Here is a 144,179-nt window from a genome sequence, read left to right as displayed (position 1 = left end):
GACATTATATGAAATTAGAAATTTACTTAACTCTGTATGAAATTTAGTTTGAATGGAAAGATATTAATTGACTGCTTAGAACTGGAAAAAAAAGTTTTTGATATGACAATAGGGTGTCATCATTTCACAATCCTAGTGATTTCACCCAGCTGTTTTAATCTTCTCTTAGAGAATGCTGTTATGTAGTGATTGAGTAAGATTTTGGTTGATTGAATAACTTTTCATTATGTAACAATAAGATTTTTTGCAATAATAGTAGCTTTCATTTTTATGCTGGTGCTGTGTACCACTTAAAATAATTGATGTTTGAAGAATAGATGTACTGTTGAAGCCAATAGCAGCTTTAATTCCTGCAACAGTGCAAACATTGGTACCATAGACTAGACTTTGTTATCGTAGGAAAAATGTCATTTCTGGTAAACATTTTAGACTTCCCTGCTTAAACTTAAATTACCACTAGTTAGATTGGAGTAGGTATTGATCCTGCAGAAACAAACAACTAAAAGTATCAAAAACAAATGTCTTTTTTTCTAGAGCCCAACCATCTAAAACCAGAAATGTTTGCCTTCATTGTTCCGTTCTCCATGACACAAAACCAGAAATGTTTGCCTTCATTGTTACGTTCTCCATGACACAAATTTAGAAAAAAACTCAGTGCTGTCATCAGTACAGAATGATTTGAGTTTTGATGTACTATCTGATCTAATCTTGGAGGATGTTTATATTTGTTGGTGAAGGATGTTAACTTCAGCATCTTGTCTGTGGTTGATTGCACGTAGTTAGAGGATTCTCTTATTTGTACTGGAGCCCATTGTCTTCAAATTGAGTTTTCTTACTTGAATTCAGTCTTATAACATTTGGCAAGCCTAGCACTTAAAATTTGAAAATTTAACTATCGCAAGTATAGATATGATGCCATACTACATTTTTTCTGCGATTGCAACACAATTGTGGTAGGCTATGTCTGTCTATGTGCAATTTCTTGTTTACCCCTGTAAGTTCATATAAGCTATCAAATGGATTGAGCAATAAGCTTGTTGGGAACCCAGTAGCCATTATGCTTCTGAAAAGCTACCTTGCAATCCAAACTATTATAAGAATATTACAAAATTAACAAAACACAAAATTTCACTTTAGTGAAAATATGAGGCATATTCTCTTGTGGTGAAATATTCTGAAGATGATAATATTGTATTCAATAGTTCACATTGACTGCTAATAAAAGCAATATAAAGGCACTATAAAGACTTGTACACTTCAAAGACAGAAGTCCACATTGTACTGCTAATAAAAAAAAAATATAAAGGCGTTATTAAGACTTGTACACTTCAAAGACAGAAGTCCACATTGTACTGCTAATAAAAAAAAAATATAAAGGCATTATTAAGACTTGTAAACTTCAAAGACAGAAGTCTACATTGTACTGCTAATAAAAAAAAAATATAAAGGCGTTATTAAGACTTGTACACTTCAAAGACAGAAGTCCACATTGTACTGCTAATAAAAAAAAAATATAAAGGCGTTATTAAGACTTGTAAACTTCAAAGACAGAAGTCCACATTGTACTGCTAATAAAAAAAAAATATAAAGGCGTTATTAAGACTTGTACACTTCAAAAACAGAAGTCCACATTTTGCAAAAAACTAGTGAGGTCTAAACTGTGGATACATAGTTACAAACTTTTACTTGTGCTTTCTCATTTAATTACAGTTTCCATTTGTTTTCATCCACTTGCTGTGTTAAAATTTGTTTTTTATCTCTTGTCTCGTTTTGGTACCTCAGATGTAGTTTCCCTTTACCTTAACTTGCTTTTTTATATTCCATTCATTACATGGTGAAGTATGACAAATGATCATCATTTAGAAGATTGAAGATCTGTGGTATCTGTAGATTGTGTCATCGCTACTAGACGATTCTGGTTTCCCTGGGATGTTTAGAAAGTTGATTTTATCATGGGGATGTTGATTGAGAATTCACTGGTTGGAACATGTTGTCTGTCAAATTGTAGGCCATCAAGATCTTCCTGTGTCAAGTTCATTTGATTGAAAATTTGCTTAATGGAGTGAATGGTCTATGTCAAATTGTACACTATGTCATTGCTTCTTCCTATGTCAATTTATAGTGAGCGCCGCGAAGCGGTGTGAGCTCTACGGTTATTATGTGTACTTTCTAAATTTCCCTTAAGGTTCCCCAATATACTAATGAAAAAAAGTCATGTCCCAGAAGTAGCAAAAAGTGACTGTCCTTATGGAGAAAATTCATCATTTCCTTCAATCAAACAAATAAAAAAAAAAAGTATATGTTAAGATTACGTTTCAGTAAAAATAGATTCATCTTTTCTGATAGTTTTCAAGTCTTTTTCTATTTGTTTTACTTATTTCAAGAAGTGAATGCTTTGTTTTTAAAAACTTCGGGAAACACGTGGATGTATATAGGTGTATCTCCGCTGTTACACTGTTGCTTTTGTAAAGAACTTAACCCGCCTTGGAAAAAAATATAACTCCGATTATATTATATTGTCACATGATATATATAAAATATTCCTACCATCCGTAGAGAACTGTAATATTTCCGGTATCGGTACATGTACAGATTGATCTGACATGCCATAACTGAAATGGATGTTGCTAGAGATGCCCTTAAGGAATAAAAAATGTAAAATATTGGGAGGTGTAATAAAGTTATTGACCATTTTGAGAGCGAGGGGAAAGGAGGGTATGGGGTTGGAATTTTGGGGGTGGGGGAAATTGTTCAAGTAATTCATTTGTTGAAAAAAAAAAACTCCCCCATTAATTAAAATGACAGACTTTCAAATAGGAATACTGATTTTGCTTGCTGCTTAAATATAAATAAAAATATTGCACTTGCGAAGCAAACATTTTCAACCGGGTCGCCCCCTCTTTGTAATGTCCTTTATTATTTTTTACGAGTCTCGCACAGACGGTACATGTATGGTAAAGCTCACAGTGCTCGCTGATTTAGGCAATACCTATCCCATGTTAAGTTAAGACAATTGACTGAATATATATTTTGTCTGCATTTGTCAATTTAAAGGTTGTGAAAACTTTCCCGGGTCTTGTTTATTGAATGTAACATGTTGCCTGTGTCAAAATGTACGTTACCAAGGCTATACATGTCTTCCTGTGTTGTTGTCATTGAAATATACAAGATGTTGATTTCAGGTGGTAGGCTGAAACTGAGTCGTTATGACTGATGATGATACTAATGCTCAATATATATATTTCACATGTGTTTCTGAAAGTTTTATCACTAGATCTGGTAGCAATTTTTATTGGACCTAGATTTCTGTGCAAAGAGTAACTTCATATAAATAAGTACACTATGTACTTTAAACACAGTGCTATTGTTTTTTTTTTAGAAAAAATGATTTACAGCTATAGTAAACAATATACTTGAAATTACTTTTAAAAATCAGTTAAATTATCCAAATTTTTATGTATCGTTGATGCTGTAAATATCTAGATTGACTGCTATTCACAGCCTTCTGTTTTCTTTTTTTACATTTTACTGTTTGGTTAAACAAACAAAACTTGTAACAATTAATATTAGAATTATTTTCAGTTTTAGGCATGGAATACAACACTTTTGAACTTCTTTGTGTTTATCCATTGATTCGTAGATGGATAAACATTCCTGGCTAATTGTAGCTTGTTTGTAGACTTCCTTTTAGGTCGTAAATTCATGTAATTGATCCGTTAAGATACGAAAATTGCTAAAATACAAAATATTATTGGCAGTTAAAATTTAGATTTGGATTGTGAAGTTGTGTGCATTCTTTAATTTAATTACTGTCATTATATGTGTTAGGTTTCACAAACAAGACAAAAAATTATCGGGTTTGAAATTATAGCTCAGTTTGTGAATGAAAAACTATGTTTATGATATGATAAGTCTTCACCTATTAGAAGTATGGCTCAGTTTTGGGTTACAATAATTATTTTTTAGCTTAAAAGTGTTAAGCTGTATTTTTCTGCAAAGCTTTTTGACTTTTGCTATTATTTTTTCACAAAGCTTACAGACTTTTTTCCATTGTATAGTTCATGTAAAAAGGACAGAAGTATTGATTATATGTTATTCAGTTTGATGCATTTAAGGAGTAGATTAGAGTTAGAGTTCAAAGAGAAAAAGGTTATGATCGTATTGATGATGACCAGTGATTTTTACAGATGCAGTGGTTTGGAAAGGAGAATTTAATGATTGATAGATGATTGGTAGTAGTGAATGATAGGATACTAATCTCCAAAATGTCAAAATATTTTGCCCACTCCTATTCTTAGGCAAAAATAGTTCACATGAAATTCACATGAATCATGAAGTTTCACATGAAATTGTGTGATTTTTGTGCCAAGTGTTCATCACATGATTTTCTTGTTTAAAAAATCATTTGAAATTAGTGTGAACATTTGAATCACACAAATTGAACATGTCAATTCCGTCACAAAATTTATTTTTTCGATTCAGGAAAAATTCATGTGAAAATGGATAGTCTGTTTATTTTGGTAATTTGTATTTTGCTATTTATGTACTGAAGTTCCACTTAATAGTGAATGATTTACTTTCCCAACATAATGAAATTCGAGCCATAAAATATTTAAACAGACAAATCCCTCTTCAAATAGGATTTTTGTCATTGGTAAATACTTTATTTTCTATACCCCTAGATTAGAATGATTTCTGTTAAGTGTCATCTGTTGACACTGATGCCAAGGAAATATGTTATCCAGGACTATTAGATAACAGTAATACATTCTATGCAAATTTGATAATTATGGTAATACTATTTATGCAAATGAGGTGTATAGACTGAATAATTTTGCTTGCATCTCATGCACAAATTCCTTGACAAGTTGTAATTAACAAATCATAAAGATTGATTGGAAAGGAAAGACTTCTAACAAATGTAAGTACAATGTACAATTTTGGAGTGGCTTATTCTGGTCTGACTGTTTGAATACATTTATGAACATCTTTGAAAAATTTAAGGTATTTCACAATTATAATAAATTTTTGATAAAAATGAGTTAGAGTCGCATTAAAATTCATATTTGTGACTACAAACAGATTTTTGAGGAGATTTAATTCTGTAAATTGAGAACTGTAAGGAGTCATCTAAAGTAGGTGGCCAAAAAATTTTTTTTTAATTATTTGAACAATAATTTGAGCTCCAGTGAAATATTATAACGAACATTAAGCAAACAGATCAGGAAGCACTACCTTTTGTACGGAGCAGTGCTTTCTCCATGGTTTTCTTGATCGTGACAAAGTGATGCAAAAATCGTAAACTTCTCAGGTAAAGTTGTTGTTATACTTGACAAGGTTTTAGATACATCCCACGGTTAAAAGGATTTAAAGCAAACACCAGTGATTCAATACGTTATTATAGGGACTGTATACCGGTGTATTGAATATTGGTGTTGGACAAACATCGTCGGTGAAATATTACGGGGTGAAAATGCATTAACATATAGTTAAAAATTGAGCTCACTTTCGTTAATGATTTACTTATTTCGATTTCCATTTTGTGGTTAATGGATTACTCTGAGGAAATTTATTTTGTTGGAGTAATGTTTAACTTTGGAAAAGGGTAAGTTTTCTGTATTTGATAGAAAACTTTTAATAAATGTGCATTGGTACAAAGCTTATGTAAAGTTATAAATTATTAACAGTCATATTTACAAGTTTAATGTTGAATGTAAGTGAAGAAAAGTATAGATTCACTGCCTGAAGAAAACAGCACTTCATAAATTTTAGATAAGCATTTAACAAGGTTGTTTTTGTCAGTTTATCAAAGTTTATGACTATTAATTTAAAAGTATATTGTACAGATATTTTTGTTTTAATATATATAAGGCACTTTTGATAAAGAAAAAAGAATGTTTTGCAGGAAATTTTAACTTTCCTGTGAACTTACTACTCTGTTAATTATTTACAGAAAATTCACTTAGCTCCTTTAAATAATTTATAACTCTGATTTTTGACTTCAAAGAAATTAAAGATATTTACATCTGATATAATGTTTTTCAATACTCTGGGTAATTTATTTTATTCTATTTAACAGTGAAGTTCTACAACTGCTGAATCATTTTCATCTGATTTTGTCAACAGATTTGTGAGATTTAATGGTCTGTGAATTGGTTTTTTTTTATTTACTTAAACATTGAAGTAATGGTTTAGGGATTTTCATAATTACAGGTGACATATTTACTTTTTTTTTTGCTTGTGTGAAATTTGCTGATAAAAGTGTAAACAGTTGTATAAACCTTGTAGAGTTTTTCAAATGGGATTTTGACACCTATTTTGCTGAGCCTGTCACTTAATTTTATCTCTCTAATTCTCATAGAAATAAACTAAAGGATTTAATCCATAAGCACCTGAACTGATAATTTTATCACCTTTGCCTATCAAGAAATTTTTGGCAGGGCCTTGTGGCTATAATTAGAATCCTCTGAGCTTCAGATTTTGGCATTATGCAGACAGTTGTGTTGCATTGTGATGTAATATAGGAGATGCAAACAATGTTTACAGGATAGAGATTATTGTCTCCTGTCTTGACAGAAATTGACATCATTATTTTTAGAACTCATGTGCACATGCACATGCAGGAATGTGAAGGTGAGGCTGGTGTGTTGTGTATTGATGTTGGGAGAGTAACAGGAAGTGATCAATTAATATACCTCTCATTCAAGCGAATGGTTGCTCACTTGTTGAAGTGCTTTAGATGAGAAGAAATTTTCACAGCTTTTGAGAACTTGGAGAAGTTGATGTTGACTCATAGAGGTTGATTCTATTGTAAAACATCTTTTTATTTCTTTACAGAGTTGAAATGTTGAAAGTTTGAAATCACTTGGATACAGAAGGAAAAAGACTTTAAACAGTTGGATTTAAGTGAGAAAGAAGCTTTAAAACCCTGGGGAATTTTATGAACTAGTGCATTAAGAAGTTGGATTGGAACATCTTTAAACCTCTTAAGTGATGTAAATTTTGAACACACAATACATTTAGGGATTACAGTGCTGTGAAAATTATAGTGAAACAGGATTACATGGGATTTCTACAATAAACAAAAAATGGATTACACTGTCTATTATCTTTTGACCTGTCTATTAACTACAGGTAAGTTTTAATTATAGGTGATTTCTCACTGTTAATCAAGTAATTACCTGTTGTGTAGAACTTGTTATTTTAATCTGCTCATCCAGGTGTGAGATTGATGGTGATATGTAAATATTTATTTAACATGCTCTGCAGTTATACTGGGGTTAAAAAAATCATCTATCGCTGCAAACATTGAATAGATTGTATATTTTATCTATTGATTTCAGCAAGTAGACAGGATCCCACCCAAATAAAAAATCTGAATGGAAGATAGAAATTGAAATTCAAGATTGTATTGAATTCAGATATTTTATTTTTGTCCTGTTTGAACAGATTTTTGAATGCATCAAGTGGGCCGTGTTTGCTCAGCTTAAATGTTTTAAATGGATGTGTTAAATCACATTATAGATTAACCATGGTTACTCAATTTTACAAGTGAATCAAGGTTTTTACACCTTTTAAAAAAAAAACGTTTTAACTTTTTAGAAATGATTTGTGTAATGAAGGTCATGCTGAAGTACTCGGTATATAAAATTACATCAGACCATATTGTAAATCACAATTTTCCTTGTGTTTTTGGTTTTTTTTTCCATGAACTTAGAAAATATTAGGATAAGATCTGTATCATTCTTTCATTCATGAACACAATTAGTCCAATGAATTCGCTCCATGTCATAGCAGTTGTAAGATATTCAATATGTTATTTAGAAAAAATTGAGGTTATAGCTTGACAGTTCAGAAATTCTGCATTTTTTTTATCTCTTTGTCAGTTTGCATACTCGAACTGTTTTCCTAAACAGCAACTATCGTAGTGTATATATAAAATTACTCATTATTCTAAAAAAAAAAAAAAAAAAAAAAGACCAGTAACAAAATAATTCGTTACATGTGGGCTTACATACAAATTGTCTTCCCGCAAGTTGCATATTTTACTCCTCAGACAATAGACATGCAACATTGTGAAACACAATACTTATCAGTTTAGTCAGTGGAACAGATGTCTGGTGAAGCCATGTCTTTACATCATCATTTCTACATATCACTTGTCATTTAAATATGAGGCACCAGCATCTTCAGGCATTTCTATGTTCTGTGAAATGTCAGATCAATTTGGGCTCTTATTTCTCAACTTGGCACTGAGTGTCAGTATTCTAGGTTTTACTCATTCCTCGTAGGGCCAAGGTGGCAGTTTGGGATATCTACCAAATGAAATGATAAAATTGTTTGAATAGAGGGAAAAACATGGTTCAACATGAGGTTATATTGCTAGTATTATTACTATGAAAATGATTAAAGAACAAATTCTAGAAAAATTATGGTTTGTGGAAAAGAGAAGGACAGGATGTTCCCAGCAGCAAAGTCTCAATCAGAAAGTACCATAGGACACCATGTGAAAAAAACAACCTAGGTTTTTCTAGACAACTTGACTTCTTCACAAAAGACTTTTTCACTTTCTTTTGAAACCCCTAAACTTTCTGAATTGCAGCAACGGTGACTATATATTTCTACAATTTTCTAACCATGCCATATTCATTGTAAAAACTTAGTACATGGACTTCCTGTTCCAATGAAGAATTCATGTAGTTCGTTGACGTACTGTATAGGTCTAAGAATGAACTATTACATTATACATAATGTAAATATAGTGTGCTGATATTTTGAATGAACTTCAAAAGTTGTTTGAGATGAATGCACTACAGACCAGACCATAAAGGTTACAAATTTAAAGTAGATGTGTCTATTAATCTATCTGTTAATACCCTGACCTATAAATGCCAAGTTATTACAAGTTTTACTGATTATGAAACCTTTGAAAAATCAGATTAATGCCTGTGATCAAAATCACCCTTTTTGTTGCTCTTCACATCTTCAATATAAATATCAGCCTCTACATTCAGATTCTCTGATCAGTAGATGTTCTCAAACATGGAACCATTCATTCAGATGAATGAAGAATAATATACACTTGAGAGATTGACAGATGCACATTGTGCACATCTTCAAACAGCACTGCAGTACTGCACACAGCTGTTGCATCATAGCTGATTTTAGAGTTTATTTAACAGAAGCAGTAAGATAAGCATTTTAACAATTAACACATGTTGTATAAAAACATATCCCTGGAACCCTGCTGGGGGAGGAATGTGAGCTTACATGTGTTGTAAAGGTAATAATCTTATTAGAATATAAAGTGGAGTGTCAATCAATATTTCCATTGATAAAAAGGAGAGAAAAATCTTACATGAACTTGTTTGACTTTTGAGTTTGTGTGACTGTGGATATCTCTGTGTTTGGCAGGTACCAATTGTATTGTCTTGTCTGGTAGATCCTCTTGTGGTTTTATATCTTTTGAAATTTAAGTGATGATTTCTAATATATTCAGTAAGCTTCCTAGCAAGTGGTAGAGGCTTTCAAGTGCCTGTCTGTCACCGTCTAGCTTATTTCTTTACTTTCATATTTTGACAGAAGCATTCTGCTGTTTTTTTTTCTGAGATGACTTTTGATTCTAGGATCTCATCACTTCATTGTACTTTAACATCACCTTTATAAAAAAAATGGCTTACCTATATCAGCCTCTAGAAAATGCTATAGCTAATTATTCCAGGTTCTTGTTGAGATGAGCATTTCATTAACTGTCCATTTTGTGACCCCTGATCTAATGGCGTATGTTTCAGGAACCAGTCACTGAGTGCAGTAACCCAGTACAGAAGTACCCAATTTATGATTGTGATTTAATGAGTTGCTTTATGGTTGCTTCTCTGTTGTCCCTTGTCAATTTTACATAGATTTCTACCCATAATTAACATCACCTTTCTTACTCCTTTGTATCATTTACAATCACATTAGTAAAATATCTATTGTAGGGCCAATACCACAACCATCTGCAAACATTGGGCAACATTCACATTAATGAAAAAATCTATTGTAACCCCATCTTACAGGATACTTTGCCAGTTGGATTCCTTCCATAATATAACTTGTCAATAATCATCATAGCAGAAAAGTTACGAGCATTTTTTTTCTTTGCCAAGTTTTATATTTTTTCCGTCATTTGTTGTGCAGCTTAATGTTGCTGCTAATGTTTATTGAATTAATTTCAGGTTTAGTTAATTTGTCTATTGCTTTTTTAGACATTTGCTTGGAAAAACTAGTTAATGGAATGGTTTAATTTAGATGTAGATGTCTTGAACTTTGATCTGGCCAAATAGAACTGCTACAATTTTGAGGTGTCTGTAGTTTTGCTTGAAAGACTTGCCAGCTCTTCTCCATTACAGCTACAGTACAGAAAGAGACATACCATGACTGATCACTGACATGGTGGTGTACCACTTTAGGTCTTTTAGAGTGGCAATAGATATTTTTTTATTTTTTGAAGAAGTTTTTCTTTCTGCCTTTTAAGTGGTAGAGCTTACCACTCACATTACAAAGGAATTTTAAAAAAATCTCATGTAGATTAAAAATTTAGAACTACTCTAAACATGGTACACCACTATATTGGTGTTCAGTCACAGTATGTCTTTTTCTGTACTGTAGATGATATTTGGAACAGAGCTTCAGAAAAGTGTACATAACAGGGATTTGACTTTTCCATGAATTTCGATTTTTAGTGTTGAATTCTATATTTTACTTTATACATGTAATGACTTAATTTTGTCTATTTTATACCGGTTGTATTTCATCCCAGATTTAAGACAAATTCCGCACTTATCTTCAAGAACTTGATAATTTCGTATTTAGTTCAATTTCATGTTACTTATAAGAAAGAAAGGAAGTTGTTCTTAGCAGTTAAATCATAATTTGTTTTATCCATCAATCTTAATAATATTTGGAAGCATTGCCATAAATTTTAGACCTACAAATTAATGGTTTGTCTTGGAGGTCATATCGATTCATGAATAGGACAAAATGCATTCAGTACCGCTCTGTAACAATAACAACAACAAAAAAATCACTGAAATTGTTCACCTGTCTGTGCGGGTCAAAGTTCAAGGGGTACAGCACTGACCACAGACCTAATTTGCATAAACATACAGTCAGAATTATGTAGGTGAGACATTATACAGGATTAGGAGACAGTTTTAGTGGAATTTTATTGGTTTGCCCTCACTTCAAGTGTTACTATGAATAAATTAGGAGGTAGGATTTTGACCAGTAATCCTTATTGATGGTTTTATTTTATTAGGTGTGAATGTTTGTGGGCTGCAGTTTTCATTTTCAGTGTGTTAGTGGAGTTTCAAGATTTTCTTCTTTATACCCTACCTACGACTGAGATCAAGAGGTACTTTAGTGCCACAAATTTTTACACTTTTAACCTTTAACCTTCTTTCTGTCCCATACCCTTTGGTACAAAATTGTGACTTTGTATATTCCCCCTTCTTAGAGCGGCTGAAACAAATAAGTGGTGCTCGGCTCTTATTGAAGAGCTAAAAATTCAGATTTCTTTCTTAGTTCTACAAGCTTCTTCAGAACATATACTCATTTTACAGGTTAACATTCTTTATACTCGTATCTCTTTAAAAAGCCTGTTTCTGGATATTACAAACACCTACATGTACATGTATGTACAAGTTAGGGGAAAAAGGAAGAAAAAGGAGCCGTTTTCGTCAATAGCATTTCTTTGACCTGCTATGTAAACTGTCCACTTAAACCTTAGTCCACACATCAAATAGCTAACTAGTATGTAAAAAAACAGGTATTAAAAAAAGATTTTAAAATTGTAAACATGGCCTTTATTCAGATGGTAGTCGAACAGTAGACTGTCATTGTTCCTCAGTCGTCCACTTGTTCCGGTGTTCAATTATACAATGCTAAATATTTACTTTCCCACTTGAATCTCGATGACCAACTTGAACAAAATATTCAAAAACTTGTTCAGATTTCTTACAAAGAACACAATAATTGTCCAAATATTTTAATTCACAAATTGACCAAATATTTTAGGTTCTTTATACAGTTAATATTTACCCAAGTGAAGTAAAATTTTCATTGTTGGCTAATAAAAACTTGTGACTTATTTAAAGGATACATATTAAGACCATTGTAAAGATTTTCAATATCACTCAAGAAGATAATTTGATTCGAAAACAAGCACTAGAGATTTGTCAATATTTTTGCAAGTATAAAAACGAGATTAACACTAAGACAGCCTGTGTTAGAAGTGACTGTTTCTTACATACTAAAGATAACTGTTTATGTTTGCATTGAACAGTTATTGGGGAAATAAACCGATCGGAAAACTCAATACTTGGGCCTAAAGTAGCTTTGATCCCGATCTGTCGCTACTTTCTAAAGGATTTTTATAGGTGCCGAATTTTGGTCCCAAAGTATGATTGATTATGTAAACTACAATTATTTATATCTAGTTTGAATTGTTTACTTAATCGGGATATTAAGTAGCGCTCCAGCTAAGGATCATGCAAAATGTGATTCATGTGTAAAAATCCTACATATTTTTATTTTTGATATTTTATTTGAAACGTTATAGTAAACAGAAATTATCATGTGGTTTTTCATATAACCCATGCTCTTAGGAGATAAAAATTGTATAGAATGCACTGTAGATTTCAAATTGAAGGGAGATAACTCTGTAAATGACGCTCAAATACAATAGAATCTACTTGATTTTCAATGTTGATTATCTTCTAAGAGCAGACAGATTGGAATGAATAATTAAAAAAAATAAAAATATGTAGCCTTTTTTGGGGTGTATCACATTTTTCAGATTTTGCATGATTCTTACAAAGACAGCTACTTAAACAAATAATCTTCTTGAATACAGGCTGTTAGCATATACATGTACATACATTTGAGTGTGATGCAAAAGCAGTTCTCACTTTTTTTCAATATTTCACTGATATTCTTGTTTAGTTAATGTTTTTGCTAGTAAGATGAATTATTATACTGAAATACAATAAAGTTTATTCAATGTGAAACAGAAAAAAAATATTACTTTATAGTACATGTATTATTGAATGCAGGCATAGGATACAATGTATGACTTAGAGAATTAATCTTGATAATGTGATAATCAGTCATGTAGTGAGAGCCTTCTGAACTACAATTTTTGCTATACCCCAAAAAAGCTGAAGTCCACAAATCCTTAACTAAAATTAAAAATGAAGCACCACATTGTATACTTTATGCATTTATTCATATATTTTATTTTATTTTTCAGTATATTGTGTTCAAGAGTTTATTGTTACCCCACAAAACAAAAGTGTTGTACAGGGAACCAGCATTGTTCTGAACTGTAAGGTAGCCAACAAAGTGGGTTTTATCCAGTGGGTGTTCAATGGAGATTTGTTAGGTAAGTACAATAACTTTGATAATCTAGGCAGTGCTTGAATCTATAATCTAGGCAATGTTTGAATCTATAATCTAGGCAATGCTTGAATCTATAATCTAAGCAATGCTTGAATCTAAAGGTTCTCTTTAAAAATTTTGGCATGCCTTTGATACTAATAAACTGGGATAAAAGCCCATTATATACCCCAACACTAAATTTTGTTACCAAAAAGACATAAACAGAGGGATGTCATCCCACCTCCTCATCTCAAACAATTTCTGATTGCCTAAGAGACACATAAACAGAGGATGTCATCCAACCTCCTCGTCTCAAACAATTTCTGGTTGCCTAAGAGACACATAAACAGAGGATGTCATCTCACCTCCTCATCTTTATTGTAGACCCCATATAAAATCTGGTTACCTAGGAGACATATAAACAAAGGTACATGTATGTCATCCCGCCTCCTCATCTTCAAGACTCTTCCCATATTATCAATAACACAAACATTTTAATTGTAGAACTGCAGGGAAAAGTATAAAAAAATAATTAATAGAAATATATGTGGATGATTGGACCGCTCCTTATTAGTCTTCAATAAAAATTGTAGGTTTTATAAGTAAAATTACATTTTATATCAATTTAAATTTTATTTCAGATGAATCATGGCAGTATAGTTTAAAACATCTTAAACACCTACAGTTTACTCACTGGTGTGAAAAAAGTAGTAAATAACATTTTAATTTGAGAGGAGTTCATTACCCGGGACTTGTAAAAGTTACGGATAACATGTTGAAATTGATAGGCTGATATCATAAGATAATGAATTGTGTAACTGTAGGGATTTCACAACCTTTTATTTATGAGTACAGTTTATAAGCATTTTGAATTGAAACTTATCTCGGTAATTAAAGTAATATACGGTACTTTCAAGGTTTTGTTCTCATTGTATTTTTTTTCTTGACGGGAACCAATCTTGATGATACGAGAAAATTATTATGCAATATTTTCGTAACTTGATACAATATCCTGTTATCAAACTCTACAAGGACTGTAATGAAAGGAAATTTTGTCCTTGTTTCATTTTCTTTACAAGAAACGAAAATTATGAAAGTGTTTTGATGTATATGAAAATCTCTTTTAAGTTCATATATTTTAATGTGTTGTACGTGTCAACTTCCGTGGGGTCAATGAAAAGTTTCATAGGGTTCTAACCATCAAAGCTGGCTCAGAATTTTATTCAGTGCTATGTTTCCTGGAGTTCTGAGTTGGTTTTTCCAGTGCTTCTCAATCTCTTTATTTCAACTATAGTCTTAACTTTATAGATATGAGACATCTAACAGGTACTTCCTCAAGTTTCATCTTATGTAACATATACAATAGAACAGATGTTGTAAGGGAGACGTTTACTCAAAATTTGAAAAGAAAAAGAATAAACTTGAATTACAAAACTTAAGTGTAAACATTATAAATCGTTCATAGCATTGTTACGCAGTATTCGCCATTCAGATGAATTTTAAATGCATGGTCTGTAATTTTCATTTTTTAAATCGAAGTAGGGGATCTCAGAAAATCAACAATTATCTCTTAAGTCCACAAAAACATTTTTAACAATCTGAATACAAGTCAGAATCATCTTTGAAAGTGTTCAAAGGTCTTATCAAAATTATTATTCAAAGCTAGTATTTTATCCATTTGTCAAAATGTTTAGCAAATATGACAAAGAATTCTCTATTGACCACAAAAACAGAGAGTATGGCATTGTTAGGCTCACAAAACCTTCTCGACATAATGATTATGTGATGGAAGACAACTTAGGATTTAATTGCCCTTTTATGGGTGGAAAATAGATTATAAAGTGACATTATGACTAAAAAAATTGTGTAATTAGCATAAATATCCATACAATCAGTACAATATGTGTTTTTATTATAATGTTTTATCGTAGAATTATCATATTTTTAATGTACAATAAGGATAAGAAGGATTCTCCATCATTGTCACGACAGGTCGTATATCCTCAATAAGTACTTGTCAGGACTCTCACCCAAATTTGCGATGATATCTTTTAAAAAAATATATTCTTTTTTTGGATAGGTTTATTAAGGTGGCCCTCCTTTGAACCATCAAAGGGTGTATTTCTTTTACAGATTTTTATCTGTCTGTCTGTTCTAAACTTCTAACAAAAAAGAATCACTGTCACAGTCATGTGATGTTTGAGGGCCATGTTTCACATGGTTATTTTATACTGCATTCTTGAAATAAATAGAGGTAAATAGAATATCATGAATAAAGGACAGAATGGGTTGTACGATTCCCTTGGATCAAAGGTAGTTGAGGCCTATGAAAAATTGCATTGACCATTGGTATTGCTGCATTTGGAAGAAATAAAGTACCATTAATGTAAAGCCCATAGGGACAAGTAAAGGGATTGTAATCCTATTTTACCATGACCTCTGTCAAAGTGACTTTGCATACATATATATTAACACCATGTGTCTGTTAATGATATTGAAGGAACCAACACAGTGTTCTAGGATTCCTATTTCCTGATACCGGAGTAAGGTGAAATTTGGGTCAGGGAAAGTTAGGTACTTGGTTACACTTTCCCGTGGCAAGTTGAAAACTTCATATGTTGTAAGGATTTGTTTTATTAGGAAAGCAGTCATTGACTGTGGGAAAGTTGATTTTACATGGATTTTTCCTGAGGAAACCTCAATTTTTGTAAAATCCTAGAACACTGATGATGTTGAAGGAACCAACAAATCTGATGTTTTTAATCAGAAATCAAAGTAACCTGTGGACGGACTTTTGATAGAATCCAACATATCCTGAAATGGAAGAAAAATGTATTGTTTACAATGTACTCGTAAAGTAATGTCAATGATGGCTGAAATTGACATAAGACAAAGTACAGGGAATTGTTAAGAAATTCTAATTAGATTGATTGGAAAAGTAAAAGTCTGTTTTCTTGAAGATTTGCTAATGGATTAACAGAAACAAAGTCATTCCAACTTTTCCCACTGGACACATTCCAATGAAATATTATATCTACAGGAAGAGAGATCATCAGGAATGGCAAACTTGACCCCTATCAATATTCTTAGCAATGGTTCTATTCATCATAAATTGAGAAAATTGCACAGAAATTAATAACAAAATGAATGCACTGACAAAAATCTCATTTGGGTAAATCTTTAAGGCAAATATTTGTTTTTGACCTCATCATTCACCTCATTCTTCAGCTCTGACTTCTTTTTTTTTTTTTTTTTTTTTCCGACATATATCTTATTTTCTGTGCTGTGGGTTGTTTAGAAGATATTTTTCGTATTGCAGAGTTAAGTTTGGTGAATCATTTTTGGTTTTCATTGTTTGTCCACTTATTGACTTTATAAAAATAGTTACAATTCAAATAAGTCTTAATTTGGCCATTATCGGAGAGAGAAGATAGCTATTCATGATTTCTCGATATGACCTGAATTACAATAGGAAGACTTGATAAGTGTAGAAGAGAGGGAGGTGAATTCATTAATTTTCCTTTGATTAATTTTCCATAATAATCACATGTTTAAACTGGATTGTAAAACTTGATGATTATGGGTTGGGAGAAAATAGACTCAATTACTTTTCAATCCAACGGAGTTGTGGTTCATTAGTAATGAAGAAATGTTTTGTGAGTTTCTAACAGGCTCGATGAACATATTGATGCTCTGCCAATATTAATGTCATAATCCTGGATTTAGATCCATTTTCATTGCCAAGCACATTAATAACAATACAATGTAGGAATGTGCTAAGATAATATACATAGTGTACAATTTTCGTGTAAAAATATAAACAAATTGCATCTTTGGGCTTTGTCTTTTAGAGCTAATTGTATTCAAGAAGGCTGAAAACAAATATTTGTAATTTTAAGTTGTGGAAGATTTTACCCTTCCATGTTTTTCTTCGTCTTTTGCATAAAATTGTTTCCACATTTTTTGACCAAATTCTATGAAGTTGAAGAAGAATTTTGAAGCTGATTACTGGACTTTTGGAAGGACTTTTTAAGATTAATCAGGTTTTTCAATGTTCTTTAGTAACATGCATGTCTTTGTAGGAAGGAGGCAAAATCTGAAAAATGTGATTCACCCCAAAAAAGGCTACATATTTTCATTTTTGTAATTAAGTTGTTTTATGGGTCTATGTTATGAAATGTGTAATTATTGATTCAAATCTGCCTGCTCTTAGGAGATAATCAACGTTGAAAATCCAGTAGATTCTATTGTATTTGAGTGTCATTTACAGAGTCATCTCCCTTACTTTTGAATTATACAGTGTATTCTATACAATTTTTATCTCCTAAGAGCACGGGTTATATGAAAAATCACATGTTAATTTCTGTTTACTAAAGCATTTTAAACGAGATATCAAAAATAAAAATATGTAGGCTTTCCAACCATGTATCACATTTTGCATGATTCTTAGCTGGAGTGCTACTGAACTCTAAATCCATCAAGTTCTGAGCTTCTTGTGACTGCTTGAGATGGGTTGTTACTGATTTCATTGAAGTGACAAAAAATGAAGAAAGTAAAAGTATAACAGAATACATAGACTTCATTATGCCATTGAAAGACATTTATTAAAACAATTTGCACAAAATGTCATTTCTGTTACTTAATTAGCCACAACAAATATCTCTATAACCACCTCGTTATATTCATAAATGTCTATTGCCTGTAGATATCTTTAAAACTTTTTTCAGAATATCTATACCTACATTACAGGAGGGTCAGCCGAGGGCAATATCACTCATTAAGGCTATAGGATATATTCTGTGCATGGTCACTCTTTATCACTGAATAGATTCATTATCAGGAATAACCAAATTAATCACGTCTAAACCATAGCTTTATGTCATGTCTGGGAAACATGAATTGGACTTTGAAAAGCTGTTTTGTAGATAGAAACTAGTAGCCAGGGATTTTTTGCTAGAATCAATTTAATACTGTTTATCCTCAGGGAATTATGAGGAATGCAATTAGTAGTAATGAAATGGATGCTGTGTTGTGGTCAGGGAGGCAGAACTAATTAGACTGACCAGGCTTAGGCTTTGATCTGTCACCTTAGGTTGAACTGAAAGAAAAAAAACCTGTCATTGTTCTCACTAAACTGAAAATCATATGGTCATATATACACATGGCCATGCAGGACTTGCTGTTGTTTTCAACTTTAAAGCATTTTAAAGTTATGTAATGAAAGGGGTCTTCTTAAAGTTAGACATTATTTGATTTCTTTCATATTTTATGAAATAGCTAAGGCTCGGTTTACTTCACTTTGAACAAGTCTTTCAATAATGACCTTTTATATTAAAGTATTGTATTCTATAATCATAGAGGATGAACCAATCAGACTGTTTCAACAATCTCTTTGTTACCTCACCCTCACTCTTTTCAAAGTGTGACTGTTGGATCCTCTTTTTTTCTTGTAAAGCAAATGAAGAAATTCAAAGAGTCTGAGCATTCAGGCTGAACTTTAAAGACTGACCTTTCCTCTTCTATTGCCTCCAACATGCAAATCATGTACAAATTTAAACTTTTCTCTTTGATATTGGTATCCAACTTGATCTTATTTGACTTTAGTCCTTTCACATATGCAAATTATTTACATGTTTAGGCTATTAGTTTTCTCTGATAGTCTTTCACATCAGTAAGTTTTCCCTCCTCTTTAGGCTAATTAAATTAGATATTAATTGAATACATGCTCCATGAGGCAGAACTTGTTAGACTGACCATACATCTTTTGTTCTATTATGCATGGTAATCCTGCATATGTTTAACCTTTAATTTTTGTTGGCCTTATTCCAAGAAAAGAATGGTTAGGTTACATTGGATTTGGAAAAAAAGGGTAGACACTGGTAAAATCATTTTATTCTTTAATTCTTTATTATTTCATATAGACACTTCTTGGAGAATTCCTTGATTTTATTAGTGCTGAACTAAAAATGATAGTTTAGCGACACTTCATTAAAAATAACCAATTTAATGTGCTAGGGTAGACAGAAAAGATAGTGTAGGTATGGTAACCTTAAACAAACATTTTCTTTTCTTGGCCTAACTAGTATAGTAATTGATGTTTTTTATAATCACAGGGGCAGTACTAATTGTAATGACCAAGATCCATTTGTTCTTCAACACATACAAAGTTTGCACATGTTTTTTCCTTAGGTCTTACTGGTTTACAAATTAATGCATTCTTAAAGCAGAGAGGCTGAACTAATTGGACTGACCAGGAATGCCATTGTGTTCTCCCCAGAACCCTCTGTAAGGTGTAAATTTTGCTATTCTCTGTGTTAAATCATCGGTTCTAATCATATTGGCTTGATACAGTTATTATAAGATTATAATAAATCGTACTCAGAAATTATATCTTGACCTGTAGGTGATGGAATCTGTATTGTTAAGACAACATTGCTCAGATTAATCTGTTAGAAGCTGATGCAGGGATGTGTGATTTATGTGGAGGCACTCAGCCATGAGATTAAGCCCATTGCTGTGTTTATCAAGATTGGGATGAAAATTAGATTTGTAAGGAAAAATGGAGAAAGGGCTTTAAAGGCTTGAAACTTGAAAAAGTACAGTTGATGATCAGAAGGTTTCAGAATATAGGAACAAAAAGGGTTCATTTTCTGTGTTGAACATTTATTCATAACCCAAATTAAGAGTTTTTTCAAACTTGAATGGTGTATTCAAACTTGTCAAACTGTGCAAGGTTCATATCAAGCTGCACCCTGCAAATTAAAGCATTTTATTTATTGTTGGACTAATTTTTGGTGGAGATATTTTTCATATTGCAGTTGCACTGCTTGCAAGTTCTCTTTGTGAAAGGTGGATTTTAGTAGAAAGTTAGTGTAGGTTTGCTTTTGTTGATACCTTTATAACAACTTTTAAGATTTGCTTGGGAAAGATTTAAGTACCAGCCTTTCTAAAAATCAGACAGAAGGTGATTCATGCATGTGCAAAACCCACCAAATTCAGTCTTATTTCTTGTTCAGAAACACTTACCAATCACATAGACAGTCTTAATTTTTCATAAGGATGTTGCGCTTTTGAGATAAAAATCATATAGATTGTACATGAGATTTGCACTTTGGAAGAGTTATCGTTCTTGATTTGGCTTCATTTGGTTGATTTCAGTGGGAGATGAATTTATGATTTTCTTAAAAGTGCAGATCTGAATGCAGAAAATATTGTTGTTTTGTGAAAGTATAGCATATGTAGACTGAAAAAGCACCATTTGTTTGGTGGGTTTTTCTTCACCATGAATCACTTTACCATTGGTAGTGTCTGAATTTTATATGGACTTGTACTTAAATATTAAATTGAATTTATCATTTTGAAATGGTTATGACACTTTCCACCACAATGGATGGTAAGCTGTATGGAATTTAGATTTTTAATTTAGTATTTCATCCAGCTGTTAAGAATACTTCAAGTATGCATCTTTTCTCCCAATGAGTTTTTGATTACCTTCCCTACTATACAGTATAGGTGAAATATAAGTAAATTTTAATAAGCATCTTTGTCGTGTGCCTATCACACAAACTTGGCCCTCACCTGGAGATTATTACCTGTCCCAGGTAAGCCCTTTGAGGCTTGCAATGATTCTGCAATTTAAGAATTGTGAGAAAATTCAAAGTTCAATGAAACACGTCTTTTCACTATTTTTATTTAAATCAATGCACATTTTAAAAAAGTCATTTAAATAGTTTTAAACTTGAGTACATATTGGGAAATTGGAATGATAAAAATCGGCAAGTTGCTTAAGCTGAAAATTCATTAAAGTATTCTCCTAAAGAAATTAAAATGGAGTGATTCATTTGTTACTTTATTCCGTTAAGTTACCCCCAAGTTCAAATTAATCAGTTCTACGTCAGATTTTTATCTATCAACAAAAACAAGGGTTGGCAAACAAACATTGGCAGGTACTAAGATTTCTTTCTAGTTAACATTTGAGTAATTAAAACATGTACCAGGTGATGTTGGTGGTAAATTTAAAGCCCTAATGTGTTTCACCCGCCTGAACGTGGGTCGTGCCTCATTTGACTTTTTTTTTCGTCACCGTGTTTGGTATTTTGATGTTGTAGATAAGCAGGGATAAGTCACCTAATGGGTTGTGTCTAGCGGTAGTTAGAGGAGTAAAGAATATTACTCATCACAGTACATATAAATGAGCCCCTGATTAACCTCACTCAGAAATGAAATTTAATTAAGAATCTTGTAAAGACTTTAATTGGTTGGAAAAGGCTAAAATATGTTTCTTAAGAAAAGGCTTTTTGCTGGATATTTTGATTTTCATGTTAAAGTTCCAGATGTAGTGTTTTCATAAGTCGTTCTTTACATATATATGATAAATTTCTTTACAATCCCTGAACTTTTTTCTGTTTGTTGTACATCTTGAACATTTTGAAAGTAACTTTTGTCAGATTACTTGGAAGTATTTTCATAGTAGTGGAAATTTAAAATATATATGTGGTTACTGGAAAGGTTATCAAAAGGAAAATAAAGCATTTTATTAAAAAATTTTAAGTTGTCCCTACATGATGGAAATGTTTACCTCAACAATTGTATGATTTATTGGTATAAGGGGAGTTAACTCTAGCAAAGAAATCAATCAGAGATCATCACTTAGGAATTAATGGCCTGACAACTGCTGTATAATTGATAATTTACACTGATGACACCATAAAAACTATGGTTTTACAGTTCTGTCTTGGTTTGAGACAATAAATCCAGAGTTTTCATGTCTTGTGTCTTGTTTATTGTTGTCTAATCTGATTTCATGGTCTTGTTTTCTTGTTATGAGGAACATCTCATGATTTATTGAAGACAAAATGACTTCCTAATGGAATAAGATGACTTAAGCATTATTTGGTGTGATTTTGAAATTGGAAAGTTTCTGAATAATGCCAACCTTCTTATTTGAAGTTGAGCTTTTATCACAGTCCTAATGGTTTATTTTCCATAGTTCTTTTCTAGAATATATATAAATCCATTTGATTTAAGCATAATTATTTTGTGATGATCAAGTCCATTTAAGATAATTTTAGGAGGCTTAACCTTTCATTAATTTTACACTCTTTTTACTATGGTCTGTCCATTTGATGGCAAGCCCTGTGAAGACAAATGTGACTTGTTCTTATGGTCCAGTAATTTGTCTTTAATTTTATTCTAGCCTGTCCATTAGAGTTGGTGATGGGCTTCTCTTTGTTTGTTTTATTTTCATGGGTTCATCTTGTCCAAAGTTATTTTACTTTAATAGGGGTCCAATTTTACTTTTAAGAGTAAAAAGTCTGGGACTTTTTTTTCATCCAAAATCAAAGGTCCATCAGAAGAAAGAAAATTGTCCTCATTAAGAGTAAATGTAAAACATGGTGGGTCCAGGACCTTGGTAAGTGAAATTCCATTGGTCCTGCGTCAGAAATTGAGGGTCCTAGACCTCGGACCAGAGCTATTTTGAACCCTTATTACAGTATATAAATGAAATACGGTCGACATATTGCCCTGCACATCATATTAATGCTGTTTAGCAGTAGATCTTTTGAATTTTTCCATTTAATTGTCAAAACCATTTTGAAACTCATGCTCTGTATGAATTTGAATTGAAGAAAAAGTACAAGTAAAGGGGTGGTTCTTTGACATATAGGTATGTAATAAATATTTTGTGTTAATGACTTTTTGTTTAACAAAACAAGCTTTTAAGGTAATTATTATCTCACAATACAGACACATGTGTTCAAGAGGAAAGACGATTCTTCTCTAATGATATGCAAATGATAGAGGAAATATTTAACAGCTTTGAATGTAATCCAGTCTGCAGTTTAAGACTCTTGTTTATTTATTAAAGTTGTTAATGCAATAAACACTAATTACTTTCGGTTTAAACATTACATAATTACCTGCCCCTGCCTGAAGTGTATCCCTGATAACAAGCAGAGTAAAAACAGTAACATTAGAAGAAGAGCAGATTGTAAAAACATTGCCTTGATAAAAATTCTTGGTACAGGTGCTTCCTATTTTAATGAGCTAGGTATGTTCAGGTGGGGGAGTGTAGATAAGGAAATCACCTATAGATATAGAGTTATCTCCCCTGCATTCTTTGGTCATATGAAGTTCTGAACTAGGATGTTGGGAAGATACTTATTTTTTTCTGCTTTTAAATCATGAATTGGTAGATTGTCTGCATGTTTTAGATGAAGCTGATGATTTATAAATAGAATGTGTAAATAGCATTGTACGCATGACACTAGAACAGAAAAGACAAATTCTTTCTTATAACGGGAATATTATTTACAAACAGGGTATTTATATTGCATGTTTGGGAGACAACTTTTAGTATGAAAACTGTAATCTTCATGTTAAGCTGAAAACTTGCATGCATGTTGCTGATGTCCAAACGTAGAGTTTCTTAGGGATACATGTATTATGAAATGATAATGTTGCATGGTAGTAATACTGATACTGTCACCTGGGGGATTGTAAATGTGATATGGAGAATCCCAGGTGTCATAAAACTCAAGTTGGACAGTGGGGGTGTCAGGTAATCCAGGTTTTAGGTATTATTTACCAATCTCTGCTTGGTTACCTGGCTATTTATATTTGAAGTCTCAGCAGATTGTTTGATGTTGCCACAGATTGTCATGTATTATCAGAGAATTTGACAATTGCCAGTTTTCTTATTTACATATAGGTATTACCTACCTATATCAAATTTTTGGGGATTAAAAAGTTATAAATCTAGTCACACGACTTGTATTTGAAAAGGGGTTTTTCAATTTAGATATGCTGGTATTTTAGATTTATGTCTTTTCTAAAAGTTAATCTAACATTGATATAATTTGTTTAATCATGTAGAAGAAATTGAACAGAGGAATTTGAATTTTCTCCAAGATTGTAATTAGGTATTTTTCTTTATAAAAGATATTTCGCGTAAAGAAATGACATTTTGGTTTTTGATTTGTTGGTTTTTGCCTCTATCATTAAAATCCACAGAAAAACCTTTTAGAATAGTAATAGAACTAATATCTATCATTTGAATGTTGGCGTGTGACTTGGCAGTCAGGGAAAATAACACTTTTTTGTATGGGGAATAATAGTTACAATTGTAATGTACTGAGAGATCCCACTGAACACTTGAATTTGAATGAACTACAGTTTTGACATCGTCAGTTGCAATTAATCATACAGTTAACATATTAACAAATAATCCTCAGGTGTAAAGATAGCCATTATGGAATTCATTGAAATTTTTATTCATTCAAGGAGTAATTCTCCCAACATAAAGTGGTGATTATAGAATTAGCACCTCAGGTGTGGCTGCATTGTCCAGGATTTTTCAAGTATTGTCCTTGTTTTGTGGTAAAATTGGTAAGTAGGTATGGATCAAATGTAACATATTCTTGATGGTCTTGTGCCTGCTGAGTTAGTTTTGTTTAACAATTGTAATGCCTGGGAAAATAGGATTAATTTTCATCTTCTGTGTGATTCAGATCTTTAGTGTTAAGGATAAGCGGATGAGCCATAGTATAATACATGTCACTGAGGTGTCCTTGGTTTATAATCAGGAGATTATATGATGAAATCTATTATGATTGCTCCCTCTATAAATGAATTTTGTTTATAAGGTCTGTTTGTTCCTTCCTCAATTTAGTAATATACATCCTGATTGTTTTCTTTGTCCCTAAGGGGAACTTAATGTTACTAAATTTATGGTTTGTTAAGGATGAATGTTTTGACTATTTTTTTCCCAATCATTGAAAGAGGCCTCAGTGGTTTAGTAGCATGATTGCAGAAGGTCTTTTTGGTAGTAACTGCTTTTCAGTCAAGCATGTGGCATATAGGAGAAGGGGTGATGACTGGTTGGCTTCTAGAGTCAGAATGCCTCCCTGCAGGCTGTTGCCTCTGCAAGTTAGGTCAATAAAGTCTTGGTGAGTATGTTGGACTCTTCAGAACAGGATCTGGTTATATAGAATGTAAAAATCAATGAAGAATAATCAAGGGAACCAAGACCCCCAGCGGAAACTTAAAGAAATCTACCCAGGGACAAAGACCGGACATGGAAAACAGACAAACACAACAAAAAACAAAAAGTAACTAAAACAATACATACAAAGTAACAAAAGTAAATGAGCAACTCAGACTCCATTAAAAACTGTGATCATGGACCAAGTGCACGGGTAGGGTTAGCATTCTCTGTTTTTCTAGAAACACCCACCAAGTTGTTCATAAAAAGTCAAGTCCAGGGTCGATGAGAGAGGAAAGGAAAACGATGACACGTCGAATGAGTCAGTTTTCAAAGTGATCAAAACAACGACAAAAAATAACTGAAAGATTAAAGTAATTAAAGAGAATTATCCTACTGCCACTAATGATTGACTTCATTTGTATTTCTGAGTCTGTCTGTCTGTTTTTGTTATGAAAATTCAATGAAGGGTGTTTCTGTCTTTCCCAGTATTAATGCCAATTGTGATTTTTTTCATCACTTTAGTTTGAGAGGCTAATACTTGATAGATATATTTTTGTATTTGTTTTGTCAATAAATACGGCATGGAACAAATTTTAATACTTACCATATTGTTAGGCTGGCATTTATTCAAAATTTAATAGGAAAACATCCTCCAAGCTAAACATTCATGAATATGACATCTTTAATTAAATCTGTTAAAAAAAATCATTGAGCCATTAGCCATCAGGCATAAAACTACGAAATGTCAGATTTTTTTGTGAAAAAAAAAAAGAAATTGATAGAATTGATAAATTGATTATGTCTTGAGAGTAATGAGCCATATGGGTAAAAGATGTCTTTAACATGTTTGATAGTTGTATTAAAATGTTTATATTAGATTGATAAAAACATTTTTTGATGTTCCTTCCTTTTCATTTATTGTTAATAAGCTCTCCTATTGTTATCTAAGAATCATATGCTTTTGTTATGAAGCATCTGTCTTTATATTTGGTGATCTTAGTTTCTTTTGTGCTGAAGAACAAGCCAGTAGATTTGAAATTCAGATAATAGGTTGAAATAATACACATAAAGGGTTCAAAAGAAAGGTTATTACTATAAATATTATATTTGTCCACTTCAACATGGGAACTTTTGCACATTTTTGTGGCCAATGTCTTGATGCTTTTATAATTTAAACAGGGCGTATTTTAATTTTTTAAACCTGGTAAAGTCTAAGTAACATCTTCTACCTAAGGAATTTTATAGTACATGGTAACAAATCAAAATTTTTAGAAATTTTTATCACTGTTTTTATGACTACAATTAGATATTATGAGAAAATTCATAAAATTACAGACCTAAGATAGCTTCCAGTGCCATGAAAATTGACAAGATCATTAAAAAATCATTTAAGCAATCTTTTAACAAAATTGAAAAACTCTTTAAATAGAAAACCAAAGTGCTGTAAATCCCCATGTTTATTGATAGCCATGCTACTTCAATTTTAAAGAGTTATCTCCTTTAAGATATCACAGAAATAAAGTCTAATGTTTATCCCTATGTCACTGGTAAAATTTATCGGAAAATACATCTCCGAAATTTTTGGCATTTTACCCAATTTTGCTTTATTCTGGCACTTGACAAAATCTATGATTGTTTCACGGTCATAAAATAAATCCTTCTGCTTAGTTTCTATCATTGGATCTTGTGATGATCAAAGGAAGAATTGGGGAAGATAAAGTCAGAAGAGATTGTAGCTAACACGGTTTTAACTAGATTCTAGACACCTTGGTCTTCATTTATTTCATATTCGATTGCATTGAATACATTGGAATTCCCCCAACACTAAGATTTCTAAGGCAAAGTGTGAAGTGTGCATTACATCCAAGAACAAGATTTTTAGTTATATGAAATGTGTGTTGGACTTTACAACTTTTTGTTTTAATCAGACTTACTATAACCCCTCTGCCAATATCATAAAAATAAATTTGAAAAAAGTTATTGTGATACATAATTGGATTTTAACTATTCTTTTTTTTTTTGCAAAACATTCTCTTTAAAATCTTTATATCATTAACACAGCAAGATTTGTAGCAAGCCAGGATTTAAAGGCACTTCATGCACTTGCTTAGTTCATTTCAATTTTGTGCCTATCAAAAGCATTGATTTTACAAGGTATTAAGTTTTTCTGTTTGTTTTTCAGGACGTGACCCAGCCTTACCTGGTTTACCTCGACACTCAATAACAGCTAGTGGAGAATCTTATAACCTAAACATCGTGAACACCCAGCTAGGGGATGATGGCTACTATGAATGTCAAGTATCCGCTACGGCAACAAATCCCTCAATCAGAGCAGGGGCATATCTCACAGTTTTGGGTATGTTTTTAGAAAGCGTGTCATGTAGCTAAGCAGCATTGTTCAAGCAGTTTAAAGTGTTTATGATCCTTTTGACCAACATTTCAAGCTTTTCAAAGTAATTTACTGAAAATGTGCCTCTATATAGTATAAACTAATTTCCAATGCATTTTTCTCCCACATCACATGAAGATTCATCATTGTTTCTTTTCTTAGAAGTTAAAACATTAGAAGAAAATTATATATTTAACTGGTAAATAGCATAAATGCTACTATAGGGAGATATATACCTTGGAATAAGGTCATGTATATTCCTTCTTAAAGAAATAAGGTAATAATGCAGTTACTGTCATTCTTAAGAAGTGCTTCATCATTAAGCCTACATTTTACCTTCTAGATTAATCCCCCAATGACCCTCAAATGTATATTACATAAATACACATAAATTGTCTATTTTTTGTTCTTTACATATTTAGTACCACCAGAAATGCCTGAGATTGAAGGATATACTAATGGGTCAAAGGTCGATGTAAATGAATCCACACCCCTACTTCAGTTAACATGCCACGCCAATGGGGCTCGACCTGCCGCTGCGATAGAATGGTACAAAAATGGCAACCTTGTGACAGAGAATGTTGTGATGTCAACTGAACCTGTTCCTGGTAGCAAGAAAGAGAACACTAGAAATGTCCTGTCCATCAGAGGAGATTTGAGAAATGAACAGCAAGCAGCAAATTATGTCTGCCGAGCAAAGCACAAGGCTCTGAGCTCTGTCCTTGAAACCATGGTGACACTTAATGTTCTGTGTAAGTTATGTTTTCTTTGTGTACAGGTGGTTGTATTGATAAACAAGTACTATCTTTAAAAAAAAAAGATGACCGACGCAGTAAAATTTGTTCTTTTCACTTATAATTTTCATCAGAAAATAACAATGGCAATTTCCTTTTTCGAACCCCACTAAGTTAACAGTATTTTGCCAATCTTGAAACAGAATTCTGATCAGTTGACTTGAGTTTCCATGGAAGAGCGTCTTTAAGGTCAAAGGGTGAAAAGCGAAACTATACCGACCGTGTCGGAAAAATATGCTTTAAAACTAGATGTCCTTTAAACTACTCCTGATAAAAAGATGCAAGATTTTGTCAAAGCGGAGATCTGCATATTTTACAAATGGAGGAAATTAATTTAAATTGTAGGAGGGGGAAAAAAATGTCTAAAGTCCTAATAAGTTTAAATGGTATATTAAATGTATGAACTGAAAACAAATTGGTAGAGAAGAACTGTTGTTTAGACAGCTTTGTGTTTGATACATTTGATTTTTTTATTTTTTAATAAAAGAAAGAAAGAAAAGTAAGTTGTAAGACAACAATCCATTTACAAATTTACTTGTTTTGAAAGTTAAAAAAAAATGTTTGCAAATTTGATCCATGTCAAATGAGTTTAGCCCATTACTCTCACAGTTGATTTGTCACAAAGAGCATTTTAAAGGGTCAAACTACAATGCACCATGTAATACCACAATATATCATGTACTTACTGTAACTGGTTTAAGTAACCAGAATTAATTGATCTTTGTGCCCTGATGTAAAATCATTTTGTAAAAATGTGGACATTGTCAGGCCACAGACAATTAACCTTTCATTTTAATACAGTGTAATATTACATACCTACCTCATAGAATTCAATTCATATTTTGATGATATATGACTTTATTGTATGCTCATTCTCTTGACATTATTTGTCTGTCTGTCTGTTTGTATTTAGTGAGGCTGATATTGTTATTTTCATGAAGTATGGTATTATTGCATGATAAACAAATGTATTAACTTGAGGGCACACGTAAAATGTATAATCTTGGCACTCGCTATTTAATGAATATTGTTCACACATGCAATATTACTATACTCCAATTTGTACCTTATAATACAAGTATGACCTCTTTCTGTGTTTTTAGAAACTGTTTTGATTATATAATTTTAAAAGCATAACATAATTGAAAAATAATCTTTTGTTTATTTTTTTTATCCTTTTCCTTTATCTTAGAATATCCTGCTTTTCACTTTAGCCATTTTGTTACGTGAAACTTTATTTCTATCTTGTTAATAGCTATCTTTTTTGTTGTTGTTAGATATCTTATATCTTATTTATGTATTTGTTAATAGTTATATTGTTCAACAATTTAAACATGTTTACCTTTCAGAAAATGCATTGTATTTATCATACCCAAATTTCTTTTCCAGACCCACCAAACATTCCAGTTATTACAGGCTACCAATCCGGTCAGCCAGTCCAAGCCAGACATACTGTCCGTATGATATGCGAGTCCATGGGAGGTAACCCTGCACCACAAGTGGTCTGGTTCAAGAACAATATGAAATTGGACTACTCTTTCAGTATAGGACACGGTAAATCTACAAACGAACTGTCTTTCCCAGCTCAGCCATTGGACAATGGAGCCGTGTACCGATGTGAAGCATCAAATCAGGCCACACAACTACCACTCACAACACAAGTTAAACTGGCTGTTCATTGTAAGTGTCTTGTCCAAGTACAATTTATGGCATTTTGTTATTAAAAATTTTAAAACGAGTAATGGAAATATTTATAACTTAATAGAAGGTTTTATATTTGTTGTACAATTTATTTATTCCCTACTTGCGGAGCTCAGGATACAGTTATATTTTATCCTGTTTTTGCAGAGTTACCTCCCGTAAGAGCATGTATAATTTCGAAGTCTCTCTAATCGATGTTCTGATTCAGGTGCAAAAAAAAGAGGTAACTCGAATGAAAATGGAATCCCCAGCAGACAAACACAACAGTGTTTCTAAAATTTACAGGGTGTTTTATTTTGTTGGTAGGTTACATAAGGATGATTTTCATTTGCATCCTGGGTAAAGAAAATTTATGGCAGGGTCAGTAGAACGAGAAATTCTCTTTTGACTTTCGAGATTTTCTGAAGTATTGTTGATATCGGATGGAAAACCTTATGTGTTCCAAATAGATACCTGCTACAAAGGGAGATAAATGTTGACAAAATGTTGGTCCGCAAGTCGGGAATAGTAAACACAACAGGTCGCTGAAAACTTGTATTAAATGGAAGTTCGAAAATAACATAAATTACTTTAGTTTATCGCAGGATCGTAGAAAAAAGTGTCAGTAATTGTATCTCAATCTGTTACACAATGTTATTCTTCTATCCTTCAGTTCCCCCTCAGTCAGTCGAAATCACTGGGGAGAAGCTTGGCAAGGCCGGGGACCAGATTACACTCAAATGTACCTCCACACATGCCAACCCTCCAGCCCATCTAATCTGGTTGTCAAAAGGTCTAACTGTAGCTGGAGCACACGAGGAAGTAACATCGTCACAACTTGGAGGGTTCGTCACAATGTCAACTCTCACAGTCACACTGACCAATCAGGAGTCGACTGTCTTATTTATGTGCCAGTCGTCCAATCACAGTAAAGTTGTCAGTACAATAGAGCTCAGTGTATTGTGTAAGTTTTATTATGATTTGTTTTTGTGCACTTATTCAGAATTGAAATAGCATTGGAACATTGGAACATTTCACTTAAGTACAAGAAAAAAATTGATAAACAAGGTTTGAATACTCAAGTGTTGCATTAATCAGGTCCTACAGCCACGAAACTTCCACGGCAACTCCTATCAAAGTCTGAGAAGATTCTTAACTTCCGCTGTAACTCCTATCAAAGTCTGTGAATACTTAACTTCCACGGTAACTCCTATCAGTCTTTTGAATTTGATGACAGTACAAACAGGAATTTTCTCTGACTTGAGTATTTTTTAAAAGTTTTGTAGCTTTGGGACCAAGGCGATGACTTTCTTACTTAACAAACCAATGAGACTTGCCAGCATGTAAGTCGTATGCAGGCTTTATAAAATGATACCCATGTGACATGTTCTTCTTAAAGTTTAAACTATCTAAGTTAATGTCAATGCTTCAGTCTGATGTTGTACTGTGAATAAAGAATTTTTGTGAAGTCTATCATTTGCAAATTTGGTGATCAATCTACTTTAGCTCAGGTTTAAATTAGTGGTTTTCCCATTGTGTTTTACTGTTCTAGAAGAAAATATTCACAACAATTCAGTTTTTGTGTTTTTAGGTCTTGTCACTAAAATAGAAAATATTACAACTGCTGGGGAAGTTCAAAGTTTACAGTATTTAGTTGATTAAATTTTTAGTCAAATATATATCAATCAGGTTTATAATGAATCTTATTCTTCAGTTAAAACAGTGTTCTAGCATTCCTATTTCCCGTTACCCGGGCAAGTGAAATTTGGGTTAGGGAAAGTTAGGTGCTTAGTTTCACTTTCCCGTGGAAAGTTGAAAACTTGATATGCTGTAAGGATTTGTTTTGTTAGGAAAGCAGTCATTGACTGTGGGAAAGTTGATTTTATATGGATTTTTCCTTTCCTCATTTGTCTGCCCCGGACTTGACTTTTTATGAGCAACTCGGCAGGTGTTTCTAGAAAAGCAGAGGACACTTACCCTACTGGTGCACCTGGTCCATGCTCCCAGTTTTTAGTGGAGTCCGAGTTGCTCATTTACTTTTGTTACTTTGTATGTATGATTTTAGTTCCTTTATGTTCTTTGTTGTGTATGTCTGTTTTCCATGTCTGGTCTTTGTCCCTGGATTGCATTCTTATGATTACCGCTATAACCTTGGTTCCCTTGATCACTCTTTCCCGAGGAAACCTCAATTTCTGAAAAATCCTGATACACTGTAAAAAAAAAAAACTTTGGGGAATTTATGAAAATTAAGAAGCTTTTAGAAAAGCTAAACTGCCTAATAGTGATAACTATTTTATTGACTGTTTTTTAGTATACTCTGAAGAAAGCTTTTATTACCCTGCAAATTTTCTATTTGTTTGAAATGCTCCAGTTTTAAGTGAGCATCTTGTGTATAAAATGTTGTAAAACACTTCTCAATATTATCTAATACCACTTTGATATGAACATAAATGTGTCTCCAAGCAGTATTTATGAGAGGTGAAGTTTATTAATAAACGTAGAACAGAGTTCTTGCATTGAGTGGTCTACTCTGCTATGTAGGTGGTGTAATCAATAAGTTTAGGATCTTAATGAAGTTTAAAGAGTTAGACAAGAGCACATTGTGTAATTGTTGGGTGTTTTTATTTTTTTGTGTGTACTTTGTACAGATTGAGTTTCATGGTTTAAATGCTATCTGTCTACCAATAATTAAATATCTTTCTTAAAATTTTAGCACATTCTCACTATTTTAACACTTTGAAAAGGATATCAATAATATTTTTTTCTGAAAATAATAAGATTTTTGAGTTGTACTACAAGATTTTAATGTGTAGGCCTGGCAGATTAAAACTTTTTAATGAACTTCTCATCGTTTTTTTTTTATTAAGGACTTGAAATGAATTTTTCTGAACTATGAAGACAAAAATGTTTAGAAGTCTTTATCAATATGAAAACATTATGAGTAGTAAAGATACAATAATTTTAACCTATTTATGAGATATTTAAAGACTATAAATAATGGATATGTGAAAAGTAAAAGGAATAAAAAAATAGGTGATGAAAAGGAGAAAAGGATGCGAATTTTTTTCAGCCTTACAAGCATCGGCAGAAGTAGATGGCACTGGCTAAGAGGAAAAGACATCAACTGTAAAGCCAGGCTAAAGAAAATAAAATGAATGTCCTTAAAAAAAGATCTTGAACTTTTTGGGGAATATGGACCAAGTTCAAGATAGAAATGATTAAGGACAAATGAAAAATAAATAAGTGAAAAGAAGCCACATTTAAAATGTAGACAAGAATTTTAAGACTAGGCTTTCACTGAATAACATACTGGTAGTTAATTAAACTCAACTTGTACAAGTCAACCAGTATTTCCTAAAAATTTCAGATCCACCAGGCAAGCCGACTATTGAAGGATACAATCCTAACGACTATGCTGCTGCAGGTACAGCGAAAACCCTGAAGTGTGTGGCAAGTGGCGGTAACCCTATGGCAACATTAAAATGGTTTAAAGGTTAGTAATAGATTTAGGAGTTCCAGTTCATGTTCTTCAACTTCAAAGGATGGGTATTATTTTTTTCTACTTTCACTCAGTCTGTCAGTCTGTACCCTTTTCATAACTTGTACTTATACCCCTTTCCTTGAACATTTTTCAACTAGTCTGAATGTACACTGTCAGTGGTAAAAAAAAAATATTCCACTTGCCCAAAAATGTACATTTTAGGTGCTATACCTACTCACAGGACAGGCATAACTGTTTTCTTTTTCCAGTTTGTCTGTCCAGTCTGTACTCATTTCTCAACTTCTACATAGACAGCATGGTTAATAGATGAAGAATTTCACTGTCTGTTACTAAAAAAGACAAGAAAACATACACACCTTCAGGATTTTTAAACATATGTAGAAAATTGAAGTGATCTCATGTTTTTGATCACTTTTTCAGTAAGGAAGGGGGAAAAAAATGAAAAAGTGGTTTAAAGATAAGTATTTTGTGTCTTCATGCACAGTATAGATGTGATGTATGGAACATTGATAAAATTTGGCACCACGTACAAAAGAAAAATTTTCTTTTCTGTTTTTTGTTTAGGTGATAAAGAATTGACCCCTGAAGCTCAGGTCAATGTTGGTAACATTGTGACCTCTGAGTTGACCTTTGTACCCAAACCAACTGATAATGGAAAAGAAATCAAATGTGCTGCTACAAATGAGGCATCAGTTGTTGCTAATGAAACCAAGATAACACTTACAGTGTATTGTAAGTACTATATTACCCAGGGTTCTAAGTGGACATAAGCATTACTGAAATGGCCACTTGCACAGACCTGATTTTCTTCTGCAGATTTTACCATTATTGTATTTGTTTACTGTATATTTACTTCAGTTTTTGCCAATTTTTGCTTTATTTTTGACTTTGTAAACCAGATCGACTTAAAAGGGTGGATTTGTCTTCCATTTACATCTATGTAATATTCCTGGATCAAATACAATCATCTCTCACTAAAGAGACGAGAAAATTCTTATTTTTAGCTGTATGAGATTTCCTTATCACCTATAGGCAGAACACATGCGCTTCCCTGTAAAAAAAATTGGTACAATTTAATAAAGAATTAATGAACAATCTTACCAATATTGAAAATGCATTTGAATATTCTTTTCGAGAATGACTGGTATTTGATTATTTCTTGCAGTTTGTTTATATTGTTTTGAATTGACCTAAATTTTACACCTGGTCATGATGTATCACTGACCTTATATGTTATGATCAGCTGTTAAATATAGGTTATTTGCAATTTGGAAATCTGGAAGACCTATGGGTAAGATGTAACCGGTGGACCTTCGGTGTCAGAGATATCCTTATCTTGCACTCATACAGGTGTTAGATACTTAATTTCTTTCTAACATCTTTTTATTCTCACAGAGTGTGAAGTGTGTACTACTATTCAAGTGATTTTGAATTGCAAAACTTTTTATTTTATTTCCTATTTTAAAACTTTACAACTATTTCAGTTCCACCCACATCAGTGAACATCACATTTTCACCACCAGCGCCATCCGTTGGCAGTACAATACGTCTGACATGTGTGTCTGGTCCAAGTAACCCACAGGCCTCTATTATGTGGGTCAAAGGTGGAACAAGAATGAGAGGAACTGTTCTAGGTCACACACCATCAAATAATGGTGGCTACACTACAACAAATGTTTTAGAGATCACTGCCCCGACAGCTGATGACCATGGTGCTGCCTTCTTCTGTGAAGCCCGAAATCTGGTCCTGGATAAGGGGTATTCTGATGCTGTAACACTGGATGTTAAATGTGAGTATAGGAAAGTCAGGGTGGATAACCACTAAAACTCAAAAACTTAATGAAAAGAATTTAGAATAGTGCTTAGAGAGAACAGAATGATAAGTACCGATAGTTTGATCTTTAATCATAAGTGGTTAATTTTAATGAAATAAGTATAAAACCATTGGGAATGCTCTTTCTAATGTGTGTATGGATACAAAACAATTTAATTCTGTTGTAAGGAACGTTACCATTCAAAGTTTCATTTCTGTTATTTTTTTTACCAGTCAAACCAGTCTTCAACCCCTACGCTTCTCACCACATAGAGATTGTAGAAGGACAGAGCGCTACCAGAAACTTCACTGCCAGAGGAAACCCTATTGACATAACATACACCCTTTACAAGGAGGGATTAGCTGCCTCTTCATCAGCTCTGGATGTGACTAATGGGATACTAGAACTCTCAAGTATTGGCAGGGATGACTCAGGATCTTACTCACTGAAGGCACAGAATGTTCAGGGAGCTACATATCATAACTTCACCATTAATGTTACATGTGAGTTTGTGCACTTGAAGTAAAATCACACTAATGCTATATGCAGTTTGTACACATGTGATTAATTACATGAATGTTTCATGTTAGTTTGTACAAATGTGATTAATAACATGGATGTTGCACGTGAGTTTGTACATATATGATTAATCACACGAGTGTTTTATGTTAGTTGGTACACATGTGATGATTAACATGAAATATGAATCCTTAAGTACATCATTGAGAACATTGGTAAAAATGGACAGATCTTGTGGCTGCAAAATAATACTTCATATTGTTTATTTATGAGATATATATTCAAGCAAATTTAATAAGCTTAATGGAAACAAACAAATGTTAGAAATAAAAGCCTTCCATTTTGGCTGGGTTTCACTGGTGCAATTCAGCTTATAGAATGATGAATATCAGGCAGGTGGGTGTGTGGTGAAAATATTTTCATAACATTTACTTCAGCAAATATAAATCACAGCCATTAGATATTTGGTACACAATTTGAGTATGCGGTTTTATATCGTGGGATGCAAATTTTTCATTTTAATCTATTAAACCATGTTGTAGTTATTGCCCTTTTTCAACTTTCTTGCTATTTTTTGTGTTATTTCTTTCAAAAATCTTCTCCTCTGACACTACTTGACCAATTGGAATCATACTTGGTATGAATGCTTCTTGGGGTATCCTGCATAGAACTGATGTGGGGATTTTTGATCCGTTGAAAAGCATTGCCGCCGTTACTAAAAATAGAACACAGGGGTCAGACAATAATTTTTTGCATATGTCTCCAAAATTGTTAGGTTAAGCCCAATCCTGACTGGGTAAAAGTGTTCAGCATGATGAGATCTATCTGCAGTCAAATTTTCATTTTAATCTATTAAGCCATGTTGGAGTTTTTACCCTTTTTCAAAGTTTTTTGCTATTTTTAATGTTATTTCCTTCAAAAATCTTCTCCTCTGACACTTTCACCAATTGAAACAAAATTTGGTGTAAGTATTCCTTGGGGTATCCTGCATAGAACTGAAGTGGGTTTTTTTTTGATCCATTGAAAAACATGGCCACTGTTACTAAAAATAGAATATAGGGGTCAGACAGTAGTTTTTTGCATATATCTCCAAAACCGTTAGGATTTAGCAAAATTCTTTCATAGCTGAAATGATCCTTATTTTTAGGACTACAAAAGTCTTCAGGCATAAAATTTGTCAGACACCTTCTTATAAGAGTAATTGCCCTTGACATTTTGCAGTTTTCAGCCAATGTCTTGAAAACTATGATAGATTTAGACTTTCAATTACTGAAAGATCCTTATGATAAGTCCTATCAATTTTTTTTTATGTCAAAATTGTTGGACAACTGCTTGTTTAATTCATTGTCCTTAAAGGCAAAATTCAACCAGGTGAGCGATTCAGGCTCCTGGGAGCCTCTTACTTAGCTTTTAGAGTATGGTTTATATAGAAGTGTATGTCAGTTTTCTAGGCTTTGTAAAACTCAAGACAGTTGATATAATTTTAAGCCATTTGTAAGATGTCAGATTTGCTAAACTGTTTGATATGATAATAGATAGTAAATAGTACATTAGGCAGTTTTCCAATGTAGAGAGTAGAATTTTATGTATTTCTATTGTGAATTGAGCATTTATAGTCATAAGAGGATTAAAAATGACTGAGTTTCAAATGTAAATATCATAAAGATGGATGTTAAAGTTATTTGTTTGCAGATAATATAAAATTTATTTATGATTTTATCTTCAGTCCCCGCATCTATTACAAGCATTACTGAGGAAGTCAGTCGTGGTATCGGTGGGATTGCTTACTTTGAATGTCAGGCTGAGGCTAATCCTAAAGTTCCTAACATGATCTCATGGTCTCGGGAAGGTTTTGATATGACCAAAACTAAACAGACCTACGATTATAAAGGAAAAGGTTACCTGACCGTGACTGAACTGGACAAGGAGGATTCTGGGATGTTTACATGTACAGCCTACAATAGAATTGGAGATGCAGCTACTAAAGAGGCCAAATTAATTGTTGTTTGTAAGTTTCTGGCATTTCCTCATCTTACATGAAAGGATAGTTCCCCCTCCATCCTCCTGTTTGATGAAATACCATGATCAGTTTCCTGCAATATCTTATAGTTTTATAAAAAATTTTTTATTGAGTAAATTTTTATACTCTGCCACACGAAGTGGCAAGATATAATGTGATAACTTTTGAAAAATTGCATTTATAGTCTGTTTCTTGAGAATTTCCAGATGATAAAAAAAAAAAATATGGATCTTTTTTCTTACTTTGTATAGTTATTGAGTATCATAAAATAAAGATCAAGTTTGAATTTCAATGTGATCTGATTACTTACACGGAAGTTTGGCTATTTTAACTTGTTTTTATCCTCCAACATATTTTAAACATGACAAGGGTATCATTTAATGTCTTATTAGATACCCTATTTTTATATAAGTAGTACCTAAGATTGCATTAGAGCCTTGTTTTAGTAGAGATGGGTTTGGAGTTTCTTTGATTTTTTCGTGATCATGACATGACCATCCAATTATTTGATACAATATACTTCACAGTTGATCCCAAGATAAAGAAGACACCACAATATGCCAAGGCAGCTGGTGACCAGGGTGACGCGGTGGAACTGAAATGTCTGGCTGAGGGGTCACCAGAGGTCAATTTCAAATGGAAGAAAGTAAGAAGGACATTACTTAGAACTAATTCCTCTATTAGGTAAAATTTATGCCATGTCAAGGTTTTAAATGAACCATTAGGGATACTTCCCATGAAGTAATAAGGTCTTTCGTAAGGTTCCAAATACCAGAGAAAACAAAATTTAAAAAATATGAATTTCATTAAAAATGGATTCACAAAAAAGAAGAAATAATTATTTATTATTAGTAGTTAATCTATTAGATAATCTAACAATTGTCAAGAACTTCTTAAACCGTATCTTAATTGTTGCCTCTTTTTATCAGGGTGATATTGAAATAACAAATGGAGGGCAGTACGAGGTCTATAGTAAATTTGTTGAGTCCAATTGGTACCAAGGAGAGCTTAGGATAATGAATGTTCAGAAGGAGAACTATGGCCAATATACCTGTCTGGTTGCCAACAAAAATGGAACTATTACAGATACATTTGCCATTAAAGTTGATGGAACCAGTATTCCTGATGCCCCCTATGATCTCCAGCGAGTGAACTCTACACATGATAGTATCACCATCTCTTGGCAGCCAGGATTTAACGGAGGTCTGCCTCAGAAATATACCATTATTGTACGGAAAGTTCGTGCTAGTGCTAAGACAACAGTTGAAATTCCCGCCCATTACGGCACTGTCTACACAATTCGAGGTATATTACTGTAAATTTCTTGTTGTATTCTGTCAAACCTTATATACTATTAACTTACAAATTCTAATTTTTGACCACATTTTGCATTCAGAAAAGTTGCATTCAAATTATGAAGCATCCATGTTGGTTACTTGTGAAATAAGAAGATTGTCTGTGATTTTACTTCTTTTCTACAATCTGTAAAATGTATCTACCTCATAGGAACTCCCAGAATATCCTGCAGTGAAATTTTTTAATGTGAGCTTTTTTCATAATTTTTCCACAAGAGCTACCTACATTAAATGTTTCTTGTACCTTCAGGTTTAGAGAGAGCCACACAGTATGAGATAAAATTAAAGTCAGAAAATGAGCACGGGCCAGCAGCATCATCACCTGCACCTATAGTTGTTAAAACATTGTGTGAGTACTTAAAAATGGGGAACTTGAAATGCAGCTTTTTCTTTTGCAATCTTGCTGGCTGATTCAGAAGAAGTTCAGATTTATGAGAGGAAAAAAAACTTATCTGCATGATGTTAAAATTTTATGACTTAAGTAGCTGTCTTTGTAAGAGTCATGCAGAATCTGAAAAATGTGATACACCCCAAAAAAGGTTACATATTTTTATTTTTGTAATTAAGTTGTTTTATGGGTCTTTATTATGAAATGTGTAATTATTCATTCAATCAGCCTGCTCTTAGGAGATAATCAACATTGAAAGTCCAATAGTTTCCATTGTGTTTGAGTGTCATTTACAGTGTTGTCTCCCTTACCTTTGAATTCTACAGTGCATTCTATACAATTTTTATCTCCTATGAGCATGGGTTATATGAAAAACCAGTGTTAATTTCTGTTTACTAAAGCATTTTAAACAAGATATCAAAAATAAAAATATGTAGGCTTTCCAACCATGTATCACATTTTGCATGATTCTTAGCTGGAGTGCTGCTTAAGATGTGAGGACATAAAAAGACAGATTTTTTAATATATATATATACTTCATTTTTTCAACCTAAGATTGCCAAAATTTTGAAATGCCACCATTAAAACATTTCTAGACAACCCTAAAATTACATGTGATAGTTAGTAATGGTACAGATTGATTTAAGCTTCATGAAACATAAGTGTTAGGCTATAACATGATTTATTATTGTATGAACTTCTGATTAAAGTGATATAGTCTCATAATTTCAAGTGTGATTATTTGTTGTTTTTTTTTTTTTTTTAACTTGTGTTGTTTATCATTCTTTACAGTATCTGATGTAGGGGGAGATAACCAGTTATCCCAATCCCAGGATGACGATATGCCTGTTATAATTATACTGGTTGTCTGTATAGTTGGTATCTTTCTATTGGCTCTTAATGTTGGATTGATACTCTTCTTCGTCAGGAAAAGGAAGAAGAGACTTGAAAGTGAGTGTATTTTCTTTTGCATAGGGAATTAAATTCCTCTTATGATGGGATCTGTTTTTTAAACCAATTTTCTTTTTGCAATTACTTATTTTTACAATTTACAATGTCAGTCTTATTTTCCAGTTGTTAAATTTCACTCTTAGATGTATTGCGTTACAAAGATGATTATTTACTAATTTATTTATTTATTTATTTATTTTTTTTTTTGCTCACAGAAATAACTTAGTCAACAGTTTTTTTTTCTCAACTTGGAACCTGAATAATAATTTCTTAATTTTATACAAGGATCGAGATTTTGATGTCAGAAAACAACTCAGAATCTGAGTAATAATTTCTGAAGAGTGCAAATTTGAATTTTTTACAAGGATCAAGGTTTTGATATCAGAAAAAAATAAAAGAAAGGTAATGTGTTATTTATACAATCATTGTAACTACAATTGGAGAATAAACTACTTCTACCATCTGTATGGTTGAAGTTAAGAAATTCAAAAATGTGTATTTCGTAAAATTATTTTATAGTTGAAATGACAGAATTTATATTTGTTAACTTCTGGTTGCCTAGGTAACAGTGATACGACAAGCCACACTAACACAATAGAACTTTATGGTCCTAGTAAGGAGGCAGCACTGTATACAATGACACCATCCGACGATAGCCGAAGTTACGGAACTTACGAGAAAAACATGGATGGTTTCTCTGATGATTATAGTAATTATGAAGTATGTTTGCAGATTTCTTTTTTTCATCTTGTATTGCAGTTATGACTAGGAGTTTTGATTTTTGCATCCATCCTCCCATGCCTTGCTATTTGAAAGTTTCGTTTAAGTGAAATTGCATGGGGAAATTTATTATGTTGATAATCTGTTAATCTCTTAAGAATTTTTAGTTATTTATTGAACATTGAAATGTTAATGAAATGCCCTTACATTTGAAAAAAATGTTTTTTTAGTCTTGTATACATTTTTATTTTCATTACTTTGTCTGCTCAGAAGATACAATGAAATACTTAGTTATTAAATTAAATGAAGTTATTACATTAATAGCTCTGATCAATAGCTTAAAGAATGGAAACAAATACTGATAAACTATCAAGTTATTAGAAAAAAGATGTCCCATTGACTAACTACTGTTATTGGGAAGAATTTGTGTGTTGGCCCTTCCTGGCTTTAAAGCTCACGAAATAATGCATTTACCGTAACATTGTGTCATGTAATCTTTGAAGTGAAACCATATCAGCATGATCGTTGTTAAGATTTAATATTTGTTGACTAGAGCAGATTTAATACCTCTAAGGTAGTGTGTATATGTTTCATGTTCCAAGTATTTGTATTTGTTTAGTTAAAAAGAAATATTGATGGTTTAAGTAATTTGTTTTTACTTTATCATTTTGATATTTGATATTTATTTATTGTTATGTTATGGTCCTGGGTTCTACCTAGAAAAAAATCCCAATATGGTGATTGGAAATGGTATCCAATGTTTGAAATCCTGTTTCCTCAGACAACCATGGTTATTCCCCCTGAGTTTATGATTTGTCTCCCCTTACCATAACAAATTATGCTGTGTTCAGACTGTCTTACACTGTGTGAGATTACATGGAAAGTTGTCATGATAGTTTCATTATTTAGAAGTCTGAACACATCTGTGTATTAACTTTGTTTATGAAATAAACAGTGTTGTTTGAACTTCAGGGGAGGTAATTTGCATTTTAAAATATAGGAATCTTGTCATAGATATCAATAATATTAGTTCAATTGTTGACAGGGATGCCCATTTTGATATTGATATTCATGATATAATTAAATTATTTGATAAAACATATACCCGAGAAGCTTTCTTCTCTTTTGCTTCACATGCTTTTGATATAAGCTGGGTTCCAATATAAATAATGCTTTTTAGCTGAAAAAATGTATTTAATAGATGTCATGCTAGTTAACTGATTCTTTAAAAGTTACTATTATAGCAAGGCTGAAAAATTGAACAGAGGTTTATTTACTTCAGAATGAGCTACTAATCAAACAACACTGTTGACCTTTGTTTGACCTGCATGTATTTATAGCATGACAGTGCATGACCTTGAAATTGTTTTGTTTCCATAGCATAATGATCAGAAAAGTACAAGTACGAACAGTTCCCATACATGTAATTGTTACCAGCTCAAGGTCGGAGTAAGGTCAAGTGTGCGTGGAATCAAAGGCAATTGTTGCCTGCCTCCCGACTCTTCTGGGGTAAATAACAAACAATTGTAGGGTGCCAGTTCTCTGTTTATGGAATACTCTTATGTATATTCTAAATTTTGTTCAATTTTGATTGACCAATTTTCTTCTATTACATTTTTTGGTACCCTCTCACATGTCTTGTATAGCTATTTGTTTGTGGTTTTGAGACATTTGATTTAACCTGTAGTTCAAAGGGGATGATGCACTACCAGCTTATAATAGCTTTTGGATTTAGGTTTTCATCTGTATTTTATATTCTAGTTACAAATATTGTTTGATTTCCACACTGGGGAATATCTGAAAGATATTGAAGAGAGAGAAAAGGTCTAATCACACCTGTTAACCTTTAAAACAATTCATGTGGAAGATTTTAACATTAAAGCACATTTTTTAGTTAAAAATTCAATTTTTGTATTTTTTTACAAAAAATATTATAATTTGAATCCCTCCTACAAACCTTACATTTTTTGTTTGAGATTCAGAATTTTACATTATTTTGTGGGGAATCTCCCCATTATGTGGGAGGGTTGAAAAGTATGGATTAAATAGTTCAGAGATTAGTCTAAAATTTAAGATACTAAATGTTGTTTCCTTAACAAGTCCTTATAGAACCTATTCTTATTCATGAACACGTGGAATTTTACATGATTAGAGATTTATGGTACAGGTTTACTCAACATTTATTCACCTGCAAGTCATAAGTTTTGGTTTGACTGAATAACAGACTAGCTTTAGGTGTGCTAGGAGATACTGCACCAAGATTTTATCTCATGCACAGGGTGATGGGATTACAGAGTACAATTTGATGGAGGAGGATGCTCTTTCTGTGGGTCGTAGGGAGTTGGCACCCTACATTACTTAAGAGTCACTTTATCTAGGCTAGACTGCACTGTAGTTGTAGTATTTTGAATCTTGTCTGATAATCTTCCTTAGAATTACATGAGATTATCTCCCTTTGATTTTAGCAACATTGTTCCATTTCTGTAGTCTTCATGTTTTTAGATAAACTGTTTTTATCAATTCAAAAACAATTTAGGCTTTGAGTAATGGAAAGTTTGAAAAAGAAAAAAAGATTATATTGTACAAGGAAAAACACTGCAGAATTTATCAAATTTATTTATAAACAAAAAAACAAAAGAACTACAAACCAATTGTTTATTTTTTATACGATATAAATGTACATTTATACTGTTTGTTTCTGGAAAGAATTATAAGAGCAACTGCACTCTTTTATTTCATATGATTTATTTAGCACAATCTTGCTTTTAATTTTCTCCAAGCATATATATTTAATCTTTCAAATTTTACATACTGCAATAGACAGCTTAATTTCAAGTTTAGTTGCTAGTAGCTAGATCAGTTCATTTCTTAAAACGTTGATTTACAATATAGACCCAAAAAAAATGATTAAGCAGCTATTTGTGTTCTGTAATCATGCAATTTTAACAATTTTGATCCCAATTTATTAATCTGAAACAATTTTGTGATTTTTAAGGATGAGGATGTGAAACGAGTATTTCTTCCCCCTCCAGCTTACCAGAGTTATGCCCCTAGTAGTAAAACAGACTCTCCAGTGATGAACCATAAAGCATTTTTGGCAGACTCAAGGACATATTTAGATGACCCAGATAAGGAACATTGGCAATATGAAGGTTTGTTTCAAACATATCGATGTTTAAAGATTCACTTAAAATTGTATTCCAGCAAACAGAGTTTTTGTGGCTATATAGGAATAATTTTATCTGTGCAGCTGTCTGTGTATCTATCTACCTATCGGACCATTGCGGAACCAGCTGCTACGGTTGTGTAATATCTATTTTGCCAGATTTATTTTTTTAGACTTGACTTGATTATGAATCGAATTAGAGTTTAGGATTTGTCTTGATTATGGATCGGATTAGTGTTCAGGACTTTACTTGATTATGGATCGGATTAGTGTTCAGTAATTTTGTTGTTACCCTGATTGTGTGAGCAACTACCAATAAACTCTTCCAAGAAATTAGGCAAAAAATTAGGCAAATTTTATATTTAGGTTTTGCAATGTATATAGATGTACCTGAAGCAAGAAAAAATGCTTTTCAGTGAAGATCATTAAGCATAAGGGTTAAAAGTGTTGCAATGTTGGGTTTTACTCGAGTTCACATACAGTTCAAGTTTGTATTTAGAGAATTATTCTTTTTTTTTTAACGCAGCAAGTTTGCATGACAAGCACTGAACCATGATGTCTCAGGATTATAAAACTTAGATATATTGAAGTAAAATTTCATGCATTTTCATCATTCTCTGTGTGATAGATGTTTGAAAAGAATTATATGTTGAGGATTTTATAAAACAATCATTTTCAGAATTCTATTTTTAGATCCCTATAGAAACCGTGGTAAAGGAACTTTTGATGATTATCATGAGAATGGGTATGAAGATACAAGGCCAAAGGTAGGTAGTTCTTATTATCCAAAAAAGAAATTTGAAAAACACAAAACCTGTTTGAAGGATTGGATTTCAACCTAAAGACACTCAACCTTTAATTATGCTGTTAGAATGTGTCTGATATTTAATTGTATGTATAATGGTAACATTTCAGTAGGATGTGACTATACTTGCCCATGATTTCAGAGTGTCTGAGTGTGGTGGCATGCCTACCTGCAGCTTTTGCTTCTGTGAGCTAGCACAACAGAAATCTGGCTCAGCCTGTCGATCTAGTAAACTGCAGGTTCCGGTTGATTGGTCAATTATTCTCATCCTGAAATAAATGAAATATCTGCCATGGGATGTTTAACAATGATTAATCAAACATTTTATTTTCAGAGTATAACAGATTTCTCTGACAGATCCAGTAGAACAGCATCAACCAGTAGATTGTGTGGTAAGACCCCACCTCCTCAGCCTCCAACCAGATCATCAAGTAAAGGTGCTACAAACCATTACTGTCAGTCTCCTGTTCCTCCTCTTCCTGCTAGGAACTATGATCTCAATGAGTTACCTCCCCCTGTTGAAGAAGAACGATATGTTCCTCCACCAGGTGAATAATCTGATTTTTCAAAACAAAAACCTGATACATATGAGATGATATCAATTTAAAATCAGAAAAGTTGCACATTATTTAGGTCCTTCAGAATTGATAGGATTTTTCAGGCGTGATTGTGACTTTCATAATAGTATAAAATCAGAAGAGTAATCAGTGATAAAAAATAATTTCTGAAATGTATAATAATCACATACAGCAGGGATGGTTATGTTCCACTTTTTTTGGGTTTTTTTTTCTTCTGAATTTGTTTAGAAAGGATTTTGTTTTAATTTTCTGGTTTTGGTTTAGACAGGTTTCACTGAATATTTATGTAATTTTTAACATTTTTTTTTGTTTTATCAGGAGAGAGTTATAACCCAAATCTGGTCTACAATCCCTCATACAATGGACCAACAGTCAGATCTCCATCACGGAATTATCAAGAGGATGATATGAGGGGCCATCTAGTATAGCATTGTCTGTCTGTGATCAATCTGTCTTGCCAATTAGCCTTTCATTGTAAAATTTGTGATTTTCCATGTTTTAATGTTGGGAGAACTTGACTTGGACATTGCATATGTGATTTTTCATGTACAGGTTTGGGGAGAATTTTTCCTGTATCTATGTGAAGGACAAATGGAGAATTTATCCTTAATCTGTGATAAATTGTGATGAAACTGGTCAGTCAACTTACAGTGGTGATTTGAAGAAGGAATTTTGACCTTCAGGAAGCTTTGAGAGAAAATCATTCCATAGGAGGAGAGACTTCTATAAATAGAATTCCGATACATTAGTAGTCCAACGAATTTCTGCATAATCTTATGTAGTGAGATGAAAAGTGTTCAAAGTCTGCATTTCTAAGTGTTCAGATAAAGATTTGGGGAAGTTTGAACCTTGAACCATTTTTCGTAAATTCATCAGAATGTTGACATAATCACCATCAACATCAACCGACATTATCTGATAAAGAACTATTTTTCGTTTTGTAAAAAAAAATGAACCATTTGCTGGAGTTAAAACAAGAGTTTTTCCTTTTTAAAGGAGTGTAAATGTGCTATTATTTATGACTATTGAAGGTGCTATGCATTTATCATAAAAGGACACGTTTGTCATTGTGCTTCAGATTTGTATGCCTTTTTAAGGCCATTCAAAGTAAATTTCATAGTTCTCAGGCAATTTTCATTAAAAGTTGTGAAAACTGAGGAGGGAGACATTCTCATTACCTTTTTATAGTCCCCTATGTTAGATAATGATGCTTTTTTACATTTTTTACAAAGAAGGGGTGCATCGATAACAAGGAATTCTCAAAGGAGATGAGGCAAGGCCTGAGAAACATGAAATTTTTTTTATTTGGCCCAAGGTTCTGTTATATTTTTTTATGTTTTAGGATACAAACTATTGTAAAATAAGATTTTTGATTGCCAGTTTGTGTTAGACCTTGATTTTAATTGTCAAGTTAGGAAAGTTGTCTTGATTTAAATTGTCCATTGAGAAAGTTGTCTAATGTTAAAAATTATGTTCAAGTCTCTAAGAACATTCTTTCTGGAAGTTGCCTTTCCTTAAATCAGAAAGAATTTCTGTCAAGCAAGGTGATGAAATAACATAGGAAATACACTCAGAAACTGAAAATTTTCAATTAAAAAAAAAAGAAAAAAAATATTGTTTATTTCATAACTAATGGGGTAGGGGATGCCCATTTTTGTTGTCGTAAGATTTTTTTTTTAATAGAAAACATTACTTGATTACTTTGTAATGTTTTGGGTTGTTGCTGATATAGGTTTCAATACAATTTCTGCAAGGACTTAAAATGAAGTAATAGATATATATTTATATTTGTTCGGCCTTATTTAGTGTTCAACTACCAATCTGTCGGGAAGATTATGTTGGTAGATTCAATGTTAGTGCATTTTTGTTGTATGATTTAGGATTTTTACACAATTTTTTTATAAGTTTTTTTAAGTTTTACAACCAGTTTTAGAAGCAGCTAGATTCATATCATACCTACCATCATATCAGATCACTTCATTAATGTGCAATGTGTGCTTTTTTCTTAGTTTTAGGCCATTAAAATAATTTTAAGGTTCTCATTTTAAGTTTGATTTAAGTAATATGAACCTGAAAATTAATTTGATGTAGCCTAACTGGTATAATGATGTTTTATGGCAATTATTTGTTGATATTTTGACTCAGAAAAAAAAAACTGGACGGATTTTCAAATTTTTTCATGAATTTCTGCATCTTTGATAGTATTCCACAATATGGAATTATGAGTGAAAAATTATTAATATAGTAAAAGTTTACTGATTTTACTGTTAAATAAAATTGGTTAAATGCTGTTTTAACCTTTTTTAGTTCCGATTACCAGATTTTCTCAAATTTTAACAATGAATCAGAGTTATTTCCCCTTGCCAGTATATTTTCCCACCAAATACCAATAGTAGCTTTATAAGAAGTTTTTGCAGAACTATATTACATTGTGTAAATATTAAAAATGCCTCTACTTAAGAATTCTTATTTTATTTTTAAAGTATTATTTTTATGATCTTCATTTTTATGTGTTAAAAGAGACTTATATTGTATCATATATAATGCACTGTATGTGTGAACAGTTCTGGATGAAACTATGTGTTTATGTTTGAATGGGGTTTAAGCAAGGAAGCTTTGTTGTGAGTTTAAAAAAAAACATTTATATATTGTTAAAAGTCTAGGCTTAAACTTCAATTAATATGAAGATTTTGATTTTTAATTTCAAGAATTTTTTATTTTCACATTTTAAAATATTTATATTAAGTGAGGTTGTAATAGAAGGAATGTTCTAAATATTATCCTCAGAGAGCAGATTGATTTCCTATAGTTTTGTCAATTTGCTTTGATATGAAGTTATTAATAATTTTAGGTTTTAAACATGGTGATAATGTAAAGCCTTTATTTTACTTAATATATAACTGATAGTAATGGGTGTCAGTTGCTGTTAAAATCAGGCAGTGGATGAAACATGGTATGAAAAAAAAACACCATTTTAATATGACTATTTGCACCATCGGAATTAGGAAAAAAGACAAGATATTCCATATCATTTTGGTAAATAGACTTAAAATTTAATTGAAACTTATTTCAAGGGCAGATAACTGTCAAAAACTTAATTTTTCTAACATTCTATTGAAAAATGTCTGACCAACTTAAGTGATGCAGAGATCAAATAATGGTCGTTTTAAATAGAGAGAGCATCCTTGAGTGAAATTATATTGTCAGATCAGTGGGTTTTTTTCATGCATGTTTCTAATTTTTCCCATTTTGCCTGAATCTTGCAAAAACTTGCACTTAAAGTCACAGAGCTTCAAGTACTATTGTTTAGAAGTGTTAGTTTTTTCTCTTAAGGGAAATTTATTGATAGCTAAAGTAATTTTGGACAATACTGGTCTAGTGTTTTTTATACGTTTAAGAAAATTTGGTAAAATTCTTCGAAATCCAAAACTTTCAATGATTTGATATTACTTAATATTAAGATCTGAACATCAAATTTCACTACGATAAAGTTTCCCCTAGCACAGAAATTAACATTTGTACACTGCCTGTAATACTCCAGAGTATACTGAATGTAGTCCGAATATTTTCTTACCTTAAAATTGCCCGATTTTGTATTTGTTTAAAAAATATATACTTGTCCAAAATTAAGATCAGTAATTGTTAGGTCAAATGTGAAATTAAGACTTCGTGTGTTCCGTTAAATTCTGCTTGTGTGTGATATTATACTGCCAAGAATGTTAGTTCTGAATGCTTGTTATTGTATGTGTTAGAGAGATTTTTCTAGTCTGAGATTGATCATTTCATGTCTCATGAAGGAATAAATGATGTTTTTGAATTCATTTTCATTCAGTTATTATCTTATGCATCAAGAAAGGGCTTGTCTCTGGCCCTTCATTCCTTATTGGTTTATGTCATCGACGTTAAATCCCAGCGATTCTTTTGTGGTATGGCACTTTGTATTACAATATCAAAGAAATCCATTCACTTATAGTCAAGTTATTGTTCCAACATCATGAAAATGTTTTGTTTCTTGTCCCTTATTTATGAACAGTTCAAGTAATAACCTCCAAATCCATTCACAATTTATCCAGTTATTGTGCAGACATCGTTAAAATACTTGTTTTTGGTTCTTATTTTTAAGTGGTTTGAGTAACAACTCACAAAAGCAATCCCAGCCTTCCTGTTTTTGTGGTTTAACATCTTGTACAGTTTCTAAGAGATCCATTCACAATTAAATTATTGTCTGGACATCATAAATATGCTTTATTCTGGCCCCTTTCTTGCCCTTAATTCCTAAATGGTTCAAGTCACAACCTCCAAAATCGATTCAATGCCTCTTTTTGTACTAGAGCACTTTTCTGGTGTAATTTCATAAAGATCTATACTCTAATACTTAAGTACCAGTCTCTACAAAAATCAGACAGGTGGTGATTCATGCATGTCAATACCCCACCAAATTCAGTTATATTTCTTGTTCAAAAACCGTTAGAGATAACATAACCAGTCTTAGTTTTTTCATTTGGGGGTTGCACTTTTGAGATAAAATTTATATAGATTGTATGTGAAGTTAGCACTTTGCAAGAGTTATCTTTTTTGATTTGGTTGATTTTAGTGGGAGATTAAAGTGTAGTTTTCTCAAAAGTAGAGATTTGAATACAGAAAGTACTATTGTCACACAAAAATATAGCATATGTAGACCAAAAAAACATCATTTGATTCACGAGTTTTTCTACACCATGAATCACCTTACTATAGGCAGTGTCTGAATTTTATATTCACTGATACTTAAGTATTTGTCCAGCCATATAATAACTCGTCCAAACATTGAAAAAAAAAATGCAATTTTATCATGTCCAGAAGTAATGAAATACCATTAATTATGTGGAAAGGAGATTACGAATCATCAAACAGATTGTAATGCTAAAGGGAGGTACTGATTATTCAACATTTGGTGGAAGGGAGATTAATCATCCTAGAATTTATATGAGGTCTCGCTAGCCACTTCGGGTCAAATGGCCACTCCCCTATGTAGTACCAAAAAACACACTGAACCTAGATCTATGCATTGTAAGTGCATTATTTGTGTGTATTCTGATCAAAAGTAGTCAAAATAAAGCTATGAATGTGTACTTTAAAATCATGTTTGTAATTTACTACAAAAGTGTATGAATATTGTTTACATGTGTGAGTAATTTGTCTCCATGCTGTCAGTTAACAGAAAAGGTGAAAATGTGGATTTTCAGTATTATTTATTCCAAGTAAATTTTGTTAAGAATTTCTACAATCATCATACCATTAGCAGAATGATTTTGAAAGCCTTATCTTCCAAGCTTCGCAATGGTATGCAACTTCAAGATGTCATTTGTCCTGGGAATTCACAGTGGAACTTTGAAAATTACTTTTTTAACATGTAAAGTAATTGAAATGTTAAAAGTGGTTAGTGAGACCTGAGGTTGCAGGGGATTGTAGCGACTTAGCCTGTACCTGCCCCCTCCCTAATTTCTTTGCAAGTTGATGCAGTTTCTATCTATGTATGAGTTACAGCTATGATTTTTTCAATTTTTTAGCGGAATTCTGCTATTTCAAATCCGGATTTTACCGTTACAATTCTTTTTTTTTTACTGAATATTTACCTTTAATTTTGCTTCGTTTGTAGACCTCGTAAAATCATCTCTGGTTACACAGTACAAATAAACCCATACTTGTATGGGTTACAAAATCATTTCTAACAACAGTAAAAAGCAAGGGTTCCCTATTTTAGGGATTATATGTTTAGTTTGTCTGAGCCTTGAAATGCACCTATATGTACACCAGAAAGCTGTGGAAACAGTTTAAATGGGCATCCTCCATATAACTAATCATAACAAAAAATTTGCCTGGTAATGAGCATGTGTCTGTTTAAATAACACAGGAATGGTTGTAAAAAGATAGCTTATGTCTACTAAAGAGCTCACATCAGCAGCACCTTGGGGATTTTGCCTGAAAATGTACTTTTGGTGTCTTAATTTTGGCAGTTTTAAAATTAAGCATTTTAAGGTAAAGGCTTAAACCAGAACCTAAATTATGTTTTAATTTCTTTTACTATCATGAAATTTTGTTGAAACATGATATTTCTGCTCACTTGTTACACCAGGGAGTGCAATAAAATGACCTGATTAACAAGAAAATAAAAGAACTGTGTTCCAATATCCCCCTAGAAAAAAAAGTGCGGAAAACTTTAAATGCACTGGACCATAACTTCCATAAAAATCAATCAACCGTAACCAAAGTCGAACTTAATCTGTAACTTTTCATAGTAAAACTACATACAAAGATAAAATCAACTGGTCAAAGCATTACGAAAAAACGGATGGACGGACACGGGGGACAAAACATCTACACACAGTACACCTATTTTATTGAACTTCACTAACTGCAGCCCCTTAAGTTTAACTTTATCATGTGGAGACAAGGAAAGCCATAATTATTTGAAAAATAGTTTATTTGAAATATACACCATTGCACACAATTACGATCATCAACCAGTATGTTCATTAACATTGTACATAATGAAATAAATAACATTCATTTATTCTTGAAAACACAGTGTAAAATATTTTAGACATCTCCATCAAGCAAAATATGTAAGATACAAGTACAGTGCATATCGTGATTCACCTGTGTTCAGATAAATCTTAAACCTTCAATACTTAATCAACTTTAAGAAGAGATGCTAATTTATATCTCGTGCTAAGTTTTGTGACCTATAGTCCTGATTTGAAGCAGTTTGATCTAGAATCAATAATGTTGCAGATTTTATTTTACAGAAATAAAAGCTGACAAATGATGGTAAAGCAATAACAGTGGGACCTTTAAATGGAATTTCACATACACATACATGAAAAATGTTTTCAAATACAAAGAATAACAGTTGTTGCTCTGTTAACGTCAATTTAATGAAGTCTGGTAAAGGTTGAGGTACATTTATGGGTGAAATTGGCACCCTTATTTTTCCTGAAAATTGATGTTTAAGTCACAGCAAACTTTTACTTGGTGAACAAAAGTGTTAAACCTAAAGTTTAATTGCCTATATTTATCATATTTATCTTATCAAGTTATAATTGTTGGTCAAGACAGCCGATTTTCTAAAATTATATGATACCAGTAAGCAAATTACCCATTCCATATGGAATGCAAGTGTCTGAGCCAATGTAGACTCGTGTAATTTTACAAAACCATGTACACGTAGTAAATTACCAATTCCACATGAAATGCATGTTTCTGCCCCAATGTAAACCCATGTAATATTTTGATATTCTGAAGCATCACAAATTTGAAACAATAACCAATTTCGCACCAAATTTAAGCTATTTTTTGCAAAAACTTTAGTTTTTAACTATGTTCAACTTGTTATTTCCCAACAAGAACTGACTAAGAAATTATAATATGGTAATGCTGTTGTATTACACTAAGTCCTTAAGATAAATGCAGATTTGTAACATTCTATTACCATGTTTATAAAATTCAGCCTAGAGGGACCAAAAACATCCCTTAGTGTACCATATCCTTTCCAATATTTATAAATGAAGTTTAGAAGTGCAGTGATATTTCTCTTATTATAAATCATGTGGAGTCTGTTTACAAGTTGGTGATTAATAAAGCCTTCTTCAAACAAAAGCATTAATTAACAATAAAACCATGAAATTACAAATATACGCAACAAAAGAATAGAACACAAAATGGCAAAACCCAGTTCAGAATTCCTCATTTGACTATGTTACATAATGGAGTGAATTTTTTGTAACATAGTAAATCATGAATTTCTGACAAAAGGTAAATAATGCAAATGGAAAAATAAAGTAAAATACAAATACAAAAAAACAAAAAGATTCACTGGCTACAAATACTGACTAGAATATTGTGGTAAAATAAACGACTTCCATCAAGGAAAATGAAAAAGTATGACCTTTGAGAGAGGAACTTTTGTAAAGATGTAGTTCGAAATCTGAAAACAGCAATGTTTGAAATGTACTAGAAATATTTCTGAAACAGTTTTTCTGTACAGCACTCATATTTCAGTTACTAAGTATTAGGGGTATGAAGATTAAACATACTTTCTTTATATACGAGATTTATTGTGCTAAGATACCAGTTCTGTATAAATTAATTAGGCAATTATTTGGGTGCTTATTTCAGATCTTTTGAAAGTCGTAATAGTTTTGGTGATACATGTATCAAAAAAACACAAATTATCAAAATCGATAATTCGATGATAAAGCTTTGCAGTGATAAAGATAAACTGGAAAATTTTTGCGTTGTCTTTTTTATCAAATCTACCACACATGTACTATCAGGCAGTCTTAAAGTCCCAATTATTCATCAAATTGTATGGGGATTTATAAAAAATATTAGCAACTGAACTTTTGCGTAACACTAGGTCAAACTAACAAACTGCAAAAATGGCAAAAATTATACTTCAACAAAAATTTGCTGGTTTACAGTATAGCAAAAACCACCAAGTTTTCGTTTAAATAAGATATGGTCTTGATGAAATTTTCAAGGTTTACATTTTTTTTTATACATTTTAAGTTATAAAAACAAAAACAAAAATAACTACTATAAGTAAATTGGATTTCATTAAATTGAGATAAAGTAAAGCTGATTATCTTTGAAGCACATAATGTTGAAAATGAGACCATGTGCATACAGATAAAAAGGGGAATTCTGAGATCTTATTGACACTTAGAAAATGGCAAGACATTCAACAAACAAAATATAACAAATAAAAGGTAATATAATAAAAGAGAAAAACCTCCATTAATCTCAGGCAGACTTACAAGAGTCCTTTTACCTTATTTAATGCTCCATTTGGCTTTAAACAAAAGATTTTACAATATCAGTCTTTCCGTTAGAGATTGAGGGCATTTCATTTTGTATGATGAAACAAAAAAATTAGCTTAAGATCTACCAAATGGGTTATCATATCATTTAGCAGGATCTTACCAGAAATTGTTAAACTCAGATTACAGCACATACATTGATGGTGTTCAGGAGAGATATTGTTGGACTTCCCTTGATTAAATTACAATCACCAGACTAATTATCTTTGGTATTTAAGTATAAGTATTTGAAAGAATCAGGCAAAATGGGAAAAATTCGAAACATGCATATCAAAACTCCACAGATCTGACAATGTAATATCACTGAAGAATACTTTCTCTATTTGAAAAGACCATTATTTGATCTCTGCATCACTGCCTTGTGCAGAATTTTTTCAATAAAATCTTAGAAAAATGAGGTTTTTGACAGATATATATGCCCTTGAAATGTTTATTTTCAGTGCACTTCTATGAAATTGTAACTCAATGGTCCAGCATGATATGGGAAGTCTTGTCTGTTTTCCTTGATTCTGATGGTGCAAATAGTCAAATTACACTATCAAAATGATTTTGTTTTGTTTTTTTTATACCATGCTTCACCCACTGCATGATTCTTACAGGGGCTGACACTTAATTGGACAATTCAACTTTTAATTGGCAAGGAGTTTTAAACTTTACCATTATTTGAATCTGTGTCTGAAAGAAATTTTAATTTGTCTAGTTAAATTGCCTCCTTAACCAAAATTATCAGAAAGTTCATCAGATAAATGTCATTCAATCAAGAGAAGACAAACTATATCATTGTATGTGCAATAATATTGTACAGCTTAAACACACTTTACTGGTATGCAAAGTAACTATTTGGAATTTGAACCGTTTTAAGAAGCAGAATTGAATTTCATTACTGGATAAATTTATTATACACAACCATTCCATATCAACTTTTCTCCCAAACAAATCCTAATTAAATGCTTGGGATAAAACGCTATCATGAAGCAGACTAATTCACACATCACATGACTAAATACTAAAATTCTATTGGTCAGTTGGTCAACCACTGACCAGACGTCAATTGGAATGGTTAAAGCACACTGGAAGAATAAGATATACAATAGTTTAACAAAGCATTCTTAAAATCATTTTAACAATATATTAATACTGTGACTTTTGAAATTTTGTGATTGTTGATTTCTTGCAAAGGAAGTAAAATGATGATTGACATCTAAGCATTGAACATTGATAGATACAAAAATAACAAACCTCTAAATTCATAATAAAAATCTTTCATGCATTTCTTACAATTTTACCAATTTTATCATAGTGAGACTGACAAAACTTACATACAAATTTTGCAAATGCATTTAAAATTTGTTTTGGGAATTTGTTCTCAAATAGCTACCAGCTCATATAATACATGCAAGTAGAAAGAGACTATAGCACTATCCATACACAGTAACAACAACACACAATTAATGGCATACTTTGATTTAAATGTTCCTGTAACAATGATACCAACAACGTTGTTTATTTATTGAGTGTTTCATCACTATGATTGCATTATTTGCATATGAAGTCAAATTTTTTTCTCTTTGAGTATGCAGAATTTTCTGTATTCAAGTCTTATACAGACTCTAGACAAAATGGGGCTTTTGGAGGAGAAACTTCCTTTATTGTTCTCCTGTAGGTAATTTTGTTTCTGCTGGAGACTCAAACAAGGTCACCAATACAATAATCTAAGCACCAGTCCCTTAGATTGTTGTAATGAGATCATGATAAACATGTCCAGAAATTTTTATCATTGGTCCATCAAAATATGTTGTCTTGCTAGCACCGTCCTCTACACACAACACACATTTCAGTTCAAGTCTTTAGTGTGAAACCTATCTGGTTACAGATTCCTTAACTCACAAATGTGTAACAGGGGTCCTTTTCTTGTTTTGAAGACATCAATAGCTATTATGAAGCAACACATATTTATGCAAATTATAGAAGGCATCTATAAAATTATCACATGATCTTTGGAAGTACAGTGTATTTATTTCCACAACAGCTCTAGGCTTTAAAATAATTCCTAGAATTGCCATCTTACCCTCTTGGGCATTTCCAAGAACTTATATTCAAAGTTTTGTTGCTGAGGGTAAATACTGAATAAATATCATTTGGTAGCAACTTTCACAGTTCTGCTAAACTAATAAAACTTGCTGTAACAAACAGCCAACCAGAAAGCCTGTTTCATACATTAGTAGCTAACTTTGATGAAGGATCAGCAGGGGGTAATGCATATGGATCAGGATCTAACCTCTCCAATGTTTTCTGATAATCAGGACGTGAACGGAATGTACTGGTTCCATACTGGTTTATACCACTATCCATGTGACTGAAATAGAGAAGACAAATTTGACATGACTCTCCCACTCTTCTTTAAAATACTAGAACTAAAATCAATTAAATTCAACCAACTTTTGCTTTATCAGTTTTGTGAAACATTTTCATGATGACAAATGCAATCACATTAAAATAAGATCTATCAGTAATGTTCCATTCAGTCACAGCTTGTGAGATCTAATAAAACTCCATTCTACTTCCTGTTCTGATGACCTTTCTGATCAGCCAATTAGATTTTATCTTTCATGATTCTGAAAGCATTATTCAAAGGGAAAAACCTGAGGATTCTGAAAAGTTCAATTGAACAAAAAGTAGAATGAAGTGTTGTTAGATCCTACATGCAGTGACTGAATGGAACAATGGAAATGTCTAATTTTAATCAGAGTGATGAAAAATGCAGCCAAATCTCTGAGTTATTATTATATTTAAAAAGAAGTGAGTTAGTTTGAAAAAGAACTCATTTTGTCCAAAACAGTTTGATTACCTCCCTTTAATAATAATGTTAAACCGTAAGAGTTTAAATTATTCAAAGCCTAAAGTACCTCACAGACCCCTGACATAAAACACTTCACCACCACTTTCTATAAAAGAGTGCTCAAACAATTGAAGACAACAGAAACTTCCATGCAATATTTTTTTTTACATAAAACAAGCTGCTCAACAAATTTCAAGCTGTTTATGAATCTATCAAAAGCTGTTTTAAGCAAATTTGAAAGCTAAAATTGCATCAGTTTTTAACCTACTATATTTTTACATACATGTGAAATGGTTCTGGGTCGCATGCGGGAGATTTGGCTACAGCATCTGGTAATTTGGCAATCACATCCGGAAGAAATTTTTTACACCTGAATCATGTTTATAAATTTTTAAACAATAACAAAATTCACCTTGAAAATCTACCGATCCCATTTAGTTAATGACATAGATTTGTTTTTGGTCTATTTGAAAAAAATCTCAATCATTTGATGCACACTGAGTAACTAGTAAGTTATTCTAAGGTTGCATGACAATCATATGTACTACTACAAATAGACCAAGAACATATTATAGTCAATAATTACAAATTAGTTCTAGTATGTAATGAAATATTACAGGTAAATCAGATACCATTACTAAATGAGACGGATGAAAAACTGAATCTTTATCTGAAAGTAATATTTTCAATTTAAATTACAAATTTAAATACTAGGTGTATGCAAAACATTTCTGAATTTTCAATATAAATATATACTTTTGACTGAAATCGGAGATAAACTCCTCCATGCAGGATATTGTTTAAAGGTTTTAGTCCATCTTATGGTTAATTAGTGCTTTTCTTTTTTGTTAAAAATATGTTTGTCAAAGAGTTTAGTTTGCTTTCATTATTGATAAAAGCTGGTAGCTTCATATGGTCCTGCTTTGGTAGATTAAAAGACCAGACACGATTTCTCAAGCTTGCACAAAAAGCAAAAATTTGTATATTCAAAAGTAAACACATGGTAAAAATAGAATTAGAATGATAAAACTTGAATTCTGTTCCAAAGTGTAAAAAATTATGTCTAAAAAACACATGCCATCTTGTTGTATTTTTAACCAAACCAAAATAGTGCTGTTGAGTCTATTGTCTCATAGAAATTTTTCCACAAGGAAAATATCACATAAATTCTTGTCCTACTTTGTGTTACAGGTTAAATTGTGCCATCCTGTCACATTTAATGTAACATTTGCTATTGTCATTGTCTCTTGGGCATTTCCGCAACATTTCTATTTTAGGATCGAAAAAATACAAGTACCTGTCTGAAGAGACTGTTTCATCAGATCGATGTATATAATCACTAAACAAGTGTCCATTATGATTGTCATATCCATTTATATAATTCTCTGATCTTAAAGTTCCGTAACCACTCGTAACTTTCGATTCCTGTAAAGACATATATCAAATTATCTCCCTTGGACATTCATAACTTGGCATAGAGTGTAATACTTAATAATACTGGCAGATTAAGTATTACTTCAAATCAAACTCAGAAAAAAATTTCTGTGTGATTTCAATTATCTCCCTTCAGCTGCAGAAAATGGCTATACACCCAAAAAGACATATATTGTTATGTATTAAATTGAACATAAAATTTGACCTTTCATAAGGAAAGAAAAATGATTTTTGCACATGAAAGTTAAGTAATAACTGGAATGGTTAGAAAATGTACTATTATTTTGAAGAAATTCATCAAGATAACTATTAATTGGTAAATTTTCCAACAGTCTTCTTTGTGGTGTCCAGGATCAATCTACCTTTATGTAGTCTTAACTTCTCAAGTCCTGTTCTAGTGATCTTTGTATAAAATTTCATCGTTTACAGTTTTACCCGTATTTTAACACATACCATTCCATTCATTTTACCGTAGACCTCATCAAAATCTGTTGGACAATGATAGTTTAAATCCTGTCTCCATTGGTCCATCAATGTTCCTTTGTGGAATTCTGTCGGAGAGTCAGTCTTTTCTCGTTTCTTTATCTCTGTATTACTGTCTGTTTCTGCATACGATTCTGTTGAAACAAGAAAGCATGCTCATAGAAAGCATTGTCTAACATAGCAGACTACTATTAAAGAGCGTGGAAAATCTTGCAGAAAAGTGTAAATTGTTTTGTGCAACACACCTGTTACTAAGTGTTGGATTTCTATTAACTATAAATATACCTCCAAGAAATGTAAAACGCACTGCAGGTAACATTGTAATTGTTTCAAAACATAAATCTCTATGTACTTGGATGAATTTCTGAAAACATGAAAAACAATTTTGTAACAACCACACTAAATTGAGCAACCTACTACACCGCAGATTTTGAAGACATTCAGATCTTCAAGGGGCTGCAAAATCAGACATAGCATTTAGTCAAAGTCCTGTCATTTTCTTGTTAAAAAGGTGTGTATGAAAAACTTATAGTCTCCTTTTGCATGACTCTTAGGTGGAGTTATCAATTCAGTAGAAGTAATATTGACTTACCATTATCTGAAGTTTTATATCTATGGTATAGTACACAGGTTATGGCAATGATAAAGATGGCTGCTACTCCACCAATTACACCACCAATTATGTACGACAAAGGAACGATCGCTGCAAGTATAATATATCAAATATGTTTTAACTCACTGAGACAAAATGATGTAAAAGTATCAAAAACTAAAACTGAGCACCATTTCTGACAACCGGAGTTTACCTCCGTTTTCAGTGGAGTTTCTGCTGCTTATATGACTTCATGTTTCTCTTTGTATTGTATGATTTGTTCTATCTGTGTTTTCCTGGCATTGTATTTAGTAAAATTAAAGATTTGCTGTTCAAACTTACTAAAACTGGTACCAAACTAACATTGGTCCTCTGTTAAGCAACCAAATGTACCTTTTTTAATAAGAGTGATTTCCAGGAAGTCCATTCCTTTACTGTTATGTACAGTACAGTTGTAAACACCAAAATCACTCTCGTCTGACTCCTGGATATGTAACGTATTCACCACACTGTTGATTTCGTTAACTTCCGAGAACGAGTAACGGTCTGACGAAGCAAAGTCAATTTCTTTGTTGTTTCGAAACCATGTGACCTCATCAGCTTTTGGAACAGACTGGGCTTTACATTCTACATTGGAAGTTGAACCCTCTGCTCCATATTGTTTAGCTTTGCTTAGGATTTTAGGCTTATCTGGAAAAGAAATGTAGATCAATATAATGTGTATGTGTATTTGTTTTGAGTTATTCATTTTTATGTAACATTACTAATGCAGCAATACAAGCTACTGTGAAAGTATTATTGTTTGTGGAGTACCAATTTTTGTTCGTGGAGTACCAATTATTGTTTGTGGAGTACCAATTTTCGTGGATTTCGTGGGTTAACTAAACCACGAAATTTGATTCCCAAGGAAAATGAAATTTTCCATTCGTTTATAAGATAGAGTTGTCTAACAAATTAACGAATCCACGAACTTATCATTTTCCCCATAACCATGAAAACTGATACCCACAAATAAAAGTTCTTTCACAGTATTTGTTGACTCAGATTTATACATGCTAATGAAGATTGGAAGAAAATACTAATATGAGAAACAGGCAACTGGTTAAAAGTGTTGATATTTGAGTCTCAAAATTAGTTCCAAATCTGGTAGAGGGGTGTTTCTTTTGAAATTCCTCTCTAACAATAAGTATTTTTTACAGTTTAAGCAATCTCTATTGAATATATACTGATAATTATTTCATTTATACAATAAACTGAACCATATTTTTTTCATTTTCCACTTCAACTTTTGTATTATATTTTTCAGCATTGACAGGGACATTATAGATAAAAGACATATAGTTGAAAGATTTTTACTGCAAATGTTCACTTCGAGCAACTGACTGAACATAATACCGCATGGCAGATTACGTATTTTGATGAGTGTAAAATTTGGCAATTTTGATGCCAAAAGCTTCATGAAAATTTTTAGCTTTTCTAATTTTGGTGGATGCTAAGATGGGTACTAAATGCTGAAACCAAGAGTAAATATTTTGCAGAATTAATTTTGGCGTTTTTAGATACATGGCTAAAATATCCCAAAATAAGTACCCTGTGGAAATTATGAGCTATACAGCAATTTCTGTTATATCACAAATATTACACTGTTGTGAAGTAGCCATGAAATGTCACCCCCTTCCAATTAAAAAGTTTTTCTTTATTAAATGTTTTGTAGCAGAAACAAAGCACTAACTTGAAATATAAAACTTTGATATAAAAAAATAAAGTCAAACAGGTGATATCATATGCTTGACAAGTCTGCAATGTTAATGCTATAAAAGACAACCATACATACCATTGACAACCAGATATCTCTCTGCTGTAACAGCATTGAACCCAGCATTAACAGATGATGCTGTACAAGTGTACAATCCCAGGCTGTGTTTTTGAACATGTACAGTGTACTGGTTTTCGGTACTAAGAGCATCTGGAAAGTTACTACGCCGCCAGATTATACTTGGTTCTGGGTTACCATCTGCCTCACAGGTCAAGGTCACTGTCTGACCTATATCTACACCAATGACAGCTTCTTTTTCTTTTATGGCTGGTCCATCTGAAAAGAAAGCAACACTTTTTATGATTTCAAAACAGAACCTTTTTTAATAAAATGTTTGATCTTACATGTATTGATCTATAAATTCTATCAGTTCTTGTAACCTTGACACTGACTTTGTCCTTGACCTTCATTAAAATAGCAAAGACGGAAAACATCTAATATCAAGTTGAACAGATAATGCATATTCACATCTGTATAGCGGCACAAATTTCATGAAAATAGTGACTTTTTCCCTCAGAAATACTGATATATTTACTAATAATTTTACAACTTACATCAGTTATATTGTACTTACATTCAATATGTAAAGGAGTAGATTTTTCAGACTTTCCAATAGCATTTGTAGCTTCACATCTTAGTATACTACGGTGAAGGTCCCTGTTAATTTTAGGGATGTCCAGGTAATCATAAGGGTTGTCTTTTAATAATTCATCATCCATATACCACCTGTAAACCAATTATCTATCATGTTAGATAGGAGAAACAACAAATAATCCTTCTTAAAAGAACATATACATTTGCAAAATTAAAAACCCAAAATCTGCAAATAAAACCATGAAAGTTTGTTAATTTTATAGTACTAACTGGTATGCTGAATTCATATATTGTTTCTTGCTCTCCATAAAAATACTTTATAATATAGATAAGTGTTTTATCAAATGTTCCAAGTGTAATAAATTTTGATAAATCACACTGTGAAATAAATTCGGTAATTTCACTCTTGGACTTTCTCCTGCCAAAAGGATCACCAATTTGATATCTCATTGCTAAGCACAGAATTTAAAATTCATACTGAAAAGATCTATAAATTATGAAGTAAAATCTATGTTATAAATTGGATAATCAATTGTTTATCGTGAAAAACCAAAATATGATCACTCGTGCCAAGAACACTTGAGGATTTAACTTGTAAGCGGAGCAAGTTCCGCACACTCATTAAATCTAGGTATTCTTCAGCACTCGTGATATTTCGGTTATTCACTCTTTCCAATTAATTATCCTATTATTACTCTTAAAAATATAATGCATAAATATTTTCTTCCGAAATTATGACTGCCCATATTTAACTGGCAACTAATTTAACAAAACAGATCATTCAACATCATATTGTTCTTCTATTTTTAGCATTTAATCTAATGCCAACCCATTCATCTAGTAAAGCTCCAAGGAAAATACAACTTTCTTAACAACACACATACAAATGTTACTTACTTCCAGGTAACAACAGAGGGATTGGCTTTGGCTTCACAACTAAATCTGACGTTATCATATTCCTTCAGCTTTCTCGTCACATTAACACTCATTGTTATAACTGGGGGAACTGTAAAAAGAAATTATGTATATCATATTATATGTATATACAATTAATTCCTATATCTAACCTGGTAACTAACTGTTCTACTACTTTCAATTATTTGAATATTGTCATTTAAGACTAATTCACAAACACTCCATTTCATCATTTTATTACCACAGGCTGACCATTTTTGTCTGCATATTTTACCCCTAGTGATGGCTCTAACTTATAAATGACTAGTATTCACCATTGGTGAGTCCAAAAAGCAGAGGACGCTTACCCTACTGGTGCACTTAGTCCATGTTCCCAGTTTTTAGTGGAATCTGAGTTGCTCATTTACTTTTGTTTCTTTGTAGGTATTATTTTAGTTACTTTATGTTCTTTGTTGTGTTTGTCTGTTTTCTATGTCTGATCTTTGTCCCTGGATTACATTCTTTTGATTTCCGCTAGAAACTTGGTTCCTTTGATTACTCTTTTCAATTAAACAAATTTCATTTTTAGGTGTATAATCAGAAGATATAAACATAACTGAACCGCCTCAAGCCAGAGATCCAAAAAGTTTAACATTTTTTTCTTACAAGTTTTTTCTACATCAAATATCTACTCGATCAAGGCTTCAAAATTAAAAATTCTATATTCTAAACTCACATTGTACATCTAATGTTGCTACAGCTTTTAATGGTTGCTCTAGGACAAGATTATGAGCTGAACATTGGATCCTCTTCCCATGATCCTCCACTGTTGGAGTAATTGTCACACAACTGGTTGTTTTTTCCCGTTTATCAGCACCCTCATTTTTCTCAGTACGACTGACCTTGTAATTGGTCAATATCTCAGAACCTTTAGACCATGTGATCGTAGCTCCTGGTTTTCCATTGGTTGAAACACAGGTGATATTTGTTGCTTCTCCAAGGGTGACTCTTTGAACAGCTCCTCCCATTATCACTGGAGGGTCTGGGGGTACTAAAATCACAACAAATAAGTATATATAATATACAACCTGATGCCTTACATTAGATATACAGTGAAATCTGTCTAAACTGAACCCTGAAAAAAACAAAAACCTGTCTAAACTGAACCTTGATAAATTCAAAAATCTGTCTAAATTGAACCCAGATAAAAACAAAAACCTGTCTAAACTGAACCCTGATAAATACAAAACCTGTCTAAACTGAACCCAGATAAAACAAAAACCTGTCTAAACTGAACCCTGATAAATAACATCTCTAAACTGAACCCTGATAAATTGGAAACCTGTCTTAAGATCTCATTATATATCAATTCAGTTGTACTTGGAATATTGGTAAACCACACAACTGTCAAAATCAAACACCTGTCTATACCAACAACTTGTCAAAACCAACCACCTGTATAAACCATACACCAGTCTAAACCAACCACCTGTCAAACCCATACACCTGTATAAACCATACACCTGTCTCAACCAAACCAATTTTAAATTTCAAAAGAGGTTCTGTTTAGACTGGTGTCACTGTAACATATTTCATGTTTTTGAAGTTCTGTGCAAATCTTTCCTAGGAAACAAAAATTATCTGATCTATTATGTATTTTTTTAATTTTTAAAATTTGTTTTAAAGGAGTATTTCTCTTTTAAATATAAAAATTAGAAAAGTTTAGAATTGATTCTTAATCAAAACACTACCTAGTTTGGATTATTTGAATCATTGACTGGGGACTAAATAGCATAAGTGACATCACAAATCAGGCTATATTAAATAATAAACATGTTTTCTCAGAACTAACCAATCAGAAGGCTCTTAACAAATCAAACTTTTCTCATATACCAATCAGAAGGCTCTTCACAAATCAAACTAATTAATTGGTAATTACTAAGTTAGTAAACTGATATAATAAAAACTATTTTCACCAAATACCTTAGTGTAATTTTGACAGAAGTTATAGCATATGCAAAATTCATGTAGAAATTGATATAATTTGATTTAATTTGAAAATCTTAAAGATATTTCATTAGCTAATTTAATATCTTATAATTTGTCTGTTTTGTGTCTAGATGAGAGATGGGTATTTCCAAGAAACTGTACCAATCATGATGATCATACCTAAAACGTTCACTCGAGCCGGATCCGATTTTAAATAACCATCAGTAGTCGTCCGTAAAACATGGCACACATACTCTCCATCATCTGATAACTGTACATTAGTTATCTTCATACTATATTCGTCTGGAAATAACAATTACAAATTAAAGTCAAAAACATATGTCTCAACATAGAAACATAAGTTCAAAGGGTTAAAACTCCAACAAATTTCAGTGAATAATTAATTCCTGGTCAAATACACAACTACATATAATGTTCTAGCAACACACATAGTTCCATGAAATTTGGTGCAGTAGTTTCGAAAGAGTCCTCACAAATTGGTGGATGGAAAAACAGACAGACAGGGCAAAATCAATATGTCTCCACCCAAATTTAACTAAACTGTTGATAAATGAGACTGAACACAGCATATTGGTGGTTCAAAGTATAGTATAGGTGTTTCATGGATTGAACCCCCCCCCCTTCTTTGTCGGAAAATTTTTGTTAATTTCATGCATTTTTTAGGGTAAATAGTGACCAATAGTCACCTGCAACCCCATCTTTTATTGACATTCCACTGTTTAAATGAATAAAATGTATAGCTGCAATGGATTAGCACCGATGAACTACAGGTATATATAACTGTGATGGATTAGCACCTCCAATGAATTACATGTAAAGCCGTGATGGATTAGAACCTCCAATGAATTACATGTAAAGCTGAGATGGATTAGAACCTCCAATGAATTACATGTAAAGCCGTGATGGATTAGAACCTCCAATGAATTACATGTAAAGCTGAGATGGATTAGAATCTCCAATGAATTACATGTATACTAGCAATAAATGTATTACTGTAACTGATTTAATGCATACATTAAATTCAATTTATTTTAGTTTTTATTCCATCAGTCTAATTTTTCTCCATCTAACCAATGCAATACATCCATATACTGACTGATTATTGCAATGATAAGAATCTTAGTCATCAAGAACAACAAAACAACACTTACATATTAACCCCTCAAATAACAGCATAGGAAAACTCTGCAACACTTACATATATTATTTTGAGTAACACCTCCAATAATGGAGATTCTAGGCCATCCACCATACTCTTTCTCATATCCCAATGCAACACCATCTTTTGTCCATTGGTTTTCCCCAACTTTGTCACGGATTACACACTTCAGAATAACTGTAGTGTTTATCGTGACATTTTGACTTTTAGGGGTCTCTAGAAATGCCTGTTCAGCCAAAACTGAAAGAGAAAAGAAAGTGGTTATTTGTTTAGTCAACATTTCAGAAAATAAACTCAGGTAAAAACAAATACTTTGGCGCAGTAGGTTTTGTCAGCTCAATCACGATTCTATAATTTTTTATCTTGAACTTTACACATATTTCACAATGATCAAGACCAATTTTGAGTTAATGGGGAAACCATCCAGATTTTAACAGTGCTTGAACCAAAATGGCCATAACAAGTTAAGGGTAGGTAAGGAAGCAAGAAACAGACATATTATCATTTTTGGCTTACTTTGGAATTGAACAAAATTCTAACAGTACCATATGTGACCAGAATTATTTAAAGAAATAAAATACTACTACAAACAAACAAACAGATGATTCCAGGACAGAGTAGACAATAAAAACAATAATTTCAGGATACATAACAAAAAAACAACAGATGAGCTCAGGCTGTAGACAAGACAGAGGGAAGAAATACCATACAGCATAAACTTCACTACAATACCTGTAAGCATTTTATCCTACATTGTTTAATGCAACTTATAATATCCCCCTTTTTTCTAGAATAAAGTATTGTGGTAATGATAGTAAATATTTTTAGAAGGACCCGATTTTACCTAAAAGAATGAGGAAAGAATTTTCTGGCTTTATATGGTGTTAAAAAGATTTTTTCTATCACTGTGCTAGTTCAGCATAATTGTCTGCCATTTTGAAAGTCCTTCACCTTCCTACAATTTGAATTCTTGAGGAACATTTTGGCTTAAACTGTTAGATGGTACATGTTAAGGTTTTCTACTATCATAATGTCTGCTTTCGTAATCAAAACTTGGCACATAAATTTGATTTATTGAAGACAATAGAAACTTCAAAGGAAGTCTTTAATAACTCATAAAGGTATTCAAAAAACATGAAATACATCAAGGCCACGATCAATTAATACAATTTTTGAAATCAGTGTTTTTGAAATTTATCTACATTATGCTAGAATATATGGCATACAGTCAGATATATTACGTAACCTACATGTACCGTACCATGTGTTGAGGAGATTATGATTAAGTTGTAAGGTTATTCAACAGTGCATCTGGTTCCCTGTTTCTCAAAGTTGTTGCTTTTTTAACAGTGCATTTGGTCCCCTGTTTCTCCAAAGTGTTGCTCACGTGCCAATAGTTATTAAACAGTACATCTGGCCTTTGTTTCTCAAATTTTTTCCTAGTATGACCATAATTATATAATAGTGCATTTCTTACATCCATATGCACCATGAAAACTGATTTGTTCAACATGGCATAGTTTTCCTTTCCTCTTTTTTCTACCCCTGACGACTTTTATAACACGGTGATTGTTTCTAGAAAAGCAGAGGGCACTTACCCTACGGGTGCACTTGGTCCATGCTCCCAGTTTTTAGTAGAATCGGAGCTGCTCATTTACTTTTGTTATTTTGTATGTATTATTTTAGTTACTTTATGTTCTTTGTTGTGTATGTCTGTTTTCCATGTCTGGTTTCTGTCCCTGGATAACATTTTTTTTTATTTCTACTAGAATCTTGATACCCTTGATTACTCTTTCTTATGTCTTCTATCGCCATTGTTTTTTGTTTTTTTTTGGCAGCACATCTGGTCTATGTTTTCCTCACTTAGGCGACAGTTGCTAAAGTTACACAATTCCTCTTGCATTGTGATAATGTTTATGTTTTATCAAGAAGCAACCATATTTCTCACTATACATCATTATTTCAAATTTTTTGCTGTGTTTTCAGTAACAAACCAATAAAGATCAATCCAGCTGATTTAAATTACTGGTAACATTTTATTCTCATTAATGGTTGGCTATATATATCTTATTTATTAATGAAAATGTTATAAAACTCATTTTCTGTTATACATTTTTAATAATAATAGTTCATTTTTATGACTTTAATCATCCATGCATCATAACTACCCGGTATATTAAAATTTCATAGTTTCTGATAGTCATGTTTCTGTTTCATGTTTAAATACATGAAATAAATATAAAGAATATCGAATTTCATGCCTACCAAAAATACGGTTGAAATGGTTCAAAAAAATATTTACATGAACTACAAATAAGTACAGTAAAACCTGTGTAAAAAGAAAAATCTGATTAATGATGTTTGGAACCCCCCCTTCCTTTTGTTTGAAATTTTTTTGTTAATTTTGTGCATATTTTAGGACTTGAAATTTTGTTTGGTTAGGGCACTGTTTCAAGGTTATCAAAAGACCCAACACTAAGTACATGCTGTCACTTACTTTTCACTTTAAAATATTTTGTTGATAAACCTGAAAATATGTTTACTAAACCATTTACTTGGACCCTATAGATGAGCAACCCTAATTCCTATATGTATATCTATGACAGGATCCTTACCAAATTTAATGAAGGAAATGATGGGAACATGTTCATTTTTTGTTTTTACATTTAAAGCATCTGTAGGATAAAACTACATAAATCCAGGTGCATCATGGGAAGGGTTACTGTAAAGATATTAATTTTTTGGGTTGCTAAATTTCTCTGATTCTGTCAAGTGAACATATTTGGAGAATTCAATTTTCACGGTTTCAAAAATGATTCCTAGTTTTAAAAAACTATTTTGCAGCTTCTAGCTTTTCTCTGCATCGCAAAAAAATAATACACTTTGAGTAATTTAAAGAATATCTGCTAATGACTGACACAGATTTTATGTTGTGTCATGAAATCCAACTGGTACTTATACCTAGTCCAAAGTGTTTTGGTGTTTTGGTTGTGCATTTCCTTTCAGTCTTCTCTGTGTTTGTAACCTTTAGTTTTCATGTTCATTGCAATCGTGTGCTCACTAATTAGAGTTGATTGACCTTGATTTTACTTTCATGTGAGCCAGGTTACACTGGTATTATTTATGATAGGATAGAAGCAGGATGTTTTGTGATGCATTTAAAATATGATTGCATAAACAAATCACCATATACATAAAAGTTGTATTTAAGAAGAAAGAGATGATTTAAGTTGTCTATAAGTTATTCTTGGCTGTCTATTCTAAATTAAGGAATACTGATATTACAACCTTTTTATTACTAAAGGCAGATTGAAACGGGGTGGTTGCAGGTAATTTCCCTTGTCAAATCCTGGGGTTATGGGGTTTGGAACCCCCCTCCTTTCTGTTTGAAATTTTTTGTGAATTTTGTGCAATTTTGTTTTGGAGGGGGGAATTATCCAATAACAGCCCTAAACTCTCCCTCCTTTCCATTATTCCTTGATCCACACCAGTTTTTATTGAAAGAATTTCCCAAAATGTTTTTGTTATGTGACTTTAGAAATCCATAGTATGGACTTAAGGAGGAACAATTTTTTTTTCAGTCAACCCCCTTCCTGTAAGCAATTCATCAATCCGAAAATTACACTTTTAATGCTTCTCTGTCTAAGAATCAGGCAAATTGTACATAAGGTGTGATGAAGGTAAAAAAAAAAACAGAAATTTTATTTCTTTATCTAAGTATTTATATCTCATAACTGCTCAAAATAATGATCAAATGTGTTTGTAAAGTTTGCTTTTATAAGATATTAATAGTTTAAATATTAACTAAGGAAAAATGGTGAGAATATTTTCATCCCCATTTTCATTATATAAACAGTAAAAAGATATCTACAACACAGATGTTTCAGGATACATTTAAATAACTTTTCTGTTGTTTTCTAGATGTATTTAATACAGTTGAGGCAAAAAAGACCAAACTGAAAAATGATGTGCCACCCATTGCCTGATTCTTGCACAGAATGGTACTAAAAACATAAAAACAAAAATTTTATTTTTTATCAAGAACTTGTTCACTTTTTTGCACAACTGAAACAGCAATTACTATGAAAATGTGATCATGTTTTTCATGACATGTCAAAATTGACATAGTAGACTTGTTACATCACAAGAGTCTGATTTTTTTACGACAAAACAAGGGGGGATAATTACCAATAATTACCCTACACCGCTGTGAGATACTACTTGTACACAGAGGGGCAAAAGCTTGAGAACATTCTCTGTGCAGTGTGCACAGACTTGAGAATTTCGTGCACTTTTTTGTTGTTAAAAAATTGCATAATTTTAATACTGCAACGATCATGGGAAGAATTGGCATAATGTGAAATGTTACTTTACCACTTGATGTTTGAAAGAACATAAAATGAAACATAACACTAGAATGAATGGGTTTGATAGGGATTGTAAATATTTGAAAAACCTTCCCACACTGGCTGAGGTTTTGCTACATGGACGGGTGCATGTACAAGTTTCTTTGATTCTGAGCTTGGGAAAAGGAGGAAAAAGAGAAGAAAAGAACACTTTTGAGGGTCTTATCTTTCATTAAAGGAACTGAAGGCCATTTGCTGACATATTATTAAAGTAATATAATGCAGTATATCCTATAAAATTATTAAAGTGAGCAAGTTGCCCAAATTTCCACATCAAAATCAGAAGAATTTTTCTGTCAATTGTATAAAGATCTGTGAGAGGCATGCCTATCTCGAATAAGTTTTAATTACAGAATAAGGAGAATAAAACTGAAAAACTATGAAATTTGTTACCCAGATTAAGAAAGGAGGAGTGGCATCAAGAGACTCATTGGGTCCTGTCTACATTTTTTGATAGCAAAAAAAAGCCAATGTGACCCACCCCCACACCTACAAAATCAACATACTTACAGTAGCTAATGAAGAGAGGATTTTCCAAAGGTTAGATTCCCCCTTTTTTTGGAATATTTTATTATTTTTATGCACTACTTAGTCAAATAATTGAACAAAAATAGCCTGGAACTCTCATTTTTTTTAACTTTTTCTGGAACCCCCTATTATAAAAATCTCTGTTCTGTGCCTGAAATGCAAGGAAACTGATGGGGACATGTTCAATTTTTGTTTTTACATTTAAAGCATCTGTAGGATAATACTACATAAATCCAGGTGCATCGTGGGAAGGGTTACTGTAAAGATATTAATTTTTTTGGGGTTGCTAAATTACTCTGATTCTGTCAAGTGAACATATTTGGAGAATTCAATTTTCACGGTTTCAAAAAGATTAATGTTTCCTAGTTTTAAAAAATATTCATCGCAATTTATATGAAATTTTATGTACACTGTCGTTGGCACTAAAAGAAATTTCATAATATCGAATTGCCATTGCAATAACTGAACTTAATTACAGGTACCGGTAATGACATTAAATTACCACTTTAGTTTCTGCCAAATCTATTTCACTTGAATATTAACAAAAGGTCTGATAAAGCAGGTATCTAAATACATTGTTACCTTAAAAAACTTCAAATGTACTTTTTAATGAAGTTAATAATTTGGCCTACATAATGATGAGTATAAAAATGATAATAATAAACTTCAATATCCCTTGCGCACCGTAATGTGACATAAGTGTTCAATTGAAGACATGAAAAGACATTAAATTCTCCTTCAAACAGAATAATTTTCTATGTACCTAGGCTTACAAAACGTCAGAGAAGAATATATTCACTGGTTCATAAAGCTCCCCTATCTCCCTAATGAGTTTTCCTCTTTGATGTATGGGGTAATTGCGCAATCAACTGCACAAATGTACATCTGGATGTGCCAGCATAGCCAGGTAATGTAAAAACAAAGACCCTGTGTTTTATTGACTGTAAATTACTACACAACAAGGGCTGGATGGCACCGGTTAATATGTTAAAAAAATAAGCAACTTTCATGAGTGGGGGATGTACTTTAATATAATATGTTTTTTTTTTTTTTTTAAGGGGAGATGGTAGATGATGATTATGTAATGAAACAATACTGTAACAATGTTTAACAGATAGTTAATTACTACACATGGCAACAGAGCAGACTTTAGATCTTTTCTGTAGGGAGAGATGTGTACATCAAATCAAGTTACTGAAAAAAACATAACACAAAGAAGGTACACCTAAGCTTGATTGACGAACAGATGGGCTGAATCCAGCAGTAACTAGACCTGCATACACCACTGGTGAAGTTTTGATGGACGGACAGACGGACTGAATCTAGCAGTAACTAGACCTGCATACACCACTGGAGAGGTTTTGATGGACGGACAGACGGACTGAATCTAGCAGTAACTAGACCTGCATACACCAATGGTGAGGTTTTGATGGATGGACAGACAGACTGAATCCAGCAGTAACTAGACCTGCATACACCACTGGTGAGGTTTTTATGGATGGACAGACGGACTGAATCCAGCAGTAACTAGACCTGCATACACCACTGGTGAGGTTTTGATGGACGGAGAGATGGACTGAATCCAGCAGTAACTAGACCTCGTGAGGTTTTCACAGTCCAAGAAGCAAGTAAAAATAAACTGTCTGACCAAAGAAATATTTACCAGAGAATTTGTTTGATCCTGTAAGTAATTTTCAACAAATTATTTCAGAAAAAGGGGAGAATTTTCAGTTCAGCAGAGCGAAGACTTTAAAGATCACGAAACACCTTAGCTATTATTATAAATACAGCTTTATAAAGAGATCTATATTATCCTCTTTAGAAAACTAAACAAGTCTATAATTCTTGGTCGACTACAAGTCAGTTTTGCACTCGGTCACTGGAGAAATAAAAGAATAATATATAAATTTACGGCTGTCGTAATTTTATTTTTTGCTCAAAATTTGAAAAAACAACATTCCCTAATTGTTCACGACATGAGGATTTCAAGAGCTATTACACAACAATTAAATGAACAAACTTACTGGTGAACTCATTCTGCACTTAAAAGTTAACCGAATTTATTTTAATTACAACATCATGTGCGACAACTTCATCATTTGAAGTAGAAACGGAGTAAACAAGGAAAAACATTGGGTGGATTTGAATAAGATAAATAATACAATACAAAATACTACAGTGAAATCTTTCTAAAACAAACCCTAAAAAATCCAGAAACCTGTCTAAACCAGACACTTTAGGAAGACCCTTTATGTCAAGTTTAAATGTATTTTTACCTGGGTAAACCAAACACCTGTCTAAACCAAGCACCTGTCTAAACTGAACCAAGCACCTGTCTAAACTAAACCAAGCACCTGTCTAAACTTTTTAAATAACACTTTCAATGAGGAAGTACTAATATCCAAGGTACTAATGAGGGGAGACCCCAGGACGAAATGACAAGAGTGTTGACAAACATTCCACTTTTTTGTAGGAAAAGTTGACATTGTGCCAAATTTGTGTAAAAATGAACATTAAGAGCCTAGAACAATCCTTTTATAAATTTTTTGAACAACCTGTGACAATGCAAAGAACAGTGAAAGCTACATATTGAAAATGATATGGAATATGAGATTCTTTAGAAACTGCCCTTTTAGTAAATCCTTGTCCTTAACTGAAATAAAGTCTTGCCTATTGCAGCCTCAAGTCTCCCAATTTTTTAACTGAACAGGATGCACTGAGACACTGAGACTCGACAAAAATTCAAGATTAAATAAGAAGTTAAATCTGATAATCAATCAAGATCAACCTGCTAACTTTCAGCCAAACAAAAGTTTTTGACATATAAATTTGAAAGTTAGGTATTTAAATGATTTTTTTTTACCTGAACTAATAAATAGCATCACAATCACAGAAATCACTATGGCAACATGCTTCTGCTGTTCAATGTCCATTTCTTCTTTAAAAAGTTTCTGAAAAAAAAAAAATTTCGTAAACAAATAATTCCTAATCATACAAGTTATACTTGACTAAAAAAAGACCTGAAAATAAAACAAACAAAAAACCCCAATCTTATACATGCAACAACATTACTATAGGAAAACCAGCATAAACAAAAAACCAGTCTTACCAATCAACTAACACAAACCTCTGAGGTAATCATGTTTTGTCTCATTTTAATAGCCTGCTTTCTGTTTTTAGAAGCCAGATTATATTTGTATCTACTACTGCACCAAGTGATGCCTTCGGTACTATATTCTAGGGTCATCATCTAACGAACATTTACCAAAAATTTCTCATGCATATCAACGATCTATTTCATTCCAATATAAGTGACATATTCATTAATGTATACTGATTACTCAGTGCAAGAACTAGTGAGTTCCCGATATCAAATTTGTACGCAACTTGTCGTCCGCCCTGTACAACAATGTTTTCAATAAACATTGTTGTCAAATACCCAATCTAAACTCGCTAATCAAGTCTGAGATTTCCGTCACATTAGGTACATGTAGTCTAGATTAAATGACAATTACCACACGTACACTACATTTACTAGAAGTGGCAATGTGCATTGGTGCAATTTGGAAGCTGTTTTGTATAAGATGCCTACACATAATCTACAAGTAGATTACACTCTTGACAAAATGCTGTAACATCTAATTTTCAGGGAACTATATTTAGAATAAGGAGGGTTGTAAGTGAAATCAAGGAAAATACCAGTGCAAATCAGGGAAGACAAAGCCAAGAACAAGAAACAACACAAAAATTACATTAGAATTACTATGAGCACAGGCGATAGGGTAAGTATCATCTAGACCATTTCTAAAAGTTCACTTCCTACAGAAATTATACATTCCTAGTAAAATAACTGCTCTTGTTAAAACTATTTACATTTAATTAAAAGCAAATCTATCTCCCTTTGTTATCTGTTGAGAAAGATACTCAACTTTTTTTTCAAAGTGAACAGACCTCTGAACAAAATATAACAAGTTAAGATAGGAAATCTTTCCATCAAAAACATCTATGTAAATATTTTGCTTATCCCTTTCAAATGTAAGACAAATGGCAATTCAATTATTCAAAACAAAACTATCTATTGTCTATAACCTAATTAATTTGTTGCTGTTTACCTAAACAACAATTGTACAAGTACTAGTACGTAGGATTTATATCTAAAACATAGCTGATTCAAGTGCAGATCTATATATTGTTTAAGCTGACACATGCCATGTTACACAAGCCCCTAATCCTTATCTCTGATTGGTCAAATTATGATAAAAAACAGGATTTATTTACGTTAATTTCACACATCTGGAAACAAGCATTCATCAATTTACTGCATCAAGTTTGTAAGAAAATAAAAGAACTGTAGCCTGGTATATAGAATAGATTGACTGATCTGTGACCTTTCTTACCCCTGTTGTCTTATTTATGGACCCAAGAACTAAATGATGAGTAAACCATGACCCCTGACACAGGTGATATCACTGAAATGAGACCTCTGATCAATGATGTATCAAAATGTATGACAACAAGGGTAAAAGTTTTCTCCTGGTCCCTGGAACCTTCTTTTTGTAAGTGGTCTGTGAATATACTAGAAGTACTTTACTATCAAATTTTAAGCCAAATACACCAGGACAGAACCTACACCTTCCATATTTCAGACTCTGCCACATAATTAATATCATAAGCCAATGAAAACCAGGACCTTATCAATGAACAGTTTTAGCCAATTCAGCCCATGCTACCAAATTTTTATCCATCAAAAATGTTAATCAATACAAAAGAATTAAATTCACCTTCTTGGTCATTTAGACCATGCCATCAAGACTTTTAGTCCATGCTACCAGAAATTAACCCATCACTTGTTTTTGCCCATGCCACTGGAACGTGTCAAACTTGACAAGAAGAAGATAGATTCTCTATGTCAGATTTCATTTAGATAGGGTGGTGTGTAAGTACCCCTTCGTGTCCTTTCTCCACAATAACTGTTAAAACAGATCAGATTTAACTTCAGACACCATTGTTTCAGCAAAGCTTTTCTTCACTTTGTCATTCCAGGGAAGATTGAACATTTCTGGGCAACATGCTACCAGGCAAGACATGTCAAAAAGATTTTACATCACAAATGCATTAACATTTTTGTGCTTCTCTGTTTTTCAGCTTAAAATGTTTCAATCTGCAACAGAAATTAACAAACTGCTATTTTAATTCTTTTTCAGTAATACAATGCCCACAGAAATTCTTCTATTTGAGTGATTTTTTAAGAAACCGACATTTATTTAACAAGCAATGATGCATATATCTTAAAGATCACACACGAACAAAAAGGCACAAAAACAATAAAAAATTCTTTCAAAAATCATGATAAATGTCTATGCACCCTTGTCAAATCTAAGATAAACTTGTCTAAAAATCTTTTAAAACTTCTTTATTTTTTTGTGGATAGTAGAAACTGCACTTTTACAAATATCATATTCTAATTAGCCAATCTTTGCAAGATTGAGCAAACTTTTGTTTTTGAAGTGCCACTATTTTAAGCCAAAAATATTGGAGAACATGCCTGATTTCACCATTGGTGATACAGGTAAAATGTTAATTTGGGAGAAAAAAAACGTTTATAAATTCTAACGATTTTAGACAAGTTTTACTGGAGTATATTCATCATTCTTTTTAGATTCAATTTTGGACTCAATAGCAGTAGAATACAAGCTGTTTTCATTAAAAAAAACCATTGGAAATTCAAATTGAAAATATTGAAAACAGGATCTAAACTATGCCTACAAAAGTAGAGAAAGAAAGGCATCATTTCATTATAAAGATGTAGGATATAAGAGGCGTCAGCAACAAAGAAAAGATACTTAAGACTAAAGTAGAACAAATTGGCCTTGCTTGTGCAATGCTATGCATGCCTTTTTGACATTTGGCACCATAACTTCTGCAATGAATACAGAAAATATGTGCTAACTCAGTGACCTAAGATGGTCTCTTGGGTCATTCAAATTTTGCTGACAACTTAAAACAGTCACCATCTGGAAACAAGCAGATCAAAATGCTTAGGATGGTCAAAGTTTGTTTTACAAGAGTTAACCCACCAGTCTTTGATAATGTTTCTTTGTAGAACATGAGAACTTGATTTGTTTATGATGGGGTGCTGACATAGGAGAGTCAACTCTCAGCAGGAATCTCTGCCATCACCTGCTAATATCAGTCATGGTCATTTAATAAGGTGATAGATGACCTTCAAAGCCAAAAGAAAAATGACCTTCAGTGTGTGATGATATATGACAATCAAGGTCCTGGTGATAGATGGATTCCAGAACATATGGTGATTGTTAGTACTGACCATTGGTCAGCATGTGCATCCACTTGATCTCTAGTTATTCATGTGTTTTTAAAGTTTTCAAAGAAACAGGAAGATTGATATGTTTTGACATCAGTCCCTATTAAAATATGGGATTTCTTACAGGAGTGATGGAAAGATTATGTTCTCACAAGAGTTTCTTTATGGACAAGTGTAAATACCTATTTTTCTGTCAGACACTGCATTTTATAGGCAACCTACTGAAAGAGTCAGAGAGAATATCTCCAATATATTCCCAAAGTGGTGTTGTGACTTTATATGCAGCAAACTCATAAATAGCCCGTGAAGTTGCCGATGTCCTTGCTTGATTGGATTATACAACAAATATAGACAAGATCATATGGCTTTGCCTTCTATGGTCCTCTTAACTTTGAAATTTACTGTAGAACCTTTTGGTACAGGAAATGTGGCAATAATAAATTATCTGGAAATACTCAAGGATGTTAGTCAAAATATGTTCTCTTAGAAAGTATTGGTGCTTTTAATGAAGTTTATTATAAAATCATAACTTAACAAATTATAGATGAAGACCATGGTACATGTTATAATGCTTTTGAAGAGAATATACTCAATAAAACTATCAATCCATAACTTGCATGGATGAACATGCATCCGTTTGCATGGAAAACTGTTTTCCAGGAAAAACTCAATCAGGAAGGCAAAGTCAATGGAAAGTAAATCATATATTCAACAACTACAATAAAATCATAAAAAATATATAACAAACTTTTCACTGAAATTCTAGAAACAATCTTGGAGATTGTGAGCATGAAAATGACATTATATTTATCTACAAGTAAAAAAAAATTGTAATATACTAAAAGTCAACAAATGCTTTACTAAACAATTTATAATTTATTCTGCAAAGAAACCTAATAGATCAGAAAATAGCAAAACAATTTATGAAAATGTCTTTGAAAGTAGACTCATTGCACTGGAGACACAAAACATATTAGATAAGCTTCATATAAAATGCATTTTTCATTCTGTTGATCTCTGCTTGTTTCAGACAGAAAAAATCCCCTAAATCTGTCTCCTCAAACAGTCAGAAAAATATAAATCAGTGAACCAACGAACTTCAAAACAATATCACTCTTTGATGTAAGGAGGTAAAATTGGTCAACCTTACAACAATGTGGAACTCTTGCATGCCTGGATGTACATAAAGTCTTATGCAGTCTTGGATCTGAACCTCTGCATACAGAAAGGTACATAAAGTAAACCTTAGAAGCCAAATTAACCCTTTCATCTTTTGAGGTAAATTCTGTTGGTGTTTTGAGATCATTGACCTCTCATAAGAATGTACTTTTAATGCCATGTACAAATTTATCCAAACTCTGACCTGACTAACAGAACATAAATAACATTATTTTTTTTATTTCCAGATCAGGAGCTGACAGGAAAAAAATGTGATTATTTCCAAATTTAGAGACTGTTAGGGGCAAGAGGGGAAATATGGAGGTAACCTGAAGGTAATGGGTAGACACATGCATCACAGTACAAATAAGGATTTGGCTAAATAACATGAGGATGCCCTTCAATATTTAAGAAGCAAGAAATAATTTCTTTGAAAGGCAAAAAAAAATAATACATCTGTTTCCTGCTATCAACCTATCTTAGTTTTTTGTAACTACCAAAAATATTTATGGCCATTTTGGCTCAAGCACTGTTAAAGTCTAGATTTTTCCCCATTAACTCAATGTAAAATGTTTTTTGAAAAATAAAATATTTTCCCTACCTACCTATCCTATATTTTTCTAGCTGATAGTAGGAAAAAGAACATTACTTTTTTTGGCTTAAAAGAAACAAGTGAAAAATAAGTTTCCTACTTTATTGTAAAATATCCAATTACAGTGCCTGAATTAAACATAAAGCAGATCTAACTTTAAAATATTGCGTGCATTATGTATTGTATTTATCTGTCCTAATCTTTGTTAATTTCTTCTTTTTGTTGTTCTGTCATAATTAATTTATGTCTATATTATGTCTATATCACCAAAAACACATCAATTTTCATGTGGTACTAATTTTTGCTATTTTTGCGGAGGACAGAAAATTATGAAAAGCATCATCAGCAAAATTGATTTTTACAAAACACTATGTAACGCTAACCATTTTTTAAACTGCGAAAATACATTCATTTGAGAGAATAAGCAAGTTCTTGCTTTCTAACTCAATCCATTTTTTATCATCAAAGCTGTGTAAAAACAGTCATTTACCTTTATTTTTATCAAAATTGATGAACTTTTTCAGGAAAAAAAAGGGGGGCTGCTATTACATCTACTTTATCTTTTAGAAAGCAATTAATTCATTGTGGCTGTAAACTAAATTTTACATGAATGTAACACCTGAAGAAAAGATTAAGAAAGTGATGAAATGTTAAGAATCTGATGGAACTGATACAGAATAGTCATTCTGTCAGAATGTTATCCTGTTCTGAAACAAGAAAAAAAGATAAATTGGGCATGAATAGCTAAGATGAGTGATTCACAACATATTTTTTGATTTTATGTTTTAACTGCACACTTGGTGCAGTCTTGGAGAGGTTTGGCTTATACTTTCATCTCAATGTAAGACTTGACAAGAAAATGTGTCTTTATTTAACATTGGAATATATTGCAAGAATACTCATTCAACCAAGTATGTCAAGTCACCCGCAAAATCAACCTAAATTCCATTTTTCTCCCGCATTAATTGTCCGTCACTCGTGCAGGTTATAAGAATCACCTACATCTTGGTTTTTTCAGGATGAGGCTACATAAATTGGACTGCTATATAAAGGAATGGTCAGAATTTTGAGGAAATTCATGTTAAAATTTGTAAAATTAATTCAATGGTATATAATAATTACCAAACACAAGCTAACAGATGTACCAATTATAGACAAGGAAAATAAACATGGTGATGCAATGTTGGCAAGTAGAGGCATGCTTCCAAAAATGTGGTAACAGTATTAAAATGAAAACTCAATAATAATAATAATAATAATAATAATAATAATAATGAAATAAACTGATATTTATTGTACATTTGCTAACTTTCCTCTTTAAAAATCAATGCTACACAAAATCTCACAATGGATGTCCCAGATGTTGACCTGTATACATTTAAAAGATATGTAAAAAATAAGGAGATTAGATATAACATGTATATATGTTTCAATTCAATGCAATTCTTTATTTCCTTGCTTAAGAGAAGTACATGTATCTCTAAGAAACATGTATCGAGATGAAGATTTGGCAATCTTTTATTTCACATTTTCTGGCATAAGAAGTGATACGATAAATTCAATTTGTGAGGTACTAAGTATCTTAATCATTTAACCCTTCTATTCAGGAAAAAAGCCAGAGGTGTTACTAAAAAACAGATGAATGACACGATGAATGGACACACCAACGTTAAGAAACCACTTACATTAATACCCTTGTAATTCATACAATAAAGAATTCAGCAGCTGATCAGGAATGGGTTCTGGAAGTTTGACTCCCCACTTTTTTGTAAGAAAATTATGTTAATTGAGTAGAAACTTTGAAAAAATGAGCAACAATAGCCTAGAGACCCCTCTATTTCACGAGCCCCTTTTCTTCAATCTCTAGACCTGCAACTGAAAGTATGGTATGGAAATGAAGTTGACTGACTTTTTTAAAATAACAATATCAATGTTTGTTCATGTCCTAAAAGGTCTGCCATTGAAAGTTAAACACAGATCAATCAATCAATCAAACAGCTGGTACATGTACCTAAAACAATAAATGCTAATATATATCCATGGACCCTTGACATTATAACTCAGAGAATTATGTAACACTGCTGGAAATTATTACTGGAATATGAGTGGAATCATGATGCAGAATATAACTTATATTTTTATTTATGTAAAGATAGAAATGCTTGCCATATAGATGAAAGAAATGTAACTTTACGATGAAGGAACTCTATTTTCTTTGTTAAGATAAGATTTCTTTCAACTAAAAAAATTTAAATAACAAAAAATGTTTATATACTTTTTTACTGATATCATAAATGTGTGAAAATATAAATAAATATTTAGATTGGGGTAGACATACTTGGCACGAGTCTGAAGTGCAAGGGGAGATATGTCAGTGAGAAAAGCTAGATATCACACAGTGCAGAGTATTGAGAAAGGTTCAATGTCCAAACTTTGTTTGGATAAGAAATCAAGTCAATCTATAGAAATATAGAGAGGAATACATCCAGACACATCATTGGAAGTATTGGTTTTCTCCCACAGACTCATTTTTTTGGTAAGTTTCCACCTAAGTAGTATTCCTCTCTCTGAGAATGTAATTTATATTCTTCTATTTGTTCTTTCATGGTATAAAGTGTTTTCAAAATTAACATCAATATCTTTCCTGGATTGAAACAAATGACTACTAGCACTTAGAGCTAGTTAAAGGAGTATTCCACTGATAAAGCTCATACACCAAATCTTTAAGTCCAAATCTCCAATACAGAGTTAGTGCACAGAAATGCACAAAAATGATATATAAAATCACTGGTGGATCAAACAGGACCCCCTATTTATAGAAAATTTCATTAAATTTGGTGTAAGTTAATTTGGTCAAAAAAGTGCCAATGATAGCCCAGACCTCATCTACCCTTTTTCAAAATCTTTGGATCTGCACCTGTAAAATCATTAAACTTGATCAAACATATGCATGTACTTATGCAATTTGAAAGGCACATAATTTTTTTTTTACAAGTCACCAACTCATTTGTTTACTCCCAATACAAAAATTATATGAGCTAAAGCATAACTTGTAAAATGTTCTGGTTCAATAGAAGTATGACACAAAAACAGTTCTTCCACAGTTCAATTACTAACAAAGGGTGCACCTGACTCCACAGTGTCTGTGTATCACAGATAATGACCCTATTCAGGTGCGTTGGATTCAACATTGTGTGGAATTAAAAGTGATAATAAATACAGATGTTACCAAGGCAAGCAGGATGATAAACAATTTATATTACTGCATTTTAATTGAATTGAATCACATTTTGATAGATAAAACTTGTTACATAAGTGTGCACTGTGTTTAGGAAATTAGATTTGGCTAATAAACTTTAGATGTCAGACATAGATGCAAGAGTTTCAGTTTGAGAGGGGCAAAGATCTAGATACTTTTAAAGGAAAAGTCAAGAAAAAGGGGTGTTCCCAGCTGTTTTTGGTCACTTTTCTTAAATAATACACAACTTTCACCAAATTTTCAAAAAAAGGAATGCTCCAACCCCCCAAAAAGAGTTTGAATATGTCAGTTGTTGAATTGATCAAATTTTATTGCATTTGAGCAAAGAGATTGGACAAAAGTAATTTGATCTCCTTATTGCCAACTGTTGTAGAAGCAGGGCCACGATAATCAAGAGACATATTCAAGCCAAAATTATCTGAAATATTTATTCAGTCATAATATTTGTAAAAGGTTCACTTTACAGGGTCAGAAATTGTCTTCTCTGTAAATCAATGCTTAGTTTAAACAAAACCCTGAATCAACCAGCAACCTGCCTATACCAAACATATTCTGAAGTCCTTTTATATTGGTTTCTCTGCATATTAACCTCCCTTTACTGCCAATTAAGGACTTATTTACCTCCCTTTATGAATGAACCAGCAACATGTTTAAACCCAACATACTTTTAAAGTACTAATTTTTGCTATTTTTCGTGGTGGACAGGAAAGTGCTAAAAATAGTACCTACAAAACTGATTTTTAACACTACAGAATGCATATCATTATTTAAATCTGTGAAAATTGATACCGGTGAATATGTACACTTGACAGAATCTGCAAAAATAAATAGGTTTACAGTATTCTGGAGTCCCTTGATATTGGTTTCTATGCATTTTGAACTTGTATAAGCCCAGTTTATGTCCGGATGTAAAAAGAATAGGCCTGCAGTAGCACTAAGCTTGTTGTAAAAGGCAACTAAATAGTGCTCAGAACCCTAGCCAGGGGCTAGGGCACTCTACCCACAGAGCAACTGGGTTGTGTGCCCCAGGAGGTGGAATGGGTTACATACTGGGGTTGTCAGGCTATAATATGGAAAACCAGACGGCAAACCATAGTGGTGCACCGTGTTGGGAAAGATGCCACATTCCTCGCACGTTTAAGAACCCTACTGTGGTATTCTCCCGGAGTAGGAACCACAGGGCTCCGCCACAGGAGGCTAAATTACCCGACCCTACCCACCTCTCCCTATTTCCAGTGGTAATCAAAATTTGTCGACCCCATTATCCTTGTGTCCCATCCCATTTTTCATTTCATCATCATTTCATGTTCATTTTATCATCCACTTCATGTTCATCGCCTGAATATGGTTGAAATATTGCTGCTCGGGCATTAAACCCCAACAAACAAACAAACTGAACTTGTATAAACCAAACATCTCCCTTTACTGTCAACTAAGGACTTGTTTACTTCCCTTGCTGTCAACTAAGGATTTATCTATCTCCCTTAACAGTCAACAAAGGACTTATGTACCTCCCTTTACTGTCAACTAAAGACTTATTTACCTCCCCTTACAGTCAACTATGGACTTGTTTACCTCCCTTTACTGTCAACTAAGGACTTATTTACCTCTCTTTACTGTCAACTATGGACTTATTTACCTCCCTTTACAGTCAACTATGGACTTGTTTACCTCCCTTTACTGTCAACTAAGGACTTATTTACCTCCCTTTACTGTCAACTAAGGACTTATTTACCTCCCTTTGCTGTCAACTAAGGACTTATTTACCTCCCTTAACAGTCAACAAAGGACTTATGTACCTCCCTTTACTGTCAACTAAGGACTTGTTTACCTCCCTTTACTGTCAACTAAGGACTTATTTACCTCCCTTTACTGTCAACTAAGGACTTATTTACCTCCCTTAACAGTCAACAAAGGACTTATGTACCTCCCTTTACTGTCAACTATGGACTTATTTACCTCCCTTTACAGGTCTCAGTATCGTATTAATTTTCCCATAGACTGAAGTCATCACTACAGAAGTTTTATGGTCGTCATCATGAACTGGTGGATCGTTATGATGTATCCATCAGCACCATGAAAACTGATTTATTCAACGGGTCATAGTTCACCTTTCCTCGTTTGTCTACCCCAGACTTGACTTTTTATGAGCAACTCGGCGGGTGTTTCTAGAAAAGCAGAGGACATTTCCCTAACGGTGCACCTGGTCCATGCTCCCAGTTTTTAGTGGAGTCCAAGTTGCTCATTTACTTTTGTTACTTAGTATGTATGATTTTAGTTACTTTATGTTCTTTGTTGTGTATGTCTGTTTTCCATGTCTGGTCTTTGTCCCTGGATTACATTCTTTTGATTACCGCTATAACCTTGGTTCCCTTGATTACTCTTCTATAGTGAAGTGCATATTTTTTAGGATTTTTTTTAAAAATATGTAAATTGACTCAATAAAACTTTCACTTATGTAGCATTTCTAAGGACATGTGAAAAAATCATTTCCTGCAAAGAAAATAGGGCGAGTCCACAAAGATCAGACAGAAAAGTAGTCTTGAACTATAAACAGCCATTTTCTCTACTTTCACTTTCATTTTGCACTCATCAAACCAACCTTTTCAGTGGAACATTTTTATGTTATTATGTTAGATTTTCTTTTAAAAATGTTTGTCATCTTATAGCGTGATGTTTGCTCTATTTTATAAGTCATTGTTCATATCTTTTGATAAAACATTCGTTCATAGAAAGGCAAAAAGAAAATGCACTATATTTCACAGCATCCATGTTTTGATGTACACCCGCTCAGGGATATGCAATGCGATACTGGTACCTACAGTCAACTAAGGACTTATTTACCTCCCTTAACAGTCAACAAAGGACTTATGTACCTCCCTTTACTGTCAACTAAAGACTTATTTACCTCCCCTTACAGTCAACTATGGACTTGTTTACCTCCCTTTACTGTCAACTAAGACATTTTTACCTCCCTTTACTGTCAACGGAGGACTTATTTACCTCCCTTTACTGTCAACTATGGACTTATTTCCCTCCCTTTACAGTCAACTGAGGACTTATTTACCTCCATTTAAGTCAACTATGGACTTATTTACCTCTAGAATAAAGTGATCCAGGTGAGGTAGTACATTCTTAGATTTATGCTATTCATTTTTCTATCTGTTCTAAAGATGAACCTCAATAATAAAGACTCAATTCATACAACTGTAATCTCTAGAAAAGCACCAAAATGAAGGGGTTTTGTTTATTTCATAATCTGACAGAGTTTTTGAACTAGTGACAGTTCACTGAAGAGGAATGTGTAAATGAAGCATTAGAATATAAGGTTTGTTGTTGTTAGGACCTGTTAGAGTCATTATAAATGTTAAATACAGAAAAACCTAAACTGAACCCCTTGTGGACTTTTAAATTGGCTTGTTTTACATTTTTTAAAACTGAAAAAGGACATTTGTAAGTGTCTGGTTAAGACAGGTTCTCAGATTATGAAGGGCTTGTTTAAGTCAGGTTTTCAGATTATACAGGGCTTGTTTTAGTCAGGTTTTCAGATTATATAGGGCTTGTTTTAGTTAAGTTTTCAGATTATATAGGGCTTGTTTTGGATAGGTTTTCAGATTGTATAGGGCTTGTTTCAGATAGGTTTTCAGATTATATAGGGCTTGTCTTAGATAGGTTTTCAGATTGTATAGGGCTTGTTTCAGATAGGTTTTCAGATTGTATAGGTCTTGTTTTAGACAGGTTTTCAGATTATATAGGGCTTGTTTTAGACAGGTTTTCAGATTGTATAGGGCTTGTTTCAGACAGGTTTTCATATTGTATAGGGCTTGTTCCAGACAGGTTTTCAGATTGTATAGGGCTTGTTCCAGACAGGTTTTCAGATTGTATAGGGCTTGTTGCAGATAGGTTTTCAGAATATATAGGGCTTGTTTTAGACAGGTTTTCAGATTATATAGGGCTTGTTTTAGATAGGTTTTCAGATTATATAGGGCTTGTTTTAGACAGGTTTACAGATTATATAGGGCTTGTTTTAGACAGGTGTTCAGATTATATAGGACTTGTTTTAGATAGGTTTTCACTGTACTTTTTTCCTTATTTACCATTAAATCGTAACAACTAATGCTCCTGTTTCAAAGGCTGAATAGCTAACAGCAAAAATGTTAAATATTCACAACAACTTCAATAATTGAATAAGAAGAGAATTCTAGAGACTATGGAGGAACTGAATTAGATTTAAAGAAATACTGGAAATGAAGGGGGAGGAAAATTAGTAATCAGACAGAAAAAAAAAGTAAGGCAATAAATGGATGATAAATAGAAAGTGACAACATCACACTGATGTTGGAACAACCAGTACCATCTTATTGTTACCATATTTACCCTATGGACCAGCATAGTGCTTGAACAACAAATCCAACATGTTAGTTACCATCCCCCTTTTTTTTTATTGAAAAGCATACACTAAATTAACTTGTATCATTACCTCACTGGTTTCATCAGTTCCAAAAAAAGGTGGTGAGCTACTAATATGACCCATCCAAATCATTCTGACCTTCGCTATGCTATGAACATGTGACCTTCGCTATGCTATGAACATGCTTTAAACCAATAGGTCTTTGAGTCCATGATTCCACAAACAGACGACCTTATATATATATTTATACCAATTATACCAAGCAAAATGAATGTTCAAAAACAACAAAATACTTCAAAATAAAGATTTTTGCTCATGTATAAATATTATGAGTTTGTAATTGCACCAATAGAAGGTTTTGATCATTCTGTAACTTAACTTATAAAACAGAATAGCCTAATGCAAACATTTCATTAGCCCCATTTCGTATCAAGACATGAAAACGCAATTTGCTTGCGAAAGCATTTATGTTCCATTTTTCCCCACAAATTACACTTTTATTAAACTTCAAAGGTAAAGGAACTTACTCCATAATTAATATGTAATATGTACCATACATGTTAGTCATACACGATACGGTGAAATATGCCAGATATTTTATAATTCATATTCCCAGCTTTTATCTTTTTTTTCCGCTACTGGTTTTAGTCATTGACACGACTGTTACGATTTGAACTCAAGAAGTATAAATTTTTTTTTTTCAATTTCCAGAGACTTCAATCCTAATCATGACTATAGTAGAAGGAAATGTGAAGGAATTATGTGGTCGGTTTCTTCAAAAATACCAACAGCGTCCACCCGTATCATGTCAAATTGTGCATGTGACAGAGTACAGTAAACATCTGCATATAGATTTTAGGCATGTTTAATTATGTAATATTTTTTCCACAGTGGCCAGAATTTAAATGGTGAGAGTGTAATCACATCAAAGTATTTCAATCCCACCACTTTTTTTGCACCTGTTCAAAGTCAGGAATTTCTGGCAATGAAGTTTGTTTCTTTTTCATGTTTTTGGAGTCTACAGGAACAACTGTTTTGCTGTATAATGTTGTTTTGGGGACTGCTGAAGTCTGCCAAGTGGTATGAGGGTTTCCTCGTCATTCATTAAAGACTCACGGGTGGCCTCGATTTGACAATTTTCATTCTGGTGGGGTTGTTGTCTTTTCGACATACTCACAGTATCTATTTTCTTAATAGTTAATACAGTAAAACCTGTCCATCTAATTCTGAATAATCCAAAAACTTGTCTAAACCAAACACGTTTTGAAGTCTCAATATACATGTATACCTTAATCAATATTTTAAACCTTGTTTAATCAAACACCTGTCTAAACCAAACCAATTAAAAATCAAAATTCAGTTAGTTAAGCCAGATTTCACTGTATTGATTTTATTTCTGAATCACCATTTCATGGAGGGTATACCAAGAACAAACATCTTGTTCTGACTGTAATTAACCAGGATAACAAAGGGTAACAAAGCTATTGAAATTTTATCTATGTTTTTTACATCTTTTTGTTCATTTTTTTTTCCATTTCAACCACTTGATTCAAATGATTAATCTAATTTTTTTGGTTTATGATTACTATGAGGATGCATTTGATGCACTGAACCAATTCAATAAGGGTTCAAGGTAAAACCATGGCAACATGACCCTTTGAATGACCTCAAATAATTATCTCCACTTTGAATTTCTTCTCTCCTTCAATGCCTCAGCAAAGAAAAAAATAGATAACAGAGTTCTTCAATAAATATCATTTTAGGATAGGATAAAAGACATCATGACTTTGAAGCACTCACACACCCAATGAGCCACTCTTTCAGGATTTTTTTTAAAAAGTTTTGAGTGCATGACCCCCAAAGAAGAAAGAGATGAATTGGAATTTAATAGCTCTTTCTTATTATTCTTTGACTTTAAGATGATCATTACAGATTCCACTTCACAAGGTAAGAAAATAAACAAGTATCTCAAGGTATTCCACCATCTGCACAATAATCCACAGTTAATTAGGTAAATTGGAACTGCTTAATGAGTTACAAGCCTCTTAGGAGCCCTGATGCAACCTGAAAGTTAATCAGTGTTAGGTAGATGCTTAATTTGACCTCTGGGACCATCAGATATTTCATTGGTCTCTTGGTGTTTGTGGTGAAATAGCTCATAAATTCTTTGCTGAAAGAGTGTTGAATGATTTTGCACCAAAGCTGAGTAAGGTTAGGGTGGGGTACCCCAATTTAGAAAAAAAATATTCATTATTTTAATAGTGCTCAGTCCTAACAGTATTTAATGCTTTTGCTTCCAAGAAGGGAGGCTTCAACAACAACCCCTACTACAAGAAAAAAGCTACCCCTGGCATAGTTCTTCATATTCATCAGATCATCTTTAGGATTGAGATCTCAAAAAGACTATATGATTGTTACAAAGTACATGTACATTGCCATGAATACATGTATGGAGAAGTTATTAAAGTCAGCCATGAAAGTTAGACACAAAGAGGTCAAGTGTGTTAGAAAAAATAAAAGTAGGTCAGATATAGAATAAGTGGGTAAATTAAGCCAAACAGAACAAAATGAGGTCAAGTAGATCAGAGAGCAATAATAATAAAAGTGACTCCAAATGAAAACAAAAAAAGTGCAAAAAATCATTCACAACCAAGTACTGACAGACATAACAAGAAGACTGAACCTTACAATTAGCAAAACAAATCATACATAAGCTGAGAAGTTCATTCTATATACCAAATAGTAGCAGTTTTCAAAGTGAAACCCAATAAGGCAAAATATGATGTCCTGTCAAGCATTCATGTTCTGTTTATTGGTGATATGTTACTGTTCATTTGGCATAACACTGTCATTTGAAATTGCTGATATATTTTAGTATTATAGTAGTAGCCTGAGATTTACTACATATGTGTTAACCCTCACATAAAAGGGGAATACTCCAGCAAAATCAATGACAAATTCAGAATCTCCCACCTAATGTAAGATTTGTGAGAATTTTTTTTGGTTAAAATTTCTACATATTCTGTAAAAAATACATAATTATTTGATTTTACGAAAAAAATCTCCCACATGAGACAGTGATATTGAGGGAGAATCTCCCACACGTACAGCTCCCAGGATTAACTGGTATGGGAATATCAGGCAGTAAGATATAGGGAAATATGGTGAAGTTGTAAATAATAGAAAACATTCACCCAAATACCAGACATCAAGTTAGAATATCATAATTTTGGTTTTATATGTCAAAAGAATGCAAGGAAAAGGATAACAAATGTATTCCCCATTGGGTTTGTTGCAATTATCAAATACATATCAACAATTTTTTTTTGTATACTAGTTTATATCTTTTGAAATAGTTCCAAATTTCCTTATCTGATACAAAGGATGTAATTGAGAACAATCGATCATTTTGTTATCCTAAAGATGAATGAGGTATTGATGTGTCCCCTGGTGGCAATCACTTTCAATAGGGAGATAACTCACTAATTACTACTGTTACTAACTGTTCAATAAAAACAACCCACAGAAAATTGTCTAGTGATCGATCTTCAACCCTCAATGTTCAATTAACAAATGAAGTAGGAGTCACTCTCAAACAAAACATCAGTTAGTTATAATGACAGATCGAGCAAACACACACTTTATATCTTGATCAACGCAAGAGTCACGACCATAATTAGATTTGGAGGAGGAATAAAAGTACAGAGTCAATACATTCTGACTTAGCCAGGTACGCTGAGAAACAAACCAACTACTACAGAAATTAACTTGTGTAAATAACAGCTTGGAAGATGATAAAATACATGAAAATGCACAAAATCATGGCCATTGAATGCTCCATCTGAAAATGAAATTACATGGGAAATGTCAATTTACTGTTTTTCCATTGATGCAGGAAGACTTTAATGAATACTTAAGAGTCCTGTTTAGTGCACACAACAAAATATTAAGTCCCTACAGCAAGGCCACTTAATGGTTTGAAAAACTGGCTTCAGGATTATTACTCTAGCAATGCACTGCAGCTTTTGATTTTTGTCATTATTACGATGCTGCTAAGTGACAGCAGTTTGTGTTAACCAAAGCAACTGCTACTGCAGTTATGATTTTTGTACTAGTGAACACCTAAATTTAATACTGCAAACGAAAGGTCATTTAAATTGAAGTAGGTATATAGCTATCAATTCTTGTTAAGAACTAATTAACAGTGGTGATTTGAGGATATTAGATGATGGCCAGACAGACAACAGATGTGATAATTGCTCTGTAATTGTTTCTGATTTACCCTGATCATAACTATAGGGTACCAGTCATTAAAGCTGGTACCAGTTATTAGAACCAGCTGATATTTACACCAGTCTGTGTTGAAAAACACAGTAACAACAGAAAACCAGGAGCCAGACAGATATTAAAAGACAAAGGGATTAGGCATCTGAATCAAACTGTCTACCATAGATTAGTCTTAGTGATCACATAGACTTGTAAGTGCAGCCAAAGATGTTTAACACATCTTTGACTACTTGACATTAAGCTCTACTGAACAAGACATCTAGCTGCATAATGGTATACATTCATGTCTACAGGGTGGTGATATTTGTCCAAGAGAATGTAAAAAGTTGTTTACTTTTTTCATACAAGACCGAAAACTCTCTACACATTTCAACCTCCCCCTCCTAAGTGGGTAAACCCCCACCAACAAATACTGCTTGCAGTTTTGAACTTTACACTGTTTACATCAAACACATTCTTTCACTGTTGTGCATGTCATACATATTTAACAAAGACATCATTAAAATGTCATTAACATCCTGATGATTAAAAGAACTTTAACTCTGGAAAATTTGATAAAAAAAGTGTCTGCAATGTGATCAACAACTAAAAACATCCTTCATCCCGCATAAAGCCCATGCTAGTCAAATTGGGCCGAAACATGGGGAGCAGATCTATTTACTTTACCTGATGGAGGTAGCTGTAATCAAGACCACATACGCAAATTCAAGCGCACCTTTAAAGTTTTTTTGCAATTCACCAAGTGCACCATTTTTTTTTCTATACACACTATGGAGACAGTTAGTATGTTTCGTTTCAGATATATAAAAGAGATAGACAGACTTAGAGTATAAATATAACTGAGGATCCTTAGACCTCTATCAGGTGCTAATTGATCAAAGAATTCCTCAGACAGAAGATAAACATATACAAACCTTTGATAGTTAGAGTGATATAATGGTCAAAAATAATATTTCTCTGAATTGGCAGAAAATACAATTGATGATTTATGGCAATAAATATTGGAAAGTTAGAAATGTCAGCAAATTCTTTAAAATCATATTTGTTATGTGGGAATTTCTTTCAGTACAGGCTCACCTAAGAAACATGCAAATGATTTTAAAGAAAAAGGCAACAAGTTGAGAATTTTTTTTTGATTTTCTAAAACAACCAAAAACGATTCACAAATTAACATTTATGATAAAATACCAATAAGAAATTTATATGACACTAGAGGAGTAATGAAGTTATTCAAACAGTTTTTTCATATTCTGATGATTCAGACAAACATTTTCCATCATTTTTTTACTACAAATTACATGTATCAGTCCTTAATATCCATCTACCTTCATAAATTTCATTGGTTTCCAAATCACTGATGCATTACACTGTTAAGAAATTTAACATTAATAATGACTTATCATCTTCTGCCTGATGTTCATATGAAGCTGTACTTTGCTAATATGATGTTAAATATCAAGTTTCTTTATGAATCCTTTGCTATTTAAAAACAAGGATGAACATGTTTCACGCTTATAACAGTAACCATATTTTCAAAAGGAAGCATATATTCTTGCAATGAACAGAACTTCTCTCTGATTCATCATAAATGCCTCAGACTTTTCCAATTTCTTTGACCCTAAATTCACCCAACACTACAATCAACCCATGATATACAAATAGAAGAAAAGTGTAAAAAGTCCCATATGTTTCAGTATCGCTTTAATTACCCCAATCATCAAAATATAATTGAGATACACCTACCCTATACTAAACAGTTAATAAAAACAATTGTGAAAGCATGTAGGTAGAAATTGATCAAAGATCTGGTTTCAAACTGTTTGAATCACCTTTGGTGGTTTAGTGAATCATAGCATGTGTTGTTATCTGTGGAGCCAAAAAAAAATCAATTTTTGAGTTCCTTTAAATTACATATATAAATATTGGTCTCTAATGAAACAATAAAAAGTTTCTTGAACCAATCTTGAATGGCTATTGAATATAGTGATTCTTCTGGGAGCATATTTTCTTTCAAAGAGTTATCGTTCAGGCTCCAGCGCCACAAAACTTTAAAGAATACTTAAGTTTGAGAGTATTCTTAACTTCAAAATAATTATCTCCATTCAAAGTCTTAAGATTTTATTTTATCACAATTATAATTAAGAATATTCTCAGACTTATGAAAATTTTCATGTTTTGTGACACCAATAAAATAAACTTATCAAACAATTCAAAGAAGAGATGAATAACAGTGATCATAAAACTATTGCATGTGTGACAACACATCCCCTCCGTTTTGAAAATGTTTCTTATCCCTATGCATCACTGGCATGCAGAGACATTAAAGAGCAAATTATTGTGTGAATTATGTCTTCTCTCACACCATTGCTTCACTGCAAACAGCTGCATTCAAAAACATTCTTTTGAAAAAGCACAGACATTTTTAATTTCCAGTTGCTCAGAATCGGTGAAACTTGTGGTCACAAAACAATTAAGTGCAATCATTGTTACGTTACTTACTCTGACTAATCCCGTCATTAAAATATAACCAATTATTTTGTTTGTTGGTTTTTTGCTCCGTAAAGATGCTGACTAAGACGTTAGTTATGAGTCTGTCTCAAGTTAGTGTTTATTTACATGTGCTGTGTAACCTCGTCTTTAAGAACCTGGATCCTACCCAACTGAACGAGAAGCATTTATTATACAGGTGTTAATTGACAAGAGAAATCGTTCATTCAATAATATAGATGGACTTTTTGCTTCCAAAACTGCAAATGAGGAATTTGTGAATGCGTTTCCTAAATGTAATTGTCACTTTGTGACTCACTGCCTGTAGGACACTGAAAGCTGCGCTTAATTAATACCCTATTATATAACAGACAGTGAAAAAACAAACTAATACATAGCAAGCCAAAAAAACCTAACAAAGGATATCAAAAAGCCTAAGTGATGCACTTTGCTCACCTTAAATTTAAAATACATGTTCAGGCATGGCACTAAATCAGTGGTGGATCCAAAGAATTACAAAACGGTGTCCTAACACAGTGTTTCAAATTTACCCTAATAATTATATTGAAATAAAGAACATGCATCTGGTATTTATAATACAGAGCTAAATCATGTATTGAAATACATTGAGTATTTTTCAATTTCTCAACATCAAAATATTCATTTTAATTACAAAGTAGAAAATTTAATGCTCCACATTATCAAAAACCAATTAAGACTTGTAGCTAATTGCTAAAAGAAACAATAATAGTGTAGAAAATATGAACAACAAACAGTCCCGGATATCCTTGAGCAATCATGCAACACAAGAAAAGGGTAGCTCATCATACTGATAGGTAAAGACATTTGTCACAGAACTCTGGCACCAACCCAATAAAGAAAGAGAATGTAAGTACAAGTGTTGGTAAGAAAGAGGCAAAAGTGGTGAAACTAAAACTTGTGACAATATATAGACCTCCACTGAAGTCAGATATATTTCCAATAGGATGTTTTAAACTGTGCTTCTGGAGTGTTATCCACCCCTGATTTTACCAAAAAGATGAGGAAACTCTTTTCTTTTAATATTCTTTTGTCTTGATAAGACATATAGTGAAACTACAAATATCCCTACAAGAACAGATACCAAAACAATGCATCAAATGTACATTACATATGCCTTTCATAAAACAAGTCAACACTAAAATGTCATGACAATATGCACATCATACAAATCACTACATCAAGATTCATGTTAATCAAGCGAGTATTAATGAAGGAGCTGAGGATAACATTATTTGGGACAGACAGATGAAAAGAAAGAGAGATGATTTTGCAGACAATCTGAATGACAGACAGACAGACAGACAGACAGCCTGAAACATATAAACTGCCAATTCAAGAAATTCAGAGACCTATTTTTTATGACAATATTCCACCCACTGCCTGTTTATTACAAGAATTTATACTTAATGACACAGGTGCTATTTGCTGAGAGATTTCATCAATTCACAGGTACAAATGGATGTTTCTCTACTTTCAGAATGGAACTAATGTAGATTTAAATTGCATTTACTTGTACAGGCTTGACTGCTTCTCTTTGACTCATTAAATGAGAAAGAAAATTATGTAACAGACTATGAGAAAAAAAAACAACCAGAGTGAAAGAATAGACATTGAGACGAATCTAAGAAATGAAATGAACACCTAGAATATACAACATGACAAGTGTCAATGAAACTGGACTCCTGCTACAAATTCATACATGTTTATTGAAGACAAAGAGTCAAGGTCGAAAGAATTTTTAAAATAGAGGTGGTATTCAGAGGCATATATACTGATTTTGTTAGTCAAAACTTAAGTAAGAGTTGTGATTTTGGAGTACACCCAGAGTTTTATATAGGCTATGACCCCTTCCAATCCTAAATTTTAATAAAAGTATTCTACCATGTCAAATACAAGCCAAGCACACTCAGTAAAATACACACAAAAAAATTAAATGAGATGAAGAACCTGTGACCAACATGGACCTCTATTTAAATTTTACTACAAAATCCTTCATGAAGTGACCTTCATGTTAAAGTTCTCCTATAAAATGGAAACTGCATATACTTAACAAACTACTGTAATGATTTTCACAGTTGTCAATTCTTTGCAAATTCTACCAAATGAAATTATTTGCAGGTAACAATTGCCATGGCTTTATAAAAATTACTGCTACAAAAACGATTTTCACATTAATTTGTCAACTGTGAAAAGTTAGAAAACTATGATTGGAAAAGAGCAAAAATTAATATGTTTTACAGTACATTCCAAATCTTACTTTGCTTTTATTGATAAACAGACATCTTTAATCAACTTTAATTAATTTAATAATTTAATAAGTGGATATATTTTACATCTTAAATAACAACTTTTGTACGAGTACATATAGCACTCATTTTCTGGCTACGATCGTGACTCATGTGTACACTATCGATTGCACCTAATTAAAAGCTACAACTGTAATCTTCTCAAATGAAAACTACATCTCAACACAGAAATACCAATAATGAAATTAACAACTTATGTATTGTATTCATTTACTGATGTTAAAGAGAACATTTTTGGTTTTTCCTTTTTTCCATTTTTTTTTTGTTTGCTTTTTCAGGGAATTCAGAAATAGATTCATCAAATTGAATTATATTTTTGCATGAATGTCAGGTATTAATTAATTGTAGTTGCGTAACAATGTAAAAAGTTGAAACTTGTTAAACTTTCATTGTCTTTGTGCTATTGTTTTAAAATTAACAGAACACTTTATATTACAGTCATGACTTTATGAACTCAACAAAAGAAGCGGAAAACAACAACATCAGAAGTAAACACATGAATAAAAAAAAATGGAAATGGTAAAACCAGGATTGAAAAAAAGGGGAAAAAATCAATTCTGAATGTCATAACCAGAAAAAAGTTAAATTTCTGCCTGACTACAAAGATTATGATTAAATAAGTTGGCTTATGAACTAAATATCCATTACTTTCAAATTGCCACCTAGAAAACGGTGAAACATTGTGAATGAGCTGACAAAACTTGAAATCCTCACCCCACTTTGAATCATGTTTCCTTTTCCAATAATGTACATCTACCAATATCTTTTTATAAATTTTCGTTTTCAAGCCATTGAATGATAAGGTAGAGTTATAAACACTAGAATACTTTTTTTAAGATGCATAGACAGATTGCAAGACAGATAGACACACTGAAAGGGATCATGGTACTTTCTGAAAACCCAAATTTAGCTGTATGTCAAGAAACATCACAATAATATTACTGTAGAGACATTAATATAATTATTTTTATTTCTTTAAATAGAAACAATACAACATTTATATCTTGTTGTAGGCATAAAAGCTAAAAGTACATGAACATGCTATTTCTGCAACAGATGCTGCATTCTAATGCCATTTGTTCCACAATAAGCTCAAAGCATCTGTTCTCAGAGGAATTTTTCACCAATAATTCCAAAATTCAAATTAATCGTACAGCATAGTTAAGGTGGAATGATTCATACCACCTGACACAGTGGAAATGAGTATAGAGATTGCAAAATTTTCTAATATTAAAATTAAACAAATGATTGGAATGGAGATGTTGTGGATGTGTTTGACTTTGTACAAAGACAATATGTAAAATTATAAGTCTTTATAACTATTTCATTGTCCACCATACACAAGTGGAAGTAGCAAATTTCACTAAGTGTGTAGTGTATAACATGACCTCCTAAACAGGGTTAACTGTCAAAACTTATCCCTCAAACCTTATCATTTTAAGAGCTGCCCCATATCTTTCATGTTTAACATGGAACACTTCACAGATTAAAATAAATAATACTGATAGAAACATCCATAAATAAAACTCCAACTTAACATGTTTATCTTGTAGTTCCTAAAAACCATTTGTAAAAAAACATAAAAAAAAACTCTAATAAATTTACATACCTTGTTTTAAATATATGTAATCCTTCAATCTTTATCTACAACACAAGACCTGCAATACACAAAATTTTAATTACATTCAAGAAAGTTATCGGTAAGTTCAAGTCTTATCATAAATATGAGTATCAATCTAGAACTAAAATAGACCTATTACACCAATTATGGTGTTGTTCTGTTTTAATTAGAGGTCTAATTATTATTCTGTCCACAGCCCATTAATTGGTTATACCAGACCTCCGTTAAATTGTTAACCTTCTCAACTTTCACTCTATCTATCATCTATTACAGTCATACCATGCTCATACTAGTGATTACTATGACTTTTATCTTAGGGCCTAAATTATTATTTATCAAGAACAGGGATAATAAAGAAATTATTGCATTTTTTCAAGATTAAATTGTATGAATAATGTACATTAAAATGACCATTGATGATATGTGTAATTGGCTATGAATTATGGGTATATCACTTATTTTGTTTGACCAACGAGAAACTTAAAAGTCTCAGAAAACAATAAAAATTTCATATGTAATTTCACAATTCTTTTCATTTAGATTGGTATTTTGGTTCAACAAAATAATAATTTTCAATTAACTGACCAAATGGCAAAAATCTATTTATTCAGAAATCTTACAGAACCAAATTCATTCTTATCTAATGATCAATATGAAATCCTACTTTTTTCTTTCAATATTTGCCATCTCCTTTTCCATTTTCTTACAAATAATTTTTCATTTTCACTCTTTTGAGACATAGGATTATATACCAGGTGTAGATGAAAGACTAAACCTATCCCTCATTGAGCAAACAGATATATATTGTATTATATTGTCATGTGAAGCTCCCACCCCTTCCTCACGGGATCATTGTAAAGGGTGTTATAGATCTGGGACTATCACACCATTACACAAATGGGCTGAAAAGTAACCTGATTACATCCCTCCCCAGGGGGTCATTATAAGGGTGTTATAGATCCGGAATTATCACACCATTACACATATGGACTGAAAAGTAACCTGACTACATCCCTCCCCAGGGGGGTGGTAAATATAACAAGATAATCAAAAACAGATTTACCCACCATTTTATCAATACAGGTTATAACATCCTAACTTTTATTTTCCATCCTGATACATATGAACCAATTATACCCAAAATATGACTTGACTTTTAAATTCATTAATATTCTAATTGAAAAATTATTTATTTCTCTTATGAAACTTCTCACTCAATTTACCAATTAGTTCAGTAACTAGCTTAGAAATAGGGTGCTTTAATATGATTCTTATTATTGACTTAGTAGACTGTTAAAAATTGACCTAGTATGTAGGAGACAATAATTATACATGTACCAAGTTTTACCTATCAGTTCATTATCAGATGTGCTTTTGGCATGCAGTACTGTTTGTAAGGTAACAATTTTGAAATTTTGTAGGTAAGAAATAAAAAATTATTCAAATTTCCAACAAGATGTAAATTTTCTATTGAAAAACAACTGGTCAAATGAAAACTTAATCATACACAAACAATACTTTGGTCACCTGTAAGTTAAAGATCTTTATCGAAGAAGAGCAGGAGAGAAGAACAGGAGAAATCCTATTTGGTTTTAGAGGAGGTAGAAAAATAAGCTCATTATCAGTAAAGGAATATAATTACAGACAATGAAACAAAACCGAAAAGTGTGAAGATATTACTACAGCAATGAAAAGACCCAATTAACTGCTAATTTAATTCATCCTTAGAGCTATAAAGTTCAAGATCAATCAAAGATATGTTTAATGGTCATTAATCTGTTGTTTTAATTATCAAGTAATATTTCTTGTTGATAACAATACTGAAATTTTAGTAGAAACCTGAGAATATAAACTTAGTGTGAGTTGCAGATTTCAGCATACTATAAAAATGCCGTATGGCATGTATCAAATCATAGAATGGCATTGTGGATACTGGAATTTTTAGCAATGCAATATATTAATTCCAACTGTCCACTCCATGATACCATCCAAAAGTTTAATGTATGTCATACAAATTAAAAATAGTGTGAAATTTATTGTAGAAATAACTGTCCAGAAAGTTCAGGTCTACAGTTCACAGCTGTTATCTCTCCAAAGATTCTGACTTTATTGCTAAACACTCCATGATATTATATCTTATGGTTCTTGGTCATGTGTGGCAATGGTTATCACATCTTCTAAGTGTTGAGTACTCACTTTCACATATTTTTTTCAGATCTTTCAAAGTTGCAGATAGTGGTCTTGAAGCACTGATAAAGATGCATGTGAACTATTGAACTTGAAATCAAGGGAAACCAAGGCTAAAATAATTTTAAAAACTTCCAAACGAAAGCAGAGATAGAAACAGAACACAGAGAAAATTAAACATGCAACTCAACAAAAATAGGGCTAAGAATGTTGGTATTGACCTCCATATATACACAAAAATAGTTGTGGCAATGTCATATATACACAAAAATAGTTGTGGCAATGTCATATATACACAAAAATAGTTGTGGCAATGTCATATATACACAAAAAATAGTTGTGGCAATGTCATATATACACAAAAAATAGTTGTGACAATGTCATAATACAGAAAAAAAGAGTTGTGGCAATGTCATAATACAGAAAAAAAGAGTTGTGGCAAAGTCATAAATACAGAAAAAAGAGGTGGGGCAAAGTCATAAATACAGAAAAAAGGAGTTGTGGCAATGTCATAAATACAGAAAAAAGGTTGTGGTAATGACATAAATACAGAAAAATAAAGTTGTGGCAATGTCATAAATGCAGAAAAAAAGAGTTGTGGCAATGTCATAAATACAGAAAAATAGAGTTGTGGCAATGTCATAAATACAGAAAAATAGAGTTGTAGCAATGTCATAATACAGAAAAAAAGAGTTGTGGCAAAGTCATAAATACAGAAAAAAGAGGTGGGGCAAAGTCATAAATACAGAAAAAAAGGAGCTGTGGCAATGTCATAAATACAGAAAAAAGGTTGTGGTAATGACATAAATACAGAAAAATAAAGTTGTGGCAATGTCATAAATGCAGAAAAAAAGAGTTGTGGCAATGTCATAAATACAGAAAAATAGAGTTGTGGCAATGTCATAAATACAGAAAAATAGAGTTGTGGCAATGTCATAAGTACAGAAAAATAGAGTTGTGGTAAAGTCATAAATATACATAAAGAGAGTACAATATTAAGAAACCAGATGCCATTTTTACTATGCATTTCATGACACAATGACTGATAACAAATTGTTGACTTACATTTTTGCTCAAAAGAATTTTGCTTAACATGATTCTACTTTCTTCCAACTCTATGCCCCATAAGCACCAAAGGCTCACTGTGAGATACCAAACTACATGCATATACATTCAGCAAATTATTAATGCTTTTTAAATTTGCATCAACTGGATGCTTTTTAAATTTGCATAAATTTGACATGCCTTTTAAACTAGAATATGAAAAAAAATACCTGAAATCACCATTTTAGAATGGCTGCTGTGTTAATACCATACATTTCTAATGAGTAAACAAACTATACAAAGTAAACAAACTTGTAATTAAAAAAAAATATAACTCAATGGATTATCCCCCTTGGTAAGCTATATAAAAGAAGACCAAAAAACTCACCTTTAATCAAGCAAAAATCAAATGAAATTTTAACAAAGATATCCAAAATGTCTAAATATCAGATCTGATCTAAATATGCACTTTTAGAGGCATGTGTTGATAAATGATGGTTTTGTCCAGTGCCTGAATCATTTCTTTTGATGTTCCATTAATTAGAGTCCAGCACAAATACAATTTATCCTGAATTAAAGACACTCCCCTTGTTCAATTTAATCCAGAACAATAATTATCACAAAGTTAATTACACATTTGCACATTTATCTTACAAATTTTACAAAGTTGGATCTTAGCTCTCCAGGAGGTTACAACCAGATTGTGTATCTCAGAATAAGCCAATCAGATTGCAGACAATCCTGTTATCACCTATGTGTGAAATTTGGCAGGAACCATTCTCCACATAAGTTTTGATAATTTAGACTAGTTTATTTTGATTCTTAGGGGAGTGATTTACCTCTTGAAAATTTGACAGAGGTGATGAAAATGTCTGCAAGACAGTAGCATTTTTTGCATGACATGAACAATGTGTCACCATTGCAAATAGGATGGGTATAAACTTACATGTTTTGTACTTACTTAACAAACTGAACTTTTTGGAAACCATCAAAGCATGGAAAAGAAAGAAATTCTATACCCAATTGTGCAATTTTTTTCATTCTACAGACATTTTCATCACTTTTGCTTCATTTGTAATGACTGTTTCAACCAAAGAAATGCTTTGAATTCTGAGTTATTTTGCCAAAAAATATTTGACAAGAGAATTATTCAAGCTTTCAACTCTCCTTAACATGGCACCATGGCACTTCAAATTGAAGTATATATAAGAAATATTAGACAAAATTGTAATATGTTTCATATAAAATATGAAATATGACTTCTTTTGGTTTTGTCTATTTCTCCTCAGAGGGTATTCTTCTCTCATTTAAACTTTCTATCCATCTTTACAGCATCAAGTCAGTTTGGACTTATGGGACATACAAGTCCCATTAATCACTTGTGTTTCATGCATAACTGATATCTATCATTAATATTTTCTATAATTTGTCTTAAGGGTCCAAACTACCTTCAACTTGTCAATATTGTATGTAAACTAAGGGGCAACTATCAGACTTTATGGGACAAGGATAAAATTTTATCAAAAGGCCAGACAATAATTGATAAAACAAAATCTTGGATGAGAAAGTTCTCTTTAAAAAAAAAAGCTACAAAAAAGAAAAATAGGACATTAATGGAACATTAAGTGAAACCCTGCCACTAAATGGTGAAAAAAGGGGAATGGCATCATGTTCAATGTATATTTGGGATCTTGCTGAAAATTGGACTACACCTATATTGTCAACTGTGCAAAGTTTCGAAACAATTCGCAAAACCGTTCTCAAGATATCATCTGGAAACTGTTGAGCACGGACAGATGGACACACAACATTTCGGAGCATATCACATAATACTATGCTACTTTATGTGGACAGGTCTAACAAGGACTATCTTTAAAATAAGATACCCGATGCAGTAAAATTTGTTCTTTTTACTTACAATTTCTACATTTCATTTAGAAAATAACACACGGCACGCAATTTCAATTTTCGATACAGTTTTTTTTTCTCGAACGCCCCTAAGTTACCAGTATTGCCAATCGGCAACAGAATTGCTATCAGGTGACTTGTATTTCCATGGAAGAGCGTCTTCAAGGTCAAAGGGTAAAAAGCAAAACTACATTGACTGCATCAGAAAAAGCAGATAGAAAGATAAATATTACCCCACAGATAAATTGTCTGAGTTGGATGACACACCTTCCTATGGACTATTGCTAAATGTGGCAATGCTTGATGAACTAGTACAATCTGAGGATCTAATTGGTTAATCAAACATTCTTGCCTGACATTTATGAAATATCTGCCATAAGATATTAAACAACTATCAATCAATTAATCCCCCCATAAAAAACAAATGGCCACTTAGTTGAAAAACAACCAAGGTTGCCAATGCTCCAAGAAGTATGTTGGTACTTGACATATAATGAGTCTTTCTGCATCAAAGGATTAGAAACTACTAAGGTGCAAATTAGAGGGCCTTCCAGGGTATTATTGGTCACTTTTGTCCATTATTAATGCATAATATCAACAAAATTTTTCTACAAAAATGGGAGGTCATTACCATCAAAGCACCTTCTCCATCTCCTGCCTTGGAGACATCAAAAGTTCTGGTGCTCCAAGTGCTAATGTGAGCTGACAAATTATTTATTTGCTTACATACAAACTAGCTGACTAATCAAATTCATAAAATACCAAGGTTTGAATATATAGGAGAATTCATACATCTGTAAACAAAAACAGCAAATGAGTTAATACCCCTTTCTGTACCTCAAATTAAAACCAAATAAACAAATGACAATGACTGGGAATATCTATAAGAGAAAATGTCAGGGGACACTAAAGGTCAGCTATTCTGGAAATTCCTCCCATCAAAGTGATCCTCGTTGTCAGCACTTTGTCAAAGGAACAATCCTAGGAGTGCTGTTTCAAAAAGCCTTGCTGTCAGGAGGTCAAGGTCAAAGAAAACAAAAATCTAGTTTGTAGTCAAGTGCAGACAGAGAATATAAATACACCAGAAAAGAAAAAAACAAGGGGAATTTATCATTGTTACATAATGATTGTTGTAGGCGAGGTTTCTGAAACAATGGCTATAAAATTCTCCTTGTTTCCTTATCAGAAGTTATATAACACATTATATCACACAGCTGCACAATCATAAAGAAAATTAAATTCATAATTGGAAAAAAATTGATGACATTTTGAAAATTTGGCTAATAATTATTTTTTTATTGGCAGAATGTAATGAAATTACTTTATATGTGTTTCTAGTTTATATAACAAAAGCGTTCTACATTAATAATATTTTGAAAATTTTATTATTGTCATGGGAGGTATATTGTATAGACAGATAATTAGACATTCCCATTTGTCTATATCAGGACTATTTGTACCCACCACTCCAGTATTTGGTTAATGGGTTAAAGGTCAGAGTTAATATGAGGTCAAGGACTAAAAACCACCAAATATGGGAGAATAAATCATTGGGGCTATATTGTACTCTCCATTAGTAGAAAGAGCATTTTATCATGTTAACACCCAGAAATATATCAATATCTATCAAAGCATTTTTAGTTATCAGGCCAAGATGCATGAAGACTTAATTTTCTTTCAAGCTTTCCTTTGAATCAGCATGAAATCAGTCCATGTTACTTTGATGCTTACATGTGATAGATCTAAAAAGGTGAATACAAAAATTCCAATGATTTGTAAAAGTAGTGTCCCTTCCCCTACGTCTACCTCCTTAATGACCATAAAAATTTCATATAAGATTTGTTATGATTACCCATCTTCTTTAAAATTGTGCATAGACAGAAAAAAAGGACCGTTATGTACAATAAAACATGGTGATCCTACAATATGTAGACAGACTGACAGTAATGTACAATAATTGTCAAGACAGAAATATAGGAACAATTAGGCCTAATAACCAACACTGTATAAAATCCAATGTTCCCTTTTTTAAAGTAAGATGTCATTTACTGTCAATATCCATATTTTACAATCATACAAAGCGAGCTAGAACAATATTAAAAGCAATTGATTTCTAAGATTTCATTTAGGAAAGAATACACAAGGGTAAATAGAAAGACGAATTTCTGATGAAAGGTTAAAAAAACACTTCCCTACTGATTAGGATATACTGTTTTTTGATTGAAGGATTTAAGGGAAAAATATCTTCAGGCACCTTGGAGAATTTCAACATCCGCTAAATTTCTACATCTGTGAAATTCAATTTTTCAGCAAATTTATTGGCATATATAGATCTTCAAGAGAAGGACAAAATTCATTATAGTCTCAAGTATCAATTTAACTCTGTTGATATTTTTTAAATAAAGAGCATCCTTATAATCTACAATTTCCCAGAGGAATTTCACTGTAGGAATATATTACAGTATGTTCAGGAGATAGTTGGTCTTCCTTTTAAAATGAAAAGCTCATAAATTGTTTTAGGTGGTTAAATGGATAACTGAGACATGGAGATTTAAAGGGGGTACCAAACATCTTCTCTTAAATTTATTTGGCCCGTTTAAATTTCTTGAAATTTTATTCAGTGGTTTACTTGGATAAAAGAAACAAAATATATAAATTTCAAGAAATTTTGACCACATGTTTCATGGGAATAATTTCAATGAACGTTTAGTAGCTTCATCAACTAAACTTTTCATCACTAAGATGCTTTAAGTTTGATATCAGAATGTGGCAACAGAAAGTGTTTTGCAGATTTTTACAGAGTTATTTCCCTTAGATGATGTGTATCCCCTAAAAGCTTCCAATCATTGCATAGGTATTTAAGAAAGTTCAAATTCCCTTTGTCAAGTTTACTACCAAAAAAGTTAACCCAGGTTGTTGTCGTTTCCTGTGCATCATTTCTGAATTTGCTATAAAGAGCCCCATGACAAAGTATCAAATTTGTGATATTTCAGTTTTACTATTAGGACATTTTTTTCTGTTGCAATATTTCATTATTGACTCTCTTTTAGTAAAAGTCATAAAATCAGAAGTAAATGCATTGTTTATTGACCATACTAACCTATAAATAGATTGCACATGTGTTAACGATACCCAAATTCAGGGATGACACATGTATCGTGATGATGTAAGCAACAGATTTAGAAATACTTTATACTAATCAATGATGAACATTGATGAACTGCTACAAAAATGACTTTTACAAAGTAATCAATGTTGAGGAACAAATGTTAAAAAACAAATTCAACAAGAACACAGATATTTGTTTACATATTTTGGGATCGAACAAAATAATAAGATATTTAATGCAAACGGAGTTAAACCAGAAGCATTGTGCAAAGATACTTGTGCGTGGTCATGGTATGACCCTTAACTTATGGTAAACAATAAGCATAGTTTTATGAAAGGATATCTGAGAAGCTTAAGACAACAGAATTTTAAAGGTTAAACAATCCTTAAAATGAATGACATGGCTTCAAGAACGGAATCCTTGCAATTCTATCTCAGAACAAACCCCATAGCTACTAACGATCCCTGAAAACCTTGACATTCTTAAACAATGATGGTGTCAGACCTTTTGATTTTAAATTCTAGAACTTAAAAGTTTCAAACATCACACAGCTACTGTCTTCCTTTGTAAAGGTTTCAACTCATGAGGTCCTCCAGTAAGACTAAAGCCCAACCATTACCGGGTTATTGTGACAGACAACCATGTTTGTTCATCATCAATTGGAACCAGTATGAAGAATTCAATTTACAACATGGGCATTCATAAAAATTGTTATAGATTGGTTTTAGATTGTGTCAATATAACCAGAGAGAGATTACAATCATGATCCAATTGTATTCAGTCAAGCATGTAATTTAATTTGGCTTCTTGTTCCAGGATCTGCACAGAAATCTCAGCAAGAATTGATACAGCAACAAAAAATCTTCCACAACATCTAATGCACAACTTTGGTCATTTTGAGTACTTTGTCATATTGGATGTCTTCAGTGTGTTGTGGTTGTGAAGTTCAAAAATGATGTTAGGCTTTGTCTATGAGAGAAAGAGATATTTGTACTGAAATAATGACTATTAGTGTTGACCCACAATGATGTTGTATGGAGCAATGGCAATATGCAAGACATAAGTGTCAGTCCCTGTAAGAATCAGGCAGTAGATGAAACATAGTATGAAAAAAAACATTATTTTAATAGTATAATGTGACTCTTTGCAACATTAGAATCAAGAAAAACAGACAAAATTTTCCATACCATGCTGGACCATTGAGTTAAAATTTCATTGAAATGCACTGAAAATGAACATTTCGAGAGCAGAAAACTCTGCCAAAAACCCTCATTTTTCTAAGATTCTATTGAAAAATTTCTGAGCAAATCCAATGATGCAGAGATCAAATAATGGTCTTTTCAAACAGAGAAAGCATCCATGAGTGATATTTTATTTTCAGATCCATTGGTTTTTGACAAGCATGTTTCTGATTTTTCCCATTTTGCCGGACTCTTACAAACACTTACACTTAAAATCTGTGCCTGTGTTAAAGATATATATATATATATATATATATATATATATATATATATAGAAAATCACTGTTGCTCCCTCCCTCTTAACTGGTGAAGTGTAACTCATAGATTCACAATGAAAGCTACAATGGTGCCTACATCATATATTTTTTCGCAGAGGTTTTGTTTTTGTCTCATGGGCGTTCAATCCTCTTTGCTTCAATATAACCACATTTTAGTCAGAACTATAAATTCATTTTTTAAATATATTTCCATTATCTACATGTGAATCTTAGTCATTATGACATGATGAACTGAGGCATCGGTTTAAGCAAAAAATTGCCAGCAGACAGACATGGATGAATGTATGGCGTCACAGGCAGGAATTTCCTTATTCCCTCAAACTGTGATGACAGGCAATAAAAATAAAAGGGAAGGAAGGCCATATTTCTAAACCTTCAAATCCATTTAATTCCTTGCTGAGTACAAAAACAATGACACTAAAATTTCCCCATATTTCTTGTATGGCCCATTGCACTAATGGCAACCAAATAGACAGCATTTGAAAGTAAACAATTGGGGATAATTCGGCTCCTTTCAGAAAGAAAATATCAGAAATTACCATGTGCTATTTTATTTGATAATTGGAGACTAATTGAGAAACATGGTATTGTGACGAAAAGTAAGCTATTTGATATCTTAAGCATTTGAATAATAAACACAAGAATAAATCTTTATAATATTGATCAAAATTTGCTTTTATACGAAAAAATGCACTTTTTTCATTATCCAAAATTGCAATCTAAATCGGCCAAAAAATGAGTAATTGCTCAATGTACATACATTCCTAACAGCAAAGTAATTCAGTGTCATAACCAGAATTGATTTGTCAAACAGTTATTAATGAAATGCAGAAAATAGAAGATTTCAGATTGTTTGCCATGGAATGGAAAATTCAATTTCTACAATATTGCTAGGAAGTTGCCCCTGGACACAGCCAATATAACTTCCTCAGAAAAAAAAATACCAACAAACCCTAATATTTTTCTATCAACTGAAACTTGGTTAATTTGATAACTGTAGAGCTGTGAAATATAATAGTCTTCAAAAAAGCAGTTTTAATATTGATAGAGACTAGCTACAAGACAGAAAAAAATGCAAAAAATCTCATTTAGTCCTTCCAACTCCAAATTCTATTTTTTCTAATTCTAGTTACAGTCTGTGAAATTCAATATTCTCCACATGGACAGCTCTAAATCTAATATGAAATCTCACTGTTGGCACAAAGTGACAATTAACCAGTTTTTCCATTTGTTTCCTTTACATCCAAATGTATTTCTTCTTCAATCTATTGTCCAGTGGGAGCAGAAAATTAAGTTCTTGACCAGGAAATGACCAGAAAACAGACACCTTAATCTATTAAATGGAAAAACTGTTGAAGAGTTATAATAGAATGTTGTCCCAAAATGACCTGTGGAGATTACAATTTAACTAAGCATGCTCAAAACATTGATAAATTACACCGCTAACTAGATGTTAAGGGGACCTTAAGGACAGGGGAAGGAAATACATGTAATTGACTACCATACACAAGCCAAGAGGTCAACTCATTAGGGTCAAGATGAAAAATCTTTATAAGAAAATCATAGAACAAAGGACTTACCGGTATATATGTAAGGTAACCCAATTCCACCCAAAAAATCAACTTCACACTGCTCTGTAAATAGAAAATTTCATTGTTAATAAAATTCAACATCAAATTTATAGAGGCAGGAGATGCCAAGTTGAAGTCTGGAAGCCATAAAGAGCATTCCCTGGGTGAATTACACTACTCATTGGTAAATATTTAAAATAGATAGACTTTGCAAAATTTGCAGGGACAAAGAAGATGAGGCACATTTAATTCTAAAAAGCATTATGAATAAAAAATATTAAAGGGGACTGGTTTAAAAATACAAAATATATATGAATTTTCAATTTCTCAAATATACATAATGTACAAAATTTTGGTTTTTTTTTTTTCAGTCCTTACCTATTTCATAATGATTGACTCCTATTTGAAAACGTCATCAGAATTGTGAGGACAAAAAATTTGCTTCGTATATTAAATGCATGATTTAAATGAGCTGTTTACCCTACTATTTTCTTCCTTTGTTTAATATTTTGTTGACGTCACAAACATCAAAATGTTTTTTTTATGCCAATAAAGTTTACTTGTATTTAATTGCTATTTGTGTTTTGTTAATAAAATTTTTGAAAAACTTACTGGTACAGAGATAGAGCCATTTATGTAAAACCACGATTTCAATTAGTTATTATTTCTATAACCAAAAACAATCATATGTATGAATTATAGCATTAAATGCTACTAAATTTGCAATGAAAAATTCATATTATGGAATTTTAGACATCATTGCTGGGTGTAATTCATGGCATTGCAAAAAATAAAAATATATTTTTGGCTAAAATTGCAATTAGCAATGCACACAATGATTCCTGAATTTACTTTAATAACAAGATGTGATGTTCTCGTAATGATTTTCAAAATGGTTATATTCTATCCATCTACATTATCACAGTTGATTTGATATAAATTGCTGTTTGAAATTGCCTATTTTTTAAGAACCAGTTAATACAAAATTCAGACAAGAGGTGATTCATGTATGTCAAAAACCCATCAAATTTACTTTTATTTTTAATTACAGACCATATTACCACTCATAGTTTGTCATTTGGTTGTTGCACTTTGAGAAAGAGTTATGGTTCTTGATTTGGTTTGATTTGGTTGCATTTAGTGGGAGAAAAATGTATGGTATTCTTAAAAATACTGATCTGAATATAGAATGAACTCTCATTGCTTGAAAATGTGGCAAATGCAGACGGAAAAAAAACATTGTTTGTTCAGAAGATTTTTCTACACCATGAATCAACTCTACCACTGGCAGTATCTGAATTTTACATGGACTGGTACTTAAGTATCACAGTTGAAGCATGATAATAAAAACATTAGGCAGCGAGACCAAATCACTCATAAAACAACGTCTTCCTATGAATGCTGCAAAAATTATAAAGCTGAAAAAAATGTACACCATATAATAACCATATTTTTATTGGTGATCTTTTTTTCTCACATTTTGGTCCAAAAGAACAAAATCACTTTAAAAAAAGCACATAGCAAATTTACATTACATTTTTTGTCATCAAGATAAACTTGTTGGAAAGTATGAAAACTGTTCCATAAAAAAGATAGTTTTCTCCAGAGTCTGAGCTAAGTAATAGGACTGGAAATTGTCTATATTTTGTTATTGTCAATAAAATACATCTTAACAAGATCTGGTGAGATAGCCATCAGAAAAATACAACTACTTAAACAAACTGTTAATGGAATTCCAGAGAGAATAGACCAGTCTGAATCAAGTGGTGTTCCTGGAGAAATTTCTGTATATGATAAACAGAGGTTACCAGGCTAATATCATCTTAGTAGCTAGTCATGTGGGGAGAATCAAAAAGATCAGGTAAGGACAGGAATGGCTGTTGTCAAGGTCCTATGTCCCTCCTGCTTGTACCAATAATTTAAAATTAGGCAGTGGCAGATCCATGTGCAACCCCCCCCCCACTTTTTGTAGAAAACTTTGTTAATTTTGTGTATACAGATAAAGGACATGAGAGGTATGTTCCTTTCTTAAGTCAAGACACAGCAGATTAATTAAAGTTGGCATTGTAACATGACAAGGACAAGTGTTGGGAAACAGTCTGCCACTACATATTGCCAGATATTCCCAAGAGAATGGACTATCTCTGAGTAACATCTTAAGAAGTTAAGAAAAATACATACAGTAAAAATAAAAAGCATGTTCATAAATTTACCTGAACTCTAATTTTGTATATAAATTCCAATTCTTATGAAAATTCGAAGTTCAATCTCCAAGAATTACAAATTCATTGATATATCACTCAAATTATAAATTTTAGGTATAAATGACAGCTCATCCCATTGGAGATAATTGAAGCAGATCAAAAGAATCTAAGGTTACTTTTGAATTAGATCAACGTCATTCTAATGTGACAAATACTGACCAGCTGTTGCAGCCCAAACATACAAATATTGGGAAAAGACATCAAGCTATCAGCAAATATTGCTCGTATGTATATGTAAATTAGTCCAAATCATGGAAAAATAACACTGATTTTTAAACAATAAAAATTAAAGACACTGTGTAAACATGTGTAGTACAGACATCCTGGCAATTGGGGAGACTGTCCTAGTAACAATAATTGCAACTGAGAATTGTCAGACGTCAAGGCTATTCACATGTCCACTGTGTCAAAAACCATGGCTGATTTAAGAAAAAAAACGACATTTTTACATCATTAATTTAAATACGAATCTGAATTACAGTACCTGCATTCTTTTCAGTAAATAATGCAGTAAATGTATAAAAAACCTATTTTATTTAGTAAATACATGTACAACATACTTAGACATAATTGGTGCAACTTGTGGTTATGAATTAAACTTTTTATAAAAGAATAAATTCAAAAACTTTACATAGTATAAGGCTACAGATATTTCAATGTTATTATTTTCTTAAGCACATCAGGTAAGCATGTCAAATGTAAAAAAAAAATGATACAGATAAAATAGAGTTACCCCCCTTTTATTGATTCCTATTCTTCAGTCACAAACCAAGCTTATTATTAAGTATATGTTGACTTAGTAAAGGCTATAGGACTGTAACATATGGCTTTTCAAATTACATTCAATAATTGAGTAATTGTTAAAATATTGAAAGTTTGCTTTTGGTTTTCAGACAAGTCAATGTAACCATTCAACCGGTGGGTGTGCTCTCATGCAATATTTCTCTCCAATTTGTGATTTTTACATTTATTGAAATCATATAAAATTATTGAAAGAGAGATTTACACTTGGTAAACATATAAAAGAATGGATAATTTCAATAGCATTCAAGGATAACATGGTTTTCATGTTATTGTGTGACCTGTAAAAACTATCAAGGTATAATTTTCTATCACATGCACTATTTTGACCTGACAAATTTCTTTTAATAATAAGTGACATTTTGACAAACTGCTTAGCAATAAATACAACAAAGAAATAAACAGACAGACTGACAGACACAAATCATAAAATTAAATAAAGCTTCACTTTTATGCAAGGATCTTAAAGTGCACTTAACCTCTGACCTTTGATATTACCTGAATTGTAGCAGTTGTTGTTTATGATAAAACCATATGTAAGTTTACCTGCAATTTTCTTCACATAATAAGAGATTTATGAATTCAAACTTGGCAGGATAAGGCGATATAGAAACTCTAACAGAGTGCACTGAAGTATAGTTTCCTGCTTATACAATCTGATAAAATCGGCAATATTTATTTTTCATCATTTACAAATAAATTATTCAATAAAGATGATTTTATGAAAGGAAATTTTATCAAACAGAACATATTGTTTTACTATTTCCTGTCAAGAAATTGTACATATTGTGTATTGTGCACAAAATTGGGGAAGGTACTTTTCTTTAATTTCAAAATTTATTGAAAGGAGTATTACAATTTATTTGAAGCAAAGTTGAATATGAAACTTATTAATTTCCAAGTAGCTATGGGAAGAACTATCCACTGAACAAATTCAGATGGAATCATATATTATGTATCCACCATAACTGTTTTCATCTTTAACATTGTAACACCAGCTATAAAAGAAAACTTTTCATTGGTCAGAAGTAAAAGATTACAAAGCATAATTCCACTAACAAATACCAGTTAAAGATAAATTAATATTAAAAAAATTTTCATATGCACTGAAATAATGTGAGATCTTATTGTTACGAGACATTCCTGTTTTAGGCAATAAGCAAACTATATATACATCCTACCTGAAAACTTTAAACTCAAAAATGAACATTCAAATATAGGAACAAAGTATCAACCAGATATTACAACTTCCTGTATTATGTCATATAAACCTATGAAGTTGGTTTATCTGATGACTCAAACTAAAATAAACTGTGCTACAGACCACAGAACATAAAACCGAAACCTTCATTAATTCACGTTGAAGCTGATTCCCATACCTAAAGTAGTTTTATCTTCATTAAAAACCTAAAATCTCCCTTTTTGATATTCATAAACATATTGACAGACATTTATTTATGGTTTCTTTTTCAATAAATGATGATTAAGTGACCACTTCCTTTACCTGCTTAAATACAATGCCTCATGCAAGAGCTCATTTGAGCGTAAAAAGACAAGATAGCGGAAAATTGACAAAAGATTGACAAAAACCAAATGAATGAATGTTCTATTTTTCTAATTGTACTAAATTGATCTTTTTTTTGTACTTTGGAGTGCCTCTTACAAAAGAAATCTGGTAAAATAAGGAAATTCAAAACACAAGTATTATAATCTCCTTTAAATTAAAACAAACCCATATAAAAGCTTAAAAACCATCTTAAGCAATTTGTCATCCTTAACAAAATCTTTCTGATGACTTAAAGACATCCACAAATTAGCTATGAATAATAAATAGAATCGTTGACAAAGATAGAGACAACAATTTACGGCGAGAATGATCCTATTCTTTCTGTACAGAAGATGCTTTAAACTGCTTTTGTCCTAATAGAGCTTTACGATAATTCAATAGACGACAGTCGGATAGCAATGGAGTTAAGTGTTTAGCTGATTGTCATTGCTGTGAGTCGATGTCACGTAGAGTGGCGATTTCATTATGACCTATTATCACGAAACAAAATACAGCCATTAAAAATTTACTTTGATACGAGCATGATTCTATATGCTCGACAGGCCTCAGTAAATAATTCTACAATTATTTAACAAATTTGATTACTTCTGGTGTCCATTAAGGTGATCGCGGCTAAACAATTCTATCTAACGATTCAGCCAAACTACTATATATTGCTATTTTAACAATTACAGACAGACGATTCAATAGTATATATGTAAAGTTAGAAAGGTTTCTGTCTGAGCTACGAGTCAGACCAATTGACCTATGGTCTTACACTTAAATAAAGTACAGACTGATTTAATCCTTTCATGAAGGAAATTCAAAACCTGAAAAAAAAATGTCTTATAACCCTAAATAAAGCAGACACCTGTATAAACCAGATATCCGTGAAAACCCTCAATACAGCTTTAATGTAGTTTGAACCAGTGTCAACATAAAAACCTACCTTAGAAAATGGAACAATTGGTTCAGTTCAGACAGGTTTAACTGTATATCAAACTGGATTGGTTGTCATTTACAGTGGAACCAGTCATATCCAACATATCTCGAAACCAAACAAATATTTCTGAATCTGGGGACGTGTTACCATATTTTTTGGGGGGTGAGATGGGAGTAGTGGTGTGGATTGATTGTCAGTTGAACCAAGAAATTAGATTTATAGCTTACTAAACCAGTTTACAGCTTCACTTGTTCAGACCTTACCCTCAACAAGTCAGTATGACGGGTGTCTGACAAGAAACAGAAACTGCTCACCTTTCATGAGCACACGCGTACACCCAACACTTTAATCAGGCTTGCGTCATTCTGTTTCTGTTTGTAATTTCAAATCCTTTGTCTTGTATGACTTGTTCTTTCTTTGTCATTCTTTTGGTGCTCTTGGCTTTGTTTTTGTTTTTATTGACTCTATTGGTTCTTCTTCATAAGGACATTCACTGCTCTTTTAAAAAATAACACAGATTTCGGAGGGTTCTGAAGTCTTTTAAGATCGTTCATGCTAAAAAAATATGAATACAAAAAAAATGATAGATCAGTGTGCTCATTTTTGACATGTAAGCATTTGAAATTTTGGCAGGAAAATGATTTTTTGGGATTTTCCATAGGTTTTGTTTTAGTAGGTTTTATCTATCAAAAACACTGAAAAAATAACAAAAATTTCATTAAAATTAACTTCTCAAATAACATTAACAGGCTTTTTTGATAAAATTATGAAAAAAAAAGTGGGGTTCATTGGGCAAAAAATAATTATGCTATGAAATGGATAAAACCAGAGGAGTCTGAAAATCTGACAAAAAGGACTGAACATGAGCAGCGATCATCCTTTAGAGAGCTATACTTTACTGTAATCAGCTTTGAAATTGTTATACAGCTAAAACCCAAATAACACTTTTGACAACAGTATAAAACTGATAAGCAATATTCCTTAAGGAATTTCTGAAACGTGGATTTAATAAAATGGCATCTTAACACACAAAACCAAGATGTGGTAAGTGCTCCTTTAAGCATCTTTCAGAAACTAATTTACCAGAATTGATTAAATACTTAAGAAATATTTCTTATATAAAATAAAGGTCATTAATGTGGCATGTTTGAAAGCCCTACACAAGTGTTTTTGTTTTATTTCATTTTTCAAAAAATTAATTTAATGATATACTATAAAAATGTATTTAGTAACCATACTGCAAAATTAAATGGAATGTAAAAATTGCAAAAGGATGAGTTGACAGAATGGTAGGGAAAATTTTTAATAATGGAGAATAAAATTGATGCAGTATGTGGTATTCTATAATACTACAGCAGAATATCATAATGAAAGGATACATTTTCAAGGGCAGATAACTCAGTCAAAAATCTCATTTTTCTAACATTCTATTAAAAAAAATTCCAAGCAAATCCAGATATGCAGAGATCAAATAATGGTCTTTTCAAATAGACAAATCATCCTTGGGTGAAATTATGCTGTAAGATCTGTGAAGTTTTGACATGCATATTTCTGTTTTTTTCCCATTTCGCCTGATTCCTACAAAAACTTTACACTTAAGTTTTTCTTGAATTACAGCACATCTAGATATGGCTATCACCATATATCAAATCAAATCAATATCTCAAAGCATGACTGAAAAAATCTGCAAAATCAATGTGACAGACAAGTGCACAAACAGGCAGACAGAACCTAAAATTATAGCCCTTCCAGATTTTGGTGGTACCGGTAGATGACTGATGAACATGGATTTCAGTACATCATATATAACTTTTATAATTATTGGCATGTAAGCAGCAATACTTTCCACTTTCACTTACTTTGAACTTGATGTAGCGTACCTACTCCAAGCTTCCTATAACCCTTAACATGAACTTCTTGTACATACTCCAAGACTTTTACTGATCAAATAGAATATCAATGATAACCTTTTCAAATTAATTGGTCCTCTTAGCTGGACATAAATTCAATACAAAAAAAATCTAATTTGTCTTTGTCTATAGATTTACCCATTTGATAAAACAAACACATTTTATGCCTCTCAGCGTTTCCTTTTAATAATTTACAATATTTAGTTAAACCACTTAAACAAATACCAGTGAAATATTGGAAATATTAGAACATTTATTGAAAAACAATAAACACAAGTTAAATAAGAGAACTTTCCAATAATTAACAGTTTAACCTCATTTTATGCTTTTGTTAGTGTAATGGAGTCTCATTCAAAAGTTCAAGTGAGAAATGATCCGAGTTTAGCATGACAAATGTGAGAGGGCTTTAACTGAGCACAAAACCATTCAGTTCAATAACAAAGATATGTTTTATCAAAATCAAGATCAACGTTTTTCACATTGTATTAGTAATTCATTTGTATCACTCTTCAAAACAGCATTAAAGTGACAGATGACCAGCAGTCACTTTATAAAAGTAAAACCAAGGAGACTGTCAAGCAAAGTCATTTCATGTGATTTTCACCTGAATTTCATGTGATTTTCACCTGAATTTCATGTGATTTACACCTAAAAATGAGCAAATAAAATTTTTGACAAATTTCACATGAAATTCATGTCAACTTTTCACATGAAGACAATGTTAAGTGCATTTCATGTGAAAATCATGTTAATGTGACACTGATAAAAAGATACTACAAAATCTACAACATGTAGAAATGAATAAATACATCAATAATGAAACACATATACAAATGTCTCAATGGGTAGGCTGAATCATATATTGGCTTATGGTACATCTAACAAGTATTATCGCCAGGCACAGTGGAAACAATATTTTTTTATTGAAATACCATCAAATTTTTTAATTTTCATTCAAAACTTAGATATTTTAATGAAATCCAAATATTCGCAATTCTACACACCAACAAAATGTTAACTAATCCCACAAAAAACATGGCATTCCTTGAAATATAAGAACCATCACAGTATTTCAGTTCACAAGCTTAAATTTTATTAATAAGGGCATTTTGTTTCTAATATCATTTTAATTTTTTTTTCAGCATGATCTTCCCTTATTAATCCTCATAAAGGACCCCCTGCATGGAAATTATAACAGCAAAAAAAATTCAATATACCAATATTAGTAATTCAATGCCAGTGAAACCAGCATGAATTTCTAGAATGCTGACACATTTTCGAAATTTTATGGCCTAAAGCCTGTAATAAGAGAATTGGAAGGTACAAGTTAATGAAAAGATGGCAGCAAATAATATGACGAGAAAGGGCTCACGGCAGTAGGAAATTCCCTGTGCATCCCATCACGCAGATTAAACGAGAAAAGAAGTTTATCTCCAAAAAGAGTAATTCGACATTTAATATCTGATGTCATAAGCACTTGAACTACCAGAGAAATATTCAGACTAGCAACAACTTCTCAGCATCCCGATCAACAGATCAAAGCAATAACTATTTCATCAAAGACCGTAATGTATGGACAAATCAATAGATTTGACCCTTGAACAAAATATCTTCTCTTGTTTACAAATCCGAATGTTTTTTATCAATCACTCAAATCGGCAGAAAGCTTGGTCTCTTACAGCGCAGTTCAATTGCAAAGACCAATAATCGCTGATTCTGAGGAAATTGGTTAAATTTTCTACAGTTACTCTAAATATATCTGTTATAAACTTCTTTGGTTGTCAACTGATGCATTATGGGTACTAAAACTAAGTAACCCATTGAATTAAAGAGAGATTACGCCTGATTATCCCTATCAATCCTACCGCTTTCATTGCAATTTATTGCTAAAACACATTAAAAATTAATGGAATCATAGCATTTCATGGAATTCCAGTGCACATGGATCTCTCAGATACCAAAATCACTAAGAATTTATCTCAGTACATTGATTGAGAGGGTTTCTATATTTCTCTAACATTGTGATTTCAATCTTACGTAATATGTATTACCTGTCAATATAAAATTCTTTGTTGGCAGTGGCCAAGATTTTACTTGAGGGGTGAAATTTTAGCCAAACTGAGATCCATGATCAGGCAGATGGCCCTTAATGTGGAATAGTTAACCATGTTTAGTACAAGTCTTTTTTAGAATCAGGCAAACTGGGAAAAAATCTGAAACCACCAGTCCAAAACCCACTAGTGTAACAACATAATTTTACACTCATGAAAGTCTTTCCTATTTTTAAATCACTAGAGATATTTTGATTTGTTTTTCATTAGAATTGAGGTTTAAGTTTAAGACCGACAGACAGACAGACAAAGTGATTGATGGACATGAATTTTCACTACATGAATACATGTATACAATTTACCTGGTTGAGTTATTTAAAGAAGGAATAAGTTACCATTGTCAAATCTCTACACTTTTAAAGGGCACTTCAATACTTCAAAATTCCTTTTGGATTAAAATACATGGACACATTAGCAGAGGCAGGAGATTCTCGTTAGCACTTTTGTAATTTTGAGCATTTTTATCGCAAAATTTTATAAATAATAGCCTAGAATTTTGCAGACCTGTCCTTTCCCAAACCTCTGGATTTATGCCTGTTAACTATTGCACATTTAAACACAAAAAAAAGGTAATATCAAAACATAGTTTACCAATTTAATAACAAGTTCAAGAACTTGACCTGAAATACATGAAGTATGAACAAATTAGTATTAGTAATTATTTATCCCAGAAATTAGGTCAGTTTACTTGTCACTAATCTGAAAGTCTAGAAAACTGTTGGAGCTCTATCCTATGGAATGGTGGACAATGGATAACTTTCTAAAAAGAAAACTTAATTTAGGTCAAGTAAACATAAATGGTTGTTATCCAACAATCACAAAAATATGGGGCAACTGGGAGGATTTTATTTTTAATTTTTTATTTCTGACCATATATTTGCCAGCCTAATTTTAGCTTTTTGAAGTATAGATATGTTCTAAATCGATAGCCTCATCAGTTTCAGAGAAGTAAAATTGTTTTATTGACAAAGAAATGAAAGATTTGTGTGTTATAATATCTCAATACTAGAAACCGATGCCAAAAAAATCCTGATTTGAAATTCCCACCCCAATTTTGTTTACTTTTGTCCATTTTATAGGGACAGGAGGAGATAAGAATCTACCAGGTACTAATTAATTTTATTTGGCCTTATACTTGAGTTTCTTTCAAAGAAAAAAATCATGTTTTAGGGCATACTATTTTTTTTCTTTGTTGCAAGAATTTTTTTCAATTATTCCTGAATTTGTGACTTATAGTAAAGGTCGATAATGCAGTTTGGAAGAAAAAAAATATCTTTGCACATGTGTTTTCTTCCACTAAGTAAGATACAATTGGCAAAACCCTTTTAAGTACCAGCCTTTGTAAGAGTCATGCAAATTCTGTAATATGTGATACACCCCAAAAAAGGCTATATATTTTTATTTTTAAAATTAATTTGCTTTATAGGTCTATATGATGAAATTTATAATTATTCATTCCAATCTGTCTGCTCTAAGGAGATAATTCACATTGAAAATTCAATAGTTTCTATTGTATATTAGTATCATTTACTTAATTTGGAGTTTTACAGCTCATTCTATATGATTTTTATCTCCTACCAACAAGGTTTATATGGAAAGCTACATGTTACTTTCTATTAAGTATAACATTCTGAACAAAATATCAAAATAAAAACATGTAAGCTTCCAACTATGATTCACATTTTGCATGATTCTTATCTGGAGTGCTACTTATGCTGAAGTATACAATGTATACATGTATCTGTACAATTCCTTCAGTCCCTTCACAGACAAAAGGAAGGGCAAATGTTTGATATTTGAAGCATAAAATTACCATATAAGCATGATAATTTAACTTTGAACAATTTTAAGTGTCAAGCAACAAATGGCTGACAGCATAATTTAACTTTGAACCATTTTAAGGGAGGAGCCGCCACTTAACAGACGGCACCATCCCATAATACCCTTCTAATGGACATTTGAAGATTTAAACGGATGTTCAACTGCATTGTGAATGTGTTGAAAATTAATTTTTTATTTGTATAAAACATATGTTGTTCATGTGAAGCATGAAGGTTGGAATAAATATTAAAATTGACTTTAACATGGAAAAGAAATTGATCACAGTCTTATTTTATTCATGAGGTGTATTTTAGACCATACAATTAAAGTTGGTGTATTTAGTTCATAAACATGTATATGTATGGCTTGCATGGATAGATCCAGATATTTATTGAAGGTGATTTCTATCTAAAATTAAACAAAAAAAGGGGTTCAAGTCTATTATTTGGCCACTTTTTGCACAAATTTAACACATTTTTCCAACAAAAGGAGTAGGGATTCTGACTCCTTGAACCTCTCCCGTAGGTCCATCACTGGGCTATGATATGACTCAGTGGATAGGTCATGACCTTGGCAATATACTTGTATGCAATACAACATAAATACAATGAAACTTATATCTTGTGAAAAATTAAAATAAAGACTGTGTAATTACCGTAATTTTTATACGCCAGGTAAAGAACTTTCCATATAAGCACTGTAACTTTAGATATAGACATATTATCATCTCCAAATGCTTTAGGAAAAATTGTGCTATATATTAGGAAAAAGTGAAGTAAATCTATGTTTATATATAACAACTGTTTAAAATTTCTAGATGAAGACAGAAAATTTCACGAAGATGAATAAATTTATATGAAAGTTTCAACTAATAAGATCTTGATGTAAATGATGTATCTAAATATCAATTTGATAGAAGCCATTAAAATCTGCTGCATTTTAACTACATCAGGTTGCAGTTCAGTTTCACCAGAATTTAAAATTAAATCACCAGAGACCTTTAAAACTCAACGAGTAAATATTAGACATTAAAAAACAGGAAGCTATTATCCATGAAACAAGCAAAACACCATGCTACACTTGCATTTTCTCTAAAAAGTAGAAAGATGGTAACAGCTTTTAATCAACCTAATGTGATTAAATAGCTCTACTGGGTTTCAAGGTTTTCATTAATTAAAAAGACTATGCATCTTTCTAAAAAGATCAAATTTAATAAGCAGATGCTTTTTTTCTGAAACAAAAAGCCATTATCTTAAACAGCATGGAGCACTGCTAATCTAAAACAACATAACAACAGCTTGAAGAAATGAAAATACAGAATAAATATGAAATTTTAACATCACAAGTAAAATGTAGTTTGTTACATAGCTAATAACTGTAATTGAAAGTCAATGAAAAATAACACAACATTACAAAAATGGGATATAGAAAATTCAAAAGTAAACAGACACTTACCTTGATTTTTGTTATATTCCAGGTAATTATGAAAGGGAAGTAACTCTGGCCACACCTGCCTGCATCATCAGCATCTATAAATACACAGTCATCGATGACAAATCAATGTGCATGTATCATCCACTTTAATTAATGTCTACCTGAGTTTAATTAACTTTTACCTGAGATAATTAAAAACCTCTACAGCCATCTATCACAAAGTTAATAGAAATCCTCTTTTTGTTGAGCTAAATCCTTCACAACTTTAAATTATCAGTCTATAAACAGGAAAATCTAATTATTTTTGTTTTAATAATAAATTCTCAATATTTTGTCAGTTTATCAGATTTTGAGCCTGTTTGTCAACAGACTAGATCAGTTTAAAAGCCATGTTTAGGTTTAACAGGTAATCAGCTGATTAAGACAGGTGAGAATCCTTTGATGTTTTAGATACAGCTGATTTCAGCAGGTGAAAAGTCTTTGATGTTCACCAGCTTGAAGAATTACTCAATGATAACAATAGAATTATGACAGATTATTCTCCTTAAATAACTAATACAATTAGCAAAGATCTGTCGAATTCCTCTAGTATTTGTCTGAAGTTCACACATCTTGTATAAATTTGAGGTAAATCTTCGCTCAATTTATCTATCTAGAGAAAACCATTTACAGTTAATTTGATTATAGGTATTTGGTCAAACTTTCACTTTCCTACACAATAAGAGGGCCGAATGATTTCTGGAGGAAATTAGATGGTTGACACAATGTAAATAAAACCTAATAATTTCCCAGCTATTAAAGGTCCTGAGGCACACAGTGTCATGATGAAGAATAACAGTTTAATTGGCAGTCTTCATACTAAGATTGTTTTCACACTATTACATAATTATGTCTCCTTTTCATCTGTTACTCCACTATCTCATCCCAGTGTAGAGTTAAAATGTATTGAAGAAAAAATATTATGACATTTTTCTTGACATTTTTTTTCTTGGTGTAGTAGATTTTTATTAAATTTCAAAATATAATTTATCTAAACTTTCATGAGAATCACTATACCTGATTAGAAATGCCACATTCCCAGTCAATAATTGTTGTATTTTACTACAGAAATTGGTCAATTTTTTACATGATTACCTAAGGGATAAGCATATATTCAGGTTATATATACAACTAGAGTAAATTTAATGGAGGCAAGAGAAATAGCAGGAAGTGACATTTCTTAATCTGAAAAAAAAGACATCTCTATATCGGGTTTCCTTTTAAGTATAAAAGCATCTCTGACAGTTTTAATTGCATGCCCTTATTTTTCAAGCAACAGCTAAAAATCTGTTACCATCATCTCATACAAACCTGAGTTTAATTTCACCAAATAGGGTTCTGTGCCTTTGAAACAAGATTTTGTGTGAAAGTGTTAGGAATCGGATTTCTTTGGTGTGAAGTTTCTTTGTCGAACAGCACTCTCCAAAGGCAATTATCACATGGATTCACACCTTTTCTACTATCTTATAAAATCTTGTCTTTGAAAAAATATTCCTAGAAAAGAAAAAAAAATGGTAATGGAAAACATTTTAAAAATTATGCTGAACCTATAGTGCTGTTGAATTAAGCTGAATTTAATTTGATTGTAGTGAGTAATCTACAATGATTTAATCAAATCAATGGATTTCTGCCCTGTTTTTTTTTCTTTTATGTAATCACAACAATGTCACATGTATAAATATTTTAGTTTGTTTACTTAAACATTGTTTCAACATGTGATTAGAATTAATTGCAATAGTGTGACAAACCCAGAGGGATTGAGAGGTTAAGATCCACCTCCTGCCAACTGTGTGCAAAATTTGATTTAAATTGTGCCATTGGTAGATTTGACCCCCCTTTTTTCTAAACTTCTGAATTAAATGAAAGACCCCTGGATCAGCCCCTGTATTATTATATATTAAATTATCTTGAAATGCTTTAACTCCAAATATGACAACTTATGTGTGAGTAAGGAAAGGTAAAGGAAGCCTCTGCTTTCAAAAAATAATGAGTTTTCAAACTTCAACAAAGGGAAATTGCTTTAAGAAAGCACTCTTAAATGGGCAGTGACAAAAAATGAATTGCCTCTTTTAAAATATCTGCCCACCTAGCCCCACATTCAACATTTTGGGTGTATTGGAAAAAGGTTCGGAAAGTTTTGTTTTTTTTAAATCTGTCAGGTTATGCAGAAATAATGCAATGATATGCCAAAATCCACAAACAGACAAACAGACAAACAGAAAAACATTTAGAGAGGATTAGTACAACATACAAGTATATACCATTAAAACAAAATGTTCATGGGGCATGTATAAACATTTCAGCAGATACTTGCATAATATCGTAAAATTTATGTTTCAGGGTTTTGCACATATTCACAGATTTTAATGAGATTAGTTGTCTTTTCTACTTTCAATTATTACACATAACCTTGCAGACATCCATTTAATTAGGAAATAAAATTCTTTATGACCAAAAAGGCTGAAGGACATTGTTTCAAAAATTCGCTATCAATTTATAAAGGATGCATTATAATACAACCTGCTTTCAACATCAAAAACCCATTAATCTAGAAATTGCTAGTAAAAAAACAAAACAACATTGTAAGGGGAACATATCAGTTTTATTAATTCTGAAGACAGGCAACCCCAAAAAGTCGTAAAATCTTTGATTAACAACTGTAATCCCTCGTCTGAGTGATATCCTGTTTCATTAAATATATGGTGGTATTAGGCCAAAATTAATCTGTTTTGTGTGTATGGTGAGTAAGCAACCCAACCCTAAGCTTATAGATCCTATGAACCTAAAAGTTTCTACAATAAATTAGAATAGCAGTCAATGGTTCAAATTTGTAGATTCCTCAGAACAGCTACATGTAGGCCAGTCTATTGTAAACAGCAGGGAATTAAACAGAGGTTCAATTTATTGTATAGGTCCATGGTCTCTGGACCTCCATTTCTGACCCAGGACTTTCCACATTTCATTATCATAGGCCTTGGACCTTCAATACATTACATTAAATTTCTAAGGAGGACCTTTGGTCTACATCAGAACTTTTGATTTGAAATCTACAAAGGTCTTGGGCCTCCCATACTCAGATGAAAACATAAACCCCTGTCAAATTAGTGATGGTCCAACGTCTATGACCCTCAATTTCTGACCTACTACTTATAAAATTTTATTCACTTGTGTCTTGGACCTTTTATCCTTTTAACTGATATTTTATTGTGGACTTAGCATTTCTTTCAAGTGGACCACTGGTGTAAAACTTGGAAAAGTCCAGAACCTTCCACTTTTTAAAGTAAATTTCGACCTCTGAAACGGTCAAATTAATTGAGTCCACCATTCCATTGTGTTAAATAAAATGTTTGATGGGTTAAAATGTCTTTGGAATTTCAGGTTCGACAGCTGAACTAAAATTTAAATTTAGGAATTAAAAAGTTACATGTAATCTATACAATGAAACCAGTCTAAACTGAACCCATTTTGGACTTGTTTCGTTTAGACAGGTGTCCAGTTCACCAAGGTTCAAAATATATTTGAATTAATATAAAAGGACTTTTAAGTGTAAGTGTTTGTAAGAATCATGCAAAATTGGAAAAGTCAGAAATATGCATGTCAAAACCCCACCAATCTGACAATGTAATATATCACACAAGGATGCTTTCTCTATTTAAAAATACCATTACATGTATTTGATCTCTGCATCACTGGCTTTGCTCTGAAATTTTTCAATAGAATCTTAGAAAAAAGAGATTTTTGACAGAGTTATCTGCCCTTGAAATGTTAGTATTCAATGCATTTCAATGAAATTGTTGTAACTCAATGGTCCAGCATGATACAGAAAATCTTATCTGTTTTCCTTGATTCTGATAGTGCAAATAGTCAAATTAAACTATCAAAAGGATGATTTTTTTTATACCATGTTTCACCGACTGCCTGATTCTTACAGAGACTGACACTTAATAGATGTCTGGTTTAGACAGGTTTTTGGATTATAAAGGGTTCAGTTTAGACAGGTTTCACAGTATGTGTTTCAATTGGTGGTAGTAATACAAAGTTAAGGACTTAACCCAGACAACATAGGCTGCTAAATTTTGTAATGATCAAATTCATGATGAGACATTTATGGTTGATCTTTTGAATCAGAAATCTTATTTTTGTTCCACTTGCTTTTAAAACCATCCATTGATTAAATAGCTTATAGAACAGTCATAACAAGAACTGTTCTTAAAGGGGCTAATCAAGTTTTATGAGAATCCAGCGAATAATAAAGTCAGAGTTGCAGACAATGATTGGACAGACAGGCAGACTGAAACTTATGTATTCCCAAACTTAGTTTACGGGAGATAATATAAAGGATGAATTTTAAAAAAAAATATGAAAACACTCTCTAAAAGGAAGTGAGTTGATGCAGATCTTTTAAATAAGGACACTTTGAACACATATCCTATTAGTTTTGCCCTGCTACACTCCATTGTAAGCGTGACAGTTTTTAGCGGTTTAAAGTTGTTTTTACCTGAGCAAGTAAAGTGATAAATCACCATATTTCCACCTGTCCTGGGACAATGTACCGCGTGTGGCAGATGTTCACTAAACACTAATGATGATTACCCAGTTTTTATTAATAGATTTTTTTAGTACTCATCAGGGAAATCTGATCCACTTGGGCCATAAATCAACGATTTTTTTTGCTTTAGGAACGTTGAGCATTATAATTTAATTTAATTTGTGAACATCTTCTTTTGTCTCTTTGGATTTAGAATCTTATCACTTGTGAATGGAATGACACCACATATTTACATGGTTGCTGATTAATGCAGGTCTTTTTATTTTGTTACATATATGTATGTTTCTTTCTTCATTTCTCTTTAAAGTAAGAAATGGTTAATGCTGCACACTTCAATAGCAATAACATTGTTTCTAGCTAAATACAAGATTTTTTTCTTTTGTATTTGTGTAGGTCTTTTTTTGTGTGTTTTTTTTATGTTTTTTTTTTGGACCTGGTAACGGAATTTTCATTTTTAAAAAAAGGGAGGGCTTTTTATTTTCATACTTAATGTCTCCTTAAACAACATTTATTTCATTTTACAAGATTTTTGATAATTTCAATGTTGTCATAAGTAGAGTAAATATACCAAAAGCTCCTTATCAGAAACAAAAAAATTCAGAATAAGGCATCGGCCAGGATTTGAATGAATAGGAAAATATGTGGAATTTTGTTTTTGTAATAGGAGGAATACGTTGTCTCCTTTGAGGCTTTTCGTTTGCTTTATCTACAAACCAAATGGAAGAAAAAAATGTAGCTATTAAGTTTCAAAATTATCAAAATGATCAGTTCACCCTTTTCCACTTTTTGGTCTAACTGGGAGACTGCAAGATACCGGGGAATGAAACACCGAAAAACCAGCTATTCACAGCCAAATAAAACTATGTGTTGAATCAATAGGCGCAAACTTGTATTCAATATCTTTAACACTGTCCCCTCATTTTACCTTTTTTTCATTCTTAAACAATCATAGTTGTTACATGTAACTCATTTCTTTCAGTTCAGCAGGCGCGTAGCTGAGGCCAAATTGAAGTGTAGGCAAAATTACGGCAGGGGGTCTGGGGGGCGAAGCCCTCCCCCCCCCAAAAAAAAAAAAAAATCCGCGGAGATAGCGTTTTAGAGCATCATTTATGCCTCTCCTGGATGTATTTTATCTCCTAAAAAAAATTGGCAAAATTAAGAGCAGGCAAAAGCTTTTTTGCCTAACGGCAGCTACGCGCCTGGAACTTCAACTATAAATTTGTTACATATGCCTCCCTTGTACCTCAATGGATGGCTTAGTATGGGTGTTACAATGTATAGATAAGGGATTCTATAAATACATTCTCAGTGGCGGATCCAGAGTTTTAGGGAAGGGGTCCAAAAAAAATTGAGTGTTTTTCATGATTTAACACGTACAATTTTTCAACAATTTTTTTTTCTGAGGGCGGCGGGGCCCGCTCCCCCCTGCATCCGCCATTGATTCTGGTATATTAATGGGGAATTCCATGCTAGTATCAGGAGAATAAAATGAAACAATAATCAAAAGTACGAAAGAAAAATATTCAGAAGAAAAGGTGATACCCTTGCCTTAGCGTCGTAGCCAGCCTGCACGTCAGATTACAGTTGTAAGGCGCAAGCTTCCACATGCTTCCAAAATATACCCACCCAACCCCCACTCCAACTTTCCTAGTTCTATAACAATTCAAACGTGGGAACTTGATATATCGTGGTGTCGATTGCAAAACAATCGACGTAGAACAGCACATGCATATCTTCTCAACATTTAATATTATCCTATAGTTTATTTATCGAAGAAACTGCAAAAAATTATGCCTTATAAATGGTAATAAAACATTGTTTATTTTACCCAATATAAATGTATTATTTCAAAGATGACAGCATGCAAGGAAGCAGATATAGAAATAGTAATAAATATTATACGATGTATAAGTAATAGTGCACACAGTACCAGCAATCCCCTTTTTATTGCTTACCTTTTAAAAACCAAGGTTTAAAAATCCAAGGAGAATTCAGTTTAACAGGCCATATAATCCTTGCTCTATAAAAGACTGTTGTGGCAGAATAGTCTTTGAAACATCTATTACATTCTATCGTTTACGAACAACGTAAAATCTTCCAGAGAAGCAGGAGCTACGGGCTTCTATGGCATCCAAATGTTACGCGAAAAACTAAAAAAGCTGTTTCACATTCGAATTGAAGCACTTTGAAGTGTTCGCCAAAGATCGCCAGTTCTGAATGCTAGATGATAAGGTAGTCTGTATGCTTGTTTGCTATCCGAATCGTTTCTATAGCAAATACTTGCAAAATTAGAAGAATTAACAGTCCATGAATTAAAACTACATCAGTGGTGCACAATTTGCCATACAGTTTTGCAATTTAAATATGAATGAGTGAAAAAAAACCTCCAACATCCAAGGTGTAAGTGTCTGTATGGTCAGTCAACAGTTTGGTACAAACTTCATAAAAAAAATTAATCGCTCCATTCAGCAGAAGATAGAACGCCCAATAATAAAAGTGAAACCAACTGCGTCAAAGCCTGCATGCATATGAAACATTCACAGCAGTTAAAAAGTTTCCACTTTATATAGAAATATCAATGAAAGCAACACTTGTTAAATCCCTCACGGTTTATCCTTGAGCGACCGTGGCATGAAATGCCTCTGTTGTTTTTGACCATATATGTATTCACACAGTTTCACTGATATAGTTGCGTATCGAATATACCACAAAAAAGTCAACACATTGAAATAACAAACCTGTAAACTTTGTAATAAAAGTGAAAGTGAATCACACCGTTGTCGACACCGACCAACTGTTACCTAGGTAAATTGATCAAGAGTGAAAAGAAATAAATAACTTCTCATAACAAATAAGGTAAAACGCTAAAAATCGTTTGTCTTTGGCCAGATGTTGTCGGGGGACCTCATAGCGTCGCTGCTGGCGGAAAGTTTTACCCTACTATTCAATAGACTATTACCGTTACGTAAATATAAGAATTGACGTTTATGAATCTATATTTGTTTGTAATTTGTTGTTCAGCAATTTTGTTATAAGGCAATATATTCTATGATTGAAAAATCGTTCATCACGGCTAAACTAATCAATACGCCTTTTTATAGAGTTAAAAGAGAGCTCCGGAGATAACAACCGGTCCAATAGAACTCCGTAATTTGTTCCTAGTATAATAACCTCCCAAATCTATTATGTTCACTTTACTGCGGTTTATTATAGTATAATAGTTTAACAAACAATCCACTTTGAAGTACCTAAATTAAACTGTTATTATTGATTTTAGTATTTGTCTGTTTAACAAGTGTAATCAAATATTCAACATTTTTAACTGCTATCATAGAGCAATTATTTCCTTTTTTTAATTTTAAGGAACCTTTATATTCTATTGGGCTAATGACCCCATTGTACTGTTATGCAAATGACAACTACAACATTGACAGCAGAATATAGAACGTCCACGAACTATTTTATGATGAGGGAGCATGGGAAGCTAGAGTTACACATTGTACCGATGTTTAATCAGCCTGGGGGAGGTAATGGAGATAATAAGCTGTAAAAAATGCCCACGATTTTGCCAAGAATTTCCTAAATTGTCAAGTGTGGTCAATGACACAGTATCTGCATTACCAGATGGCATATATCGAAAACACCTGTCTTCTAGAACTGCTGGGACTGAGGTAACACATAAGAAAATGAAATTCAATGCAACATGTACATATGTACAATGCGCACCTTACTTTCATTTTCAGTGTACAAAACTCAGTTTGCCCTTGTGCAATTCTCCCGTATCAATTCGATATTCACGTTTGTGACAAAAGAATGTTCTTTATCATTGAATGACAAAAGGTATTATAAAATTTATTCTTGAGAGCAAAAAGGACCCCGCATTGCATCATTCGAGGAGAACCAGCCTTGATTAAGACTCTCTCTATCAAATAAAGACTGTAAGACTGTAGTCTGTGAAATGCAATACTCTATAATAGGTTTCCTATTTGCAAAAATACTTGAAAAAATAAAAACAAAAACGCACATGCAAGTACATCGGAGTTTGTATGAAATGTAGAGATAATGTACAACCGCGAAAGGAGAATAATTAAAAGGAATACTTCTAATTTTTGAACAGGTTATGCGAAATAATCTGGTTTGCGTTAGTTTGCACTTATACACCACGAAACAGTTTATACAATTGGCAAACCGGCCCAAACCAAGGTATTGAGTATAACCTGCTCAAAAATTAGAAGCTTTCTTTTTAATTTTATTTCTAATGTGTGCCAGACCAAATATTAAGAATGGAATGTTATTTCATTTGGGATGATTTGACCATTCCTAGTTAATGACGTCATAGCACCAAGCCAGGTTATAAAAATAACCTGGTTCGCTCTAAGAGAACAGACCAATGAGAAAACTTGTTACAAATCAAACTGAATTATAATCATATGAATGAGATGTGAACAAAAGTCATGATGTGAATTCGAATATATATATAGTAAAAGAATATATAAAGAAGCAAATCAAAAGAAAAGAAAAAATGAAAATTAAATAAATTTGAAAATGAAAATAAAAAAAAAACAAAAAAAAAAACAAAAAAACAAAAAACAGAAAAATCCTCTCATCAAACGACAACATGTAAATCAAATAAATTTAGCACTAAATGCAGCTTAAAATACGACAAATCAAGGCAGGAAACAGACCATAGTAATGGTTTCCTCGACAAAATCTCAGCGTATAAAAAGTATCTACGAATGAATCATACCACAAGGGACCCATGATGATCCATTAGTTTCAATACAATTGTAGATAATGTCCTCACATGTCTATGGAATCTTTTATCATTGACAAATTAAGCAATAGAATTTGGGAAACGATGTTTTTATAAAGTGTTGCTTCAGACGTTGTTGTTTTCACTCGAACATTTTGGTGTTTTCTTTATTGTGATACTTTGTATTTAGCGTAGGAGTTGTATACTAGTATTGTCCAGCATAAGATGCCAGGACAAGTTTTCCTAGGAAGTGCCAATTGAAAATACAGACACACAGCCATTTTATAAGGACCCTACTTAGTATCATAATACACAGAACGACTGATAAATAATTGGACCCTCATTCATTGTTTCTTTTGTCCCGTCACGTTCGTACTCAGCATGCAGTAAACGTATTCATTGATGTCTGAAGCAACAGCGGTTTTATATTACATTCTATACCAGAACTTAAAGAGGACAAAATTCTGTGAAACTTTTCAAAATCGCTAAAATGTGACCAGAAATTTCAGTCAAACTTATTAGCGCCACAACCATTGTAATTACGTTATCCCAATTTTACTATAAATCGAATGCTTTCTTTTATCCAATTACCATAACCAGTGTTAGCCATTATGTAGTAGAAAGTTTCGACCCGATGGAGCGTGATATGCTTGAAATTTATCTAAGTGATACACGACTTTTTTATCGACAGCCCTTCCATCTTCGCTGGTATAAATCACGCAAAGATGCCCTTAATCGAAAAGATCGGTTTATCCCACTATAAAACATGTATTCTGAAGTACAAATGAATCAGGACGCAATCATACGACGGACTCAAAGACGAAATCCATAACAAAACCATGTTTATTTGTGTTTTGGTCCATCACTTCCAATAATCGATCTCAGAACATCCAAATTAAACCGCCTTGGTCAATAATAATTACTGGTTCCATGTGGAAAACATTTGTCTTTACCATTTACTCTGATAATAGTGACGTTTTCATCACAGAAACAGTATTTACTGTAATGATTAGCTGTCAATGAATTCTGATGGCTTTAGCATAGAAGAACAGATGATAATCGGATCTGCTTTAACGCGAAAAGAAAATTTCTTTTTTCTCAGGTATATAGACATAAAGAAATCAATGAAGTTAGCCATAGAAAGGAGAAGCTACTGTTTTCTTTGAGCACATACCATAAAAATTGTCATAAATAGAAATTACATGAATGAATACATAAATAAATGAAAGGATAAATAAACAATAAAAAAGTAAATAATTAACGAACGAATGGATTATCATAATGTGTGTTTTGTGTTTGATTTCATATAGAAATATCAAATAGAGATTCCCCTCAAATCCTTTCTCAATCTTAAATTTAGACTAATCAGATTACTTGAAATTGAAGATTTGAGGAAATTAAAAACACGAGATATTTTATGAAACCCAGACCGGCCTACCACCCATGGCAGGCCTGGGTTTCATATAAAAGCTCAAATTGAGGATCCCTCCAAATCCTTCCTCATCTTAAGTTTCGAACATTCAGCTAGCTTGAAATTGGGAACTTGAGGAAAATGTCAATTGAGAATTTTTTATGAAACTGGAACATGCTCTTCAAAACTTATCAAAAACGACTAAAGAAATAAAGATTATGAAAAAAATACGTCTCGCATTGTTTTAAGGTGTGGTTAGTCAAACGTTCTCGGAAGTTTGCTATTAAATAACGCTGATTTGTCACTAGCTTTATTTAAAAAAAATATATTGATACGTGTTTCTACAATAAAAAGTTTCCAATAAAAAAACGGAACCAAAATCTGTACCATGTTTCTTAGTCTATGTTTTACAATAATTTCTCTAATAATAGCGGATCAGAGTGTTTACTGGAATGATTTTTTGTCTACGAAACAGAGGACTGAGATTTTTATCTGACATACCTTTCCAGGAGCAAAAATCAAAAAATCAATTAAACTAACTATGAACATTACAGAAATGATAACATGTCATGATAAGGAACAGCGCCAATGAACATGTTTTAAGCAAAACAAATTTGTCTCCTAGTTTCACGAAAAGCTAGGTTTAAATGCATGAAATGATTTTCTGTCTTCGAACTCCAATAACTTTGACTCCGGAATTTATAAGATATTTCTTTCGATCGCGACATTTAATTAAATGAGTGAATTCTTCTATGGGGATCAAAGCCAGTCCTTATCTGGCACCAATGAGCGTACATGAACTAAGCCATTGATTACTCCCAAAAATACGTAGCTATTCGATAACAGAACTGTTGACAGACTACAGTCAAACTGAATACATGGCAGCGCATGACACCGGTACCAATGGGACCACCAGTACTAGCAACAGTGTAATACATATGGCACCGATGGAATGTATGAAACATGATGTACGCAGGCAATGCATAACACCGTTTCTAACTGATATAGAAATGAAATAAAATTTTGTATTTATACATATATTGACAAAGGACCAGAGGTCTGATATAAGTACATTTGGCCACACATATTAGGATAGTTTTGTAAAATGTAAGATTCAAGTGCATGTAGATCAGTCCTTAATTCAGTAAGAAACTTTGAATAAAATGAATGAATCGTGACAGGACGATTGTAAATGAGATTTGTAATTTGTTTTCGGAAATTGTATCTTAGTATTTAACACCCTAACATTTACCATAGCAAAAGACCAGGTTCTGGAAACATAGCATGGTCAGTCCTCATCAAAATAATCTAGCATCAGCGTGTCCTTGATTCCGGCCTTGTCGCGATTTAGTCTCTCTTCTTTCCTTTCTTTCTTTCTTTCTTTCTTTACCTTTGAGTTATTCATCATCTTTAAATGACCAAAGAAGTCCAGAGAGAACAACTCCTTTTCATCTGCTAATTTATCAACTGCACACCAATGCATCTCTTTGGAACAATTTTTTAATCCGTTTTGGTGAATTAATTGAGTCAAATCGACAAAAAACTTTAATTCACACCAAACACCTTGTTCAGTCCATTGATCAATATAGATGAACAGATATGATAGGAGCTGATAGCTGTAAGATTGACACGGATCATGCGAGAAGGACTTTAAAAGAAATAACCGGGCGTTGTACATGGTCAGCTGTCTGAGATCTTTATCTAGACACATAACAAGAACAATTGATCGGTCATCAACGCGTAGTAAACTTATATTATAAAATTGAACCACCTTTTTACAATTGCACCATTGTGTTAAAACCAAATTAAGTATTTACTGTGCAAGTGCATTTGTGGTTTGTCACTAATGTTGACTTTATATGAGGAATAATTGTCCACCCAAAATGACTTATCATTAAACAGAGTTCTCTTATAACATTGTTTTTTGACTCAGGTGATAGAACAAATGTCGTGTTCAGCTTCATTAACAAGAACAGGATTTCTGCAACTCCAGAAAAATGTATTGTTATGAAAAACTTTCATGATTTTGTCGTTGACTGAATCAGTTGCATGATACATATTTGTAATCATACAAACGTGCTTTCTTTAATTCATTTTCTCTGCCATTTTAAGCAGGAATAGCTAAGTAATTTTTGAAATTCCATTTTTATATAAGTTGCATGACACTTTACACTTCCGTACAATATAAAAGAGAAGAAAGTGGAAATGGTGTGAAATAAAGATTCTCACTCAACTCCAAAGTAAAAACACAACATGTTTGAAAACCTTAAATAAAAACTCCCACTACTTTGGAACATGGGATCAAAATAAAACAAAAACTTCCGTTTTCACTTTTGAAAAGCCCCTCGTGTTACATTTTGTCAAAAAGGCAACAATCCTACCAAAATGTGGAAACAGTCAAATATAATAATACGGACCATATCCCTTAGGGGTAGAACGTGGCTGCTTTAGAAACATTCCTCTCAACCGAAGAATATGCAAAGTATGCGACTCTGGATATATCGAAGACGAGAAACATTTCCTTATTGAATGTGAATGTTACTCTGAGCTAAGAAATAGCTTATTTGCTGAAGTATTTCCAGACGTTGACTGCCAATTAAAGAATTTCGCCAGCTGTTCTTTGGTGATGCATTAAAAGAATTCTTATCCATGATTAATTACAAGACAATTGCTAACTTTATATTAGACTGTGACGAATTGTGCCGAGCTACTCTTTTTTGAAACGATTCTTAGCCTTGATGGTTTTTTGCGATAATGTATTCTGTATAGAAAGAGACATCATAAGCCTTGTTTACTGGCTGTTATTTCATGTTCTATATGTACATAATGTTATTTATACAGGTTGCATTATAATATATCATTCATTCATTATAAATAGTTAGACTATGATGTATTGAAGGCTCCACATATACCATACTGATAGTAACCATGTGTACAATAACACTTGTAAAATTATCCCTAAAAAATGCAACCAACCAACCAACCAACCAACCAACCATTTAATAAATAAGGCAAAATAAAATAAATTTAAAAAATATAAATAAAAAAGTACAAATTCACAAATAAGTAATTAAAAAAAATCCCAAATATTCCAAACAAAACCACCTTAAAATTAAACAACACAATCGGTCATCGGGTGTTTTAATGAACACGCAAATTTTAAAATGAAAAAAAAACAAGAATCATTTGCCTAATGTGTATCCATGGATCCAAAAATCCCCGAAATCGACCAAATGCAATAAATTTTAAAACGTAGTTGAAATGCACCAAAATGTTATGGAGTCTTATTCATTCAATCAAAACTTGTTAATCCATCACTATGACAGAAAATCAACAGGAATCTAATATACTGCCAGTTTATCTATTGGAATCTAATTCACTGCTAGTGTATGTATTATGGTAAATGATTGGAAGCCTACCATGGAACTAATGAGTCTTGAATACTTGTCTGAATAAGGTAACGTAAGTTACATTCCAATATTAAATGCGTTTGGTGAAAACATGCTATTTTCGTTTCCAGCCAGAGTTTTCGGAACAAATTTGCTTGATTGTCTGTCCGATACTTATTCCTAGAGTTTAATGTCAGATGTTCTCGGAATTGTACCAACAACAAAGAAAGGCTAGATGAAGGGCTAGCTCGGTATAAGTGACATTTTAAAGAAAGGCAAACCTGATAACATTGGAAATGAGGCTACTTAATTAATGTAATGTTTTGTGACTATATCCTTATCTGTTACAGCAAGATTTTTGTGTTTTGAAAAAAAAAAAAAAACGAGCGTAATTCAAGCTGGAACTTTTTAAATCAAAGTTCCAAAAGCCCGATTTCTTCAGAAAATCAATATTGCATGCATGTGTGTGTGTTTCACACAAAATGCGTATGGTTTGCTGTATTTTCTTTATTGTGTGTGTGTTTCATTAAAAAGCGTAAGTTTTACTATATTTAATTTCTTAATTGCATTTGTCCAGTTCTCTACCTCACAGTCCCCAAACAATTTAGTAAAACGTTGAACGTACCAAACAAAGGAAATACTCCAACATCAAATGCCTTAAAATCATTGACATAACTTAATAGTATTTAACGTTGTTAAATGGAGAATGGACGATCGTTAATGTAATTATTCCTGATCGTAAATTTGGACAATAAACCGTGAACATTTCATTAAAATCTGTCAAATACTATGTAATTATGTATCCTCCTTAAATCCCCTAAAGGATTACAATTATACTTGTCGAAGTGTTATCCAATCAAAACACACCTTAGGAAATACGTAAGTTTGTCTGTTCCATTGTTCAGTATACAAATATAGTATAATACGACAGAGGTTTCGGACAATGCACATGAAAAATGTGTACAAGGGAGGTTTGGTTTACAAATTAACAAGATAGGGGGGAAATTTACACACAGCAAAAAGAAAATGTGACTAAATCGATACTACGTATCAATCTGAACACCCCCCCCCAAAAAAAACCAAAAAACAACAACAACAACAACAACAAACAAACAAAAAAACAACAAAAAATAAAAAAAACCAACAAAATAAAACAAAACAAAACAAAACAAAAACAAACAAACAAACAAACAAACAAACACAAAATAAAAACAAAAACACCAAAAAAACAAACAAACAAAAAAAACCCCCAAAAATATCCAACTACAAAAAAAACCCCCAAAAAACAAAATACAAAACATATGCAATGAGCTTAAAGACAAAAAAGAAGTATTCAATGACAAACAAATTACGGAATAGATTATTTCTGTCTTTTTGTTAATGTAGAAGTTTCCTTTTGTCAAGTGATACTAGTAGTATACGTTTTTATTGACTTTAACTTCGGAACAAAAAACTGCAGGATGTTTAATATGACTTAAAGTCTTTCTCCATGACGCTTCAAGACTAAACATCTTTATGCTGTCTATCGTTGTTATTTCTGCTGTATCATTCAGATTGTAAGTTTTCTATTTTGAAGATGCCAAAGTTATGGCTGTATAAGAAAAAAATGTCAAAAAAAATAAAAACAAACAACAAACAAAACAAAAACAAAAATAAAAAAACAAAACAAAACAGAAGAAAACAAACAAAAACAAATGAAACTAAACCTACCTTAAATAAACCTACACAATGTTTAAACTATGGTCAGATTTCTATGAAATAAATGGGTTTTTCAAATGACTTGACTGTCTGATTAGTAATTTGGAACTTGTAGATTGGAAGTGAATATTTACAAATTGATCAGAAGATATAATAAGTTCCAACGACCGTGAACGATTTTATAGAGTGTCTGATGAAGTCTCCGAATCTTCACACAGACTTTATAATGACAGGATCAGTCTAATCCTTTTACCAAACACCATCATAGAAACGTCTATTCAATTTGATGAGGAGATACTGAACACACTTGATTTCCGATAAAACGATCCTATAGCAGTTCTATTTATATTGTTTTGTTTTGATACTGTCCGGTTGTTTTCCCATCAAAGTCTATAATCTTCTGCTGGAATTCAAGTATCAATTTGAATTTTATATTATTTGCACAAAAAAATCCTTGTTTGAGACAGGTCTCAATTAGCGCTTCCGGGTCAAATGGCCGCATCCATATAGTACCACAACACTCTGTACATAATTTAAATACGTGTATTTGCATTGGAAAGGCATAGTTTGTGTTATTTTAATCAAGAACATATTCAAAATAAAGTTGAGAATATGTACTTTAAAATAATTATTGTTATTTTCTACATAAGTGTATGAACATTGTTTATACATGTATGAGTAGTTTACCCGCCATGCTGTCAGATAGCATTCAGAAAAGTTTTAGTATCATTTCTTCAAGTCAAACATCGTACCATAAGGACATGATGTTGAAAGCTTCGACAATGGCATTTAAAGATATCGTTCGTCTTGGGAATTCACAGTGAAATTTTGAAATTTATGTCTTAATAAGTAAAGTAATGGAAATGATATTGCAAAATAACTCGTCTTGGCTGAACCCTAAACAGGTTAGAAACAGTTATTTTATACTGAAAATGATATAATAAATACTTCTTAAAAGCAAACTTTTGCGTAATTGTCAGCAAATCGTATTTCCATTTAAGGCATTGACCAGCAGAAGCGTCGAAACAAAACAAAATGAAGTTATAAGCGAACCCTGAAATTTAGCTGATCATGTGTCATCCGGTGAAATAAGTTACGTTTGTCTTTTATTTGTAAAAATAACCAAATCCTTTGCTTGACAGTTTTGCGTCAACATTTGTTTCAATGTGACTTATGCAGTTTGTCAAGTAGTGATGATAATCATTACATCTAGCTTGTTATAACATCGATTAGAATCTAAAAAAACAAACAAACAAACAAACAAAACAAAACAAAAACAAACAACAACAAAAAAAAAAAAAAACAAAAAACAAAAAACAAAAAACAAACAAACAAACAGTACTCTCATCATGGATTATATTGTATTTGGTCCTAAACGTGTTTTCCGTACAACCCTAAACACACTAAAGATATTTAATAGCTTGTATTAACAAAACAAACACTGGGATGACATGTCACCACTATTGCCCAATCAACAAGAAAAACACGGACACTAAAGAAAATTATTCAGTGACCGCTGAAAATGCTTCAGACGAAACTTTGCAGGAATTGTTTGGACTGATAATCTGGTCTGACTTGTCATATTTTCGCGGGAGTTCGTTGATGACAAGAAATGTCATGACAGCTCTTCTATCCCGCGAAGCCTGCATATTTGAAAAAAAAAAATTCACGTGCCGGACACTCTTTTCCCGCCATTTTGAAAACATTTTAGGCCCGTTGTATGCTGATCCTTAACTTTTTCATCTAAGCATTTTTGTACTTATCTACCAATTAAGCTTCATTCGGAAGGATATCAAATACGTGTAACTATACACTTATCTAAAATTCAGAAAATATCCCCACAATCTTACAAACATGCAAATTATATTGTAGTTCTCAAAGTTGAGTACAAACCGCCATGCAAAATGCAATACAAGTAAGAGTAAGATGACCCCACCTATCTGAAAGCAGATGGTCCAACTTCCTCCTTATTATCTGCTTTTGTAAAGGTACACATACTCAATTTTTAGATATTTCACAGCTTGTGCGCAGCTCACCCGGAACACACTTACAGACTACGCTGGAGTACGTTCATGAGAACGGATTCTACATAGACTGTCATATTTACCAACAGTTGGTACTCAGCAGATGCAATGCAAGTATTTGAAAGCGACATTCATATATGATAGATGTAAAAATTGTAACGTCATGAAACTCCATGGAGTTCTAAACATCCAGTTGATAAACAACTTCAATTCTTGTTTATTTATCAGCTACAATTATCTTGTTGCACTGGATGTAAGCGTATAAACTTTCCAATATTTTGAACATTTTGATCACTTTTGTAAATGTCGTATTTGTCACGAAATCCGTTCTAATTCAGTAATCAATTTTGATGACCTGCAATGATTTGCATTTCACTGTTTGAAATCATCAAAGGTCACGCAATCATTTGTATTAAAAACTCTATACATACTATAAACATAGTAAATTTACTTATTTCCATTTTAGAAGAAAATCAGACGAAAGCACGCTAAGCGAGGAGAGGGACAAGAAACAAAGACAAAACCAGAAACAGACGGACACTACTAATACAATATATACCAACCCAGTAATTTTATATTACTTTCACGTGAATCTAATAAATAGATTTTGTGGCAAAGTTCACGTACGTGCATTTTATGTGAATCGAAGCAATCATTTGAATTCCACTTTCAGGCGAAAAAATAAGAAAATGAAAATTAGTGAAGAGCACTTCACGTGAAAAAAAAATCACTCCAATTTAATATTAAGTTCATGTTAATTTGTTGTAAAACTCGAATTTTTACTTGCCGTTAGAAAACTTTAAGATAAGGAGCAATTATCTATGACTCCTTTACCGCGAGATTGAGCTAGGCAAACCATATAGAGAGTTCTCAGTTTTTAACACCATTTGAAATGGTTATGTTGAAAACTAGGAACGTCTAATTTCATGTGGTATATTTCATTTCAACCGTATACGTTCGTGTTCAAATTTTGATGAGACCAGTTCCGTTCCTGATGTAACAGATGAAGCTGAAGATAAAGAACTCTAATGTTCACGTGATCATAATTCAATAATCGCGCATTCGTTGTTTATTTAAGGTAAGAAAACTGCATGTAAATAAACATAAGCAACAAACAAAACAGAATACACGTTAACCTTCAGGGGCGGATCCAGGATTTTAGATTAGGGGTGCGCACAATAAAAAATATCGAAAAATTTTATGAGGTTAAATTTTGAAATATTCTTATAGAGTGTGTGCAATGTAGATATTATTTGTGGTAAAATTAGCGCGAAATTAAAGTTTCAACTCAATACCGCCTAAATCTACCCCTAACAACCCATGCTTTGCAAATTTTAGGGGGGGGGGGCACGCCACCACGCCACCGCCTGAATCCGCCCCTGACCTTTATCGCATCAACAGAAACCACTTCCATTCGAAATATAAATAGACCCGAGCAACAGTGTAAAAGTGTCACATCTTTAACATGACATATTTAGGCTAATCCTACTCAAGTTCACAATTTTATATACATTAATGTATACGGAGAAATGAACGTTTGATGGTTGAATAGAAGGCACATTAATCCTTCGATAAATCATATATAAGAAAAAGTATACCGTGCGAGTTATGAAATAAGTGATCGGATGTTGTTTATTTATCTTTTTCAGGCAAATTTAAGTTGCAATTTTAATTTTATCTATGTACGTCAAATTAAATCATCAGTTTTTTTTTCAAGAACTCTTTTTATTCTATTTTACCTGGTTGGTTTTGCTCGAAAATGGTGACATAGATTTGTCAATTAGTTGTTTTATTGAAATCCCTATATATTACTTCATGTTTTACAGTCCGTGGGTGAACCTGATTTCGACACAAACAAAAATGTCAATTCAATGTTATTTTAAGTATCTCTTTTAGTTCTCCCAAATGCAAAAGTTGAAGTATATTCATTTAATGATAAACTAACTGCTATCAGAAAAAAATATACGGAAATAAAAGTTTACAGTCATTTTATATGTTGTCCTATTATAAACATACGACACCGCCATTGAATTATTTGTGATAGATTCGGCTTTCTATTTCGATAGTTATGGTTTGAGTACTTCTTGTATAAAATTACTTTTGGATTTGGATTTTCCTGTTTTTGATTCTAATGCTCTGATGAGGATATCCAGTATACGCATACAGCATATCAAAATTAGCAGTATTAATCCAGCAGACGGTGCAACTAAAATATCAAGGAAAAGTTTAATTTGGCCAAATTTATTCATATCTTTCTCCGTACAAATTGGATTGCTATGTTAAAAATAGTTCTTAATTCCAATGTCGTAAAATGTCAACATTACTGCTCTCAATACTGACAATTTTCGACCGAAAATCTAGTTAACACTTTCCTCTTGGAAAAAGATTTATGATTTCAGCATAAGAATGTCCCTGTCTGTTTAGTTAAAGACAAATATTAAGTCATTATAAATTATTATGATTTGCCAAGACATTTATCTATTTTCTATCAAATATGTGAATTTAAGAAAATACATCGTCGGATGTCATGAAATATTGAAAAAAACTTTAAAGACGCTAAATAAATCATAATCTGCTGATGGCAATTTGTTCTTTCTGTATTTCCAAAAAGATTGATTATTTATAACGTGATCAGCGCTTTCGCATCTACTAAAACCACACGTCCACAATATACGTAATGATTCAAAATTTCATTTAAATTTAGTTTCCATGTTTTGTTTCTTTTGTTACCTTGACAACCCCTTTTAGATTTAAACGTAGTCAATCACGTGGAATCCATTTATGGATATCAAAGGCATTGATGAAATATAGTTAAAACGTCTATACATTGTGTGTATACATACATATATATTTTATTATAGTGTGTAAACATCTTCATCGGTATCGTTGTACAATCCTTTAGACTTATATATATGTATTTGGAACTCTTTCTTTGACAATCAATTATGGAAAATATAATATCAATGGTATACCGTGAATTGGGCAATTTATTTATTTAAATAACCAATTTGATGCATTTTAATATTCATCCACCAGATCTCTTTCACGGTGGAAGTACTTTAGTACTTTTAAGGCGGCTATCAAACTCATGTTCTTTTAATCGAGATCAGATGGTTATAAAACTCAAAAGTCACATATGACTTTCGAGTAAAATGAATCATAGTTGACAGTAGAAACAGAGTGCGCATAACCGATTGGTGGCATAGTTATTGAATTACAAAGTGTTTGGAATACGGAAATCTCACTTATCGAGTTATTAAATTATGGAACCATGATTGATCTAGTTGATGTAGCGATTCGATTATATATGATTTAGACTTATCACTGAAAACCGTTAAAAATGTTGATGTGATGGGAAAGCTTTTTTAAAACTTTCGACTGTCGAATTTATAAGAAAAAAAAAAACAAAACAAAACAAAACAAAAAACAAAACAAAAAACAAAACAAAACAAAAAACAAAAACAAAAACAAAAACAAAAACAAAACAAAACAAAACAAACAGGCAAGCAAACAATCAATATAATTTAAATCACAAACAGAACAGAACAGAACATCTCTTTATTTATATTTGTCTATCATCTATAGTGGAGACCCAATGGTCTTGTCTTTATCGATGAAAAATTATTGCTTTCATCTGTATAAGGAATCATCAATTGATATAAACTCAGTCTTCATCTCAGCACGATGATCCTTATATATCTAGCTGTAAATATTTGTATCAGCCTTCATACACAGACAACCCTTTTCTTCCATATTAAAATTTAGAGCCCAACACATTTTCAAATGTAAGTTTACTATTTCCAAGTTATGCTTAGAATGCCCAATCCTTGATTGAAAGGCAGACCTAAATAAAGAGTTATGAAAAAAATATGAATAAATAGAAATGAATAATTGGAAATATAATTTGAACATTGCTAAGTAATGGATTAAGACAATTGACACATTTTGTTCTCAACTG

At 32.2% G+C, this 144,179-nt stretch overlaps 2 protein-coding genes across 14 annotated transcripts in view; one reads left to right on the top strand and one right to left on the bottom strand.

Annotated features, from left to right (window-relative positions):
* Positions 1 to 49,903, top strand: part of LOC148617892 (nephrin-like) — a 69,456-nt gene extending 19,553 nt beyond the window's left edge. The window contains exons 1-22 of one of the 5 annotated variants that reach the window (XM_088585543.1): positions 5,218 to 5,311; positions 6,838 to 7,134; positions 13,292 to 13,423; positions 27,588 to 27,761; positions 28,217 to 28,546; positions 29,978 to 30,268; positions 30,942 to 31,232; positions 33,636 to 33,761; positions 34,335 to 34,502; positions 35,255 to 35,560; positions 35,818 to 36,087; positions 37,830 to 38,111; positions 38,651 to 38,769; positions 39,053 to 39,428; positions 39,729 to 39,827; positions 40,659 to 40,817; positions 41,380 to 41,537; positions 42,918 to 43,046; positions 44,533 to 44,689; positions 45,397 to 45,470; positions 45,843 to 46,056; positions 46,405 to 49,903. In XM_088585543.1, coding sequence (XP_088441669.1) covers positions 7,089 to 7,134; positions 13,292 to 13,423; positions 27,588 to 27,761; positions 28,217 to 28,546; positions 29,978 to 30,268; positions 30,942 to 31,232; positions 33,636 to 33,761; positions 34,335 to 34,502; positions 35,255 to 35,560; positions 35,818 to 36,087; positions 37,830 to 38,111; positions 38,651 to 38,769; positions 39,053 to 39,428; positions 39,729 to 39,827; positions 40,659 to 40,817; positions 41,380 to 41,537; positions 42,918 to 43,046; positions 44,533 to 44,689; positions 45,397 to 45,470; positions 45,843 to 46,056; positions 46,405 to 46,514 — 4,011 coding nt within the window. In that variant the 5' untranslated portion in view covers positions 5,218 to 5,311; positions 6,838 to 7,088 and the 3' untranslated portion in view covers positions 46,515 to 49,903. Of the gene's footprint in view, positions 1 to 5,217; positions 5,312 to 5,378; positions 5,606 to 6,837; positions 7,135 to 13,291; positions 13,424 to 27,587; positions 27,762 to 28,216; positions 28,547 to 29,977; positions 30,269 to 30,941; positions 31,233 to 33,635; positions 33,762 to 34,334; positions 34,503 to 35,254; positions 35,561 to 35,817; positions 36,088 to 37,829; positions 38,112 to 38,650; positions 38,770 to 39,052; positions 39,429 to 39,728; positions 39,828 to 40,658; positions 40,818 to 41,379; positions 41,538 to 42,090; positions 42,112 to 42,917; positions 43,047 to 44,532; positions 44,690 to 45,396; positions 45,471 to 45,842; positions 46,057 to 46,404 lie in introns of those variants that run through there. The other 4 variants (XM_088585544.1, XM_088585540.1, XM_088585542.1 and 1 more) reach the window with 4 other exon arrangements.
* A 2,628-nt stretch (positions 49,904 to 52,531) lies between these two features.
* Positions 52,532 to 129,745, bottom strand: LOC148617891 (irregular chiasm C-roughest protein-like). 9 transcript variants are annotated; one of them, XM_088585531.1, is made up of 18 exons: positions 128,902 to 129,744; positions 123,709 to 123,891; positions 122,380 to 122,453; positions 109,538 to 109,591; positions 98,179 to 98,227; positions 74,566 to 74,653; positions 66,808 to 67,008; positions 65,769 to 65,891; positions 64,336 to 64,650; positions 63,603 to 63,711; positions 62,686 to 62,837; positions 62,130 to 62,387; positions 60,689 to 60,985; positions 60,296 to 60,406; positions 59,674 to 59,837; positions 59,084 to 59,211; positions 58,070 to 58,156; positions 52,532 to 57,303 (listed from the first exon to the last, which is right to left on the bottom strand). In XM_088585531.1, the coding sequence occupies exons 6-18, from the start codon at positions 74,633 to 74,635 to the stop codon at positions 57,159 to 57,161; spliced, it is 2,160 nt and encodes a 719-aa protein (XP_088441657.1). In that variant the 5' UTR covers positions 74,636 to 74,653; positions 98,179 to 98,227; positions 109,538 to 109,591; positions 122,380 to 122,453; positions 123,709 to 123,891; positions 128,902 to 129,744; the 3' UTR covers positions 52,532 to 57,158. The 9 variants fall into 9 exon arrangements, with proteins under 9 accessions (XP_088441657.1, XP_088441658.1, XP_088441660.1 ...); XM_088585532.1 differs by lacking the exon at positions 128,902 to 129,744 and adding an exon at positions 127,720 to 127,736; XM_088585534.1 differs by lacking the exon at positions 109,538 to 109,591 and having other exon boundaries at positions 128,902 to 129,745.
* Between the last annotated feature and the right edge of the window lie 14,434 nt (positions 129,746 to 144,179).

Source organism: Perna viridis, chromosome 5, assembly GCF_037379345.1.
Source record: "Perna viridis isolate PV_CMFRI_1.1 ecotype Kerala chromosome 5, ASM3737934v1, whole genome shotgun sequence".
Lineage (NCBI taxonomy): Eukaryota > Metazoa > Mollusca > Bivalvia > Mytilida > Mytilidae > Perna > Perna viridis.
The sequence above is the reverse complement of the archived record's forward strand: the minus strand, read 5'-3'. Positions and strand labels throughout refer to the sequence as shown.

What these genes read in the sequence shown, in the direction of transcription:
- LOC148617891 (XM_088585534.1), bottom strand. Translation starts at nt 74,635, where the DNA reads ATGGACATTGAACAGCAGAAGCATGTTGCCATAGTGATTTCTGTGATT. An exon ending in TGTTACTCAAAATAATATAT is followed by an intron (nt 65,892 to 66,807) that starts GTAAGTGTTGCA and finishes TGTTATTTCCAG; the next exon opens with ACGAATATAGTATGAAGATA. An exon ending in GACCCAGAACCATTTCACAT is followed by an intron (nt 57,304 to 58,069) that starts GTATGTAAAAAT and finishes TCTCTATTTCAG; the next exon opens with TCACATGGATAGTGGTATAA.